The 139,194-nt window shown below is 37.6% G+C and overlaps 5 protein-coding genes and 1 non-coding gene across 9 annotated transcripts in view; 4 read left to right on the top strand and 2 right to left on the bottom strand.

Annotated features, from left to right (window-relative positions):
• The window catches only part of PLA2G12A (phospholipase A2 group XIIA), a 16,916-nt gene extending 9,702 nt beyond the window's left edge, over positions 1–7,214 (bottom strand). Inside the window, exon 1 of the mRNA XM_010953672.3 lies at positions 6,736–7,214. Within this exon, the coding sequence (XP_010951974.2) occupies positions 6,736–6,946 (211 nt within the window). The 5' untranslated portion in view covers positions 6,947–7,214. The remainder of the gene's footprint in view (positions 1–6,735) is intronic.
• Positions 7,215–15,175: 7,961 nt separating this feature from the next.
• Positions 15,176–55,109, bottom strand: CFI (complement factor I). Of its 3 annotated transcripts, none has more exons than XM_045515778.2 (15): positions 54,932–55,109; positions 46,367–46,414; positions 38,988–39,267; positions 37,308–37,461; positions 34,301–34,467; positions 33,345–33,455; positions 32,755–32,865; positions 29,468–29,491; positions 29,278–29,298; positions 26,350–26,382; positions 24,250–24,353; positions 23,968–24,071; positions 20,827–21,104; positions 16,984–17,088; positions 15,176–15,587 (listed from the first exon to the last, which is right to left on the bottom strand). In XM_045515778.2, the coding sequence occupies exons 1-15, from the start codon at positions 54,986–54,988 to the stop codon at positions 15,370–15,372; spliced, it is 1,815 nt and encodes a 604-aa protein (XP_045371734.2). In that variant the 5' UTR covers positions 54,989–55,109; the 3' UTR covers positions 15,176–15,369. The 3 variants fall into 3 exon arrangements, with proteins under 3 accessions (XP_045371734.2, XP_045371733.2, XP_010951975.2); XM_045515777.2 differs by having other exon boundaries at positions 26,350–26,385; positions 54,932–55,107; XM_010953673.3 differs by lacking the exon at positions 46,367–46,414 and having other exon boundaries at positions 26,350–26,385; positions 54,932–55,103.
• TRNAP-AGG (transfer RNA proline (anticodon AGG)) lies at positions 33,093–33,165 on the top strand. Its single transcript has one exon. It is a non-coding gene; the product is annotated as a tRNA-Pro (tRNA).
• Positions 55,110–66,962: 11,853 nt separating the features above from the next.
• GAR1 (GAR1 ribonucleoprotein) lies at positions 66,963–75,683 on the top strand. Of its 2 annotated transcripts, none has more exons than XM_045515779.2 (7): positions 66,963–67,283; positions 67,935–68,169; positions 69,652–69,806; positions 70,277–70,336; positions 73,187–73,325; positions 74,937–75,005; positions 75,371–75,683. In XM_045515779.2, exons 2-7 carry the CDS (start codon positions 67,947–67,949, stop codon positions 75,382–75,384), a joined length of 660 nt encoding a protein of 219 aa, XP_045371735.2. In that variant the 5' UTR covers positions 66,963–67,283; positions 67,935–67,946; the 3' UTR covers positions 75,385–75,683. The 2 variants fall into 2 exon arrangements, with proteins under 2 accessions (XP_045371735.2, XP_010951977.2); XM_010953675.2 differs by lacking the exon at positions 66,963–67,283 and adding an exon at positions 67,308–67,598.
• Positions 75,684–75,822: 139 nt separating this feature from the next.
• On the top strand, positions 75,823–94,286 carry RRH (retinal pigment epithelium-derived rhodopsin homolog). Its single transcript, XM_010953677.3, has 7 exons — positions 75,823–79,167; positions 84,658–84,848; positions 86,565–86,664; positions 87,193–87,346; positions 88,255–88,423; positions 92,092–92,270; positions 93,725–94,286. Exons 1-7 carry the CDS (start codon positions 79,062–79,064, stop codon positions 93,837–93,839), a joined length of 1,014 nt encoding a protein of 337 aa, XP_010951979.1. The 5' UTR covers positions 75,823–79,061; the 3' UTR covers positions 93,840–94,286.
• A 1,851-nt stretch (positions 94,287–96,137) lies between these two features.
• Positions 96,138–115,563, top strand: LRIT3 (leucine rich repeat, Ig-like and transmembrane domains 3). Its single transcript, XM_010953679.3, has 4 exons — positions 96,138–96,335; positions 99,128–99,600; positions 112,150–112,455; positions 114,046–115,563. The coding sequence occupies exons 1-4, from the start codon at positions 96,220–96,222 to the stop codon at positions 115,167–115,169; spliced, it is 2,019 nt and encodes a 672-aa protein (XP_010951981.2). The 5' UTR covers positions 96,138–96,219; the 3' UTR covers positions 115,170–115,563.
• The last annotated feature ends 23,631 nt before the right edge of the window (positions 115,564–139,194 follow it).

Raw genomic sequence — 139,194 nt, 5'->3', positions numbered from 1 at the left:
CTCCCAACTCTCAGGAGTGTACAATCTTTCACTACTTTTTTTACTTCACTAACAAAAATCTTGTTTATATCATGTTTTTTGTCTCTCGTCAAAAATCTTTTTTTCAGGTGACTAAGAACTGCGGCAATTCTTATTTTCCTTTTCCCAGTAGCAAAGAGAAACCGGGCATTTGATCTTCAGTTTTCTTTGCCCTACCACACTAGAAACCTCTTCACTGAAAGGTAGGGAGGCTGGATCAACATTATATCCTCAGGGAAGCCATTCAAGTTCCTTGAAGCTTCATCACAAAACTCTCTCTTGTCAAGAGTTTTAACAATCAACTGCCTAATACGTTCAGAAACTCATCTAGCATGAGATATTAAGAAGGTCAAATTTATAATCTGAAAAAAGTACAATAAATATGTCAAAGAGTGCTCAAAAGGTCTGGACACAGGAAAAGTAGTGTATTTACTGTACATTTTTTTTAGGTTAACAATCAGACTTTTTGCTTTAAACTTAGAAGTATATCACCTTAAAAGGTGTCTGGGGGTTGAAGCAACACATATTTAAAATGTAACTAACAAACTGTTCACCCTGTTTTGAACTTTTTGGATACCCTGTACCTTCCCCCTGCCAGTCTCCACTGCTGCCACCCATCCGTTTTCCAAGAAGATCAAAGATTATCACTCTCAGACAATTCATACAGACATTGAGTTTTAAAGGTATGTGGATTTCTAATCTCCTCTTCTCAAGTGTCTGCATTTTTTCTTTCTAATAAGAAAGCGATTTCTCTCAATGCTGTATTTCATACATAGTAGCACTTCTATTTCCCTTCCCTCTGTACTTTATACAAATCCACGGAGTTTCTTTGATTTCGAGTCTATAAAAACACTTTTGAACATTTTGATGTGTGTAATGATAGTGGTGTGTGTGTGCATGTATTAATATATCTATATATTTTCTCATTTTGTGGAAGATAATTATCTTTGAATGAGAATGATATGAAGCAAATGAAGACAGGAAATACAAAACATGCCCACTGCAGGAGAATAAGGAGGAACAGAGATAGCACAGAGAAAATCAGCTGGCAAAAGCGAAAATGGAGGCACGAGGATGGAAGAAGCACTAGTCTCAAACAGGGCCAGTGCTTATAGCTGTCCTAAGACAGAAGCTGATAAAATGAAGTAACAAAAAACCAAGATCAACTGTACTTGAAATACTGGGTTAATAACACCATGAAATAAATGCTGGTAAAACTGGCTCCCTAGTGTAAGTGGCAAAAGGGCCACGTGTTTGTTTTCTGTTTCTTTTGAAGGAACCTACTAATATCAGTTCCCCAGAGGCCTTCCCTGCTCACTCCATCTAATATAGTGCCCCTTCCCTTCCATATCCAGTCCATACACCCTTGGCTGGTTTTATTCTTCTAACATTTATTAACCAAACTAACATAATTAGTCAGTTTCTATGAAGACAGGAATTTTGTCTTGCTCACTTAGAAGATGCCTGGCACAAAGCAGGCACCTTCCAGGAACTTACAGGATGAGAAACATTCCTTGCTGAGATTAAAATATTCTCTACCCATGGGGGAGTTGAGGGAGGAACACAGAAAATGGAGTAGTTTCCTGAAATATTTTAAACTGTTTTAGTTGAGCCATTATGAAAACAGTATGGAGATTCCTCAAAAAACTAAAAAATAGGCTTACCATATGATCCAACAATCCCACTCCTGGGCATATATCTGGGAAGGAACTCTAATTCAAAAAGATGTTGCACCCCATGTTCACATCAGCACTAGTTACACTAGCCAAGACATGGAAGCAACCTAAATGTCCATCGACAGATGACTGGATAAAGAAGTTGTGGTATATTTATACAATGGAATACTGCTCAGTCATAAAAAAGAATAAAACAATGCCATTTGCAGCAACATGGATAGACTCAGAGATCGTCATTCTAAGTGAAGTAAGCCAGAAATAGAAAGAAAAATACCATATGATATCACTTATATGTGGAATTTAAGAAAAGAAAAAAAGGACACTGAACTCATCTGCAAAACAAACTCACAGACACAGTGAACAATCTTATGGTTACTGGGGAAAGAGGTGGGAAGGGATAAATTTGGGAGTTTGAGATTTGCAAATGTTAGCCACTATATATAAAAATAGATTTTAAAAAAGGTTTCTTTCCTATAGCACAGGGAACTATACCACTATATACAAAAATAGATTTTAAAAAAGGTTTCTTCTCTATAGCACAGGGAACTATATTCAGTATCTTGCAGTAACCTTTAATGAAAAAGAATATATGTATGTACATGCATGACTGGGACATTGTGCTGTACACCAGAAGTTGACACATTGTAACTGACTGTATTCCAGTTAAAAAAAAGATAGGTTCTCTAAAGTAAATAAATAAATAAAAAGAATAAAATAATGTGTTTCAAATTCACCTGTATTTTAATTATTTCTGAACAAGTTAAATAGAAAGTTTTTTGTTAAAGATTAAGTTGATATGGATACAAGATTACAAATGTATTAATATCATTTTAAATGTCATTGTAAATGGTGTTATAAGCTGCAGAACATTGAAAAATTAGCACTTCTATTGGTGCAAGTTTTTACAAAGTGCTATGAATTGAACCATGTCCCCCCAAAATTCATACACTGAAGCCCTAAGTCTCGATGTATTTGGTGATGGGGCCAGTAATTAGGCTTAGGTGAGGTCACAAGGGTAGGGCCCTCATGATGGGATCAGTACCTTTATAAGAAGAGGTACCAGAGAACTTGTTCTCCCCGAATTCCCCTCCCCTCACCATGTAAGAAGACAGCTGTCTGCAGGCCAGGAAGAGAGCCCTCCCTATAGGAAAGTGTTGGTCAAACCTTGATCTTGGGCTTTCCAGCCTTCAGAACTGTAAGAAATAAATTCTTGTTGTTTAAATCACCTAGTCTATGGTATTTTGTTATAGCAGCCTGAGGAGACTAATACACAAGCAAGCAAAAACTCAATAATAGAAGAAACATCACAGTCAAACCCAAAATCCATGTGTCCGGGCCACTGTCTCCTAAAATTTGTAAACAGATATACAGAAAGCTAAGAAAAAAATGAGATTGGGAAAAAGAATTTTAAAAACAAACCAAATCCACTATGCATGACTACATGGAAATATTACTGATTTCACTTTTTGATTTAAGCAACTGCTCTTCTCTTGATGCTTTATGTGTTATTATCTGTATGGGCAGTCAAAATCTAAAGAGTCACCTGGACTGAGACAATGACAGCTCTTTTCTACATATCTGTCTTAATTTGATGTAAATACTTCCAAACAGCAATTTCTTTCACCTGAAAGACACTGAAACAGATGAGAAGCAAAAGGGGAAGGCTGCTGAGTCACAGAAAGGTCTTAGCACTGAGTTCTGTAGGAGACGCAGTATAGAATTCCAACCTGCTTTCCCATGAGGCTTTAAATTCCTGATTATTGATCGCCAAAGGGCCCTTATGCTACTTTGTTTTTTTGTTTTTTTTTGTTTTTTTTTTTAGTACATTCACGTTCCCATTTTCCTCCAGTCTTCAACTCCTGTCTTCCCTCTCAGGTGATAACCTTGATTCCTACTTTACTGAGAAAACCACGGCAATCAGAAGAGAACTTGAACATTACCCACCTAATGGCCTCTGTGCCCATATCCTCTACCTTTGTTCCTCTTAACAGGGATATGTTATCTGTGCTCTTGGCCAACCTCTCTATTTATTACTGGAACTTACCTAAGGACACTCCTCTCACTTACCTAAGGATATAACTAAAATAATTCTCCTTCCTTTCTCCCTCATCAGTGTTTTTACTATCCACTGAATCATTTTCAAAAGCATACAAATATGCTATTACTTTTCCTAACAAGTCAAAAGCCGTTTTTTCCATGATCTCCCCCATTTCAGTTAATGGCAGCTCCATCCTTCCAATTATTTAGGTTAAAAACTTTGGAATCATTTTTTACTCTAATCTCACCCTCCTTCTAAGCCATCAGCAAATCCTTTAGGCTCTTCCTCCTAAATATATCCCAAATCCAAACACTTCTCACCACTTTTATCGCTACCAACTTGGACAAAACCACCACCATTTTTTGTGTGAATTCCTGCACCTGTCACTCTCCCTCCATTCTTGCTCCCCCACCTCCCATGACTCTTTTTATTCTCAGCACAGCAGCCAAAGGGATCCTGTTAAGACTTCCATCATTGAATGAATTGACTTCTTCTTAATTCCAAAAACATTTTACAAGTCAATTTTGTCTTCTATTTTTCAAAAGAAATCAGAAATTTTTCTTCCTCAAACTTTCTCTGTCAGGGAGAAAAAAGCTAAGAAGAAAGTAGTGACCATCAAATTTGTTCCCCTAAATAACTTTATGTCACTCTCAATAAAGCCTTGTTCCTGCCCTAGGGAGGATGGTCAGAGAGAGCAAGTCTCCATAATGCTGATCCCTCGATAGAGCAAAGATAACTGAATGCAACATGTCTGTGTCCTTTAATCCAACACCTCTCTTTACCATTAAGTCTTTTTTTCTTTTTTAAGACTCCTTTGACCTCTTTACTGCAACTATTAAACACCCTTTAATCACTATGCTCCTCTAGTTTGGGGATTTGTCTGTTTCTGTTTGGTTCTGATTTGGTCACTTACATTTCAAAATCTAGGAAAGGCTGAAACAGTGTTCCAGGGACACTTCTCAAGCAATGGTAATTAAAGAACAATTTTCTGTATGTTGGAATGATCAACCATGGTGACTTAAACCACAGTCCTATGAGCAGACAGTACGTACTAAGCCACAGCAACATTTTCACCGAAGCACATCATCTCCTAAATTCTCAAGTTCATTTGTGTTTTATGCTGGAGACCTTGCTCAAAACTCCAAACAGTAAATTTAGTAAGGCTTGTGGAAGAGAAGAGGATTAAGCAAAAGGAAAGATTAAAATGGCCTTTCTAACAAAAATAGTATCCATTCATTTAGAGATAATTCAGAGATATGTTAAATCTAAATAAACTCTAGAACCCTTAGCTCATAATGAATTTATTATCCAAGTCTTTCCTGTCTTGGTAAATGGCAACTACATTCTTCTTTTGGCTCAGGCCAAACCCTTCAGAGTCATCCTCAACTGGCCTTTCTCCTCGTGGCCTTTACACTCACCGTTCCCTCGGCCTGGACTGTTCTTCCCCTAGATCATCACAGTATCACCTTCACCATTTCAGATTTCTTCTAAGGTATTATCTTATCCGTGAGGCCTTCCCTGAACAACCTATTTAAAAGAGTAACCTGCCTCCCAACACTGCCACGGCTGTTTCCCCTGCTTTACTGAGAAGCCACTGGCACACTTCAGACCCACACACACTGCAGACGTGGCTAATTTTACTTGTTCTTCAATTTGCTGTCTCTCCCCACCAGAATGTAAGCTCCATGGACAGGAATTTTGTCTGTTTTGTTCACTGCCAAGTCTCCAGTTGGTAGGAACACCTGACACATAACAGGCACTCAAATATTTGTTTAATGAATGGGGATGACTAAGTAAAACTATGGCATCTGCCCCAGGAAAGGCAACCATTTCATCTTCAAGTTATTCACTTATGCCTCCTAATAAGTTCCACAAGGACAAAAACATCCTTCCTGATTGAATACCGGTGGTAACATTTAGGCACAATTTTAAGAAGGAATGATATTTAGCACTTCATTGCATACAACATATAGCTCATTTTTTCCTTCCAATAACAGAAAACTAGAAATTATTATAAGAATTACAGGCAGCAGGCTGCATCACAGTTTTACATGACATAGGTTCCTTTTAAATTCACCTACATACAGTCTGGTTTTACCATTAAAGTCATTAAGTTCCCTATTATTTTGAGCTGCCAAGTATTAAATTAACTAGGCCCAGGCTTTGTCCACTTTTATTGGAAACATGACCTCCCAAGTACTATTTTGAATTTCAAGAAGTCCAAGTACTTTATCTGAATTATTACATTTAAGCATTCAAAAAAGTCAACTGTTTCAAAAGAAAGATCTCTGCCTGAAATACTGAGTGATTATTACCAACAATGCCACTGAACAAGTTCTCAGATTCAAACAGAATCAAAGTCAAAAACTATAAAAAAACCTAAATCAAAATAATAATATTAATAGCAACTAACCATAAGGAGGCAGCGTCACTGGTATCTGGGAGAAAACAATTCCTATCAAGTATTGATAGAATCATTTTCTTGAAGAGTTATCAGAACTCTTTCTCAACAACAGAGTACACCAAAAGTCTATACAAAGGTCGCAATTTATTTTCTGTAGCTTTGCAGGAAAAAAAGAATGTTTAAACCAATTCTTAAGTTAAAAGAGCATGACTTTAAAATTCTCGGTATGTTTTGCATGTTCAGCTGAGTAATTTAAAGGAGCTAAAACACAGAGTTAAAACCAATCTGTTTCACTTCATCCCCATAATACACGTATGTCACTAAGTTCTTGGGCAACTTTCCTGCAATTGCAAAAAAAAAAAAAAAAACCAAACCGTAATTCAGAAGCAATGAACAACAACGGAGAGTACACTCTCAGGTGATCTGCCACGTTCTAACAATAGTGGTGAGAACCTGTAAGCAAGATTCTGGCAGTGGTTAAGTTTTCCCACGGCCAGAGGACACCGCCAAGGTCTGCCCGGCACCTACGCCTCCATGACCCTCGGTCCCCCCAACAGCGCTGAAAGCACGGGCCTCGCAGGGCCTGGGTTCCCTCTTACCGTCACTGCACTTGTGCTGGCAGAGCCCGTCCTCGCCTCCCAGGAGGTCCAAGGCGGCGTTTAGGTACGTGTCTATCTTGTGGACGCCGTTCCGGATGGTCTTCAGGGTGGCCCTCCAGTCGGTGGTCTGGGCCTGCTCCTGGCACGTGAAAGCGGCGGTCAGGAGGAGGAGGAGGAGGAGGGTGAGCGCAGGCCGCGGGAGCGCGGCCATCCGAGCAGCGCCCGGCCGCGCCGGGCCTCACGGGTCCCCGGAGCCGCGTGACGGCCGCACCCCCACGGAGCCCTCGGGACGCCCTAGGCAGCGGCGCGGGCCCGGGACTCGGAGGCGGCGGCCGGTTCCATGCCCACGCCTCCTGCCCCGCTGGGAGGCGGGCCCTCGCCGCCTGCAGTGAGCTCCCGGAGCCGACTGTGCAGTCGCCGCGATGCTCCGCGCGGCGCACGCGCTCACCTGCGCCGGCCGCTCCCCTGTGCGCCTGCGCCGGAGCGTGGTGCGTCAGAGGCGCGCGGGAGGCGGGAACGCGGAGCGGCCGCGGCGACCACCGCGCCCACGTGGTAGTCTCGGCGTGCCGCAGAGGCTGTCCCACCTGGCCCGCGTTAGTACTACCTGAGGAGATGATTGTACTAACTGAATACCCTTGCCCAGCCCAATACCCCAGGGAGGCTAATTAAGTTCGTCCTGGTGTCAGTGGGCAGGGGTATTTTTTAAATCTCCCTGGGTAGTTACAGCGTGCCGCCAGGTGGCGACACACCGTGACCTCATCTGACCTGTCGGGTGCAGCCCAGCCACTTAGAGGGACAAGCTTTTCTGGATGCAGACAATGTCTGAGAGAAATGAGCTCCCGCAGCCCCTTACAGAGAGCGCTGCGAGGGGTCCCCTGAATTGCTGGTTTGGAATCGTGATTCTGCCTGATATGTGAGCTGAATCCACATCTCACCTCCTCGCCTGGTCCTCTTCAACTGAGGTGGCCGCGGTTGGAGAATCAGGGAGCTGGAACATGTCAACCCAAGGCCATGGCGGTGCCTGGCTGAGAAGGATGAGCTAGATGCTGATTTAGAAATTTTGAAGAAGAAAATGGTTTGACAATAAAAATCATGAGTTCTTCCCTGGTAAGGGAGAAGTAGTACTCTGCACTTGAATGCAGTTTGGGGGGGGGGGGGATCCGTTTTCCTACTCAAGATATTTTGTAACTTGATAGCTACAGTGACATTTCTCTGTATTTTTTCCCAGTGCTGAGCAGAATCCTTAAAAAATAACTGCAGTAATTTTTACCAGCGCTATAAATATCTGGTAATCATAATATCCCGGCAGTCACCAAGAATTTTACTGTATGATCCAGGGCAATATTGCAAGTGTTGAGAATAGATATGTCTTTTCTATAAGAATTACTGGTAAATTTTAGTTTGGCGTTTTGTGTTTGCAGTGAGCTTCATGGGTTTAGAACAAATTTGCAGTAACCCCCCCCCCCCTTTTTCCAGCAACTGTGAAGCTGGAGAGATCCCTGCCAGAATGAGGACACGGGGTCTAATTGTCCTTCCAGCCCCTCTCGACCCTACCTGGAAGCCCCTCAATAAAATGATTTGATCCCTGCCCCCACAAAATGTGCAGTGCAGATCTCATTAGAATTATATCCTTCTTTATTAAGAGGTTACTCTGTGCCAGGCATTTCAAGTACTGGATATCTCACATTCAAACACTGCTTTTCAGTAATACAGCCTTTGGATGAGTTAAAAACAGAAAAAAGGTGTCTCTCTCTCCCCAGACAGATGTAGCCTAACCACAGGCTGGGTTAGTGGAGAATGAAATGGCTTTAGTTTGCCCTCAGGTGCTCAGGCAGGCACCCTTGGGCTGTGATCAAGTCACACCACAGTGGAGGAAGAGGAGAAACATGCTTGGGAGGTATTATCGTTTTTACAGTAAAGGAGTTGAGGTGCCAGCAGAGAAGCCATGTGACAGTATCCAGTCAAATCAAGGCTTCTTTCTGCTCTCACAAGATGCCAGAGATTTTCTTCTTAATTTTTGGGCTGCAAATTTCAACACATTCAGAAAAGAAAATATAATATCTATTTTTTTAAGCTTTCTGAAACTTTGGTTTTCTCATCTTTAAAGCGTGGATGTTGGATTAGAGTACCTCTGAGATTCCACCTACATCCACCACCGGAACCCTTAAACCAGGCTTGGTTCTTTCAAATCTTCAGATTCTTTCAATTCTTCAAGGAAACTCTCTGAAGGAAGCAGTGGAGATGTGGAAAGTGGTCATATTCTAGCTATAACTTGATGCCAGAGCCAACAGGATTTATCAGTGGATTGACTATGGTGTATAAGGGAAAGCAAAGAATCAAGCATGACGTAGAGGTTTTGGCTTAAGCAATTGGAAGGATAAAGAGTCCTTACTAACTAAAATGGGGAGGATTCCAAAAGGAGCAGATTTCAGGGAAAATTTAGAAGATTAATTTCAGACACACCATGTTTGAGAAGTTATTCCGAATGTGTAGTTCAGAAGTGGGATAAGAGCTAGAAATAAATTTGGAAGTCACCAGCACAGAAATCGCTTGTAAAGCCATGGGACTAGAGGAGGGCCTCTGAAAAGTGAGTGTGTAAAGAGAAGTAGAAACAAGGTCTAAGTTGTAGGAGGTCAGGTAACTAAGAATCAGTAAAAGAGACTATGAAGGAGCAGCCATGTGCAGCAGGCAAGTGTTATATTTCCGAGTGTCTAAGAAAGAACCATCAATTCAGCGGGGTGGGAGAAGATGAGGACAGGATATTGATCAGTGTATTTAATAACTTCACAAGAGACATTTCTGTGGAATACTGGGGACAAAACACAACTGTATTCCGAGGAAGAAAAAATAGGAAGAGGAACTGGGGAAAGAAATTATTGTCAAAATTATCAAAATAAATTACAAAAATATAAAATATGTTGTTTCTGTGCTGATTCTTGTCTAAGTGTTATAAACGCTCCTGGAAGGGGAACTTCTGGGTGGCTGAACCCAGGCTGCGTTTTCTATAGAGAGCTTCCCAGTACACTTATAAGCATAATCACTTAGATACACCTTCTAAAACCCCAGTGGTTCCTTCACTGTACATGGACATCATGGTATGTAATGGTACTAATGAAGTAAGGAAGAACAATTTATTGGGTTTAATGAAACACATTAACTCAGAATGCTTGGAAATGAAGATATTATGCAATCCTTTGGGTTGTGTGAAATAACACAGAATCAACAAAATACAGATGATCAAGGGCAGTTTCTAATTTTCAGTCTTTTCCAGTGTCTCACTAAATGGTCTCAGCAGTGTTATTGTGCTGAAAATAAATGCCACGTGGTGAAATAATCCCAACCATAATGATCAATCTCTGCCTAGTGCTAAGGCTGGAAAGTTAGTTTCTAAAAGGGGCTCATATTAAGGGGAAATAAGTGCTAAGTTCCAGCCTCTGCCTTTAAAAAAAAAAAAAATCAATGGCTGAATAGCTTTCCAGCTGGGGATGAAGTGAATGACAAGAAATGGCTGCATAAACTATGAACAAGGGCTGGTTCCATGATTTGTTGAAGGTAATGACTCTTTGCTTGGAGAGGTCTATTATCACACAAATTTGATCAGTGTCTTAGTCTGTTTGGGCTGCTATAACAAAATACCATAGACTGGGTGGCTTATAAACAATAGAAGCTTATTTCTCACAGTGCTGGAGGCTGGAAGTTCAAGCCAGCATGGTGGGATTATGGAGAAAGCCCTCTTCGGGGTTGTAGACTGCTAACTTTTTGCTATATTGTCATATGGTGGAAGAGGTGTGGGATCTCTAGGGTCTCTTTTATAAGAATACAAGTCCCATTCATGAAGGTTCCAACCTTGTGACCTAAACACCTCCCAAAGACCCCAGATTCCTAAAACCATCACACTGGGCATTAGGGTTTCAACATATAAATTTTGAGAAGTTAACCTAAAACAAGAAAACAGCCAGTTATGTGACCAGCAAAACAGGTTTATTCAGAAAAAGCAAAGAATTTCAATTCAGGACATGCTTCTATGGCCAACCATATGCAAGTCCACATGCAAGCAAAGGAAAGGAAACTCTTTTATAGGAGAGAAGGGGAGGTTGGGAGGAGCTGTTATAAACAAAAAGTCCATTGGAGGAAACTAAGGGTTTGAAGTATAGTAGCTTTTCATTGGCTGAGTTGTGACAGTCTCTCATTGGCTCAGCTGTTGCACCGCAAGAAGAAAATCTTTTCCCTCCTGCTGGCAGTAGTAAAGTAGTGTCATTTCCTGCTGGAAATGTAAAGTAGTCTTTTCCTGTTGGGATCTGTACTATTGATTGATATATGGAGTGGTATGTGTGTGAGAGCTTGCCCTTCTGACTTCCCACTTTAGTGAGATTTCCCTTTTTTAATTTTCACAGGGTGGACACAAACATTCAGACTATAACAATCAGGGAGAGAGATTTTCAAGTGATCTTTGTACATAGATGTATGATTACTCGGCACTCAGAATGAGCACTTGGAGAAGATGGAAAGGAAACTGCTTAGGTAAGATTGAATTTTTAGACCATCAGAATCAATTTAGGTGTGTGGTTTTTCTACGTAGAGTTTCTGGCTACTTTCACATCTCTGGTTGATTTTTAACTTCTTATTTTCTACCGCATACTATATATCTTCCCTGGGCTCCCAGAGACAGCACAGCTTCAAGACATCCTTAACTAACTAAACCTACTTCTTTTCCTCTCTTCCCTTTATTTCTGCAATCAATGGCAACATCAATCACCCCATTATCCAAGATAAAACCTGGGAATTATTCTAGACCCCATCCCGCTCTGTCATCTCTTCTGTCCCCAGATGTCATCTATTTCACTCCTTAGCATATCTAGAACCAGTGCTATCACCTTTAAAAGTGCCCTGCTTTGGTTTCTACCTTCATCATTTTTCATTTGTATTACTCCAGTAATCTCTTAATTCTCTTCCCTACCTCATCTCACCCCCTCCAATACGTCTTCCTCGATGCCTCTAGCATGAACTTTCCAAAGTCCTTCAGTGGTGCTAACTCTGGCATGAGGCCCTCCGTAATTTGGCTTTTCCTCCCTCTCCAGCTCCTCAGCTGTGCCCTGGGCTCCAGTCATGTGGAACTGCTCTCTGTCCTCCTGAGGCTGAAGTTAGTTCCTCAAGCCACAGGGCTTTGCATTTGCATCTGCCCAGAAAGTTCTTCCTTAATTCAGATTAGGCTCACCTTTGGGGAAGACTTCTTGTACTCTAAAGGCTGATTTATGAGTCTTCCATGAGGTTTCCTTACCATTGTATCTAGCAAAATACAGATTTATAATTTATTTTTCCATCTCCCTCATAAGATGGTGAGTTCTGAGGCCAAGCTTAAATACGGTGATGGCAGAGCTCTGACGTCTTGTGAGCTCCATTTGTTGACCACCTTCAGGGAAGACCATGCTAATTCTCAGAAGCATAAATGGCAAAGGGTGAAGCAGCGATGGCAAAGGGTGAAGCAGCGATGGCAAGGGGTCAAGCAGCAGTGCCCAGTGCCCCCTCTGCATTACAAGCTGTACATGGAGCCTGGGGCCCAAGCTGGTAGCTGTGGGAGTCTCTGATGAGCAGGTCTATGGTGGTCTCTGCAGCCTCCAACTCTCTAGCTTTTCAGGAGACTCTCTGAACTGCATGATATTCTTGAATAAATCTATTTTTTCATTAACCCAATTCCATTGGCTTCTGTGGTGTGTGAGCAGGAGCCCTCACACAGACCTGTGGGAGAGCCCCGGAGTCACATTATCCTCTCCTGCTGTTCCAGGTCTCTGCCACACGGGTTCGCTGTAGAGAAGCTGGCTCTTCATTCTTCATGCCCCATCCTGGTCCACGCTGTTGTGAGGCCTCCAGATCTTAGGTCACTGTGCGAACTGGTCCTTCCAAAGCCCACGATGCCACACCCTCCTAGATTAGCTGAATGTGCCCATGTGCTGGGTTTCTCAGCTTGCAACCCTTAGTACTCTTTTTTTTTTTGTCTCATACACAGATATCTGCTAAGGTGCCACATGCTTCAAGTTTGCTGGGTCAGGACAAGGTGATGGTTTTAAAACATGCCACAAATTCTTTGACACCCTTCCCAAAAAGAGATGGATTATAGTTCCTCCCCTAGAACCTGGTCAGGTCTTTGTGATGAAAGTGAGGCTAAGTGACTTCCCAGGCTGGGGTAAAATAGTCAGTGCAGGTTCTGCAGGTATCCCTGGGACAGCTGTCAGCTGCTGTGTAAGAAGTCTGGTGCCCCCGAGTCGCCATGTTGACAGCCCATGTGGAAACACCACATAGAGCATAGAGAGAGATGACTGAGAACTCCAGCTGTTGAGTCCTCCCACCTAGGCAAGAGACATGTGAGTGGAGAAGCCTTGGAGATGATGCCTGTCCTAGCCTCGTCTGATGGCAGCTGGATGAGAGGGTGGAGGACTGCCCCACCAGCCCAGTCAGTCCCCGGGCGCAAGAGCAAAATCATAAACAAGTGCTATGTAAATCACCGCACAGCCATAGAGAACCAAATACTCTCCTGAACTCAGTAACAAAAGGAATTAAAAATCTGGGCAGTATGGGAGGGGAGAAGGAGTTGCTGCTTATTGGGCACAGAGTTTCAGTCTGGGAAGATAAAAAATTTCTGGGGATGGTTGCATAAGAATATGAATATGCTTCATGCCACTGAACTGCACACTTCAAAATGGTTAAAATGGTAAAATTTTTGTTATGTATATTTTATCAAAATTTTTAAAAGCAAAAAATCTGGGCAGTAACTGATTTTGGAATATGTGTAGAAATGGGCATCATATTATTAAAATTTATATTATTAAAACATTCATATTATTATTAAGGACTCTATCCAGGACTGGACCCCAGGTTTCGATGGTAATATTTATGTGAAAAATATACCTTTGCCTTCAGGATGATGATAGCTGTGGTTTAAAAAATAAGATAAAAGCAGCTAATGTTTATTCACTGAGCACCTTTTATGAACAAAGTGCTATGGGTGCCAACAGAAGGAAGACAAAATCTCTCAAGTGTCTTACGGTGGAGTGGGGGCAGGGGGCGCTAGCTGGGTGAGCATCGAGGGGGAGAGGTGGGCAAATGAAAACAGAGTATGTTGGGTGATGACAAGCGCTACGCTGAGATTAAAGCAGGCTCATGAGATAGAGGGATGGTGTCCACTGCACTTTGGGGCCATAGGAGATTAAGGAGGGAGGAACAGGTTTAAGAAGTGGCAGAGCTTTGGGTTGGCCTTGTTTCTTTGGAAATGCGATTAGATACCCAGAAGGAGGTGTTACGTACTCAGTGAGATACACAGCCTGGAGTTCCAGGAAAGGCTAGGGTTGGAGACGCGAATTTGTGAGTCATTGTATAACTGAGCAGAACCCTATAGGGCCTTCCCAGGACAGACCCCTCCCCCATATCCTCTGCTTTAGCTCCTCTCGGAAGTACACTTCCTGAGTTGTTTTATAGGTGTTAAAACCCCCACCAAATGGGAGAAGTTAACTACGTGGTGACCACGAGCACGAGCTCGAAGCCCCCAGGCCTCCTGGAGCCTGAGGATTGATGTTAACGCCTTGTGACATCAACTGTTACATCATCAACCAACCAGAGAATCGTAGTACATGAGCTGATCATAGACCCTGGGATGGCCCTCCCTCACCTGACCTTTAAAAATGCCTCCCTGAAACCCATCGGGGAGTTCAGGTGATTTGGGCATTAGCTGCCCTGGACTCCTTCCTTGTCTGGCGCCTTACAATAAATGCTGCACTTTCCTTCACCACAACCCGGTGTCAGTAGATTGGCTTTACTGCACTTGGGGGAGCAGACCCAAGTTTGGTTCGGTAACAGTTTGACCGTGGTGGGATTTAAAGCTGAATCTAGGTGAGTTCACCAGCACAAAGTGAGAGAAATGACCAGAAGGAAGAGGCTGAGAAGAAGGCTAAGACCAGCAGGCCAGGCACAGAATGTGATGCCCTGAGGGGCTGACTACTGCTGCCTGGGGGCAGAGGGGGGTGAGAATGGTTAAGTGACTGTGAGGTTTGACACCAAGGAGGTCAGTGATTGTGCTGTAGTATCTGTGGAGAGGTCTAAAGAAAGGGTCAAGGAGAACTTCTGAAATGAGGAACTGAAGACCAGTTTTTCAAGAACTTTCAAGAGCTGTGAGGTCAGTCATTATGACAGGTATTATGCTAAACATTTTACTTCAGGATGCAGCTTCATTTTCTCAAAATTCCAGTTTCCATTTTAAAGGTAGAAAATGAGACACAAAAAAAGACAGTAAATTGCCCAAGGCCAAGCAATGAGTAGGCAGTAAAGCTGGGATTTGAATCATGCTTTTGTGAATCCACTGTCCTTCAACTACCTAACCCTTTAGTCCAGTCAATATAGCACTCCTAAATAAATAGATAATTTAACGTCATTTTCTAATAAATAAAATATGTATGATTGACTAAAATATTTATTTGAGAATTATACAGCAAAATTCCAATACAGCATAAACTTCATAGAGACTTTTAAAAAATATCCAATAAAATTGTCTTTTTTTTTTCTCGAAGTACTAATTGTGCAGTATCATTTCAATTAAAATGGAATTCTTGAGAGGAAAAGAGCAGAAAGAAGAGAGAGATCATAGCTTCAAACATTGTACTGAGAAACAAGAGATCTTCCTACGTGAATGCTAATCCAGTCAAAATAATTGGCCACTTTGGTGTAAATGCCTGGGAACTCTGATTTTCCACAGTTTTCACCCCAACTCACAACACCCCAAACATAAGACACATTGTTGGCATCCTGACAGACTAAGGGGCCTCCAGAGTCCCCTTTACAAGCATCAGTGGAACCGTCATCTGTACCTGAGAAAGACAACGGAGAAAGAAAGTCACACACTCACTTCCACTTGTCAAGGCTGCCATGCTGACTACCTGCCTCTTCCACCAACGTCTGTACCAACTTCGACTTTTTTACCCTCTCCTGACAAGAAGTAAGACGCGCTGTCCCTCACAGACCCTGGCTGGGCCCACAGAGCCGTAGAGATGCCGGGTGGGAAGTACTGTCTGTTCTACTCATTCTCCAAATTTAGCAAGTGCTCTCTATGCTTTCTCTCCTTTGTGGAAGTATTTACTATGATGAGTTAGCAATCTGAAAGTAGCATCAAAGACTGGGTGGGAAAATAATAGGAGTACCTAGTGCTTAATATGTATTCATTGTTTTAATCCTCACCACAACCCTATGAGGTAAGTATCATTATCATCTCTTATTTTAAGATGAGACAAATAAGGCACAGAGGGGTTAACTAACTTGTCCAAGGTCATCTAGCTAATAAGTGGCAGAGCCTGGACTTGAACCCAGGCAGCCAGACCTCAGAGTTTGTCCTCTTAACTGTGATTCTGCCCCCTGGTAGATTTTGCGCTATTCTCCCTTTTTGTCCTCTGTAATCCTGAACTCCGTTTTAAGATGTGAGGGCACAGGGAATGGTCTGCTAACTTTCTTTTCACTCTAATGACTTCCTAAGATTTTTAAATCACTGTATCCAAGAAGTTATAGGATGCCAGTAACTCTGCCTTGTTCTGTAATCCACAATGTATAAGTGGTTTCAGTAGAGCATCTGAAATGCTCTATGCTGGCGGGGACCCTACCTTTGAGTCAGCACCCGAAGTACCGACTGCTGTAGTTGTGTTAGCCAGGGGCAGTGGCTTCTCTATGATATTAAAGGAGAGAGTGGCAGGTATTGTAAGAAGTGCAATGGGATTTCCAAGGAGGGAGAATTTACTTCCAAATGGATGAATTTGAAATGAGGTTATTTGGATTTTTATTTACAAGAGGTTTGGGTTGGGTCCTGGATATACCACTTCTTGTCTGTGAGGCGTGGGCAGCTGATGTAGCTGCTCTGCGTGTCACTTTCCTCATCTGTGAAGATCACCAATTTTGCAGATGAGGAAACTTGCTCAAAGTCACACCAATTGCAACCGGTAAAAACCAGAATATAAACCCAGGCAGTCTGGTTCCAGAGTCTGTGCTCTTAGTCACCTGGCTATACTGCTATGCAATAGCTTAACGAAGATTCTTCCTCTGGGTAGTAAGTTGTGGGAACTTGAGCTGAGGGGAAGGGACTGAAAGAGTTTGATGATGCAACAGCTAGAAGGCCAAAGGAAAGGGTTTGAGGCCCTGAGCAGGGGGTGACAAGGTGGGGAGGGAGAGGAGTTTGGTAGTGGGTATGGCGACATCTCCGAGAAGCCCCTCAGTACTTACCTGCACACACCATTTCTTTTTCAAAGTAGCGATTTGAATAAAACTTAGAGCAGTTGTCTATTAGATGAACTTCACCCCACTTAAGTGAATAGACTTTTTTGTCATCTAAACAAAGTGAGAAAACAAACAGACATTTAGAAGTTACAAATGAGAAATTGAAATAAATATTTACTCTCATAATTTAGTAGACCATCAGGACCATTAAAAAATATGTATATTCTTTAATGTATTTGTAAACCTTTGAGGATAATTCATTAACGTATTTAATCACACACTGCTCATATCCCCAGTTTGTATAATTGTCTTTCTAAAAATAGTCAAGGGGCATTATTGAACCCAGGGCCCAAAGTCATGCTCATTTAATAACGAGCTGGGTGCTCTGAGGTGAACGAGATAGACTCCTTCTGCTCTGACCACTGAGTTCGGGGGGATATCTATCAAAATCTGGGATCAGGGTCTTCTCACATAAATAGCTCCTGTCTTCTTACAGCCTCTTATTTTCTTGAAAGTGCTTGTTAGAGTGAAAACAACTTTTTAGTAAAAGAATTTAAAATGAAGAAAACACATATGAAGTTATCAGTATCTATGTGTTTTTGTGTGTCTGTGAGGAACTCCATCTCCTAAATGATTTGAAAGTGATTGAAAGAGGACTTAGGATTTCCTTTCCACTTAAGTTACAGATTTGGGATTTGAACATTTTTGGTCCAAGGAAAGAGAAGGGCCAGGTACTGTTATTGACTAACAGTGCAGGGAAAAACCTAAGAACACAGCATGAGTTGTCTCAGGTTTAGGGAATGAATCTTTGCCCCATCTCCCCTCATCTTTCTCCCAGCTTGCAGCAATTTCTACCTGCTCTAGGAGGGCAGGGGCGAAGCCTGATTCATTCACTGCTGCACCAGCACCAGTTTCACGCTAGCACAAAGTACTTGCTTAATAAATAGTTATGTAATTAAGTAATGCATAAACTCAGTAATTCAATGATACACTAAACACTTTATGCCAAATGACTTGCCTCCTTAATTAATCTGTAAACTACCTGGGGACAGAGACCTCTGGCTTATCCTGAGAGGACACCCCCACAGACCCCAGCTCTGTAGTGAGCACATAGTTGTTAACTGTAGGACAAAAATTCTTCTCTTCTGGGAAGCAGAGGGAGAAAAATAAATCCACCAACATATATGGCAAATCAGGAAAGAGTTTTCTTTTTTCTCTTTCAAGTCCTACTTCAAGTTAGTCTTAAGATGACTACCTTCTTCAGGATAAGAGCGTTCCAAAAATTAGTAATTTATTATTTCCCCTAACTCAGGAGAAGACTTCAAAAACTAGCTCTTGGACAGTGTGAGTAATTTTTAATGACTCAGGAGATTACTTCCTCCCCTGAACTCTTGTTTTGTATATTTCTCGAGGCATCTGTCACATTCTGCTGGCTGACAGTGGCATTCATGTCTGATGGCACTTCTGAACTGTAAGTCCCGTGAGAGCTGGCTTTTGTCATTCTACTTTGTAGCCTCAGCACCTAAGTTTGTTGACTGGGTCCATATTTTTCATCAGTGAAATACTAACACTTTGGCATTAATATCTTGCACTCACAGTAAGGGCTCAACAAATGTGTAAAACCACATTTGATTAATAAACAAATCAATGCATAAGAACATATCTACTAGTTTACAGAAAATACATAGAATAGAAGCACATATTAAATGCCACATAAGGATACACTCAGACAAATTCAAGGCGTGGAAATTCTAAATAAGAATGACCTAGTTTCATTTAAAATACTTAATTTAAAAACATTTTTTTTGACAGCAGTTTTTTGGGGGAGAGCAGGTAATTAGGTTTATTTATTTGTTATTATTATTATTATTTTTTAATGGAGGTACCGGGGATTGAACCCAGGACCTTGTGCATGCTAAGCACACACTTTACCACTGAGCTATATCCCGCCACCCTCATTTAAAATAAATACATTTTAAATAAAAGAAAGAGGTAACAGTTCTAAATTTAAAGAGATTTAAGAAAAACAACCACTAAATGCAATGTTTGAACTTTGTTTGGATTCCAGTGGAAATAATCTGGCTGTAAAAATATTTTGTAAATAATGGACGAATATTAAACACAGATGGTTATTAGATGATAACAGAAAATGAATTAGAAAATGAATGGAATCATTTTCATTTTGTTGGGTCTGAATGGTATTGAGTTTTTGTTTTTGTTTTATTAAGTCCTTACCTAGTAAAAATGTATAGTGGAGTATTCATGGGTGAAATTACATGATATCTGGGATTTGATTTAATATGCTCCAGGAAAAATAAGTGTTGGGGGGAATATATTGAAAAGCTCCTGATTGTCCTTTGGATCCATTCTCCACCCTTCTGTGCCCTCCGCTGCCCAGAGAGCCTGAGTGGGAGGGACTGCCTCAATAGGAATGTCTTCACTTCTTTCCAACAGGGGACTCTGGCAGAAGGGAAGGAGGGAAGGCGTGAGGATAGCAGGAGTGGGGCTGGCTCTAACCTTCAACCCAAGATCATTACTTCTCTCAAGGTAGCCTGCTCTGAGGCTCTTTCTCCTTCTGGTAACTTCTCCTTTGCCTTGTGCCTTCAGATCTCGGAAAGGACTCAGCTCTGGTCCTGCTAGTCCTGGGTCCATGCATAGCCCTTGTGGTTCCCCAACCTGCCACCCACAACTTTGTTACTAACCCCTTTATAGGTAAACTTTCCTAATTATCCTACTGTGATTGTGATCAATTCAGGGAGATAAAACAAGAATAGTAGAATGTTGATAATTGTGAAAACTGCATGATGAAAAGTAGGCTTGTCATACTTTATCTCTGCTTTTGTGTTTACATGTTAATGTGCATATGAAAGTTTTTTAAAAACAGAACAAATATAAGGACATAATACTTTCTGGATGAATTAATTACTAATACAATTCAGTATTTCATAAGTCTTGAGTATTCAAACATACCACAAATGCAAGTTAATTTATATGCATATTTTATACTTTTCAATATGGAATTTATAAAGAATGTTTTGGAATAGGAGTTTATAAGTTCAAGTTATTTATACAGAGAGTTTGAGATCAAAAGGAAGCTAAATTTCTAGGCTAACTCTTCAAGATGAAGGAAAAAGCACTGGCTAATTTAATTCTAATCTATCTCTAATTTAGGAGATCTTTTAAGTAAGTCGTCCTTAAGTGTCTACATCTCTTGCTCATATGAATGTTCACTTCCAGTCTTCTTAGAAGCTCAAGGAATGTATTCTTTATGTTCCCTTTCTCTTTGTGGGATGTGGGGGTGTAAAAATGGAGAACAGGGAGCAGAGAGGAGAGAGCAGCAGGGTTGTAGGATCGGTGACTCAGCCTATACTAGGACTATCCCTTTGAAAACCTTTTTAATCCTCCATCAGTACCTTTCCAGTGAACCCAAAAAGTCCATGCTGGATGTCCCCCTGTCACTCTACTTTTTTCTTGATGAATGGCTAACCCTCAATGTATGTTTTAGTAGCACAGAGTACAGGTATCCTTTGAGACTCTGCATCAGGATCTATTACATAATTGGCAGAACCCAGGGAAAATTGAAAATGTGAGATTGGGCCCTTGAAAAAATGATTAAAAAGTTAATGATAGTGACAGCAGAGCAGTAAACAAGGCCCTATGGTGCCCAGAGCTGGGGTGCTGGACACCTACTCAGGTCCTAAGCCCATGAAGCCAGCCCTGGCTGACACTCACTTTCCTGGATTTGACACCATGTTTATCTCTGAGCACTCAGAAATTAGCTCCAATGCATTTCTAGTCCCATTCCTTTTCAACCTCTGAATTCTGATTAACAAGTTATAAAACATATACCTCTCTCTCGACCCCAGCCGGAAATGATGCATTTATCGTTAGGCTGAAATAGATATGGAGACCAGGGGACACAGGCAGGGACTGAATTAAACAGCATACATTCTTTTCGGCTCGGGTGTTTTTTCATTTCAATCAAAGCTATGTCATTTTGGTAAGTGCTCCCATTGTACTTCTCATGGATAATAACTTCATTTACCGACTGAACGGTTATCTCAGAGTTGGGCTTTAACCAGTCTGTAAATGATGCCCATATTTGGTAATGATGAGTTTTGCTGGCTCTGTAACAGAAGGAAAAAGGAAATAAATACACTGGGAAAAAAAAAAAACTAAAAATTGGACTTTTGATGCTTCAGCTTTATAACTTTCCTTTTTAAGGAGCTTTTTTATTTTCCCAGGTTTTTAAAAATTTTTTTTCATCCTTGCTGTCATGATGCAGTGCAACTAAATCTTCTTAGGGCAGAATTAAAGAAAGTCAATAGGTAAATGAAAAGAGGAATAGTTCATCTAATTGCTCAATGTCAGGGACAGAAAGATGTCACTAACAACCCGAGATGCCAGAAGTAGAATGAGTTGGCTGCCTCTGAGTGACAGCAATGGCACTGAAGGTGCTCAAGCAGAGACCAGATGGCATCAAGCCAGAAATGTGCTTGAGGAACTGGGAGGGCAGAGCACAGACTCTCATTACACTACTAACCCCAGAGGTTCCCAGGGCGAAGACCACAGCAATCATCATCTTGACCTTTAAGACTGACTTCATCTTAACTTTGCATTGTGTTTATTTGCACACAAGCTTTTCCTCCTGTTTGTGCTACTTGAAGTCAAAGAGAGGGTCTTATTCATCTATGGGTAGATGCCTGTGCCTAGTAGTGGATCTGGAACACAGTAGCCGCTTGAAAACTTGGTGGAAATGGTGAATGAGCTAAATATTGTCTGTCCTCATGCCTCACTCCATTTTCATACCAATTTTCACCTTGTGGTTTCCGGCAAATCGAGCATCTACCACCATTTTCTCAGGGAATCACCTTACAGTTAAGCAGTGATGTCCTAGGAGCTAATGGGGCGTTCAGGATGCTTTTATTTATACTTAGTATTCCAAGAATGCTGTGCTTCATATTAATTTGGGTTGTTTTTCAGGATCAGAGGCTCTGAATATTGTTTACAGGTTAAGTCTGCTTATCCATTCAATTTACTCAATAGATATTTGGTGCGCACCCACTGTTACATCAGGCACTGGGCTAGCCACTGGGATGCAGGAATGAACAAGATCAGAAAGAGTTCCTGCCTTTGTGGAGCACAGGGTCTAGAGAAAGAAGCAGCATTAAATGGATAATCCCACCAAAGAAGATATGTATTCTACTGGGAAAAGTGAGAGGAGCTCATAGCACATGGGCTTCTGAGAATTTATCAGGAAGGCTTTGACTTCAGGGAATCAGGGAAGGTTCTCTGAGGAAGTGAAGGTTGAGCTGAGATCTGAATCAAGAGTAGCACTAACTAGGGAAACATGGTAGGAAAGGTGATTTCAGGGATGGGAAACCATACATGAAGGTCTCTTTGCAGCAGGGAACAAGGTACACTTGAGCGGCTGAAAGAAGCCCAGAACAGATGGAGCAGGGAGCAAGAGGTGACGCTGTGAGGCAAGATGAGATTGGCAAAGGTAAGTAGATCACTTGGGGCCAGATGAGCCGTGTTAAACATTCTGCTGAGTTTTTTTTTTTTTTTTTTTAATCCCAAGAGGAATGCAAAGCCATTGAATTTTAAGTGGTAAGTGGTCAAAACCAGCTCTAGAACTACTACTCTCACTGCACAGTAGGCAATGGAGAGGTGGGGGCAGGGCTGGGCAGAGTGAACATTGGGGAGCCAACCAGGAGGTGGTGGGTGTTAGTGAAATCCAGAAGAGAGGTGAAAGCAGGATAACAGTGGGGATGGAAAGAAGCTTTGAGAATTAAATAATTAGAAATTAAAAATGCCATCCGGAGTTGGTGATATCCTGGCTGGGCTGTGGTAAGACTGATGGAATGAATGCAGTGATTTTTAGATTTCTACCTTGTGAAACTAGATGAACAGCATTGGTCATTTGCTAAGAAAATGAACACTGGGTCAGGACCATATTTGAGGAGAAAGGACGTATCATGAGCTCCATCTTAGATGTTTTGAATTTGATGTACTTCTGATAGAGCCAAGAGGTGCTGATAGTCAGCTGACTGTAGGATCAGTGATTGTAGAAGAGGTCTAGGCTGGAGATACCATTGTGTCAGCATACAGCGCTGTTTTAAAGTACAGATAATTTTAGAGAGAAGAAGTAAGAAGAGAAGAGGAAGCCAGGATACACACTGAGAAACTCCAGGATTTCACCTGAGCATCAGTGCTCAGTCACAGGAGGAGGAAACTGCAAAGAAAGATGAGGAGGCATGGTCAGAGAGGTAGGTAGCAAACCAAGAAAATGTTGTCTCACAGCAGCCAAGAGAATAGGGTCATTCAGAAGGAAGAGATGAAATTTGGTGCATTGCTCCAATCTATGAGAATCTTTATGGGTGTCATTCAACAGATTTCCTATCCCTCTCAATTTTGGGCCCCCTGCAGATTTTCCAAGCAGGCCTTCATCTAAGTTACTGTCAAGTATGTTGAACTTGATTTTACTCCAGCTCTGATACTGACTGGTAGGGTAGCTTTAGCCAAGTCATGTAACCTCCAGTCTCAGTCTGCTTATTAAGTAAATGAGAGAAATAATATTTACCTTTTAGTACTGTTGAGAATATTAAAATAAAATAACATATGTGAATGTGCTAGGCATAGTATCTGGTCTGTAAGAGGTGCTCAATAAATGATATTCTGTTCATTCTAAAGGTCAGAACTGAGGCCAGATTCCTAAACTGTGTCCTCCCAGCTGATCTTGCGCCATGCAAACGAGCCAAGTGAAATAACTTGGCACCTACAGGCTTGATCTGTCCTTGCCAGCTGGAACCCACTGGGTTCTGGGGAACTGGCCTCTGGGATCCCGATCATGAATATCAGAGAGTATTAAGCAGATAATAGAGTGGGACTTGTCAATGGCTATATACATTTTCATTTATCACCTGCCACAACCTCTATTACCCAATTTCTTCATTTTAGGACCCCAAACCTACTGGAGATGTTTTTTACCTGACACAATGTGCAGCAGTCAGAATCCAACAGCCACCGATATAAATTCCTCCACAGTTGATTTTATTTCCTTCCTTAATTGCCACCTGCCATGGGAACTCCCCCTGAAAAGACATTTATGTGGTCACTGCCATCCTACTAGACAGCAATACAAACAGGTGGCTGAAAGATATTTCCATTTCAAGACTCTCAGTCTCTTATAATTACATATCCATCCCCTCCCCCTTTTCAAACTTGGGCTGCTCCTGGGAAGTGACATGGTAACTTCTCATGCAGGTTTACCAGTTTTGCCGGCTTTCCTCCTATGACTCGTTTCCTTCGAATGGGCATGTTCTTTTTAACTCCACAGGATAATTTAGGGAAAAGTGACTTTATCCATTTTCTTTCTTTAAGGAAGGAAGAGATTGTATCGTTATGATTTTGAAACCATAAGTGGGCAAACTTCCTGATTATCTGCTGCAAAAACAGTAAAGTCACAGTTAGTATGAAGCAGACCAGATTCATTAGTAAGTTATTTTGGATGCTAAACTGTGCTATTCACCTTGTTCAAAAACACGGGCTTAATATGAAAATTGGCTTGATTCTCTGAAGTTCTGCCTAAAGGTGGAGTAGCAGCAGAAAGAGGCTGCCTGGGGAGTTAAATGTGTACCAGCCTCTGGCAGGTGAGAGATGCACATGCTTAGGCATTGCTGCTGTGACAATTCAGGATGGGGGTGACACCTCGGGATGGTGGTCACAGGGAGAACTCCAGCTTCTCACTTTCACGGCTTTTACTTTCTAGAGGCTGTTTATATGGGGCTCTTTTCAATAATGTTAATATTAACATTGATGAGGTTACTACTGAGTAAGCTCTATGTGTCAGGCTCCAGGCTAAGTACCTTGTATATAGTTTATCTCATTTAGTGATCATATTAACTCTGAGAGGTGATGTGCCATGAACCCCTGGACAATCCAGGATCAGTCAGCGGGGAGGGGGGCTGTGTTTTTAGCCACTTGACATGTGATGATGTCTCCTTCCTCTGTGAGCCCTCAGGCGTGGCACATTTGTCACTGGGAAACATGGTAGAGCAAGACTTAAGACATGAATTTGCACGAGAATTCATGACAAAGGAAGAAAGTAAACATATAAGATGCTCTCCTTATTCTATCATGGCTTGAACATTTTTGCAAACTTGCTTCTTAGCCTCAAATGAGAAAGAAAAAAATAATATCATTCTCAATTACTATGAACATATAAGAAGGAGGTAGGTCCTCAAGGGAGAGATGTTGTGAACAAATGTTGATAGAATATTTTTTGGAGGGAGTCCCACCCATCCTAAGAACTGGGTTGGGTGAAGAATGTGATGATAAATTTTAAATTTCTGATTGGACTTTTGAAAGAGGAGAGACCTTATCTACTGAGGACTGTGAAACCAGCTTGGGTAGTATCTGAAAATCAATTATTACCTTGAATAGAAAATAAAAGGCCTTTGTTGGAAATCCCTCTGACTGATATCTGTAACTTTGAGCTCTAAATCTTTCACTCATTGCCTGATTTTTTTTTAAACCATTGATTGATTTTGGGGCCTGACAATTAGAAGGGAGTCTTACATGAATTTCAGTTTTAAATCCCCCTAAAATAGGGAGATATTTCATTCCCAGTTTGCATTTGAGCTTGTTACTCACCTAAGGTCACACTGCTAACAAACAACTGAGACAAGCCAGTCTGACTCAAAGCTCTTACTGATCCCTGTCTACCCAGGAACAGGGTACTTTAATTAAATTTGGCTGTAAGTACCCAACTGGCCTGGATACAGGTCTTCAGAGACCTTCTGTTATCATGGTTTAAAACGTTGCAAAAAAAACAGGTTAATTCAATTATATGTATCTATTTCAAAACGTATGTCCTGGATCACATGTGAAATCTGATTGTTTTTTGACAAAACCGACCTGACAAAGTTCATAACAAGTAGAAGAACCATATGTGGGACTAAAGTATTGTTTTCATTTCAAAATTAGCCATATGTATGAACCCATTTTAAAAGCAGTTCTCAAGAAGCATTCATGTTTATTTTTCTTACAAGTGGTAAGGAAAGAAGTAATTTTTTAAAATTTAAATTAATATGGAAGGTTGAATACATGTACATTCATGTATGACTGAAAAATTGTGCTGTACACCAGAAATTGACACAACATTGTAACCTGACTATAACTCAATAATAAAAAAAAGAAAGCCAAGAAAAATAACAATTTACTTAAGAGAAAAAAAATTGATATGGAAGGTAATTGTTACCTGAATCAATTATATCACCCATATGCATACATGTTCACACATGTGCACATGACATTAAAATGCAAATTTAACCAGTGAAGCACCAGTTAAAAAGAATAGTGTTAACTTACCTGCATCCATATCAGCAGTCAAAATTTCTGTTTCTTCTAGGAAAAAACAGTCAAACGTTTAAAGTTATGTTTATAGTAAAAATTAAATCACTAAAATCATTTAAATTTTGATAATAATTTTCTGTCTCAAAACTTGTCCTACCACCTACAGACATAGAAAACAAACTCATGGTTTCAAAAGAGGAAAGGAGGGGAGGGATAAATTAGGAGTTTGGGATTAACAGATACAAACTACTATATATAAAATAGATAAACAACAAGGATTTACTGTATAATAGGGAACAATATTCAATATCTTGTAAAAACCTATAATGGAAAATAATATATAACTGAATCACTTTGCTGTACACCTGAAACTAACACAGTATTATAAATCAACTATGTTTTGATTAAAAAAAACAAAAAAAAAACTAAAACAAAAAAATAAATAAAGAACTTGCTCTACCTCTGAAAAGGTCAGTACAAAATCCCAAAGCACATCATCTTATTTCTTTTCCATAGCTAGGTAACCATGAAGGCTCAAGATGAACTAGGGAGAAATTTTTCAGGCACAAACTAGAGGTGTCTGTTGGTAGAAGTGAATGGTGAGACTCATGGTGCTGCAGCTTTCTGCATTTAGAGCAGGCAAAACGCCCGGGTCAGAGAAGAAAAGCACTTACAACTTCACATAAGGTTGGAAGCTGTCATCGACACTGACCAAAAGAGTCCTGAGCTGACATTGAAAAGAATCCTTTCATTTTGTGCATAATAAGGCACCTCTTAACAGGGGTCATGCAAACAAAGATATTTCATTGATTTCAGTATTAGGCAAGGTTAGTTTTAGGCATTTGGGATGCAGAAGTCAAAAGTTAAACAAAAACAAAAAGGTTCCTTTTCTTTTCTTCCTTAGACTTCTGTTTGAATTTATATGGGACAATTCCATCTTCACTCTGCTGTCCTGGAACATTTCAGTCACGGACAGGATCATAATTACTTTGACCTGGGGATCCAAACGTGAATTCCCACATGTTTTTCTGTCTGGAGGAGCATACAGCCCAGAGGGGCAATGTTACTTTGCTGCAGCAATCCTGTGTCTTATCCCTCGATTTCCCAAGTTCTTTTTGGGAGAGACATACATATGTCTGTTATGCCACATGTCTAGGTTATTTTCTGGGGTGGAGAGAGGCTCTACTCAGAGCTTTCACAAAAGCACCCACAGGAACCAAAGAGAAGACTTCATATTAACAAAGGAAGACAGGGAAAGTCCAGTGTAGCTGAGAGGTACCGACTATTAGAAGAGCAGCACAAAGCTCCAAAAGCCCAGACCATAAGAAAAACAATCAATGTCTTTGATTAAATAAAGACGAAAGATTTATATTCAACAAAGCTCACTATGGCTAAAGTTAATAGATGGGTGACAGAATGGAAGAAGGTATTTGTATGTTTAAAACTGAAAATGGATTGATATCTAGAATGCATCAAGAAGACTGCAGCCTCCATATGAAATGAGGCAAAAGCTGTGAACTGGCAAAAAACAGAAGAAAGGAAAGGAAGAGGAAACTCAGAAAGCTAGTATGCATATGAAGAGAAATTCAAAATCACTGTTTATACCAACAATTCAAATAAATAAACAGTACCATATCACTTGAAAGTAAGAGACTAGCAAAATTAGAAGGCTGGCGAGTACTAAATGTTGGTAGGATTGAGGAGAGCCCTCAGGTAGTGTTGGTGGAGGTGAGGATGGTACAGCTCAGCAGAAGGACAGACAGGCACTAGCTTGTCAAATTAAGGAGATGCACCCCCCAAGACCCAACAATTCCTTGCCCAGATGGATATCTCAAAGAAATCCTTCCACACAGCCTTAAGAAGAGGATATTCATTACAGCGTGACTGTGGGGTGAGGGTCCATTACTGAGAAGGTAGAGAGTAAACTGTGAAAGATGAACACCACAGTGTGTTTTATTATGCTGCAGTGAGAAGCAGCAGATTAGATGGACACAGAGCAACATGGGCAGATCTTCAAAACATAATGCTTTTTTAAAAGATCAAAAGGAAATATAAGATCTCCAATACAATACTAAGTGAATTAAAAGTGTACTCTCACAAGACAATACACACTGAATAAGAATGCATAGAAACAAAAAGACATACACATCAACTCACATTAAAATGGTTGCCTGTGGGAAATGGGAGTAAGGTATAGGGCTAAAGGAACATGAATAAAGCAAGAGAGGGCCCTTGCCTGGACCAGAGATAATCAGGCATATCATTACCTCAACTCTTTGCACCTGATGTCCCAAGCTAGGAAGGAAGTAAGGGCAAAAGGGAGGGAAGGGGAAAAGGAATAAAGAAGAGGAAACAAACAAGAGAAAACAAAGAAACAAAAATCCCCAGCAGCCTCGGAAGGCAAAATGAAGGGTAGGAATACAAAGAAACAGTTGAAATTAGCCACTTGGAACGTGGGTGAGCTTGAACATATAAAAATCTCCCTCAGAATCCTAAGACATCCTGAGGGAGACCATGAACTTCTGGTGGTCATTTTATATGAATAACGAAGAAAAGGATGACCCCAAAGAGCTGGAAGGTTTGGGGACATTTGGCTTACAAAAGTAAATAAGAAGGCAGCTATCATGAAAAGATGTCATCTTTCCTCTGGTGGCAGTTTCTTCAGGAGTCGCCTAGGTTTTGAGGACAAAGTAAAGGGAGAGAAGGGTGTATGGCAGAGGTGCAGGGAATGTACCTTTCGTGGCTTTTTGGTTAGCCGGCTGTGGGTTGCGAGAGTGAGAATGAAAGTTTACCACACCAGGCAGAGAGGCCTCTGCGCCTAAATGAATGTGAAAACTGGCCACATCATCCTCAGTTATTAGTTACCTCAGACTATAAGGTGACAGCAGTACCTGTGTTTTGTTTCAACTCTGCAATATCCCAAGAACTTAACAAAATGTTTACCTTGATCTGCATGTAGAAGGCCTGAAAAAACAAAACCCAAAACAAAATATTTACCACAGCAAAGGATAATTTTTATTTGAGAAAAATACCTATCATAGCAACATATTATACATTTATCATAAAAGCTGTAATGCCTTATTCTTGTTTTCAATTCTATAATATAAATTTTATGTTATAAAAATAGATTTACCTTTAATTTCAGGATGTTCAATTCCTAAAAAGAAAATGAAAAACTCACTGTAGCAAAGAGATCATTTTCACTCAAATAAAATATAAATCAATCAATAATATTTTGGATAGTATAATGACTTAAATTAGTACTTACAAAAAGATAAAAGGGAGCCATAGCATGCCATCTTACTTTGATTTTTAATACTGATTAACAAATGTTTCATCTTATATTTAAACACACACCAATTTCACCACAGCAAGGAACTCATTTTAACTTGGGTTTTAAAAAGAGATTCACATTTTAGATATATTTGAACATATACCCAACGGCAAATTTACTATTACTATACCATAACACAAAATTTATTTACTCTTTTAACTTATAATAATAAAAAGTGAGCTAATAAGGGATAAATGAAATTAAGATATACTCCAAACTTCCCTTGGTTTAGTGATTCTGATCTGTCCACCGAAAAGGAGAGATCAATGAATATATTAATATATTTATTTTACATCTCTGCTCTCACTTGCTGTTTCTTAGAGAGGGGAATATTAGAATCATTACTAAAATACAAGGCAGAGCTCAATCTAAAGATAGATAAAGTGAAGTAACAATGACAGTTGACTAAACGCATTTTTGATATGCATTCGAGAAATTAATAATAAAAGTAATCTTTATGTTACAGTTACTCCCTTGCAGTAGGATTTTTTTTTCTGATAAACTAACAACTTCTTTGATCTTAAACTTCAGAGTTTTAAATCACGAGGAGGAGAAGGAGGGAGAGAGGAAGGAAGAGGAGGAGAAAGAAGAGAAGAAACCCCAAGTATTATTATACTGAAGAAGTGACATCAAACTGTAGAGCTTCTGAGAAAGACAAATACTGTATGATCTCACTTATATATGGAATCTAAAAAACCCAAACTCATAGGAAAAAAAAGGTCAGATTTGTGGTTACCAGAGACAGGGACCGGGGAGTGGGGAATTGGGTGGGGAATTGGATGATGGCAGTCAAAAGGCACAAACTTGCAGTTGTAAGATAAACAAGTACCGAGGATGGAATGCACAGCATGGGGACTATGGTTAACGCTGCTCTGAGGTATATCTGAAAGTTGCTTAGAGAGCAAATCCTGAAGGTTCTCATCACAGAGAAAAAATATTTTGTAACTATATGAGGTGACAAATATTAACTAAACTTATTGTGGTAATAACCTTGAGGTATATGTGTCAAGTCCATGCTTACATCTTAAACCTGTACAGTGTTGTATGTCAATTACATCTCAATGAAAGTGGGAGTGAAGGAAGCTGTCAAGTTTCATAGGCAAAAGTCATGGTTTACTGTCCTCCTCCCTGAAATATTTATCGAAATTTCTTTCTCTCCTCTGTTCACTACATTTAACGAACATAAAAGGATTTTGCTCAACTTCTTTATACTCTTCAAAAGAAATGATGTAATTTGAAATCCTAAAAAGTGTGTTTTTTAAGAAGTGGTATCAATGGAAAATTAAACAAAATTTCTTTAAAGTCAAATACTTGGTATACTAAGCAATTATACGTGTATAATTAATATCAGTGAACTTACCTATACATATCTTCAACATTTATTTAACACCTGTGTGGAAGGCACTTTACCAAGGACATTTGGAATATAAAAATAGAAAAATAGAAAAATATAGAAAAAATATAGAAAAATCTGTTTTCAAGATGTTTACTTTTGAGAATGGATGGTGAGACAAGCACAAAAATTCACCGTAAACTGTTATCAGTCATTCAGTAGTGTCCTGACACGGGACTTTAGCACTACACAAGAGGCTGTGGTGTCACTACCAACCTGTGCTCTGTGTCAATGCTTAAAATCACCCATGGTGGGAGTAATTCACACCACAGAAATTATCCAAAGCTACATACAAATCAGGGATTCCTTGTCCCTCTTCAAAGCCAATTGTTAAACACTTATCAGCCCAGCACTGGATAGGGTGCACCAGTGAGGTGGGTATGAATACACCCACTCCTCTGGCAGCCTTCCCCATCTCTGAAGAAAGCAGCAACATCCTTTCAATTCTCAGGCCAAAACCCCCAGAGTCATCTTTGACTGCTCGTTTGTTCTCATACGTGCATCCAGTCTATCAGCAAATTTTTTTGGCTCTAGTTTCCAAATACAGCCAGGATCTGACTGCTTCTTGTCATTTCCATTCCTCCCAGCTTATCCTAGTCACTATCATCTCTTCCCTGGATATCTTATTGCAGTAGCTTCCTGGCTGGTCGCCTGCTTCTCCCCTCGCCCACATACAGCTTGTTCCCTCCCCAGCAGCCAGAGTTATCTTGATTTAAAATGAAAGTCAGATCAGTCAATCCTCTGCTCAAAGTCCTCATTTCACTCACTAACAGGCCTCGTTTGATCTGCCCTCATCTCCCCAACCCAACCTCCTCTCCAGCCTCTCCTACTGCTTGTCGTTTATCTTTCACTACCCCCACCTCTAACCCCAGCCACACTAGCCTCCTGGCTGCTTATTCTGCAAACACACTGGGATGCTCCTGCCTGAGGAACAGTACCCTGGTTGTTGCCTCTGCCTAGAACACTCTTGCGCAGACATTCATGTGGCAGGTTCCACCATTCCCTTCAGCTCTTTACCCAAAAGTAACCTCAGCCAGTGAGCCTTCCCAGGCCACCTCATCTCAAATTTCAGAACTTACCCTCCTCCAGAGGGGTAATTTATACCTTCCTTTCTTGTGTTTTTTTTTTTCTTAGTACTTATTATTTTACTGGATATTTTACTTATTTCTCTTATTTATTCTCTCTCTTCCCCTACTAGAATGTAAGATCTATGAAGGGGCAGGGTTTGAAATGTTATTCACTATTGTAACCCCAGCACCTAGAGCAGGACCTGGCACAAATAGTAAGAACTTAATAAATACTTATTGAGTAGATGAATGAATGTAATAAATTAGGGAGATTTTTTTCCTTCAGAAAGCACTGATAGGAAGTCAGTCTGTGTGGAACACAGTAGGTACTTAGTAAATATTTTTCACCTTTGGAGGTTTTCCAATGAGCACCAAAAAGCATAAAGCACCAACTCACTTAGGAAATAATTAAATATCATTCTGCCTTTCTATGATGAGCTGCGTTTCATGGAAACAAAATACTTCTTCTCTATAGAATTCAGTTAATAAATGCAGAAGAAATGTTGAATTAAAAATTGCCATTTTACAGTCTTTATTGACAAACTGGATCCAGGCAACAATTATAAAGCCTCCTAAAACCCCTGGATCAAATAATGGAAAAAAGTAACCACAAAACTTTAAATTACCTTCACAACCAATTTCGTCTTCTCCTGTAATGCAGTCCACCTCACCATTGCACTTATACTGCTTTGGAATACAAACACCTGATTTACAGAAAAAACCTTCACCTCGGCACCCTATGAAAACATAAACAGAAGAGAGGTTTTTTTTTTTGTTTTTTTTTTTTCCAGTACTTAAAAAAATTCATTAATTTACTTTGGGGTGGAAGTAATTAAGTTTTTATTACTATTTTTTTTAATGGAGGTCCTGGGGATTGAACTCAGGGCCTTGTGCATGCTAGGAACACACGCTACCATTAAACTTTATCCTCCCTCTTTTTTCATCCTTAAAATTGAATGAGGGGGGAGGGTATAGTTCAGTGGTAGAGTGTGTGCCTAGGATGCATGAGGTCATGGGTTCAATCCCCAGTACCTCCACCAAAAGTAATAAATAAATAGATAAACCTAATTATCCCTGCCCCCCAAATTTTTAAATAAAATTTTAAAAAGTTAAAAAAAATTGAATGAGATGGAATCTTATTTCAATGGTAAAGTTGTTTCTACTTTCTTAGTCAGAAGAATGCATTTGTGGGTTTAAAGGCTGGATTCATCTCTACCTTTACAGCACAGCTCATCACTCTGGTCTCCACAGTCATTGACACCATTACAGGCCTTCTTCTGAGGAATGTATTTCCCATTCACACATTGAAAGGAGTCTGTTGGAGAAACTGTAAAGGAGGAATTATCTTGGTGAAATTTATTTGTGGAATTGTGGGTGACATCTTTATCATGTTTGGAATAAAGGGGACATTAAAAAAAAGTCAGGCAGAAATGAAAGATGACATAAAATGCATTGGTGGTAACATTAACATAGTATATATGGTTAAAAAGGAAAAGAAATGCCAAAGCTGACTTATGCAGGCCTTTTTATAATCTCTGAAGACCAGCACTTATTGTGGAGGACTGGCTGAGATTGGGGGAGGGGATTCAGGAATCAGGAGCCCTTGGTGTTCACCCATTCCTTTCATGCTACTGCACTAGTCCCACCCCCCACCCATGACTTACTTGGGCAGTGCCATTTACATATTGACAGTACTTATTTTTAGCACCAAAATAGGCTTTGGCCTTTAACACTATGTGTATGGCTAAAATACTCCAATGTCAGGATGGAGGAGAAAAGTGACAGTGACCACCTGGCAACTGAGGCACAGGTGTGGTCACTTCAACTTGTTAAAGGAAGGTGTGTTGACTGGACCTCTCAAAGGAGATGCAGAGTTTCTTCTAATGTTTAATTTGTGTTTGCTGTATCAACTTTGATTCAGATGTTCAAGGAAGCAATGGGGAGTCAAGCAACTTTACTACCCAAATAGGAACCTGCATAGAAGTAATATTTGAATGGCAAAAGGGTACAGTAGGGGGAAAGCACCAATTATGGCTCTAAAACCCAAAATAGGATTTTGCCTTCATGTGCAACTGGCAACAGGATATCTGTCATTTGTTTGTTTACTATAGATTTGGGGTGAAATAAACAACCTTGAAGGAAGGGAAAATATCAGGCAAGTACTCCACTAACCAGCATCCTCTGTGTAACACACCACACCAGCCAAACCCTCGGAACTGCTGGTTTCTCTCTTAGTAAAAGTACATTCAGCCAAACTGGTCTCTAATCCCCGACAGCGCACGTGTAGACATTCAGTGGAATTTATAGGAAGATCTCTTCTTTGAGTATAAAGAGCACCTCTGCAATCAAATATATGAAACATTAGGGTAGAAAAATTAGTACTTTGCATTCATAACCTTACTGTGGGAAGTAAGGGACTAGAGTAATTTCCTCTCATTTTCTATATTTGAGTGATAGATTGGGCAAGATGATTAAATTATCTGAGCTTCAATATCTTCAATATCTACAAAGGGAATGTAACAATCTCACCGCGTTTTGTAACGACTAACTAAAACAATCCATTTAAATGGACTGGCCAAAGTTCAAGGCATGGCAAGCACCCACAAATATTGGTTTCCTCTCCTCTGTTTCCCGTTAAGGAGGAATGCTTCTTCCAGACTCCTGATTCCTTTCCAACCAGAGATGTGTCATTCTTGGCCTCAACTTCTCTTCTCTAGGAAAGGGGGTGGATTAATTTGATCAGGGAATTTTGGAAATATAAATCAGTCAAGGTCAGCCCAGCACTTCCATTTTTTCCTTTTGGGGTCTTTTCCACCTGCCCCACGCTATAAGTCTTACATGGTTGGCCCCATCATTACCTGGGATCTGGGAGATTAAGTTGGTTTAATTTTAGCACGTCCATTCTGCTTTTACACTAAGCTACATCCTCAATTCAGTCTTGACAGTACAAAGGTGCTATTTTGACATCTATATGTCATTGCTTGGACTTCTTAGTTTGTTCAGAATTTGTGTAGGTAAGAGGCTAGCTACCGCAATGACCCAATATCCTAGAGACAGTGAGTTACACTGAGCTATTCTTCCAGAACATTCAATTCTTTCTTGTTTTTCTCTAGAAGTTAATGAGGAAAATGGCTTAAAAATAAAAAGTTGAGCAAAGATGCATCAGGCAAAAGTAAGCAAAAATAAAGCAGTAATGGCAATATAAATATCAGATAAATTACAATGAAAGGAAACAAGAGAGCAATTAAAGGGAACAAAGAGTTTCAGATCCATAATGCGGATACAGTAGTCATGAAACTGCCAGACCGCATCAAAATATGAGAACAAATGAGAGCTATTTGGGGAAATCTGACAGGTGAATAATCTGAAAGACTTCTTAACCTACAACTATCTAAAAGTACTAGATAAATGCCCTCAGTGAACTCTTATGGAATTAAGGGAAATACCCACTGGCTAAAATCAGAGAATTCTGTCCATGAGTTTATAGAAAATATGATCAGAGCAAAATCAAAGAGTGAGAGAGTTTGCCATTAGGTTGAATCATAGGTTGTTGGTCAGAAATGGTGGAAAATCAGAAATATCCTATGGCTCAACTTAATGATAAAAGACTCACTGATGAACTACTAGCAGATGTGGTTTAGGAAGAAGAAAATTGAATCCAGAATGAAGGAGTGAGATGTAAGAAGAAACAACAAACCAAGAAGTTGGTAAACATGAGGTACATCTGGGTAAGCACTGACCGAACAGCAGTAATGGTAATGGCTTATTACATAATGATATCACTTAACTTCAGGGATAATATAAGGTGGAACAAAATACTGAAAACTTGATAGTGTAATGACTTTCTTTGAATTATTCCTGAAGAGGGCAAGGACTGCCTAAGTCAAGAATTCATGGTATAAATGTAAAGATAGCCATTAAAAGAATAGAAATAGAATGTATATGATTTTCAAACAAGTGGAAGAAGAAAAGGGAGATAATTTAAAAAAAACAACAGCAGCTTTATTAACCTAATAGAAATTGGACAAGGAAGAAACAGGAGCACAGAAAAAGCAAGGTAAATCATAAGCCCAAAATAAGATAGGAAAAATAAATTCAACAGTGTAAATAATCACAACAATATAAATGGACTAAACTCTTCAGAGAGTTATTGTCATATTGGATTTAAAAAAAATAGATATATGCTGTTAATAAAGGACACACTTAAAAGATAGACACAGAAAGCTTGTAAGTAAATAAATGGGAAAATATTTGAACAAAGAAGTTAACAAGCTTGCTTATTCTAATGGATAACATATTTATTATACAGAACCCTGCACATGAAACATTTAAAATATATTCAGCACAAAGCAAATCTTAACAAACATTTAAACAGTTATCATCATTTGGACACATTCTCTCACCACAATGCAATTAAATAGGAAATTATAACAAGGAGCTAACCAAATGCAAACTAACAAGTTCATTAGGAAAGTAAAAAAAAAAAAACAAAACTTCTACATTATCCATCGGTCAAAGAAGAAATTACACTGAAAATTACAAAATATTTTGAACTGAGAAACAAGTAAAATACCCACTTATGGAGGGTTATGGCATGCAGATGAAGCATTACCTAAAGGAAAATCTGTACCTTAAATGCTTATATTTGAAAATAAGGAAAATGGAAAATTGATAAGTTAGGCATTTAACTCAAGGAATTAGAAAAAAACAATAGAGAAAAGAGAAAGGGCCAAAGATAAGAGCAAAAGTTGAAAATAAAGAAACAAGAGACAATTTATAAATATAAAAATCAAAAACACTAATCAAATAGACAAATCTCTGCAAGATCAATCAAGAAAAAAGGGAGAAGGCATATATAAACAATATTAGGTATGAAGAAGTGGACCTAATCATAGATGAGTAGAAATAGAGAGTAATGAACATATTTGCAACTGTCCAGATCAGCAAAGCACTGGCATCCAGATATCTGAGCAAACCTCCAGGTGCTCTGTGCTCAGCAGAGCTCTAAGTGCTAGTCATGAACACATTTCACCCTCATGACAACGACACAAGGCAGGTTGTTAACATTCTCACCTTACAGTTGAGGAAGTTGAAGCACTGAAAGATGGGGTCATCAAAAAAACAAATAGTTGTAACAATAAAATCAACCCTGGGAAAAGTCAGTGACACAAGCACTCACTGTTGAAATCCAAGGTAGAAGCAGGCCACGTTGGCCTCCGTAATGCTCCAGCTTGTTCCACATACAAACATTTTCTCATCTTGGTCTGCAAGTTTTACTTCAATGGCTCCCTCTGAATCTCTTTTTCCATACTTCAACGAAACACTAAATTGTCCTAAAATAAAAAAACAAAGAATGAGCAATGTTCAGGCATTTTCTCCTCTTGATTAAAAGCGTTTAAAAGTAATAGAATACATAATTTCAAATTAACTTTGAACACCATGAAGATTTTGAAAAATAATGGTAAGCAATCATTTTATGAGGGCTTATGTGTCAATAGCTGTGCTACTCAGCTGTGTAAGATAACATAAACCCTCAAGTCAACCCTCTGAAGATTAGGCTAGTATTTATCCCCATTTTTACACATGAGGAATCTAAATTTGTCCATTTGTTACACAAGAGAAGTTACTCACTCACTCAAGTGGTGAAGCCAGGAATCTGAACCTATTATATTTGGAACTTACCCAAAGTCTGGATAAGTCAGCAAAACAAATAATGAAAATGTAAGAAAGGCTTATGTATTCTCATAGATTTAAGGCGTTTAATGCCTCAAGAGAACAAAAGCCTGACGCTGACAAAATAATCTCCACTATTGCTTTCCTCTTCTCCAACAGGTAAGAGAGATGGGCTCAGAGGTCTTTCTTCCTGCTGTTCATAGTACCTGAACATCTTAACTCAGCAACACAAAAATATTTAGGCTACTGTGTGCTGGTGTATGTCATGGTACACTTACAAAGAATGTTTTAAGCATTCTTCTGTAAATTCACAAAGTATCTGTGACCACTGGTAGTGGAAGATGATGAGCTTGAGGTGTGCTGTCATAGCTAAAATTTCATGAGCACTTTCTGTATCCTGTTTACAGCACTTTATATACATCATTTTAGTTAATTTTCACAAGAGTCTTATGAGCTAGGAACTATTATTACTCACGTTTTACAGATGTGGAAACTGTGTTCCAGAGAGGTCACATAGCTAGTCAATAATCCAGGTGGGGCTTGGAGGGGCTTGTAAGCGAATCTGACTGACAGTGAGACCCTTAATCTTAACCACTCCACTAACCCACATATGAGGGTCCCAGCCTCCTCCCTATGTTAGGTACCTGGATGGAGTGTTGAGAAGCTCTGATCTGATGTGCTGAGTTTGCTAGGTTAGGATATGTCCTAGGTCAGCAGTGGCCTGAGCTAAACCTTGGATCAGGGCCAGTGGGGCTGGGGCTCGGGAGAGGGGTAGCAGCTGGTGGGATGGATGCTGGAAGAAATCATGGAGACCGGGGGTCCAAAGGGATTCCACATCAGTACCAATCTCATATAAAGCCTTTTTCGCTGGATTCTGAACCAGCTCAATAGCTTGTGAATAATCCCTTTAGCCAAGCAGAAGTGAGAATGGGTATAACTCTGCAGGACTGGGCAGCAGAGAGTGACACTGGCATTGAGGGAAAGACCAGCCTCAGGGCCTCATGCTCTGGACTCAAGGGCTGGCTAAATTCTGGTGATCCCAAATTCCTCTAGTTATCACCCAATTACTCCTGAGGGTCTAGGGAAGAATTTTGAGTTATCATAACATTTCACAGGAAAAGTATCTTCTAATAGGAAATATCACCACAATTACTTTCTGTCATAGAGTAAACTAGGCTTTTCCTACCTTCACCTGTGCATGGTCCACTTTTTAAAAACTTTGCCTCTGGACGAAGACATTCTAAACTCTTTTGGTGACAGTAAGTTGGGTAGCTTTTCCCGTTGGTTGAACACACCCTAGTACCATTCTTTGGGCACTGATAAGGAATTTTACAGGTACAGGTCCCCTCGATGCATTTCTGCCATGGTTGGCAGAAGACTTTATCACAGGAGAGATGCGTGTATTTTTCAGTTAAGCACTTTTTGTCCACAAGATCCTCTTGAGATGTGCCTGATGTCGAAGAGGGCTATAAAGCACAAGATAAACATTAACTTAGCAAAAAAATAAAATCTTTTTGAAGACGAATACGTGAAGGAAAGGAACAAAACAGACTCACCTAATCTGCATAGATGAGGGTGATGTGGTCTGGTGATTTCAGAATCAAACAAACCTGGCTTCTAGTCCCAACTTGGGCACTTACAGTTATATGGCCTTGAGCAAGTTACTTACCTTCACGAAACCTGAGTTTCCTCATCTGTAAATGGGGATATTATCTTCTGTTTTGCAAGGTTATTGCAAGATCAGAAATAAAACGTGTATAATGGTTGGCAGGTACTAGGGATAGAATCAGTGGCAGCTGTTATCCTAAAGCCAACATAAAATTCTGCCTTTGAGGAAATCAAAGAATCTCATCAATCATGTTAGGGGGTTGCAAATTTGGTGGTAATTACAGTCTCATGGAATGAACTGATGCATGAAATTGATTAATTCTATTAAAATGCAAAACTATTTTCTAAATTCCTACTCTGTGAAAAATCCTGCTAAGATGAACATGACATGGGCTCTACCTTCCAAGGGCCTGAAATCTAGACAATAAGACAGAAACACACATAATAACTGGAGCACAAGGCAGACGGTGGCAAGTGATAAAACAATCGTACAAATAAGACACAGTGCCCTTGGGGAACCAGAGTGTGAGACAGTAAGTCTTTCCAGGGGCATTTTAAAAGGCTTCATGGAGGATGGAGCATTTGAGCAAGTCAAGGAAGGTGCTAGCAGAGGAACGTGAGCAGTCCCAACCGATGGTCATACAGGCTTGTGTGTGCTTCCAATGGGGTGGTCACTGATCAGGAAACGGGAGAAAGGCAGCAGGAGTGGAGCAAGAGAACGATTTGGAATGACCAAGAAAAAGTAGTTAGGAGAAAAAGCAATTAGGATTGGACAATTTAACACACATAGGAGTTGACAGTGGTTTTAGGTTTTGAGGCTGCATTACTGTAAGGGTGCACAATGCCATTAATCAATACAGATATTAAGGTAAGGTAGAGCATTAGGAGTTTGGTTTTGGACCCATTGATTCTGAGGCACCTGAAGGATGTGCCTCTGGAGATATTCTGTAGAAGGAAACGTGTGACTGAAGCTTGGAAGACAGATCATTAGCCCAGTTATCAGTTAATTCAGTGAATGAGTTAGTAAGCACCATTGTGTGCCAGGGAATAGCCTAAGGCTAGGATCAGAGGAAGAAAAGTCCCTCCCTAAGGAGAACAACGACCAGAAGAGAGACAGCCAAGCCTGATGACTTCACTGGTACAAATGGGCCAGGGATGCCTTTAGGACAGTGTTCTGGGTCCCTGGCCTGCCTAGGATGCTTGGGAACATCTCCATGAAGAGGAGTCTGGGTAGAGCTGATGGCTTTTCTGAGACCACTGAGGAGTCGTCAGCTGGCAGGGGTTGGGGGGTGGGCACTCCAGGTAGGACCGCGGGAAGGAGAACAGCAAGAAGAGTACGTTTGAGGCTGGAGAACAGAGTAAGAAGGTGGTGGTGGGGGAAAGGGAGAAGGTCTGAAGGGAGCCACTGAGAGACTGTAAGCAGGGAAGCAAATTTGCATTTAAGGAAGATCTTTCTAGAGATCAGATCAGACCGTTAGGCAGGCAGGAGGCCAATTAGACCTGCAGGAATCCAGAGGAAATACAATGAGGGCTGGGAACAGGCCAGTTGGGTGAAAAGCCAGTTGTGGAAAGCCAATGCTCTCTCTCTATCCCCTAGACACTCCCTTTGGAGGATGGGCGTCCTTTCTTCCAGTTTCCCTAGACCCCCCCAGCAATAAGAACCCCTGTCTCTTCTCAGGGACCTCTAGCTGTAGTAACAGTAAGCTAGGGCAGAAATGAATTGAACAATCTCTAAGTGCTGTGATGAAGACAAATAAAAATCAGTCAATAAAAAACCATATACAAATCTGTGAAAGCTGTGAAATTCATTCTATCCAACATGCTTTTCAGTAAACTTTATTAAATAGCCATAGAAACAAGGAAATTTGACACATTCGTCATTAACTACACTAGCTACACACTAATCTAGAATGAAATACACCAGTTACATACTTTTCATAGTTTCATGTGCCTCTTTTGTAGCACTTATTAGAGCTGAAAATTTTGTAACTTCTTAGCTCCTGTATCTTCCACTGACAAAGTTAAAGTGCCCTGACATCTTGGATTGTCACCCTTTTACATACCACCTTTCTCTTGAAAGAGTGATATTCTAATTGGGTGCAAGCAGAAAACAACTTGATTCTTTCCCACCTTGATCCCTTTCTGAGGTGTCATTTTTCCTTGATCTTTAGATAAAAACTGGGAAATGTCATTAACTTTTCAGGCACACTTAGATTAAAGCAAAAACAAAAAATTAAGACTTTTGGTCCCAGGAACAGTCATGTAACAGCAATTACAGTGTCCAGTCCTGTTCAATCACTTAGATTCTGACCTTCACTCCAGGTGACAGCTTCCTCCCAGCTCGGACTCACTTCAGGGGTCTGGTGGGCCTGGTGTTATTCATTGAATGTATGGTGAACTCCCCCCCTCAAAAAAAACCCAACAAGGCAGAACAGAGGAGAATTTTACATTTTAGGAGCTGAAGATGTGGAACAAGCAAGAGAGACTTAGCTTTTCAGCCAGAGTGGTGTTGCTCATGTGTCTAATGCTGCAAAGAGCTTCAGAGGATGAAGGCTAAAAAAAAGGTCACTGAATTTGATGAACAAAGGTCACTGGGATCCTTTGAAGAAGTAGTTTTAGATGAATGTCAGAGGCAGAAACCAGACTTTGGTGAGTTGAGGCCAGAATGGAAGTGAAAAAATGGAAACAGAAGTATAGTTAACTCTTTTGACTGGTCTTGTGCTTAGACATGGAGACTAAACACAGGCTTTAAAAAAATTTCTGCTTCCTCTCCAAGCCCCATTAAGATAAGAATAAAAGAATTTTTTAAAAAGGCATGGCCAATAAGGCCAAAGAGAATGTGGAAAGGATTACAGACTAGAGATGTTATCAAAATGTTGGAAGCTGGAAAGCAGACATTCTGATGGTAATAGATTTAGCAGACTAGAGAGAATGGTAACCCAAGCCAAATGAGGGAAGTCCAGAAGAATAAAGCAAATTCACCCCCAGAGAACCCCATAAAAGCTTAGGAATTGGGGCATCTACTACTTCTGAAGAAGATGGAGTGGCTAAAAAAATAGATAGAAGCAAGAGTGAGATGGTGTATTTTACATTACAGGCAAGGATAATTGGCTAGTGATCTTATCTAACTGTGACCAATATCTATGCCCAACCAATTGTTAAATATTTTTAATACCACCATGGTTTTAAGCCTTATGGTATTATTTGCCTTTGTAAAATATATACAAGAATTAATTTTAAAATATTTTATTTTTATTTTTTTTTTGAGGAAGGGAGGTAATTAGGTTTATTTACTTATTTATTTTAATGGATATACAGGGGATTGAACCCAGGGTCTTGTGCATGCAAAGCACATGCTCTACCACTGAGCTACACGTGAATTAATTTAATAAAAAAAATTAAATGGAAAAGAATGTCATCATATTTTCAGTACAGAAAAGATTGTGTTAGGCTTTGAAGGAGAAAAAGTGGATAGGATAGTATCATAAAGGGACATAGTAAAGAGAGATTTTTGCTGTTAGGATAGGAGAGATTTCATCATGATTGGAGGCTAAGGCCAGGAATCTAACAGAATGGGAAAGACTGAAACTTTAAGAAAGAAGGAGCAAATTGTTGAAACAAGGTTGAGGAGGGGCTAGGAGAAGGTGTAATCAGAGCATGGTGGAAACAAGTCTCTTAGAAATTCAGCAGTTTTCTATTTCTATAATTTCTTACTGTAAGTTGGAATCAACTTTATGATACTACTACCATTTAAAGTTTCAGGTTGATGGTACTGGCTAATACCAACACAGTGGCTGCTGCTGATGACAATAGCCAAAGGGAAGTTAGAAAATTACCAAGGGGCAAAAGCTAGAAACAGTCAAAGTAAGGTTTATCCACTGTGTGAAACATGATGGCAATAGGCTTTAACTGTAAAGGACTGGGTAAGTCACATTTGTCCATGGATTCTCAACATCTAGAGCCCTCGGCTGATGATCCTTCAGGAAGTTATTAAATGGGTTGGTAAATGCATCTGTACACCAGTCTTTACCATGGAGAGAATATGAACTCTGCCTCATACATTTACGTAAACCTATAGGGAGGCTGTTAAGATTAATCAGAAGCAAAATTATTTAAATCATCACTGAAATTATATTGACTTTGTTCCGTCCTTCCTTCCTACAATTACAGAGTCTACTAACAGTAGACATAACTACTATTATGTGTGTTGTTGATGGTATAAGGTGGGGTGGTGGATCTAAGCATTTTTTTTTTAATGTTTATCTTTGTGGTAAATGTTAATACCATTTACTAAAGTCTTATTTAACTCTACTTCCAAGCAAATGGGAAGACTGCTTTCCTTCTTGTGGTTGGACATGGTGATGAGTTAATTTGACCAATGAAATGTGAGCTGAAGTAACATATATTGGTTTCAGGTAGAAACATTTAATTGCCAGTGCTCAACAATGCAACTTGCTCTTGCCCTGCCATGATGATCATGGGAGCAAGCGTTGCAGAGAGATCATAGAATCAAAGCAGCCTAGCATGCTGGGCCAACACAGGGAGGATGTGTTCACTGGAGAGTCACCCAGATCCACAGTGGACTTTGCATAAGCAAAAATTAACTTTTCTTGTGTCAAGCCACTGAGATTTTGGGATTGGTTCTTACTGCTGCATAGCCAATACTGACTGATACAAGTAGTTGTCTAGATACAGTCTTTAAAACCCAAAGCCTTGAGAACCACTTGTCTAGGAGGAATGGGACCTGAATCATTCCGTGTGTAAGCTATGCATCAGCTGATGGAGGCATGCTTAAGTTTTTCTTTTTTTTTTTTTCATTTTTATTGAGCTTGTAATTACAAGCTGGAAAAGAAGACTATCAAATACCCGGATAAGTATTTCTAACTGTGCCCTAGACCATCTGCATGACCCATCTGAGGTGCAGCATGTTACAAATGCAGACTCTTGGACCCACGCAACAGAACCTCTGAATCAGAATCTCTGAGGGAAAACCCTGGCATCTGTACTTTAAATAAGCACCACAAAGATTCTTATGCTCCCCAAAGACTGAGAACCACTCCTATTGACCAGTAATTTTCAAAGTGGATTACATAAACCCCAGGGGTGTGAAGATAATCCAATGGGTAAAATAATAGAAATTATGTTCATTTGTATGTTTTATTGAAAAAGTAAGAAGAAATTAATCTTACTAATATTTAAATATGGATTGGCAGTTGTGCCTACACTCACAGAATATTCATTCAATATTTATTGAGAGCCTACAATGTGCCAGGCACTGTTCTAGGTCCTGGGATACACTAGTGAACAGCATGAAGTCATAGAGCTTACATTTTTAGTAGAGGAAAGACAGACAAAAATGAATAAATACATAGTATGACATAAAATGACTAGTGCTCTACAGGGTAAGAGAGGTGGAGGTTGTGGAGAGTGAGGGGGATGATTGCTATTTTGCATAGGGTTGTCAGGAAGGACTCTGGGGAAAGGTTCCCTTGGAGCAGGGACCTGAAGTGGAGTGAGAAAGCCATGTAGGTCTCTAGAGGAGAAGTGTCATGGTCAGAGGTAACAGCCAGGGCAAAAGCTGTGGGGTAGAAGCACATGTGGTATGCTCTTGGTCCAGGGGGTTGGTGTGGTTGGAGGGGAGTTAATTGCTGAAGGGAGAACAGGAGGAGATGAGGCCAGAGAATTGGAGGGATGTGTGATCAGCAGGTAGGACCTTGTAGGCTACTGGAAAGACTTCAGCTTATTCTCTGAATGCAGTATAAAGCCACTAGAGGGTGTGAGCCCTCCAACATTTAGAGGTGGGGCAGATGATGAAGAACTAGTCAAGGAGATGAGATGGGGTCAGTAAAAGACAAATAGAAACTGGTGGCACAGAGGCAGAGAAGGAAGGAGTGATTAGCAGCTGTGTGATACTTCTCCAGTAAAATGGTGATCTTGACAAATGTTATTTTGGTAGAATGGTGGGAATTCAAGCCTGACTGGGCTCAAGAAAGAATGGAAAAAGAGAAATAGAGCAAAGCAGTTAAAAAAAAAAAAGAATTTAGATGTAAAGGGATACAAAAATGGGAGGGAAATATGTGGTCAAGAGAAGGTTTTTGTTTTAAGATAGACAATCATGTACGTGTGCTTGACTAAGGGATATTATGGATTATATGATCCAGTTTTAGTGGAAATTATCTTTGCAAATGGACAAATGGTTTAGATATACATATACTGAAATGATGCTGGATTGAAAATAATGCCAAAATGTAACACCAATGACCAAAAAAATGGCAGAGTCCACACTTCTAGCCACAGTAGAAGCGGTTCATAGGCCACATCATGGGGTTAAAAACAATGGAAAGCTAATCAGTATGACAAGAAGTCAGCCCTGTCTCCAATCAGTAATATTAAAAAGACTAATTGAAATATAGATTTCCATCTCATTTCGTTATTGAATTGAACCTCCCCCCATATGTTTATTGTGTATGTTGCTCTTTGTGAAGTGTCTTTTCCAGCTAATATGACATTCAAATCAAATGAAAAATTTGAAAAGTAGTAACATTATTTCATTAAAGATTAATGGTGAAAATTATTAAAATATTATTTGCTTAAAATTTTGTTTTTTAAGGTATATTTATTTGTACAGCAGTGTATATGTTATTTATAAATAAATATATTCACATATACTGGGGCACATGGGCAAAAATTTTTAACAATTACTACTATAGCCTAGTCATCTACAAAACATAATTCAACTCCTTTAGTTGCTGTTTCTTTGTGTAGACAGGCTTTTTAAAAAAAAAGAAATCCTTTCCTTGGTATTTGTGATGTTGTAGCAATTATTCTGATGTAAACTTTGTTTTTTTATTCTAGACAGGACTACAATGAAGACATTTTAGATGGACTGACTATACAAAATCAATAAGAAATATAACAATTTCCTATTCCATCCCAGTATACAGCATATAGTTTTACCTCTGGATTCTTTGCTATCTTCATTTTTTTTACTCTTCTATAATTAACCTATAAACAACAACAACAAAAGAATGATCAACTATCACTAAAGAGAGCAAAAGTCAACCACTTTCTCCTTCTACTACTTTTTGTAAAAAAGTACAAAGTTTCCCTTCTACTGCTAACTAGCTGTGTGATCTTGGGTAAATGACTCTACCTTTTTGATTCTGTTTCTTCTACGAATTGTGGAGAATCAAAATAATATCTTCACAGAGCATCAAATGCAAAATACACAGGAAAGCACAAATAAACACTTAAGATCCTATACAAATGCTAATATGATGCTGCCTGTGGTAGTTTGCATCTGGCCCCATTCTTCTACCCTTCAACACATTCTTTTCTGTGCCTCTTACTTGGGGTAGGGTGTATCTTCCCTGGACTGGCCAGTGACTTTCTTTGGTCAATAGGAAGTCAGCAGATGTGACATAGAGATGCTTGGAAAGTACTCGTGCAACTGGATTTGTCCTTTTGCTTCTCTGCCATAGCTGTGAGAAGAATGTGGCCAGGCTAGCAAAGAAAGACCACTCCAGCTGAACCCAGTTTAGATCAGATTATTCCCAGCTCACCTGTAGACTAGTATACTAAATTAAGTTGTATGCCACTGAAATTTTGTGGTGATTGTATTATTATGGCATTATCCAACTGGTACAATCATGATTTCCCCAGAAAACATTGAGGAAAAAAGTGGAAGTTTCAATAAGAGTAAACAATATAAAAATTTGCCTTTCTTTCAGAAGTGAATAAACAACTCATATCCTGATGGTTAACAATTGTATCAGAAACTTTTCCATTGAAAGAGTTTTAGGTCCTTTATGCCCTCAGTTCCTTCTCATCATGGTCTTCACTAGCAATTTTTTTCTCCATTTTTTTCTTCTCCTTGGATCCAACCATCCTGTATTATTCCTGTTTCTGACATAAAGCCATGCCTCAGCATCCCAACAATCAACTCCTTAACCAGCAGCCATTCTATTCAGAAAAAAAGAGAATGTTTCCCTATTAATACTGAATGATGAATTGTTCCAATTCACATACAAAACTTGGTAAGGCCTTTTGCTGTGTTTGTTATTTGTTTTTATTTTTAAAATAAATATTGTATTTTTTCTAGGACTAGTATGTTTTTGTTGGAAATGGTGGGAAAGTGGTTGCATGATATGTGTAGGTAGAATGGACTCTTGTATCTTGTTCCCTTTTAAAAATTGGAAATATTGTTTTAGGGTCAATTCCATTATTTTTGTCTCAGAGATTTTAAGAAAATCATCGGCCTAGTTTCTTGGTCTTGTTTTTTTATAATGAATGTAAGATGGATGAAATGTTGTTTTTTTTTTCATTTTTAATTGATTAAAAAAATAGAAAACACATAGAAATATTACAAACAGGTTCAGATGGGTGGCTATAAAAATTACATTTCCTTCTTTCTGTTATACATTTAACCCAGCCAAGCCCTACCTCAGAGTCAACCACTTGATAGTTCTTAGTGAGTCTTGCCAGAGACCATCATTGTATATGTGAGCCCATATTTTACTTTCTAACTCTGCCCCACAACACCAAGACAATTTGCAACCAATGGCCCTGTAACTAGCCCCCTCAAAGGGCATTTAGATTGTTTCCAAAATTTTGTTATTATAAACAGTGTTGTAATGAATCTCCTTATAGAAAACATCATTTCCCCCATAAGCTAAGTATTTTTGTCAGTACTTTCCTGGGAGTGAAACTGCTGAATCAAAGGAATGAACAGCTTTCATTTTGAAAGATATTGGCTAATTTCTCTCAATAGAGGCTGTTTTAATTTGAATTCCATTATCAATATATGACAGGGCCTATTTTCCAAACTCTTGACCACAGAACATATTTCTTATTAAACTTTTTTATCTTCATCAATTTGATATATACAAGTGTTATCAGAGAAGTTTTATTTGCATTTTTTCCCTGATCAGTGAGGTTGAATATCATTCAATTTGCTTAAACTTTGAGAGATTTGTATTTCTTTCTCCTCATACTAACCATATCTTTTGCTGTAGACTGGATTTTTTTTCTTGTTTTGGGTAGGAACTCTACATATTAAGGAAACCAGCACTTTGTCTGGAATATGAACTGCAAAAATTGCCTATTGACAAATGGCAAGCCTTGTATATTTTTCACACAGAGCAGATACTTTTTAAACAATTCCCAACACAATAAAATTATTTTCAGTAAAAATTATGAAATAAATTACTAAATTATGGAGAAAACTATAAACAGCAAATATTTTCTTATATTGACATTTCATATAGAAATATATACAAAATCATGCTTATAAGAATAAAAAACTAAAATTCATACTACAATATAAATAAGGGAAAAAGTACTAGATAAATATTTTAAATTATATTACTGTATTTAATGAAAAAGGAAAAAATTAAATCTGTATAGAGGTCTGTTGTAGTAATGAATAATAATATTACAGCTTAAGAAAAAGATAAATTTCACTTTAAAGATACTATTCAAATTTGGTAAAATGTTTCCTGTATGAACTACTATTTGTAATTAGCAAACAAAGATATTACACCTTTCAGTCTGCACTGTTTTACTATTTTATATTTTAAAAACAAAAATTCCAAATGGCCATTAGAATGACAAAACTGAAAACCCAGCTGTTTTTGTTTCCTCATCCTTATAATCACTGTGACAAGATTGTTTATTTTGAATCTATTTACATTTGGGAAAATGTAAGAACACAGAATCTGAAGACAGGAACTGTACTTGAAGTGAACTTGAACAATTTTAATGCATAATGCATGAGACTACTAGGCAGACTGTCAGGGTAAAACTGAGACCTGGCTGAATTAACTTCCATTTTTAAGACAAAGTCTATAATGGATAAGTAAAAAATAAAAGTACCCATTTGAAGTTTACATTTGTATTTTAAAAACTCAACCTCAGCAACCTTAGCAATGGTTAACTGTGTTATAAATAGCCAAGAACCAAATGTGGCTATTTAAATTAAATTAATTAAAATCAAATGGGAATTCTTGTTTCCAGTCAAGATAGAGTAATAGGGACCAGATCTACTGTTCAGCCTAAAACAATCAAGAAATGGACAAAATATAGAAAACAATGATTTTCAAGACACTGGTTATCAGGCAATGAAGGGTACTGATCCCTGATACTAGAGAAACAAATGAGGTAGTGAGCCCTCCAATTGTTCCATTTGATTTCCTTTGGAGAGTTTCCAGACTGTGGTGCAGAGACGGGGAACTTGAGCTGAGCTCAAGGGACTCCCTGAATTGAGGAGACAGAGCTGAGAGTCTAGGAAGACCAAGGCAGCTATAGTTCACAGAATAAAGTGATGGAAACAAGTGAGTGGCATAGAGAGAGAACTTCGGAGCTCTGCAGAAGATCCCTTACTAAGTGTTCGTCTGAGGATTTATCAGCACCTTAGTGTGATGAAACTACCAGAGGATGGGGAAAGAACAATTCAAAAGAATTTAAGGTAACAAAGCCCAGGATCAAATGGGGCCATGAATAGTGCTTGTTGTCACTGTTCATTGTTTTCTATATTTTGCCCATTTTTTGATGGACATTCAGACTGGAAAATTGTATGATTTATGGGGCACTGGGTGGAGTACAAAGAAGAATCTTGCCTCAGAAGTGTGGAATAATTAGTCTTAGACCTAGCACTGTTCTGGTCCTACCTAAGAATGCTTAAAAGTAAGACCTGAAAGGATAAAACTGTTTCAAGTAACTTAACTACATCTCAGAACAAAGCTCAAGAGTATTCATAGGAATACAAAAAAATATACAGCTTTGTTTTTTGAATATTTAAAAAATATTTTCTTCGTGGGTACAATGCGGATTATACTTAACATCTTAAATTTATAGCAATCTAGTTTGAATTGATACCAACCTAGCTTCAAGAGCATATAAAAACTCTGCTCCTGTACAGTTCCATTGCCTTTTATGTTGTTATTGTCACACATTACATCTCTATACATTGTGTGCCTGTTAATTTATAATTATTTTTATATATTTATCTTTTAAATCATGTAGGAAATGAAAAGAGGAGTTACAAACTAAATAATAAAATAACATTGGCTTTTGTATTTATCTATGTAGTTACCTTTACTGGAGTTCTTTATTTCTTCATATGGCTTCAAGTTACTGTCCAGCATCCTTTTGTTCAGTCTGGAAAGAACTCCCTTTCTTGTAGTATATTTCTTATATACCAGATATACCAGCAACTAACTCTATATGCTTTTATTTATCTGAGAAAGTCTTAATTTCTCTCATTTTTAAAAGGTGGCTTTGCTGGATATAAAATTCTTGGCTGACAGTTCTTTTCTTTCAGCACGTAAAAAATGTCATTCCATTCTCTTCTGACCTCCACAGTTACAGATGAGAAAGATGCTAATAATTTTATTGAGGATCTCTTATCCATGATAAGTTGGTTTTCTGTTGCTGCTTTCAAGATATTCTGTTTTGTTCCTCGGCTTTTAACAATTTCATTGTGATGTGCCTTGGTGTGGATTTCTTTGCATTATCTTCTTGGGGACCAGTAAGCTTCCTTAGTCTGTAGATTTATTATCTTTTATCAAATTAAAGAAGTTTTTGGCTATTATTCCTTTAAACATTCTCTCTGATCCTCTCTCTCTTCTCCTTCTGAGATTTCCATTTTCTGTATATTGGTATGCTTGATGGTGTCATATAGGTCTCTTAGGCTCTGTAAATGTTTATTCTCTTCCTGCTCCTCGGATTGGATAATTTAATTGACCAATCTTCAAGTTCACTTACTCTTCTGCCCACTCAAATCTGCTGTTAAAACCCTCTAGTGAGGTCGTTATACTTTTCAGTCTAATTCCTTTTATAATTTCTATATCTTTAATGATACTATGTTTTCGTACATCATCCTCCTGGTTTCATTTAGTTCTTTGAACATATTTAAGATGGTTGACTTAAAGTCTTCGGTTAAGTTCGAAGTCTGTTCTTCCTCAGGGATCAATTCTGTTAATTTCTCCTGTGAATGGGCCACATTTTCTTGTTTCATTGCATGCTTCATACCTTTTTGTTGAAGACTGGACATTTTGAATATTATAATGTAGTAACTCTTGAAATCAAATTCTTCCTTCTCAGTTTGCTTTTCATACTTTCTATAGAGTGTAGCTGTTTGTTTATAACTTTTCTAAACTGCTTTTTGTAAAATTTGTTTTTTTTTTGTCATGTGTGGATTCTGAAGTCTTGTTTCTTTACCTTGTATTCAGCTAGTGTTTAGACAAAGATTTCCTTAAACATAAGGAACCAGAGAGAGAGAGAGAGTGAGAGAAAGAGAAAGGGGAAGGGAAAGAGAGGTGAAAAAGAAAGAATGAACCAAAAAAAGAAAGAAAGAAAGGAGGGAGGGCGGGAAGAAGGAGGGAAGAAAAAGAAAGAAAGAAAGAAGAGAAAAAAAAAGAAAAAAGAAAAGAAGAAACCCCTCAAATTGAAAACAACAGAAAAACCTTTCACAGCTTTGCAAATTGGCTCTGTTCTGGGGTACTCCTTCAATGTTTAACTAGGCCATTTACAATTCTGCCTTCTTAGCCTTTACTTCATGCTTGTACTAAGCCTGGAGGTGTAGGCCTAGTGTCTCCTTAAGTCTTTTCTGAGTATCCTCCCAGGGCAAGTTTGTTACTTTTTAAATTCCCCAGTATATATAGGGGTTTTGAATGTCCTAATTTCCCACTGAAACTCTCTCCCTAACTTTTCCTCCCAAGGTTTGGCACTCTGTTTCATGTCTCAACTGTAATCTTTTGTCCCAGGTGGCTGTGGGTTGTTTGTTTGCTTGCCTTACAGTGTTTTTGAGGAACACCTGCTGGCTTTCCACTCTGAGTGAGTTCCCAGTTAGATGAAACAAAGATAAGTACATTGCGCCAGTCTTTGAAGTAGTCCCCAGGCAGGTTAGAACAAACACAATTGTTGTTTTATGAAGTCTGCTCCACTCTTTCTTGAGCTAGGGACTCCACACTAGGACGTGGACTGCCATCTTCAAGACTGCCACTAATTTGGGAACAGGGCGGGACAAGGGCAAGTAGAAATGCCAGTTTCCTACCAGGTTTAAGTTGCCTTTTCCTTCATTTAGCATCCACTTGGGTGCTGTAGGCCTTTGACAGATAACTGGAGTTGCGACAAAGTCGTTCTGATAGTTTGCTTGATTTTTCTTTTTTTGTGTGGGAGGGACGAGTATTTGGATTTGCCTGCTCTGCCGTATTTGCTGTGTTTGCCGTGTTTGCTGTGTCTGCATTGTGTATTGCCTCCTGTGCATCTTCTCTTTCCAGCATCTGATCACTGCGCTGACCATCACCCCCGTTCTTTCTCTCCAAAATACTACCCATATAAACCAAGGTTTGTAATATGCTTTTAGGGTAAAATAAAAATTTAAGGTTTCAGTGATTATGTCACAGCACAGTACTATCACAGTAGGTAACCATATTGACTGAAATACTTGGCTTTCCTGTTCTTTAATGTCCCTTGGTTATTGATACAGCAGCCAGCCCCTCTGTGGTCTGAGTTTCTCTCCCATCCTTTCCTGAGTCTCCTTACCTCTTTCTCCAGGCAGGTTCAGTAAAACCAAAATTCTCATTTCAATATTGAGAACAACTTTAAGGTCTATCCCCTGCAGCCCACCCCATCATTGACATAATCCATCTCCAGATTAGTCCATCAGAATGTTTTGATATAAAAAAGGAGCTGGGCTTTTTATTCTCTACAAGAAAATCTGCTCCCTTATTTCAAAAGAACAAAAATTTCTCCCAGCTGTACATGTTTTATTTCATATTGAAAATGTAGATACATTATAAAACTTATTTGAACACATTTATGTTTTCTCTATGGTACCTCCATTTAAAAATGATTACTTCTCAGCAGGTGGGATAAAAAACCACTCCATTATCTTTTATAAACTAATATTTTAGGAAGTTCTGAAATTTTCACAAATATGATATTAACTCTTCTCAAAATGCTCTTTCTTAAAGGAATGAAGACAACTTATTGTTAGATGATTGGTCAGTAAAAGAAAGCTCTTTTCTTTAGTGTAAGTAGAAACTACTATTTTCAATTTTGTTTTTTATTTTTTCCAGGAATCCAAAATGTGACCGAAATACCTTTTTTCCCGAAAAACCAAATGTTTCTTATTATAATGTAACACACATTTATTTGGTATTTAAAGAAGAAAAATGAAGAATGAATAAAGCAAAATTTCTGAAATCTGAAAATTCATTAATACATAAAACAAAATAAAAATAACCAGTAATCCCATTACTCAGAGATACCAACTATTATCTATTTGATATATACTCTTTAAGAACTTTTAAACTGCCATTTACGTAAGGAGTCATATGTGTGAGTGTGTGTGTGTGTGTGTATTTTTCTCTTTAACAAAAATAAGATTTTAGTGAGGGCTTCTTTATTTCAATAAATATAAAAGTACCATTTTAATAGCTACATGATATTTCATTTATGGACATACAATAATTCAATCAGTTTTCTATCAATGAGCACTTACTTTATTTCTATTTGTTCTACACTATCAACATTGCATATATATTTTATAAGTTATAAGAAACAAAGTATGTAATTCTGATTTCTTAGATAGTTTTCTTTAAATATTTGTTGCCATAAACAGGCACTAAAACAAAACAATTTTTGGAATTGTTTCAAAATGTTATGACCACAAAAGTAGGCAATCAATAAGTATCTAAAATGTCTTAAACATTGCTAAACTTCACAGACCACCTTCCAGACTGGCTACAATCTGTCAGTCTGTCAAGGTTTTAACTCCTTGAGTTGCCTACAGTCTCCACTCTGATCAAATGGATTCATTCATCTGGAGGAGCCTAGTGCTTTGGGATCTTTCTGCCATAGCACTTGTTGCTTTTCCAGGCTGAAAATCACTTCCTCTCTCTCTCCACTGATCAAATTTAATCCAGAACCGTAGGTCTAGCTCAGATCTCATCCGGTCCATAAACTCTCCTGACCTCCTAGCAGGAAGGGATTTTTCCTCTCATTAAAGTCTCTTGGCAGATGATATTTGTACCATTTCTGGGGTAATTAAATATATACTGTCTGGTAACAGTTCTTTCTCTTGTGTTTTCAAATGTTATTTAAATCTTGCTTAGTAGTTCCTCATTGGCATATTTCTATCATCCTTCTACAACTGTACCAAAAGGCTACTGAGGGAAGGGATCAGTCTTGCTATTTGCCCAGCACTGTACCTTGCACATTGACAGAGCTTGATAAATGTTTATTGATTTAACATTTACTGTAAATTATGGATCTATATTAATAAAATTCTCATTCAGCTCGATTGCTATGCACAGATAAGAGCATATGAAAAAAGCAGTTCCTTAAAGCTCTTTCATCAAGATATTAACATAAAATCTTTGTTACACTAGATACTGCCATTGTCGGCAACTGAACTATGTAATCTTTAAGTCAAAATGATATCCTTAAGATTTTTTTCTGTATTTTTATTTATTTAAAATACCTTAAAATAGTTTGCACAAGTATTGAATTACTTACCTTGCCAAAACTTAAGGAGAAGCACACAAGTAACAGAGTAATATGAGCCAGCTTCATGTTGGAGACAGTCAGGGTCTGTGTCTCTACTGTGAACTCTTCTGCAATCCAGATATTCTTTTGAAATTTAATTTTTAACCTCTGAAAAAATATTTAAAAACAGCAAGCTTCCTCAAGAGCTTTGTACTTTTGAACTCATGGAGAATTTGGCTGAAATCCAGAGTTTTACCGTAACTGAAACCAAAAACGGCCTCAGTAAATAGCTGAGGGAGGCAAGCAACAGAGACTGCGTTTCCTGAAGAGGAAGCCGATGCCCTACGTTGTACTGAACAATGCCTCATTTGTTTTCTGGAGAAGACAGAGCCCACTGGAAGTTTCTTATGTTTTAGTAAAAAAGAATTTCATTTTTCTTTAATGATGAAGACTAGGAGATGGTAAGAAAAGTCTATCAAATTGAAGGTTGAGCTAAATCCATTAACAATCTTCAACAAATTGGTTGCTTTATCATTCATAGATTTTGCTGTGATCAAATTATTTTCTTTAAACAGAAACACTAAGAATATGAAAATGAATATATGTATATATATGCATGACTGGGACATTGTGCTTTACAGCAGAAATTGACCACATTGTAACTGACTGTACTTCAATTTAAAAAAAAAAGAAAAAAAACCCCAAACCCCCAAAAAACCCAGAAACAGTGTCAGTTTGGATTCTCCTGAAGCACATGTAAGACAGAGCTTGGGGTGGGAGATAGTTTTATCAGGAATCAACTCCTGGGAAAGGAGGGGAGAAGCAGCAGGAATGAGCAGAAAGAGAAATCAGACTGCAGTGCAGGTCCGAAGCCTTGGCCAGCTCGTGGGGTGCTCTGCAGTGAGTGTGGCCTGTCACAGTATCCCTGGGCAGGCAGAAATGGCTGGATTCTGCCCACCTTGCTTAGTCACTTGGTGAGGGTGGCCCAGGAAAGGCATGCCCTTAGGTGAGGTGGGTCTCTGTAGCTGAGGCAGACCCCGAAGGATCTGACAGAAGGAAGTGTCTGCTGACCATATTCGTCACAGCCAGGCTGCCAGACCTTCCTTGGAGGGGGCTCTGGGAAATTCATCTCCATGTCTTTCAGTACCTTTTAGATCGACTTTCCGTATAGGCTTCAAGGTGGCTCCTTCACAACCGCAGTAGGCCTCTCTTCCTGAGAGGTAATTTAGGAGAGAGTGGTTGCAGGCGGTGGGTGGGTGGGGGACTGTGGCCTCGCCCTTGCTATGGAGCTTGGGGCTGCAGTTGATACTCATCCTCTGCCTCCTTCCTGTCCGTTCTAGATTCCCTTCATCCTGAGCTTCCACCACTGCTGGCCTTGGTGGCTGACCTGGTGGCATGACTCTTCCAGGAGTGGTCTGAGCCCCAGGTTACCACAGTTGCTATTTCTATCCCTTTACCATCACAAGAGGCACCAGACTAGCTCACATGGCTCCACACACATTCCTCCCTGCCCTCATTGTATAATAGCAGCCCTACTTCCTCTGAATGATCCGAGTCAGTTATTCCTATCAAGGTAGGGGGCACTCCTCTTCTTCCCTACTGGTCCCTAGACACAAGCAGCTCAGCACGACAATGCAGGAGGCAGAAGGCTGAGCTTACAATTCAGTGGGATTCCTGCTGTGCCCCAGGACAAAAGGGTGCTTCCTTTGGAGAACAGACCTCTAGCCTTGCAGAGTATGCAGTTGTGGGGACAGGGAGCACAAGGCCTCCAGTTGGTCATTGGAAGTGATGGTAAGTGTGGTCATTCCTGCTTCTGTTCCTTTGCTCCCAGAGCTGTGTCTTCTCTCCACTGGGGATACAGTGCTTTATGAAGGTCCTTTGAGTCAGTGCATATACTGCTTCCTGGAGGACAGCACTGTCTTCACAGAGTATTGCCTTAAGTAGCACCCCAGCTCAGTAATCAGCAAGTTGCTCCAATGCTTTATGAGGCTGCCAGCTTCTGAGTGGTGCAGTATGTGATACGACCAGTGGACTGCATGGTCATAGGCCCACTCTCCCATCTCCTCTGCTATAAAGTGGGTCCCCTTGTCTGGCAAGATGTTATATGGAATCCTTTGTTGGAGGATTAAATACTCTGTAATCCTTTGGCTTATGATCCTGAGGCCCTGCAGGCTGGAAAGGGACACCCTCACCTGTAATATATGTCTATTCCTGTGAGAATGTACCACTGGGTCTTTTAAGATTGAAAAAACCGACTGTGATAATTTACCAAGTGGCTAGTTGGTATCCTTGACGAGTTGTACCATCTTGGGGGCTCTGCATTGGTCTCTGTTGCTGTTAGACTGGATATTTGTTGATGTTAGTAGCTAAATAAACCTTTGGGGTCTGTGTTGTTGGCTTCATGGGTAGCTTCCATCCCTGCTACCACGGCCACTTTATGCTGGTGGCCATCATGCTAGTACTGGGGTGGCTGATGACTGAGGTTGGCTGATATTAACTGGCTGAGTCATTTTGTTGGTTACTTAGTGACTTTTCTCTGGTGGCTATTTGCTGGTGGGTGTTAACAGGGGATACAAAGATTTTTACACTTCACCCCCTTCTATATGTACATCCACATATCCCTACACCAGACCTTCCTGATCATAATGTTTGAATATTTTTCATTCTAGGAAAAAAGATGATCAGGCAATCACGATTGCTGTGATTCCATAGATAGCCTAACCTCGGGCCACTTATTTTTTCACACAAAAAAGCGGATGGCCAGGTGTACTACCTGAAGCTATGCCCATTGGGAGGACTTTCCTTCACCACTGTCTTTCAAAAACCATTACTAAGTGTGGTTGTAATGCAGCTGCTATTTTGGGGTTGCAACTACACACTGAGCCAACCCAACTGTAAACCAAACACAAACTTTTCCCTTCTCCTTCATCTGGTCATACCAGATTTCCCATAGAGCCATAGGTGTGAGCTAATGGAGGGACAGAGGTGCAACAGTTTGGATTCGGGGGAAAGGGGGAATTTGGGCCACCTGATCATGTACTTTGCTTGTGTCCTTTGGTCCTGTTTGTATTTGGTTTCAGATGTAACACTTTGATCTTATGTTTTTGCTAGACCTACTCAAACTTGTGCTAATAGGACCCAGCTCATAATGGCCATTTCTGCCACATGGTAACACAGTATCATGTTCAGTTAGTCTACGTTTACCAGGGTCCAGGAGTGCATAGGTTGTTTCTCAAAAAGAAAATAATTCTCTGCTGCAGATGGCATGGCCTTGTTCCAGAACCCCAGTGTCCTGAATTGTAGTTCTCCCACTGGGTCTTCCTCAAATACTCTGCAATGTTATTTCCCACCACCAATACCCCTAATACCGTAGGGTTTGCTGGATTACTGCAGAACTCTTTCCTGCTCTGGTAGCCAGAGCAGTATTCTTCTGTATGAAATATTTGCTCCCAAATCAACTATTCCCCCAAGGGAGTATCCCCAAAAGGCTCACTAAGTTTCATGCTTCCTTGTGAAATGAAATACAATACAAAATAATTTGGTTTTTACTTCACAGAAGGTGTTCTGGAAGGTTTGAGAACTGGTTTCCTACAATTTTACTATGTGCTAGGATTTCTTTCCTGCTCTCTGTGTCTTATTCAGCATACTAGCTGCCACTTGCTTATCTGCTCTGATTGAGGTAATGCTATCAGTGTAATAAAACAGTGTAGTTTTACAGGAAGTCCAGATGATAGCCAGATCTCTTCAGACTTTATTACGACAGAAGTTGGGAGAAAAGACCTGTGAAAAGACTATAAATGTATACTGTTCTTCATCCCATGTGAATGGAAACTGTTTCTGATATTCTTTTCTGCTTAAAATACTTACAGTGGTTTTGGTTTTTGTGATCAAATTATTATTGATATACTTTATAGTACTGCTAAAACTAGAATCAAGGTTCTTATCTCTAAAAGGAATTTAATTGAAACAAATATTAAACTTTAGGTAGGTGGTGGAATTTCTAAGCTTAGAAAAAATAGAAAAAAACAAAAAGAAAAGAATTTATATATCCAAATTATATTAAAATTTTTATAACAAAAAAAGCACTGAAAAAAATGAACATACATGTAACTCAGGATACTATTAAAAACAATTAAAAAATCAAAATGATATAAAGAAAATAGTAAAGACATAAGCAATAGTAAATAAATCAGAAAGTCAAATAGTAGATTTGATTAAAAAAATGAGTCATTTTGAGAAATAATTTTAAAAAGAGAGAGTAAAACAATTTTAGAGGAAAGCTATTGAAACGGACATTCTTAGGGGCTGCCAACATCCATGATCTTTATAATAGGTTCCCAATTTTCTGTGTGGAATTATCTTTCTTCTGTGAGTTGTTTTGGTGGGAGAACCATGTGCTTTCCAAGTGGCAGTTGAGAAATCTATATCTAGCCTCTTTCCATTCCCTTTTATAGCCCAGGGACTGATCAAAGAGTCTCCCTCTCTGGTGTTTCAGTCAAAAGAAACAGTTGTGAATTATTTATTGCAGCAGTAGCAATTTATCAGTCAGACATTTTCAGCTATAAGATAAGCTTCCTTTGATTCCTTTTGGCTTTGTTAAGTGCCGTTAATTCTTAAGCCTAGATGCTTAGCCTCCTTCTGTACTGTGAACATCTAATAATTTCCAAATTAATTTTCTTTTACTAAAGTTAGCTAGAGTAGGTTTCATGGCTTGTCACTTAGAACCTTAAATGATAGTATCATGTGCAATTTATCAAATAATCTGAAGAGCTAGAAGAAAATTTCAAGGAAAACAGAATTATCAGGACTCAGAGAGAAAGAGAAAGTTCAAATAAATTAATAGCTAAGAAGAAATAGAAAAGTTAGATTTTAAACTTCCAAAGATACTAAGTTTTACTGTTTTAAGAAAGATCATTCCTCAGTTATTTAAACTTTTCCAGAATACAGAAAAAGATAAAAAGCTCTCCAACTTATTAGCAATAATCTGATACACTTATCTAAAACTGAGTGAGCCTCTGAAAGAAATATATAAGCTAATCTTAATAATAATTATTAATTAATCTGATTATTAATATACATGCAATGACCCTAAATAAAATATTAGCAAACCATATGTCATAAACTACAATATAGTAAAAGAATAACATATCATGATTAAGTGGGGACCATTTCAGAAATACGGGGGTGTTCAACATTAGGATATCTATTAATGTAATTCAGTATATTAAAATCTTTAATTATTTAAAATAATAGATTAAATAAGAGAATCTGTATAACTATACCATAAGATATGGAAAAGGCATTTGATATGAGCTGAATGCCAATTCCTAATTCTTAAAAAATGAACAATCTAAGGAAAGAACAAATATCATTAACCTGATAAAGGGTAGAAACCAATAGTAAACACCACATACAACGCTGAAACACTAGAGCCAAACCTACTGGAGTCTGGAATAAAACCAAGGATGCCATATTTCAATACTGTTGTTATTATTGGAAGCAATAAACATGAAACATTTATAAATATTGAAGTAGAAGAGACAAAACTGCCATTATTTGCAGGTGAAATGACTGTCTACTTGGATAACTGAAAAACCACTAGCCCTAATGTCAAAGTTTATTAAAGTGATTGGATACAAAATCAATATAAGGAAATGACTTTCCTATTTGTCAGTACTTAACAAAAAGAAAGTGTAATGGATGGGTCACAATGCCTGACATTCTATATAGTTTCTATCTCTTCCCTCAGAATTTCAGTGAAAATAAATATAAAAATAATTCCATTGCATCATCAAAAAATAAAGAGGGATTCTACCAACAGGATACAAACAGTGAAAGATTTACTGGAATATAGACAATAGAGAGGAAGAGATTAACTGCGAAACTTAAAGGAGTTTTAAGAAATGTTAAACTGATATAGGTGACAATAAACATATCCAGAATAAGGGAGACAACAAAATAAAGACAGTGCAATATGATAGAAGCGATAGACTAGGTGATCAATTAAATAAAGGGCAAAACAATTGAGCCAGCATTCCATTCTCGGGGAAACTTACTTCAGCGTGTGCTCCAGGTTAAAGCCTACAGAAGGCTCCCTGCAGTGCATGTACTAACCCAGTGACCCTGGAGTGGACACTAGGGCAGGAGAGGCAAAGAACCATTCTAGGCACATGCAACTTCACGAGGTTCAGGCAATCTCTGCACTTAATAAACAAGCCATAAGCAAGCTCCCTAGGCTTCACATCCCACCCCAACTTCTCCTACACAGTCATCCACACAGGGCTCTGCAGTCAGAATCAACACAACCAGTATGTACTGCACAATAAAAAGAAAAATAAAGACCAATCTCATTTATGATTATAGGTGCAAAAATCCTAAACGGAACATGAGCAAACTGATATGAACAAAATCTTAAATGGGATTCAACAGTCTATTTAATAATAACATTAACATGTATTTGACAAATTTTTATACACACACACACACATATGTACACTGAGGTGGGAAGCCCCATGAAAAAGATGGCAGGACCCCCAGGCAGGGCCACTACCCTCCTGCAAGCACCATTCGGTTCCCTGGCCCTGAGGCATTATCTCACTTTTTAAACTCTGAAATGGCTTACTTCTAGGAAAGCGGAACTTATCCCTAAGATTCTATTGGTTCCCTGAGCTAACTCCTGATTGGTCCATTTCCCTCACTCCTGACTGGTCCATTTCCCTCACTCCTGATTGGTCCATTTCTACAAAGCTTGTTCCTAATTAGTCACCTTTGTTATACCTTATTTGCATATGATGTTACAAAATGTTGCAAAGTCTAGATTGGTAGCCAATAAAAGCCTGTGTAAACCTACAGATGGGGTCCAGAGCTTGGAGTGTTAACTCCTCTGGGCCTGCCGGTGTAATAAACCTGAGTTCTCCAACTCTCCAAGTGCTGCTTGGTCTCTCGCCCGGATCCAGGTCTCTGTCACAACTGAGCTGAAACACTGAGCTGTAACACACTTTGCTGCAACACATAGGTGCAAGTAAATAAGTAATTATGTTAATGTCATAATTTCAGGGTAGGAGAGGCACACGTTTAAATTCAAAGAAGCAAAAACCTTTTAGTCTCAACTTTGAATTGGATGTTGACAGTGAACCATAATTTTTTTTTCTTTCTAAAAATAAGTACTGCCTGTCTCCACTGATAAGGCACAGAAGTCATGACCACCCCTAGTGCCAGATTGTGTTCTTTACATACCATCTCCTATTAAAAGAAAAAAAGGCTCCTTAAAGAAAGGGCTGGAGTATGAAAGGTATAAGATATGTCAGGTAGAGGCACTTTGTATCAGAAAGTAAGGAAGCTATCAGAGGCTAGTAAGTGATATTAAAAGACATAGGACCGAACTTGAAGGAGTTCTCACAAGCCAAAGATGAAATAATTTAAGCCTTAAAAAGGACAATAATAACAAAGGATTTAAATAAAAATAAATATTTAAAAATAATGAAGAAAAATTCTTTATTTCAGCTAATAACTGCTGAAGTAATGATAAAATTAGCATACCACCATTTTGCAACCCCTCAAGAGTGGATGAATCCAGGTGAGGATGAATCAATAGCTGCTAAAACCATCAGGTTTAAAGCTGGCAGGGAAATTTCTAACAGATGGATCAGGGTGACATACCGATTCCACTGATCATCTTAACGTTGCCAAGAAGAAACAACAGATGTCATATGCCTCCCCATGTGATGGTGTAAGAAGTGTTCTTGAAAAAAAAAAATTGAATCTCAACATCATCAATTCCCCAGTTCTCACTACCAGTCAACTATCAGTTTATAGAAAACACAGAGGATAGAGAAACATGGTTAATACCACCAAGAAGATGGGAAATTCTATAAGATAAAACAAATAGATGCCATGACAAAAAATAGGGAAAGGAAATTGATACAGAATAAAAGAAACTTAAGAGACATATCAACTAAACGTAATGCATGGATGGAGCTTGTACGTAAAAAATGAATTGTATTATAGAGATCTCATTTTTCTTTTGTGATTTCCTTGCATAATTTGCTTGTTTTACACTTTGTTAGCACCCGTTTTACAAACATGACTTAAGAGTTCAATGCTGTGATTTTTGAAGACAGAGTGAACGATGAAAAAGAATTCTAGGCAATTCTGATAGTAAAAAAGAATCACAACTTAAAAATGCAGCAATGGCTCCAGCAAAATTGAAAAGACAAAAACAAACAAACAAACAAACAAACAAAAAAAACACAGTAAAGGAGCAAATAATTTCAAGTGGCCTTTGGAACCCCAGAGTAAAAAATCTGTTTTAAAAAAGTCACCTTTTAGAAAAGTAAGTTATTAAGTGGCAGAACCTTTTGACTAACAAAGGGAAAAAAGTTCCAAAGTTGGTAAGAACATCACAATTCTAGTATGTAGATTTATAGAGAGTAAAATGTAAGAACAAGACATAATATGAGAAACTAAAAAGGTTTCACTCTTAAATTTCAATAAATTGATATAACTGATGACATATTACATGATGCTAAAGATATTTTTGTATAATAAGCCAAAAAACAACTTTTATTCAGGTTGATAAATCAACAGATTTCAACAACAAATGTCTTAGGATAGCACCTGTGCGATATGTAAATTGTGGTGAAATTCGAGAAAATTTTTCTGCTATAAAATGCTGCCCCAAACAAGCAAAGGCTAAGATACATTTACTGTTTTGTCTTCATATTGGAAACAAAAGGTACATCTTGGAGGAAATGAGTTGGCATCTGCACTGATGGTGCCCTGTCAATGATCTGAGCATTGTTCCCTGAGAGGGTTCACTCTCATAAAAGAGAAAATCCTGATGTATTCACAACACACTGCTCTCCTCCTAGAGAGGTGCTGGTGTTAGAAACTTTTGGAGCTGAAATGAAAAGAATTCTGGATGATGCTACAAAAATGATTAAACTTGTCAAAGGCCAGTTTACTTGAGAATATTTAAAAAACTATGTGAATACCTGGACAAAAGACCAAATAAATCTGCCATATACATAAAATCTTATGACTTAAGAGATCACTGGATCTGGAGGAAGCTAGCTGCCATGTTGTGAGAATGCTTAAGTACTCTGTAAAGAGGCCCACGTGGCAAGGAACTGAGTGTCCTTGGCAACAGAGAGCATTAGCTTGCTAGGCACATGAGTGAGCCACCTCAGAAATTGATCCTCCACCCTCAGTTGTGCTTTCAGATGTCTCTAGCCCCTGTCAACATCATGACTGCAACCTCATGAGACCTGGAGCCAGAACCATCCAGCTAAGCTGCTCCTGAGTTTCTGATTTACAGAGATTATGCAAGATAATGTTTATTGTATCAAGCCACTAAATGTTGGGGTAATTTGTTACACAGTGAAACTAGTATTGATTTTGGTTAACAGGATGTTTGAGCTGAAAAGTGAACTGTGGGAATACGAGGGCCTGGAGAAAATATTTATATCAAGTGACAAGATTCTTAGTTTTAAATGGAAACTGAATCTTTGGAAAAAGCATGTGGCAATAGGAATCGCCGAAATGTTTCTGCTGCTGCTTGTACTTGAGAGAGAGCAAATTTCAAGTTGAGATCAAACCACCTGGAGGAATTGCAGAACAGGAAGAGTTTGTGAGATTATGGTTATAAATGTAAGATGAAATTTACTGACTTGCCCTTCTACAAGTGCTGGATTTCTGTGAAAGCAACCTACCATTCATACAAAAGTAATAAACATTTTATCATTCCAACTTCCTGTGTGAGCAAGCTTTTTCTTACTGAATGAGCATGAAGAACAGTGACAGAAATCATCTCATTTCAGTTGAAAATGAAATCTGTGTATGCCAGTCTCAAGATCAACTCAGAATTGACTATATACACAGCAAAAGACAAGCAAAGATTTCATACTAAGCAGGTAAATACCATTTTTTTTAGTTTCAAAAATAATACTTTCATACACATATAGGAAGAGATTAATATTCATTAAAATCAAATTGCAATCTACTAAATTAAATGAAAATTTGAAGTTTCTTCTCCCACTTATTTTGCATCAGAATTGATATCCTATTATAATAACTATAAATGGAATATAACATTTAAAGCTATGAATCACTATATTGTACACCTGTAACTTATATAATATTGTATAACAACTATACTTCAATTTAAAAAAAAGAATTGATATCCTTTGTGAGAAGGGGGAAACTACATACAGTAGGCTATTAAGTTGGACAAAAATAAACAGATTCATGGAAAAACACCATTCTGTACTCAAAAGAGCACCGAGTTGTACAACAATGTGAACCACTGAACTATACACTTCAAAATTAATAATGTGGTACAGTTTATGTTATGTGTATTTTACCACAGCTGAAAAAAAGAGCATAGACAATTATCATTGGATTATTATGTCTACATGTCTATAAACTGCTGATCATGTTAACATAACAAGATGGTGATACACATATATATAAAATTTGTATGCAGGATTTTCTGACATAAAAATTACTTCAATGGTTCCTCCAGGGTAAAAAAGATAGAAAAAGGCTGATCTAGTGGGTGGGAAATAGAGATTTTTCAAGAAGGAAGTGTTCTACAATGGCAGAGAAAGAGAAGCAAGATCATGATGCTGGCCTGATGGGGTGGAGAAATGGTGTATAGCTGGAGTGAAATAAAATTAATTATATAGAAAGTTTAATCAATGGAGAAAGTTTATCTTAGAGTTGTTGCTAAAGGAAATGGGGAATTACTTGGGGTCCTGAGAATGGCTTTGGTATGAGGAAACTTAATAAGTTCAGTATGTCATCATATGCAGTACAGATGGAAGAAAAGTTAAGACCAGAATCATTTATTTTGAGGCAACAAAGATGCTCAGAATGTGAGGATGTTGTAGTTCTCTGTAATTATTTCTGGAGTTTTGAGTTGTAGATTATATTGGGTGATTCAGGGTAGGAATAACAGAGGAAAGTGTGACAGAGACAACAGGAGGCTTATAACAACAGTACAAAGCTACTTTAGAATGAATGAATAGAAATTGATATCTTTAAATAAGAGAGACTGCAACCAAGGCTGGGTGGGATGGTGACAATGATGGTAGAGAAGGAGGGTGCTCAAAGGTTTCAGTCCACAGATTCGGAAACCAAGAGTATGATGCTACCATGAGGACAAACAGGGAATTGGAATGATGAGTAATTTGGAAAGAGGAAGGAATGAGATTGTGGGTGGTGGTGCAGAAAAGGACTGAGGACTGTGAGAATCTATGGTTCTAGTTTGTCCTTCTAACTAGCTGAGGAAGTCAATTCGCTTCTCTGAATGTCAATTCCTTACATGTAAAATAAAGGGGCACCATGTAATCTCGAAAGCCCCATAAAAATTCAGTGGTTTCATCACATTGAGTTGGAGACAACAGTGAAGTATCAAAGGGAGAGAAAACACTGAACATCAACAAAGCAAAACAGAGCAGGGCAGTTATGAATAACTCTTCCTCTGTATGATGTATAGAATTTAAAGTACATTTGACAAATCTGAATAAAAATTCATTGATCAAATTTCCTTTCTATATTACTGTTAGGTGCTTTCTCAAGAAACTTATACTTTAGTGAGAGGACATATTGTGATTCCTAGCATTTCCGCAGTTAGGTTTACGAAGTTCTTCCAATATGAAAATAACCCTCTGAAAAAGGTACCAATCCCCACCCTCTTTCAAAGAAGCGGTTGACTGTGTTAAATACTAAAGTAAGGTCTCAGAAGATTCGAGTGAAAAGAGACCAACCAAATTTAATAAATGGGAGATGGCTAGCTTTTTTTGGGAGAAAAGTTTTAGCGGAAGTCAGATACTAAAGGCTTAAAGACAGAAGGGGAGAGGGGCTTGTAGTATCGACAGTGTACAGCCTATCGGTGCTCAAAACGTACTTGACAGAAGAATAAACTATCTGGTACGAAAGATAAAAATATATAATCAGCTTTCTGTCAGATAACATAGTATTTTAAAAGTATATGCACGCACGCATTTTTTTTTTCCCTTTAGTGAAACCGTAGGACAAATCGACAGCATAGGACAGCCCACAATTGCGCGTACTTCAAATGATCCGGAAGAAACAAGCGACTCGAAAGAACGCAGACATTCTCTTCCACTGAGTTCCGACGCGACCAGACCCACCTCCCGCCAGCGCGCGGCTCGAAACTCCTCAGAGCTTCGGGCGGAACAGCTGCAGGAGCTGGCAACCAACTGACGAGCGCCGGGACCGCAGTGCAACCTGAGAAGCCAGAACGCACGGCCAATCCGCTCCTGCCAGGACCCCGCCGGGCTGCTGGGAGAGAGGCTGTCCCTGACGCCAGCCATCTCCAAGGGCAACCCCGCGGCGGCACTTCCTGCAGCGCCCTAAGGTAAAGGACGCCGCTATTGTACGTCACTTCCTTTACTCGCGGTAGGCAAGTAGACGTAACTGTCTTACGTTAGCGGTTGAAATTAGATCTTATTGATACTCCTACAGCGCTGAACGTTGTTTCGGAAAAGTGACAGCGTTGCTGGTTCTGCCGGTGGCCGGCTGGTTTTGTAACCCAGTTATTCGACTGTTTAGTCGGTCCCCCACCTCCTCACCCCCCGCTTTGTGCCGGTACGGTGGCCGAGGAGGCTCTCGTGCGGCGGAAGTACCGGGCGGGTGGGTGTGCGTACCCGGGACTGAGGTGCACGTGGCGCCGGTGAGTGGCGGGAGAGGGCTGGGAGATTTGAGAATGCTGGACACGGAACCCAGCGTAGGGCGGGAGGGAATGCGACCGAGGACCTTGCTGCCTGGTGGGGGAGGAGATACTAACCGGGGGCGACGCGGCTAGTGAGTGCTTGGTCCGAGCTCACAGGGCTATGGGGAGGTGACACTCTTCGGGCTCGTCACTGGCGGCCTGGCCGTGGGTGAGGTGGCAGGGTTGCTATTATTATTATGTCCCCTTTTATGGTGTTCCGACCGAAGCTCAGAGGGGTTCGGCGCTGTACCCAGGAGGCCACAATGATCGAAAGGCACGCACTGTTTTTTTCACCAGGTAGGAGCGAGCATGTCTTTCCGAGGCGGAGGTCGTGGAGGCTTTAATCGAGGTGGCGGCTTCGGTCGCGGCGGCAGCAACAACCACTTCCGAGGTGGAGGCGGCGGTAATTTCAGAGGCGGTGGCGGCGGTAATTTCAGAGGCGGCGGCGGCGGCAGAGGAGGATTTGGACGAGGGGGTGGCCGCGGAGGCTTTAACAAAGGCCAAGACCAAGGACCTCCAGAACAAGTAGTTTGTATGTCGGTTTCAAAGCTTGGTCTACTTGGGGGGCGGAGGCGGGGGAGGTGGAGCGGGGTCGAGGAACCGAGGTTGTGAGTTTTTGTTTGACTGGAAGCCAGTTGCTGAAAGATAGGTCTAGCAGCTCTCTGTCATACGGAGGTTGCTGCTTGGTTGGGGAGTCAAGTCTACGGAGGGTCTGTAAACTGACTTATAATAGCTGTGCTGTAGTATGTAAGGGGCAGTTCAAGAAAGCTGAAAGACACTTAGAATGCATGGTGGAGATTGAACTTTGATTGAAAGGAACACATTAAATAGATAATATGCGCTTACTCCTATTGTACCTATTTCGCAGATAAGAAAACTGTAATTGAGAATTAAGTTTCTTTGCTAGGATCAAGTGATAAGTGATCTTAAATGATATATTTGAGATACAAGTCATGTTTTCTGACTCCAAAGCCCATGCTTTCAATTGCAGTAAGAGAAATGAGGAAAAAATTTTGCTTGGAAGGGAAACTACAGCGGAAAAGTCAAGAAAAGGGCCTAATTAGAGCAGTTTTGGAATAATTATCAGTGAGGAAGGATGAAAGTCATGGAAAGGTAGACAGATTTGACAGTAGAAGCCTACATCAAAGAGGAAAAAGGATGAACAGAGTCTAATGTAAAGAGTAGGTGGGATTGGTATGCAAGATGCTTTAAAGAGGTTAGCGGCTAGAGTCAAAGATTCTAGCCTACAAGCCTAGCCTATAATAGTCCATGCGTGACACTTTGAGAGCATGGTGGAAATGAGGAAAGAAAAGAAGTGTTAGATAGGAGAGATATTTAATGGAGACAAAGTCACTAGAACTTGGTTAATACTAAGAATAAAAGGGTCTAGATTTTGAGCTGGGGTGATAGGCATGGAGAGTTGGTTTTGTAGGAATAAGACGAGTATTTTTGTTTAGGTTAACCATAAGTTAGATATAAAGGTAGTATTTTGAGGTTCTAGACTTCCTTGGAAAAGACTGAAGTCATTGGTGAAGAGGTGGTGCTGGGAAGTTATGAAGCGGGGAAAAAAAGACAGGAGATCAACAGAGACTGACTTAGAGTTAGGGATGAAGAGATCGAAGAAGAGACAGTAGAATGAAGCATAGTTTAATCACATACTAATAGTTATTATAATAAAATAACTTATTATAGGTTGAGTTCTCAATGTGCCAGGTACTTTCTAAGCACTTGACATTTATCATTGCATGTAATCCTCACAATACTAGATGTTAGGTGTCGGTACTGTTACTACCCCTACATTAAAGATGAGGACACTGAAGCAGAGGGAAGGCAAGAACCTTACCCTGGGTCACATAGCTAGTATGTTGTGGACCAATCCAGGAAGGCTTTTTTTGCCTCAGAGGAGAACAGATACGATGAAATCGCAGGTAGCCAAGGAGAAAGCTTCCAGAAGAGGTTGGTCAGTATCACTTGAAATTGTTTTATATTGTAACATTTTCTTGTCCTCTTTCAGTATTGGGAGAGTTCCTGCACCCCTGTGAAGATGACATAGTTTGTAAATGTACCACAGATGAAAATAAGGTGCCTTATTTCAATGCTCCAGTTTATTTAGAAAATAAAGAACAGATTGGAAAAGTGGATGAAATATTTGGACAACTTAGAGATTTTGTATCCTTTTTAATTGGAAGATGTAGCCATCTCATTGAAAGGTTATTATTTGCCTTTTCTGGAGCCATGTATTGATTAAATTAAAATTGTTTCTTCATTAAATTGGACAGAGTATTACTAACATTGGACCATAAGGGAAAATCAAGAGAGGAGAATGTGTTTCCGCATATATTGAGAAGGTAGGCCTTATACGTGCGACTTCCTTTTTGGAAGGTTTTAGAAATGATTGCCATTTGGATAAGTGTCACAGGGTTGAGGTACTTTGCTTTGGATATGATGATGCCACTGTAATATGGTGGAATTGGAAGTTTTAAAACAAAAGTGAAAACTTCATTCCTACTTGGAAACTCATTTCTTACTTTTTCTAAATACTTCCATATATTATAAACTTGCTGTTTTTAAAATTGCACATGAATTCAGAAGGTTATCGTCTTCAATCTTAATTGCTTATTCCTTAATAGAGTTAATAGTATTTTTCAGTTAAATTGTCAGAAAACATGAAGGCATCTTCCTTTAAAAAACTACAGAAGGTGAGTCAAGCCTTTGATACGTAGGATCCTTGGTTTTATAAGCAAAAGACCTAAGGTAGTTATTAGGACAGTTTTACATAGGGCACTTGTTACTCCCTCAGTATGTCACTAGTGAAGCTCTTAAACTGAGATGTTCTGTACTTTAGACATTGAACTTACCAATCTTTAAACAAATTTATCAAATTCAGTTTTTCAGAAAGTAATCCTTGGTCATATTAGCAAATTCTGTAACTGCTAGAGTATATTTTTTTAGCTTATATAAAACTCATTGGAAAGCTTGTGTTCTAAGTATAACTTACATTATGAAGCTTATATTATCTGGGAGAAGTCAGATATTAAATGATTTTACAGATACTTCAGTAACATAATATATGCTGTAAAGGAGAAATATAGGCTGCTATGACAATTTTAGTAATGAGACAAAGTTTAGTGTATTGGCTTTCTGAGGATGTGAGCTTGAAGCTGAGACCTGCAAGTTGACTACGAGTGACTCCCAAACCTGGTTGCACAATACCTGGGGGAGCTTTTTAGAGGATGTATTTCTAGGATGTACTCCTAAACCCAGTGGGTCCTAGGGACAAGGATTCAGTTTTAAAAAGGAAAACTGGATGATTTTGATAAGTTTAGGCTAGCACTTGGGAACCACTGCACTAGCCAAAGAGGAGGAGGAAGTGCATTATAAGTAGGCAAGTCTCAGATAGTAAGCCACTTCAAGGATCTAAAATAGGCAGAGGTAGAGCTTGGACATAGAACATTTAGGAGGAGTGAGGAATGTTGTGAATTAATGGTTACAGAGGTAGGCAGGGGATAGATTATTAAGGCTTTCAGGTTATGAAAAGAATTTAGACTTTAATTTTGTTTTTAAATATAAGGATGTATATGGTTAAATTTATATTTAAAAGAGGGCACTGAAAAAATAAAAGAGCACCTGGAAAGAAATCAGAACTCTATGTGAAGGGACCACATCGGAGACTGCTGCTTTAGTCCTGGAAGAAATATTTTAGACTAGGGTAGTAACAGTGGAAATGGAGAAAAAGTTGTTGGATTTATGAGAGATACAGAAAGTAGAATTGATAGGTCTTGGTAATTGATTAGCTATTGAAGTTGAAGTAAAAAGTATCACCATCTTTTCAGATGTCTGATTTCAACATCTTGTGGATGGTATCACACACAGTTCACTAAAATGGGCAACAGTAGAGAAGAAAGAAATTAGGGGAAGATAATGAATTTAGTTTCGGGCATAATGAGTTTGAAGCATTTGTGAGATATTCAGTGGTTAGGAACTCAAAGGAAGAGTCTGGATTAGAGATGGATTTGGGAAGTTGTCATTGGATAGACAGTGTATGATATAGTCTAGGAAGAGAGAGAGAGAGGAACAGAGCTTTGGGGCACCTTTAAATTTATTTATATCTGTTAATGGAGACTGAGCAGTAATTGCCAGTAAAGGAGGAGGCCAACAGGGAGAGTTTCATAAAAGTGATGTCACCAAAGTAAAGCGAACAAAATGTCTCCAAGAAGTGCTCAAGTGGCAAAATGCAAAGTATTTATTGGATTTAACAACTTGGAGGTCAACAGATCATGGAGCCAATGGAGTGGTAGGCTCATAAGCCAGGTTGGAATAGTAGATGAGATGGGGACAGTGCCTGGTTGCTAGTGTATGGCTACTGGCTGTAGAAACCCTGAGAAGTACCCACTGGGAAACTGCACTGCTGCAGGTGGTCCCGAGAGCCAGGCTTCTCATTTGGTGACCTGAGAAAAGGATTTGTCTGTAATAGCCACTTGAATTTGATCTGGATGCCTGCCTTTTCTCACATCACTATTTGAGCATTTGTTATTTAGTGTTTTTTATCGTAGATGCGAAATTGTACATTCTTCCTTTCTTATTTTAAGATCTACTGTTCATTCCCTCCTTATCAGCCTAGGTTATTATTTTAGTCTCTAGACTGATGCTGTCCAGTTGAATTTTCTTAATGGTGGAAATCCCTGCCCAATGCAGTAGCCACTAGCCATTTGTAGCTGTTGGGTACCCGAAATGTGGCTAGTGTGACTCAGAAACTGAACTTTAAGTGTTGGTTAATTTAAGTTTAAATAGGCACTTGTGGCTAGTGGCTGCCATATTGGACAGTGCAGAACTAGACAGTGTTTTTGAGGGATGTATTTGTGAAGGGCAAAAGAGTGTAGGGTGATACTAAAGAGGGATTTAAACATCTTATTACAAGTAATACATTACAGATTTGAAGCATGTGTGTTTTGTGTAAAATTGTGTAATACACCTATTATATTTCATTATCTTGAAGAATATCCTCTTTAACCCCAAATACGGAGGAGGGAGGTTAATTTTTACATATCTTCCATTACTTTGTTCAGTAAATAGTTACTGATTTGATCTTTTATTAAAGTCTTGAAATACCCAGCATGTCAGTGCTTCATTTTGAATTTTAATGCTACATTTTTAGTAATTTCATTTTTCTTGTGGCAGTTCTGTTAGTGATAATGTGGTTAATTTTTGGAGGGCATTATCTATTTTTAAAGAGAAATGAGATTGAATTGGTCTTGGTTTTTATTTTTATTCATGTAATGTTTACTGTATGCTGAGTTTAAGTGCTTTATTTTTATACATTACTCTTGATCCTCACAAGGATTATGTGAAGTAGGCTCCTTATTATCTTCATCTAACAGATCAGAAAACTGAGGCACAAAGAAATTAAATCCTTGCCTAGGGTTTCACAGTAGTAAGTAGTAGGGTTGGGATTTGAACCCAGGCTGTTGAGTCTAGCATGTAGGTTCTTGATAATTGTACTGTACCACCCCCCCAACTCATCATGCTTATTGTTTCTATTATACTTCCAGTTTTATATAGACCCATATAAGCTGCTACCATTGCAGAGGTTTTTACCTCGACCTCCAGGTGAGAAAGGACCTCCAAGAGGCGGTGGCAGGGGTGGTCGAGGAGGAGGAAGAGGCGGAGGTGGCCGAGGTGGTAGAGGTGGTAAGTTACCTATGGGGGAAAATTTCTAATGACATTTAATAAGTCTCAGCCAGCTTATGTAGTACAATTTAATCCTGTATATAGGCAAACTTCCTTTATGTTTAATTTTTTAGTGAAGCTGTTTTCAAATCTTGGTTGATTGCCGCAGTAATGATACCTAGTTTCAGTAACTTACTGAAAAAGAAAAAAGGTATTATTTTGAGGGATTTCATCTCTCTGGGTTATTAATGTTCTGATGAGCATTTTATAAAGTCCAGGATTATCTTAACTGAATTTTAGTTTTTTAGAACATCATTGAGTGGTGATTATATATCAGGAGCTGGTCATTTATTCTTTTAACATCCAAGTATATTCTTTTAATATTTAGCAAAACCTTGTGAGGTTAGGTGATATCTTTATTATTTGTCCTAATCAGATAATTGGCAGCTCAGAAAAAAACCTCATATCTTATGATGTCATGTCAGAGACTACTACCAATAAATTCACTGCTTTGATTTCAGTATTTATATATATATATATATATACACATATACATATATATTTCACCAGAGTTTGGGTATTTTCATCATTATGGGCAGCTGGATGATGAGCAGGGTGGGGGATGAGGGTGGGTGCAGCATTGGGTGTGCTTAGATCTGTGACTTGTGTGGTGGGTGAGTGACAGGATGATGGGCAGAGCCAAAGTGGTGAAGAAGAGGGGCTGCAAATTAGGGTTGGACAACTTCTGATACTGGATCAGGCGGGAGAGAATTCTGCTTTCACTTTTGCCTCTCAGCTGTCATTTCATTCCACAAATGTACCTTTTTGGGTCTGGATAGCTTGGAGGAAATCTCTTAAGAGACATGAACATATTTCTTTCTTAAATATTTTTGAGGAGTATCCCTTTGAGAATTTGATGAATGGAGATCCCCTCATTCCCATTCTGAATTCAGACTCATGTATACCATTTAAAAAATTTTCACAAGTCTATCAGTCTGTTTTCTTAAAACCTTTTTTTTATATCAGTAATTTGGGAGTATGTTTGTTTCCTCATTTTATAATTTCTTTTTGTATTTTATCATTCTTTACAAAGTTAGCTTCCAAAATAAAAATAGAGACTGCAATAGGAAGCCAACTGTGTTGGATGATAGAAAAATGCTTTAAAAACTTAATTTCAAGGCTCATCAGCATGTGAGCATCAGTGATGGTCTGTATGCAGCTCAATTAACCTTAAACATTATATTTATGGTAGTATCCCCAGAGCCAAACCACTCATATCTGCTACTTTTTGTTCTTTTGTTCTTAAGATAAAAAGTCTTTTCAATAAAAAAAAAGTATGTACCAGAAGCAAAAGTTGAGGTACTCATATATTTAACGATAGGACTAAATTGAACTTCAAAGTAACAAGCATTTCTAACTTATTAAAACAGAAAACTTGTTTAAAAAATTGTGACCTAGGGTTTTAACCTGCTGCTGTATTGGGAAATTACTATAAAAAATAAAACTATCTTTTAAAAAACTCTGCAAGATAAAATATGTGAGTCTCTATTTATAATTGTAAGAATTGTATTGATGGGCTTATTAGATTATGGTAGATTACTGTTATTTAATTAATGTTTCCTTTGTTTTTAGGTGGTTTTAGAGGAGGAAGAGGTGGAGGTGGAGGTTTCAGAGGAGGAAGAGGGGGTGGTGGTTTCAGAGGTGAGTGAGAAAAATAATCATAAAATGACCGACTTTCTAGAAATGGTATTGCCTACCATTTTTAATTTTTATTTCCGTTTGCCAGCAAGTATATAGAACACCATGGTGTTCTTTGCATAGCATAATGTATACCTTCATTTTATATCACTTTTCCCTTTGAATTTTTTTACCCACTTCTAATTTATTTTGCTGTATATTTAATTTGAAAAGCAAAAAAGTGTAATATAAGTGACAGTTAAATTTGGTAAAGTAAGTTGGGTAATAAACCTTACAAGAACTAATGCTGATTTTAAACTTTTTTGGGTAATAGTGTTATTAAAAATTTATTTTTCTGTACCCTTAATATTTCATTTTCTCTTAATCAGGAAGAGGACATTAAGTGTAACAGTTGACAGAGACTTCACCAGTTGACTTCTGCCTCCATGATATACTTCTGTGGGTCAGAAACTTGTTTCTTGGGCCAGTCCTGAAGAACCGATCGCTTTATGATAGTGGAACTCAGATGTCAACATCATGCAAAAATGAGCGCGGCAGAACAGGCAATTTTGCTCTAAAAGAGTATGAATAAGTGTTTTAATGTTTTGTACAATGTTTGGAACTGTGTGGGTGTTTAATAAAGGGACCGCTTTCATTTGAAGCATATTTGAATTTTTAAAATAAAGTATCTTATTCCTTTAAGTTATTTAAAGCTGTGTTTATTACACCAGAGCTATTTTTGAGGTTAAAAGGAACAACCCAGTAGACTTAAGATAGAAAAGATGATTTGTTTACATATATAACTGATCTTTTTAAAAAAATAGGCTGGTGGAGCAGTACTTCCAACATTATTTATAAATTAACACTCCCTTTCAAAATGTTTGCCTTTTTCATATGAGAACATCAGTACCCTTTATTGTATTTTCCCTTTTGTGTGTTAGTACATAAATCAAAGTTAGTAAAGCAGCTTCTCTAATAACAATTAATAATTGATTAGAAAATTTCAGTATTGAGTATGAATCTATTAAAGTTGGAACAGCTCTATTCAAGTTGAGAACTAAAAGTCCAAGACATTTCTGAAGAAATGTTTAATTTCTCTCATTTAACATAGTTGGAATGTTGAAAGCTTTAATGAATGTTTTTATTTTACCTTTTCTAAGGGACTCGGGTTTAAGATGTTATTCACCGTAAATAAATATTTGATTCCCTGCTGCATGTTCAGATTCCTGGGTAGGGACGTAGCAAATGAAATTGGTTTGGTCCTCATTGCTAATGTAGTTTCAAGATGTAGCCATGAAAGCAAGTTAGAATACTGTGATATAGGGTAATTTTCCCTGCCATTGAATTTCCCCCCTTCATGTGTTCATTCTCAGAAAGAATGACGTTGCCATATCTTTTCTTAAATTTTCTAGCATGCTATACCTAATACTTGGTTAACCCTTGATGCTTGTTTGAGTAGCATATAGTATTGCCTAAGTCAGTATTTGGAGTTTTACTTACCCTTTTCGATTAATGGAATTGCAGCAGGATTAATAAATATGTAAGCCATAAAGTATATATAATGAACAAATGTTGAAAATTATTTTTTCACAGGAAAAAGTGTGCTTTTACAGCTTGGGAAAGGAGGCTGATTTAGAATCCTTGGGTTGAAATTTTCAGTGAGAGTTAGGGTCAGAGTTTTTACTCTTGGATTGCAAAAGACATAGCACTAGAGTGGCAATGGTATTGTCCCAAGGACAAATAATAGTATCATGTTCCAATGCTTTTTTTTTTTAAACATTTAAAAAAAGTGTAAAATGGCTATGATGGAAATAATATACAGGTTGGTAGACAAACCACTTGAGATTTTACTTTTTACTTTAGGTATATGTTTTAGTCATTAGCCATCTTTAAACTTTTATTTCCACATCTTACTTTTCCCTTTTCTTCCTTATAGTGGTTCTTTCTGGGTTTCCTTTGGGGCATTTGATTTTGAATCAAGTTCATATGCTTAGGGAGCCTAAATAACATTAATGCATTTGTACTGTGGTATCACTAAGTTCCATTGTAAAAGACATTTTGATGATTATTCACATATTAAATCTTTTGAGTGGTTAACTTTCTGAATGCTTGCATCATGCCAAAATAAAATGCACTTGTTGCCATAGCGTTAAAAAAGTTTAGTGGAATACAACAAGCAATATTTCCTAATATTCCTGAAAATTTGGGAAGAGCTATGAAAGGAGGATTGACTTTAGGCCAGTTGAAGTTTATGAAATTAAAAGAATCATGAGCTGTGTAAACATGATAAGCTTATAGTTGTGTTTCTTAGTGCTCTAAGCCTCATCCCAGTATCGCTTTTCTGTATCACTCATGAAGGAAGCATAAAAAAGTACTTTGCACCTACCACATTCATAATCTGTGAAATTTTTTATCTACAGCAAAAAGCTGTCCATCTTTGGAATTATTTTTCTTCATTTCTTATGAATAGAAATAATTATTTCTGGAAAACTTAAGTGGGTGCTACAACTAGGCATAATCTGTCACAGAAAAGGAAGCGGCTATGATCCAGAGCAAACTCAAAACATTTTTGTTTTATTCTGCATAGTGAATGCAAAAAAAAAAAAGAGAGAGACTTAAAACCCAGTTTTTAAAAGGGAGAGTTCCTCTTAGATTATGTTTATTGCTTTAGGGTCATATGCAAGTATTTTGATATTGGAATTCTAGTGAGATTCACTTTCTTAGTATAGATGCTCTTCAGAATTACTTTACATTTATAAAAATGTGAATACTAGTAGCTATAAGATCTGGGACAGATCAACCAACCTGGTTCAGCTTCTTCAGTGTATACAAGTATATAGCTGAGAGAACTGAGGCAAAAAGATTATCTTGCGTCTCTTCCTGCTATGCCATTCTAAAATGTATAATATTAAATTAAGTGGGTAAATATAGCCCTCTAGTGGTTCTGTGATGTGCTTACACTGTTAACTGTGGCACATCTAGCATTTCTCTAAATTACTGATTTTTAAGAAATTCCCTATTGAAAAGGATCAGATTTCTTTAATATTACATGACATAACGAACATGAAGGGAAAAGGTGGTAGAGATTCTAACAATAAATGTCCATGCCAGATTGTCACTCACCTAACCCACTTTTTGAATTATAACAAGATAATCCAGAATATTAGAATTGCCCTGTACCTAGCAAGGTGGATGACTGAATCTAGATACTTCAATAGGTATATGCTGTGATTATTACCAGAAAATTATGCATATCAAAGTGTAAGATAAATTAACTGAGGTGGATTGTGAAATAGATCATGCTGTATCCATGCTTTGAAATATATAGCTATTACTTAGATTTAGGTTTATTGACCTGGAATTTATGGTTTGGCTTTAGGGTAGAACAAATTACAGAATGATTTTATGTATACATATCTCCTCATTTTTTAAAAGAATAGAAGTGAAAAGAAAGTAGAGGAAACCTCTGTTATATGAATATATGTTGTATAAGCAAAGAAAAGCAGAAAGAATGTACACCAGACAATATTATAGCCTTTAGGGAAGTGAGATTTGGAAGGATGGGGGCGATTAACTTCTTTACTTATCTCTAAATTGTTATGGGAAAAAACAGAAGGAACCGAAATAGAAAACTTGAAAGGGTCAACAGAAAACAGGGACCTTAATCTGAATAGTTTTGGAGGGCTAAGGCTGGCTTTTAATATCAGAACTGATTTCCAGTAGAAATCAGTTAAATGAGGTCCTGCACTGATTTTCTGAGTTTGTTTATTGTTTAAATGGGATGTGTGCACTTGAAAAGCTCCTTAGATATAAGGCTGATTCCCAAACTAGTTAAAATATGTGGTGCTTGGTATTTCTCTTCATTTTGCTAATAAGCTTTTCCCTTGTCCTGGGAATTAAAATCCTTTCCTCTTTAGCCCAATTAAATTTGTTACAGGAGGGCCTCTATTAAAAGGCCCTTCTTTGAGGTCTTTAAGTGGAAATGATTGGTTCTGAAAATTCTTCCCTCAGTGGCTTTTAAAACATTTCATAGATACTGAAGGCTCATTATGAAGGCTCTCTCAATATCTCCCCTCCGAAATGCTAATGAATAATTTAGGCAACAGTTCAGACTCTAAAAATGAACATGGCTCGGTCTTTTCACAGGCTGAACACAATATTGTTGCAGCTTACTTGATCACAGCAGGTATGGATGTTTACTCCATTAATAGTCATTTTGCTTTCGAATGAGTGAAGAAAAGCAGAGGTTTTCAGCGTAAGGTAGTAGAAAAAGCATGGGTTCAGAGATAATGTTTCAAGTTCTATATTGTTGGCCAAACTCGACAAGTCACTTATCTTTTTTTGAGCTGGGGTTCGTGTGATGAATAAGGATAATACTTGCTCTATTTCCTGGCTATAAAGATCGAATAAGAGAATGTAGGTGAGAGGATAGATGAAAGAATTGTTAATGGTAGTTAATGTCACAAGTTATTTTGAATTTTGATAAACAGCAGTGAAGTGGGGCTGAGAAATATTTTATATAAAATGAATAATTTTTATGATCATTTATTTGGTTATTACATTGTCAAATTTTTATTGGGGAAGAGTGTGCTCCATGGCAAAAATGTATTTTTATGGCATTTCATGTTCTCACACATACTTTCTGTAGTTTTGTCCTTGGTGGTAGAATCTAGTTAAGATTGAAAGATCCTGGAAAGGAAATTAAAGTTGTAAAAAGAGAGAGCCGAGTGTATTGTCAGGACAAGGTTTGAAAATTCAGCTCATTTTCAAGTGCTGTATTGGAAAACTCCTGAGCTTTGTATTTAATCTTTTAGTGTCTTTGCAACAGTGAGCCAGTTCCTTCATCTTTCTATTTTTCCATTTTCATATCTGTAAAATGAGGATAAGAATAAGCTACCTGTCACAATTGTTGTGAAAAGTAAAATAATGCACAAATATACCTGAATGATATATATAGTGGATGTTGGATAAATATTTGTTTCTTCCCACCTACACACACTCAATGATACATATACTGGAATAAGAAAAAGGCTGTTTGCTGAAGAAAAGGGATGGGGAAAATGAGAGTGGAAGTTCTCTGATTATCTTTTTTATGTATAGGTTGAATTGTAGTCTTAATTTTATGCTGAGCAGACACTTCATTTTCAACTTTATGCTCAATAATGAGTTTTAGAAGCAACTCTTATATTGGGTTTATTATTATTTTTTTTATTGAGTTATGAAAATTTTCAAATATGTTCAAAAGTAGAGTAAAAGCATAACAAATTCTACTGTACCCAGTTTTTTTTTTTAATAATTGCTTAGTTTTCCCGTAATTCACAATTAGAGTATTGTCTGTGCTAGAAATTATGGTTCCTCAGTTAATTTTTGTAAATTTTAATGACATGCAAACTTTTTAAAAAAATTGAAGTATAGTTGATTTACAATGTGTTAGTTTTTGGTGTACAGCAAAGAGATTCAGTATTGTGTGTGTGTGTGTGTGTATAATATATGTGTATATATTTTCATATTATTTTCCATTATGGTTTGTTACAGGATATTGAATACAGTTCCCTGTTCTATACAGTAGGACCTTGTTTATTATCTATTTTATATGTAGCAGTGTGTATCTGCTAATCCCCAACTTCTAATTTATCCCTCCTCTACCACTTTTCCCCTTTGGTAACCGTAAGTTTGTTTTCTATGTCTGTGAGTCCATTTCTGTTTTGTAAATAAGTTCTTCTGCATCATATTTTAGATTCCACATATGAATGATACCATATAATATTTGTCTTTCTTTTTCTGACTTACTTAGTATGATAATCTCTAGTTCTATCCCTGTTGCTGCAAATGGTATTATTTCATTCTATTTTATGGCTGAGTAGTATTCCATTGTATGTATATACCACATCTTTATCTAGTCCTCTGTTGATGGACGTTTAGGTTTCTTCCAGTTACATGCTAACTTTTTCAGTTGAATACCTGTGTATGATAATACCAGCACTAGACAAATTCTGTTTTATTTTGGTTGTTTTTTGTTGCTGTTGCAACAAAAAGGAAAAAATAAGTACTTAAAGAGGTAATCTCCATGTCACAATTACATAGGAATATTTTGTATACAAACTTGATTTAGTTAATTTTTGTTAGTTTTTGGTAGAGGACCAAGAAAAGCGATCTCTTTTGATCTGGTTACAAAAAGATTTCCTGTTAAGAAAACATTCTCTCTGGTTCTTAGTCCTGTAATAGTCATTGTAGTCTTACTGTAAGAACAACTACTACTACGACTACGACCAAGACCACCACTGCTGCTGCTGCTACTACTAATGTTATTATTTGAATACTTGGTATATACCAAGCACTGTTCTAAATATTTACATGCATGGAATAATTCACCTTTATACTAATTCAGTTAGTGAATTAGTTTTGTTTTCCCTGTTGATACAGATGAAGAGCTTAAATAAGTTGCCCAACATGTACATCTACTAAGTAGCTACACCAGAATTTGAACTTAGATATTTTGGTTCTGGAGCCCTCACATATATCCACAAGTGTCAATTTTATCAATACCATGAGTATGTATTTGTGTTTTTAGTAGATGAACTGAAGGGAGCACATCTAACCTCTTCATGTTTTTGTTTAAATATTTATTGTACTTTTGGTCCCTTAACCCCCTGCCCCCATATAACAAAGCTCACTTAAATGTCCAAATCAAAACCAAAACTATGAGATAAAGAATTTAGTCAAAGCATTCATTTCATTTATTACTTTTATGGAGAGCCGTTTTAGATTTTTCATTTTAAATTTAATTTTTAATTTAATATTTCTCTTAAATTTTAGCTCTTACAAACTTCTACTATCCAAACTCTCTGTTTCTTCAGTTAAGGCCAGGAGCCAAGAGGGCATGGTGAGTTAAGGATCTGAAATAGATTTATTGTGGATGAACTGTAGAATGAAGGGTAAGAGAGATTAGGCTGGGAGGATGACTCCATACCAGATAATAAACAACCTAAGCTGTAAAGGCAATAGGGGTCACTGAATGACATGATCCAATTTGCATTTTAGAAATGTGCTGTAGTCATAGCTAGGAGACCATGTAGGAGGCTACTGTGTGATTAAGAAGGCTCCTGAGGAGGAAACAGTGACAATGGAGACAGAAAGAAGTAGACACATTGAAGAGCTAGAAGTTAGAATTGATGGCTGGATGTGGAGACTAGGGAAGAAGTGAAGGAGCATCAAAGGTGACAACTAGGTTTCTTTCCTGGGTTGCTGGTTAGATGGTAAAGCTATTCACCGAGATGGGAAAACGCTTGGGGAAGAACAGATTTGGGGCAGAAGAGAAAACCTCTGAGTTCATTTGGAGAGAAGTTACATAGAAAGCTGGACACGTGGGTTTAAATTTCATGGGATTGATCTGGAAAGTATCAGTATATAACTTTGGATATGTATGAAGTCACTCAGTGTATGTTGAATGTGAAAAGAAAGGAGGTCTAGGGCAGAAGCTTGTCTAGGGCAATGCACGTATTTAATAAGGTAGAGATGAAGAAAAAAGGCCAGGAAGTAGATTAATGAAGGATCTGCCAAAGAGATTGGAGGAAATCCACAGAAGCCAAGGGGGAATTAACTGAATTTAGACCTAACTATAAATGATCTCTGGTTTACTCATTAGGAAACACCTACAGCTAGAAAATAAAGCAGAGTGCTTGAGACAGTTGCGAGCAAATAGAGAAAAGGGCTAAATTGTTTATCTCGTTCCCCCTATTATATCTAAGACCTCCCCAAAGTACAGTTACTTTATTCTGGTTGCATCGTTGGTAGGCAACAATTTACTGCACTGTGTTTTTTACTTGAATTTTTAAAATCATCAAATTTATAGCTAGCCCAGAAAGATTCTTTAATTCATTAAGCTTTTTGGAGCTACAATATTAGATGCAAAAAACTGAGCCAAAGAATCATCAAATTTGCTGTCATTGTGCCAGATTATGCTTGTAAGAATAATAGATACTAAGCAACATGAATTTTAGTTGTTGTCTGTTTATTAAATAAATTTATTATATGTCACATACTCAACATGGAAGTTATTAGAAGCCTGAAAGCTACATGGGAAGACTAGGAATATGTAAGAGTTAAGTAATATAGCATCATGTAAGATAAAGTGTATGAAAACAAGTACTTTGAGGATTTATAGAAGAGAGATCACTGTGGTAGGACAAGCCTTTGGGGTAGAATTGGGCTCGAACAGAATTTTGAAGATGAGTAGCATTTGGATAAGTAGAAGAAAGGAGTAGGGTGTTCTAAGCAGGAGAAAATAGGAGTTGAAATTTACCACAAACCTGGTGTATTTGATAAATCACTAGAGTGGAGGGCTTGTTTGACAAGTGTGGAAATTTGCTTAGGGTGAAAACAGATTGGAATATCAAGCTGGGACATGTGGAATTTTATTCCTCAGACATTGGGGAGTATTGGAGGTTTTGAGGAAAAGAGCTTCGGTTAATTTTATGTTGCAGCGAGCATATTCTGCCAGCAGCACAGGAGGAAAGAATAGAAATCTGGAAGATTAGGTTAATAAGATACTAAACCGAAGTTTTGACCAAGGTGCCAAGATACAGAATAGAAGTTCTTCCTTAGCTGACACCTTTGTGTGTCAGTGCTCGGAAACCTTCCCTCTCTCCGGCAATAGTTGGGGGCTGCTCCACTAGAGTTCTCTTCATGCTGGTGAACACAACTCTGTTCCTTTTGTTGCTTACCCCTCCTTTAGCCCATAGGAATCTGGTAATGACTCTAGCCTCTCTCAGCTCAAATCTATTCATCCCCCATCCCCAGCATTAGGACCTAGTATGGCCCACATCTGGTTTATGGGAAGCATATGCATCCTTTTTCGTATATAGGGGTTAATTAGTCAGGCACATCCAGTCCACTCAGCAATTTCTTTTTGTAAATTAATACACTGGCATTCAGATTAAGAAGTTCAGTCATCAGTCTACTTGAATCCAGCCACTTCTGGGGCACAGACAACATTGAGTTTCTGGACCCGCAGGGCTAAGAATCAGATCCCAGGTTGTGAAGACTTGACTAGGGTGATATCACCTGTGAGGCTTCTCAGTGGACTTGAAAGCCAGCTTTGACTTCCTCTCTGGACCAAACCTTGCAGTGTGCGTTCTTCTATAGAGGAGTGTGTGTATGTGTGTGTGTGAGATGAAGAATTCGATTTGAACATGTTGAGTTTCAAGTTTAGAACATCGTATGATCTTACATATCATAGATGCTCAATAAACGTTTAATGGCAATAAGTTGTATGAAAAGGGATGTGGGATAGGAGCATGGATCAGGGCTAGAAAGTGACAAAGAGCTGTTAGGACAGCTGAGGCTTGAAAAACTATAGAGAAAGAAGAGCCTCAGGCATCAGGAAGGAGGAGGAGGGAATTAAGCTGCCAAAGGAGATTGTATGATCATACATACATCCTAAAAACGTATCCTAAAAATCAGCAGATTCTTTGTGTTTTAATTTTTATATTTCTATTTCACAAAAGAGCTGTGAAGATACTACAACTAGTTTTACAAACAGCTGGAGCTCTTCAAATAAGTAAACCAAAATGGATTTGCTGTGTTTTTGAAGGAGCTTAAATATTTGTGAAAAAATACTTTTACAAATTCAAATTAACAAAGTGTGTGATTTTTGTTTGTTTGTTTGTATTCTCAGGTGTGATAAGTATTCTCAGCAACATAATAGTTTTGGGCATCTTCGTTAAGTACAAGGAGCTTCGGACACCCACAAATGCAATTATCATTAACCTGGCTGTTACTGATATAGGGGTCAGTAGCATTGGCTATCCCATGTCTGCTGCTTCAGATCTGTATGGAAGTTGGAAATTTGGATATGCAGGATGTCAGGTATTGGGGATCTTAAGAATCAAAGCAAAATAAAGTAGATTAAAAAGATGTAATTTGTGTCTTCAAAAAATTCCAAGAGTTTCAATCAAATAAGATCACGTAGGATAACAGATACGGTGTCCTCTGCAAATTTCCGGGGTAACTCGGAAATACATTCTTTAACAAGAGAAATGAAATCACTAGCCATAATAGTTTCAAAATTTCCCCAATCCAAAGGAAAAAAACTAAACTAACAAAAAATAAGCATTCACCTAGAGAAGAAAAGTGAACATACGCATATTCAAATAAAAACTTGTGTGTTGCAAATTCAAAAAGAAATACCCTGCTTTCATTTGAAATAATATTTAATGACTATATCATAATGTATAAGTAATGTAGTTAAACTACGATTTGCTGACTTTTTCCCATGGAAGTTTCTCCACGAGAATGCCTATTATATATATCCATGAGTTTTACTGATAAGAAAATAAATTAATGTTAAGTTGCATTAATGACTTGGCCTTTTTTTTTTTTTAACAGTTTGCCATTTTAAGCTATATATAGAGGGTAAGATGAGAGAACGAGAAAATAATGAATACCCATGTGTGCACCAACCAGTTTTGTCAAATCTTAATGTTTTGCAATATGTGCTTCAGGTTGCTTTTTTTTAATAGTATAAAGTTTTACAGATACTGTTGAAGTCTGTTGCGGTACCATCCACAATCTTACTCCTTTCTCTCTCATGAATGTTTTTCTATCTTACTACATATTATATGTTCATAAACTTGACACTGTCTGAATGTTTTGAATTTTGTATAAATAATATCATATTGTTTGCATTATGCTATTATATTATGTTATATTATATTATATTATATATTATATTATTATGCTATTCTTCTATTATCCAATCTTATGTTTTTGAAGTATATGCATGTTGATGGACATAGCTGTAACTCACTCATTTTAACTGCTACACATATTCCATTTTATGAACATACACATGTATTTATTCATTTTCCTAATATTGATCATTGTTCCCATTTTTTTAAATCACAAACAAGTTTTCAATAAATGTTCTTATGTATGTCTCTTTCTGCAATATGTGAGAGTTTCTTTAGGTACATTACTAGGAAGGGATGGTTTGGTTTGTAGATAATGTTCATCTTGACCTTTATCAAATATGACCAAATTGCTCTCCAAAATAATTATGCCAATTATGAGAACTTGTGTTACTCTACATTATCCCCAGTGCTTGGGATTGTCAGACTTTTAAATCTGTAGTAAAATAGTATCATATAATTTGCATGTTTTGAATATTTAATGTGGTTGTACATCTTATATCATAAACATTCAGATTTCCTCTTGTATGAATAGCCTGTTTTTCTGTTTGTCTTTTCCCCCTGTTGAATTGTCTATCTTGTGAACACTAGTCTTTTGTTGGATATGTACTGCACCTAATTTATGGCTTGTTTTTGCACTCTTATAGAGTATGTATAGAAGTTTTACTTTAAGTCTTGATATTTTCTAAAAAGTTTGATTAGTGAAGTCCCAAAGTATTTTTTATAAATCCCTTTATTGAACAACTTAACATTTAACAATAGATGTTATATTTTTAAATCAGTAAAAAAAAAAAATTCAGTGTATTTTAAATATATTCTAGCAATGGGATAAAAGTGTAAATTTTTTGGGGGAGGGTGTGCAGAATGGTGGATTCTTTCCAATTTTGATTTTCAGATTTATGCTGGCTTGAATATCTTTTTTGGAATGGCAAGTATTGGATTGCTCACTGTTGTGGCCATGGATCGATACCTGACCATTTGCCGTCCTGATGCAGGTACAGCACTTCTCTTAGCTTTCCCTTAGTTTTCTTAGTGAACCCATTTCTTGTCCAGGTACCACTCAACACACATTCACTTTAAATGTAAATGTGATGGCTTACAGCCATGGTCAGTCTCTGATAATCCTTGATTGGAAGTTTCAATGATACCTATTAAACCTAGAATAAAATTTAAATTTTATGACACAGCCTCCAAGGCACCACATGACCGGGCCCCTGGCTGCCTTTCCAGCATGGTCTAGGATCCTCTCACTTTGGGGTGTTTGTAGATGCTATTTCCCTAGGCCTGGAAAGTTCTTCTCCTGGCCAGTCCTCTGGCTGATCTTTTTTATAATTCAGGTTTCAGCTTAAAGGTCTTTTTTTTTTTTTTTCCAGAATGTGAATTCATGTAGATAGGCTTTGTGTGAATTAGAGTGCTCTGCAAAGAATCTACTTGATAACAACTTTGAATCATCAGTTAAAACAAAATGAAGATATGAATCTCATCATTGGGAAATGACTCTAAAATTCCATGTTTGTTCATAGGAAGAAGAATGACCACAAACACTTACATCAGCATGATTCTGGGGGCCTGGATCAATGGCCTCTTTTGGGCTTCAATGCCTATCATTGGGTGGGCTGGTTACGCCCCAGATCCTACTGGGGCCACCTGCACCATAAACTGGCGGCAAAATGATGTGTAAGAGACATGTTTACACTTTTTAATCAAATGTTTGTAATGTAGACATTTCTCACCATTTCAAATTAAAACTCAGATCAATTGTTTCTTATGCAGAACGTGGCAAACGGCTTCCTTGGTACAGACGATGTGATTCTAGCCAAAGATGAGTTGAGAAAAGTAAATTATGCTTGTTTGCAAGGAAAGGTCATCCAGCTCCCCTTGTCCCCCTGCTCTGTTCCTTCCTCTCTCCCCTCTTGCAGAGAAGGGGGTGCAGAGCATCCTTCTGATGTCTGCACCTTAGAGGTAGAACCTGAGGGGTAAAAAGAGTGTTAGTGGAGCTAGGCAGTGTACAGAAAGCCCAGATCACTAGATGATCTGGTGATAAAGCATCTTCCGAGAATTATGCAACAAAAGCACTGTCACTGCAAAGATTTGCTTGCTTATTAGTGATGCTCTTCCGTGTTTACCAGGGAAAGGGGAATAATTTAGTTCATTAAAGGAAATGAAAGATGACTCAGAGAAACAAATAAAAAATTTCTAACTCTCGCACTAAATCTAAATCTTAAACTTTTTCTGTGCAGAGTCGAAAAATAAGCATTTTAGGCTTTACAGGCAAGACTATCTACACTGCAGCTCTTCACCTCTGCCTGTGAAACCAGCCATAGGCAGTATATAAATGAATATGGTTCCAATAAACTGTTCTTCACAAAGAGAGGCCACAAGCTGGATTTGGCCCACAGGCTAGAGTTTGCCAACCCCTAGTCCAAATGAACTAAAAGTCAAATGTACTTTCTAAGCTATTTAATAATATAATGACTGCTGGGCAGTGCCAGTATAATTTCTGATAATTATTCTGTTTCCCTTCCTCTATTTATTTAGTACATTGAACGAGTAGTGATTTAATTACTCCCTTTTTAAATTTTCAGATCTTTTGTTTCTTATACCATGATGGTGGTTGCAATCAATTTTATTGTGCCCTTGATAGTGATGTTTTACTGCTATTACCATGTCACTCGATCCATTAAATGTCGTGCAACTAGTAACTGCACTGAGTACCTCAACCGAGATTGGTCAGATCAGGTAGATGTAACAAAGGTAAGACATTCAAATCCTTAAAAAATATTTGTGCTCAAGCTTTTCCACGAACGTGGTTCCTTGGCCCCAGCAGTCACCTTCCCAACCCTCGATTCTTACTCTCTGGCCCTTTTGTCTGGTATTTGCCATCATCTTTCATAATGATGTGCTTATCTGATGTTTTGGGGTTTTTTTTTTTTTCTGTTATTTCTTGATTTCTGTAGATAGACAAAGGGAATTTCTCTTATACCACCAACCTTTCTTTCTCATCTTGTCAGTGAAATGTTAGTATTTGATTAGATCAAGAGTCTTTACATTATTGTGATTATCTAGATTTTATTTATTACAGATCTCTGTAGGGCTCTATGATTTATATTTCTTTTTATATATAACTTTTCTCCCCTTGGAGTTAATAATTCATTCCTTTTCTCTTTCTTTCTCTTCTTCCCTCCGTCTCTCTCCCCTCCTCTGAGCTTTGTTTGCTGGCTGTTCTGTGTACCTGTCAGTAATTCACATCTAAACTCTCCACCAGTCTCCTCTTAGTATTTTCAAATGCATCAGGGACTAGACTGACTTTATCCTTTCCTTGAAGCTAGCCTCCTGAGACCCCCAGATCTCTTGCTCTCATTGGCTGTTCTTTAAGACAACTACCCAGGAATCCTCACATCTCCTTTACCAGCAGCTGGGACTGTCTCCTTGGTCAGATCGCCTGTTTTCTGGATTGCATGGCTTCCTTTTTCTTGGCTTACTCCCTCACATTTGGTAGAATACATTCTGGAGTAGAGTCCTGAGAAAATTGTAGGAAAATAAAGTTTTTAAGATTTCACACCTCTGAAAATGTCTTAATTCTATCGTATTTGACTGATTGTTTGCTTGGTGTGGAATTCTAAGTATAAAAATGATGTTCAAAGAATTTTGAAGGCATTACTCTATCGTCTCCTGGCTTCTGGTGTCACTGTTGAAAAGGCTGATAGCATGCTGGTCATCTGCGTTCCCTCTGGAAGCTTGTGATTTTTCTCTGTGTCTCTAATTTTCTGAAATTTCATGCTGATGTGTTTTGGTGTTGCTTTTTATTCACCCATGTGCTGGGTACTGGGTGAGTGCTTTCCATGTAGAGACTAGATCTTCCCTTCTGGGAGCTTCCTTGTATTATTTCTCTGGTGAGTTTCACCTCCTATTTTGTCTTTTTCTGTTCTCTTTTCCTAGAACTCCTTTTATTTGGGTATTTAATCTCCTGGATTTATCTTCTAATTTTCTTAAATATTCTGTACTACATTATCCCTGTTTCTGGTTTTGTTTGTTTTTGTTTCTGCTTTCTGAGAGATTTCCTCAACCATGTCCATGTCTGGGATTGAGAAGACTGAGGCTCAAGCCTGGGGTGCAAAATTTAAGCAGGCACCAAAAAACTAAAGAAAAACAGTAGTTAATGCAGTATTTTTTAAAAATCAAAATTTATGTAAAAGATCTATATTGAACAAAATATAAAATATTACATAACGACAGGCTATGACTCTGCACTCACACAATTGGCCTCATTTACCTCACCCTAAAGCCTGGCTGACCATGCATTTCAACCTTCCCGTTGCATTTTAAAAATTCTGCTTTCACTTTTATAGGTAAGATAAAAAGCATTATTTTAATTAAAAAATTTTTTTCTTTTTTAAATTGAAATATAGTTGATTTACAGTTTCAGGTATACAGCAAAGTGATTCAGTTATACATATGTATATAAATTATTCTTTTTCAGATACTTTTCCATCATAGGTTATTACAAGATACTGAATATAGTTTCCTGTGCTATACAGTAGGACCTTGTTGGTTATCTATTTTATATATGTTAATCCCAAACTCCTAATTTATCCTACTCCACCCTTTCCCCTTTGGTAACCATAAGTTTATTTTCTATGTCTATGAGACTATTTCAGTTTTGTAAATAAGTTAATTTGTATACTTTTTAAAATGATTCCACATATAAGTGATATTATATGATATTTGCATTTCTCTGTCTGACTTACTTCACTTAGTATGATAATCTCTAGGTCCATCCATGTTGCTGCAAATGGCATTATTTCATTCCTTTTTATGGCTGAGTAATATTCCATTGTGTATATATACCACATCTTCTTTATCCATTCATCCATTGATGGACATTTAGGTTGTTTGCATGTCTTGGCTATTGTAAATTGTGCTACTGTGAACACTGGGGTGCATGTATCTTCAAATTAGAGCATTATTTTATATACTATACTTCTTTTTGATAGCCTTTTCTTGTTTAATGCATGTGTGTCATCTCTCATTTCTGTGATGATATTGTGTATATATTTATTTTCCTTCTGTTCATCACAAATTTTTTGTTTCCCCTGAGTTCCTGAACCTTTTGGTCTCTACATGTCAGTTTGCATGTTTCCTCAATATCTGGTCATTAATGACTGTCCCTGCATATTTAAGACTGATGCACTAAAAAGCTGATTGTAAGTTCTGGATGTGCTCTTTTGCTGGGATATGTCTTGTGAGTGGGGGGATTTCTGATGATCTGTGTCTGGGTATTTTCTTCTGGGCTGGTCAGTTTACAAGAAGATTCACCTTCCCGGGTGGGAGGTACAAGTATATCCACCCACATTCTCACGGTTCAGTGCCAGGAAGGGGCAGCATGCAGCACCCCTCTTTTCAGAACAGTACTCCAGCTCTCAGCCCAGTCCAGTGTCCCCCAGCCTGAGTTTCCTTGCTTTGCCCTCTCTTACTGACCCTCTGGGGTTCTTCAGGGGAGAAGGGGCAGTTCCTTGGCTGAATAGGGAGGGGATTCAGAAGTCTAATTGCTGCTTTTTGCAGATTTCAATGAATTTTTATGTTTTAGATTCCATATGTAGCCCCGCATTCAGAGCTGTCGACTCCAATTCCTGAGACTTCTGTAGTTCTGAGGAATAGATTAGCTTGTCTCTGATTTTCCCTCATTCCTGGGAAATTTTTTTTAAATTTGTTTTTAAATCATTCATGTCTGATAAGGAATGTGCCACTTGTCGAATGGTTATTTGGTTTTAATTCTTAGAAAGCTTTTGTCTAATCTGTGATTCTCAGATGTTATGGATTTGTGTCTTTTTATACCTTTTCTATCATTTTAGTGGGCAATCAGAAGGGAACAATGTAAAATTACAATTTTTCATTTAAACAAAATGCAAAGGGAGCTCATTTACAAAACTATCTGCACTGTATGTATTATATATCATTTATTATATATTGAGCTCAAATGGCCTGTATTAGAATTCACTGAACTCAGTATAGGACTTTTTTTTTTCCCAGATTGAGTTTAGAAAGTTATTTTTTAGATTAACAGATGACAGTGAGAAAAAAAGCACAATACCAGTAGTCCGCAATTACTGGAAGTGGGCTAGGAGTGGGTTCATCTGCCTCTCACCAAAGCTAGCTTTTGCATTCTGCCCTAGCTCACCAAAAGAAAGAGGGCATTCTTTACATTTGTGTAACATTCTACCCATTTCACAAGTCCTTGTTATCATAGATGACTTTGGGCACATAAGCAAAGTGCAATGAGGGGAAAAATTCAGTATTTCCTTTATGTCTTCAATGACATACACGTAAGGTCCAATCTAGATACTTTTTCACGCAGCTTTAGATATAGTAGCTATTTTGATATTTTAGGTATTGGGCTTGGCAAATATTGATTTCTTTTACAGATGTCTGTGATAATGATACTCATGTTTCTGCTGGCGTGGTCCCCTTATTCCATCGTGTGCTTATGGGCTTCCTTTGGTGACCCAAAGAAGATTCCTCCCTCCATGGCCATCATAGCTCCACTGTTTGCAAAATCTTCTACCTTCTACAATCCCTGTATTTATGTGATTGCTAATAAAAAGTAAGTCAGGTCTAAAATGCTTCTCAATTTAAAAATATATATATATATATATTATATATACAGAAAGAATGTTAAGAAGGCAACAGATAATGTTCTAAAAGTTTTAGGGAGGTAAATAACAGAAGCTCACTTCAAACTAATGTAGAAGTTATTTGGTTCATGAAACTAAAGCAGCATTTAGGATCTTACATGTCTAGGGCTCCAGTTCTGTGACAGGCTTTTCCCACGTGGAGGCAAGATGATCACGGGTAACTTACGACCCAAGTTCTGCCAGCTAAGCATCCCCAGATGCTTTCATCTCAGGGGGCTCTCTGGCAGAAAAGACCCTGGAAGGTTGTTGGTGAGCTCGGCTTGGTTCATATGTTTACCCCATTCGAAACAGAGGGAGTCGGTTTTACAAAGAAGAGTGGTTCCATTACCGGAAAATGGACAAGGCGAGGCAATGTGGGACTCCCTAAGTTGATAGCATAGCTGTATATTTACTAGAAGGAAGACATATCATTCAAATCCAAGAGAGAAATTCAGTGCTAACATAAAGGGCTTCAGGAGTATGTAGTCATTCAGAATATTCGAGATTCTTCCCCTTCCACCTTTGTGGAGACTCTCAGCAAGAATTTCTTTCCTGCCTTCTCAGTGAAGCTTAGACTACTTCATTTCCTGTTGCTTTTTAAAGATGGAATGAACCAATCTACTGCGCTTAAATATTTGACCTGAAGTCTCAGTAGAGGTGAAGTAATTTGATCTGGGAATGCCATGCTGCTTCTATTAAACTTGTGTATTTATGTACATGTTTGGGAAAGCAGCTTTAGCTACAGGTACATGCAGAAACATAAAAACTTTTAATACCAAACAGACCACATAAGAAGAATAAAGAACACATTTAAAATTCAGAGTCTATTGGTAATTCTTTTGGAAAGGTCAGTTATTCTTAAGCCTTAATTTAAACTAGGCTTTTGCTCAGAACAAATGCTTGAAATACATATCCTTAATTCAAATAAATAACTCCTTGCAATTGACATTAGAAGCACCATCCTAAACAGATATAATTATTGATGTTTATTGAATGTCTTCAACGTTTAGGAGGAGGATATAGTTCAGTGGTAGAGCACATGCTTAGCATGCACGAGGTCCTAGGTTCAATCCTCAGTCCCTCCATTAAGATAAATAGGTAACTAAACCTAATTACTTCCTCCCACCAAAAGATTTCAAAAAATAAATAAAATATTTTTAAAAATGTCTTCAGTGTTTATAATCAGTGGTGCAAAATTGGTCTTTAACTGTACCATATACTTTACACGTTTATAAAAGGTCTCAATAGGAGATGTTCAAGTTGGAGGCAGAAATTTATTTGGAGATGCCAATTGGCAGTAGTGGCACCTTAGCCATATTTGTAACTACTTCAAAAGTTCCAAGTCAATATGAGATAATGCCAGATATTCCCTTTTTTATTGTAGGTTTCGGAGGGCGATGCTTGCCATGTTCAAATGTCAGACTCACCAAGCAATGCCCATGACAAGTATTTTACCAATGGATGTACCTCAAAACCCGTTGACTCCTGGAAGACTCTGAAATAAGAGGAAAGCACACATTATCAAAACATTTTCTTTCCTTTTTTTTTTTTTTTGCAATGGTTTAATTTCATTTTAAATATGAGCCAATTTTGATCAAATGCAGACATAGAGTATTGTCCTAATAGACTAAAACTTCCTCAGATGTAGTTTATAGTTATTCTGTTTGTGCATTGGCAATTATTAACATACTATTTAACAAAAATAATTGAATGAATATTAAACACTATTGCTTTTAAATCACATGTCAGTCAATGCACATACATATTTTATATAGCAATATAATCTGCATACGATTATGTACTCTGCATTTTAATTACCATTTTTATGTATATGTATTTCCATATATTTGGCACTAGAATTAAATTTAATCAGAGTGGGAGTTTTTATATGTTTGTTCTTTTTTTCCCTTTTTTTTGTTTTATTAATGAGCAATTAATCAATAGTCAATGTAAGAAATAGACGGAAAATTTTGTTCAAGCCAACCTGAAGATTACAACCCAGGAGACAGTCTTTCAGAAAGCTCTGGGGACTGTTCCAGAGAGGAAAGCAGGGAGGCCACTATTTATGTGCAATCCAGCACACATCTTGGTTGAAGGCTACATGAGGAACAGATAGTTAATGCTTTTAGTGCTTTTCTAAGTATGGAAACATGCAAGAAACTGGGTTCATAAAATTTTCTCCTGAAAATACCTGTCTGAGGGCCAGTTCTGCCTGTTTTCCCAGAACACGAAGTGTCTCATTCTGATCTTCACCCTGGATTCTTTTCGGGGTTTGTTGTACATCAGTGACAGCAGTGGGTAATGACTTGATTCTTGTTAGAATACGATAATGGGCAACTTTCTTTATTTTATAATCCCCTCTCTTTTGATTACAATTTTGACCAAAGTTTGAGAGGCATTTCGTGACCAATTTGTCCCAGGGTGCTAAGAATGCTTACTCCCAGGTTGGGTGACAATTTGGTTGATAGGCTCCTTGGTGAGCTATTACTGGACTAGGCTCTGTTAACGGTAGCCAAAAGCCTCTGGTCCGCTTGTCTTACTAGTCTGCTATGGTCCGGGGACTGGTTCCTGCTTGTTGCTTCTTCCCATGTCTAAAGTTACACTACTGCAATCTTGCTCTTACAGAACTATGTATTTGGTCAATTGTTTCAAGTTTTCTAGTTATCATTATTTTTAATCAGAGGCCCAGTCACACATGTGGTACCTTTGTATCCCTAGGACTTAGTTCAGTGCTTTGCACAGAGTATTTGCTCAGTAAGTATTTGATGATCAAATGAATTATTCAGAACCTGAAAATCCACAGGATTTTATTTTGAGAAAATTCTTTTGATTCTGTTCTTTCTATATGCATCGTATTTGTTTTAAGTAGTATTTCCCATAATATTCTTCTCTTTATAGAATTAATTTTCTTTAGAAAAAAGTTTTTGGTTTAAAGATGATGAATAGAACTACCCCCAAAGAAGATTAAATACCTTATATATTTATAAACTTAATCCTTGAATGTTCTTGTGGATTCTCTATGCTATGTGTATGGAGGTAGTTTTTAAAATATTTAATTTAATTTTTATTTTCTGATAGAGCCTGACATGAGAGTTGAGCTTTGGGTTTGATTGCCTATAACTTAGGCAACTAGCTTGGAATAAAATACATTCTTGAACAGAGATAATGGCCTTCATTAAAAAACAGATGTATTGGGATGAACCTGCACTGCACAGAGATGACCTGGGAGAAATGCAGGATGAACTCTCACTAGAGTCTTAGTGCTGCCAATTCAGTGGTGGATTGAGGCATCTTGCCTAAAAACATCTAGGTATTAGACTTTGCTTAGTTTGCTGTTGGGGCTAGCCAGTATGTGGCAATATAAATTACTCTAAATCAATTTTGTCATGTTTCTATCTTTAAAGCTAAATTTCATAAAACTGAATATTATGCATGACAGTAAAAAGCAAAAAGTAAAGTTTATCATGTTATAACATGCAAATAATCTACAGCATTTTCTAACATCTGCTAAGACATTGAATTATTTTGAACATTATGTGTATCTTCGAGGTATCGTAGCAATTATATCCATAGGAAAGAGATATAATAGGCATTTCTTTGAAAATCTAGTTATGGGCAACTATGGTAATTTTCCTGACACATGTTTGATGTTCATTTCCCTTAAAATATGTTACTTCTGAACTCACCGCGAAACCAGATTCAAAGGCTAGGTGGATTGATCCGCTGCAAGATACACTTGAAGGTTAAGTAACTACAGATCTCAGCTAATCCTGTGTAATCTGCTGTTGCTAAATGGCCGTTTGTGTTGCTAGCACACCAGTTTCTGAATGCTTAGGATTTGGTTTTTAACTTTTGTCCAAATAACCTCTGAAAGGAGCCATGCGTCTCTTTGCAAGTCTGTGCATTGCGCTTAGCTTTTTGGAAAGAGTGAGCTGTTCATGTCCCTCACAGTGCACCTGTGACAATCACGGCAGAAATGACGGCATGGGATCAAGGTACGCTTCTCTCCTTGCTATTAAGTGTTCTAATGATTGCGAGGAAAAGGACTCAAACCAGATGGCCTTAATTTGAAAGCAAACTGTTGATCAGAAATCAGAGGAGAGAAGGTTTAATGTAGATAAGCTTTAATTTAATTGTGTTAATCCTGGTTGCCTACTCCGCCACTGTTTTCATTTAGAGCAGTTTAGTTCCTTCAAAGCCCCTCAAATTCTTTGAGACTCTCAGACGCTTTCTGTGTTACAAGAATATTCATGGCACTCATATTCACAAAACGAACCTTGCAGGAGGTCAAACCACTGAAATGCGTGTGGCCAGCTCAGCCTGATTATAGAAAGCACATGAGGGCAGGGCCGATCAGAAGGTGTGTGACATGCCCAGATCATTTGCTTCCAGGGTTTTCCATTTCATTTTGAGGATTATTCATGCCAACTGGATAGAGCTTAGGAAGTAGGAAGGAGAACACATAAGAGAAATTAGAGAGGTTTCTAATCAGAATTTCTCATTTTAAGATATTGGAGTTTACAAAGAAGAGAAGTTTGAAAGAAACGTGTCAACTCTGTGTTGCAGACACTGTGGGACCTTACAGAAATTACTTAACCTCTGCGTTACTTTAATATCTACTTTTTTTTTTTGAAAAAAAAAGTGAAGTGAGAATAAATACTTATTCATAATGTGCATGAGTCCTTTTAAATAGAAGTTAAATGCAAAGCAAAAAAACTCTTGTTAGCTAAACATAGTAGACCTCGATTTTTTTTTTTTTGAGAAGATATTTAATAACAAAATCAGATTTTTTGTCACTCGGTTAAAGTGAACAGTGAGCCTCTTAATTTGTTAAAAGAATTGCTCAATTTATGTCTTACAAATTTATACAAATAAATAACAATTAACACATGTTTTTGAGTAGTTTGTTTTGATACGGTATAAAATTTACCTTACTAACTCTTGGTATCTCCGAGATATTCACTAGGTGGCTAAACACAGTGAGAATAATATAACAAATTAAAGACCTACTTAGCAGAAGATAGGCAACAGTTAATGACGCAGGCCAGGCTACTTTTGGGAAAACAATCACAGAAATGTTTCCTTCTCCATGGTGGCCCCACTATTGGTGGATTTTATAAAATTCATAGCATATTATGCCTGAGAAGAACTCCAGAAATAATCTAGTTCGACCACTGTCATTTTCTAAATGAATAAACTAAACCACATAGAGACTAAATGACTTGTCTGAGGTCACAGTGTTGAGTTGCTGCAGTGACTGGCTGATAAAGATGCTGGGTCTTTTAGCTTCCAGTCCAGGCTTCCTCCCATCCCAGTGTACTGGAATGCTGACTGAGTGAGGAGAAACTGGATCATTCTGGTATAAAGCAGCACTGAAATGTGTGATTCAGAATAGAGGTGAAGAGTAACAGGTGTATCTGGAGAATCCCAGGATTCCGTAGGCTCTTCTCCTAAAGTTAAAGAGAGGAGACAACATGACCAGCATATCAGTACCTCATGGCTTCTGCTGTTTCCCTCTTTACATTATAGGCTGGCTTTCAGAATTCACTAATTTAATGTGATGTGTTTTACTGAATGGCCATTTTATTGTTATGTACTATAACTAACTATGTGATGCATTATAATTTAGATGGTTTGCAACACTTCTTATTGTTCAATTTCAGCAATCCAGTGAGGATTAATATATAATGAGAGATAAATCTTTTCTTTTTCAGGTTAAAATGAATCTAGATTCTCTGATCCTTCATACCTTACACCCATACATGGGGCAGGCTTGTTTTTCTATGCCTGTTTTACATGTGCCAATAAACAAGAGCACAATGTGACTTGCTCAAGGTTACTTAAGTTAGTGAGTGGTAAAAAATAAATAAACTTGTAGTTTCTGGTTTATTCTCTAGGCTGAAAGCAACACACAGGTCACATTGTTAAAATAGAGCTTCACTTTAAACATCTAGTATGAACATTTGCCCTTTCTTTCTTTCTTTCTTTCTTTCTTTCTTTCTTTCTTTCTTTCTTTCTTTCTTTCTCTTGCTCTCTCTCTTTCCTTCTTGTATGATCTTTAAAAGGATCAATTTATAACTTCAAGAGGGATTCCTTTAAAATGGTCTGTTTCCTAAAAAGATTAAGAGTGTGCAGTTTGGAGTTGGACAGATATGGGTTTGAAAGGTAGTTGTGTAACCACTAGCTCTGTGACCTTGGGAAGTTACCTAATATTGGTGGGCCTCAGTTATTTTATTTGTAAAAGTGAGATTGATGATAAAAGTAGCAAACACCCATTGAGTGCTTATTATGTGCCAGGAAGGTGTAAAAATTTCCATCCGTTTCAATAATAGTACCATATGGGAAAATGAGTTAAGTGATTGGTAAAGTGGCTTTCCATGGCCACAAAGGAGGCAGCTGATTTGAACCAAGGTCAGCCTGACTCTAGAGATGGTGCCTTTACCTACTACCCAATATCTAGCTCATTGGGCTATTGTGATGATTAAATTTGGGAATGGATGTGATCCTCGATGCACAGGCCCGACACATAAAGAGCTCCATCAATCAGGCTGAATCCCATGAAGTTGCTGATACTTGATCGATTTTTTAACCACCTCAAATGACCATTTCATATGGTTCAACCTAGAAGATGATGATAATGACGAATCATTAATGAACAGGTTAGCCAGGCTGAAGAGATTTTTTCAAAAAACGAGTAGGGGATGAAAAATTGATGCATGTTTCAAATAAGTATTATTTCTTCAAATGAGTTTCAGAAAGCAGGTTTCCTTCCACTCTGTGACACTAGGTCGGTGCTATGTAATGACCTGGATATGAATGAGGTACCTACGAACTTCCCTGTGGACACTGTGAAGCTTCGCATAGAGAAGACCGTTGTCCGTAGAATCCCCGCCGAGGCCTTCTACTACCTGGTGGAGCTCCAGTACCTCTGGTTGACTTATAATTCTGTGGTCAGCCTTGACACCAGCAGCTTTTACAACCTGAAGCAGCTGCATGAGTTGCGCTTGGATGGAAACTCTCTGGCTGCTTTTCCTTGGACATCTCTGAGGGACATGCCCCGTCTAAGGACCCTGGATTTGCACAATAACAGAATAACCAGTGTGCCAAATGAGTCGGTCAGGTACCTGAAGAACCTCGCCTACTTGGATTTATCAAGCAACAGATTAACCACACTTCCACCAGATTTCCTGGAAAGCTGGTCCCACTTAGTTACAATATCGTCCAGAAGCCTGGACCTTTCACCAAGAAGAATTATTCTCGGTAAGTTCAGAGTCTCTGGGCTTCTCAGGTCCAGATAATTTGCTCTGTGTACCTTCATTTATTCAATATTTTCATGTCCATTGAATTTGGAGTTTTACTCTGTACTTGCATTTTCAATGGAATAGTACTCTACCATTTGACCTAGGTCAGTTTACCAGTCTGCCCTGTGTAAGGTGTAATGGCTCTGTGTGGGGGTGTGTGTATGTGTGCGTGTGCATGAGCATGCACATGTGTGGAGTGAGGGCAGCAGTGTATGTGTGTGTGTTGGGGCAGGGAAGGGAGTTGGCCTCATAAACTGAGTGACTAACGTTGTTCTTAGAGAGCCTGAAGAAGAGTGACAAAATCTACCAACCGGTACTGATTCTTGTGAGCACATACGTGCTTCCTACTCTGCCATGGCCAGCCTTCTGCCCTGGTTTCTTTTCAGCTCTTGATGAGGCTCATCAGGTGTGGGAGTAAGGCATCAGCATCTTTATGAGGTAGCAGTGGTTTAATTAGGAAGAATAGCTTCCAAATTTTCTTAATCTAAAAAGAAATAGTGGAGACACCAGTTATTTTACTGGCCCCAGATGAGTGTCCTAATGGACTTGGTCTCTCAGTGCAGCTTTGTATATTTAGATCCTGGCTTTGTTTAGGGTCTATGGATATTTTCTTGGGTCTTTAACATGTCAGCTCCTTCCAGGGAGCCCCTCTCTTTTCTTGTATCTTCTCACAGTGCTTTCAGGGTACTCTGCACATGATGAATGCCCAGTAAATGTGGTTGCCTGATTGAAATCAGTGACCTGAGACCCTTCTCAGTGGTATCTGTGGGCAGTGAGGCCTCTTCCACTTTTGTATGAGACACAAGCCTGAGGCTTTGACCAAACAGTTTGATTTGCTAAAATTTTGTTCACTCAATAAGGCTGTGTTCTCATTTCACAAATTATGTCCATATGACTACAGAAGTTGTAGTTCTCAAAAGGATGAAAGAAATTCTGAGTGTCTGGCCAGTGAAAGACTTATAAGACTTTTGGAATGAGAAGCAACTAGATGTTAAGAAATTGTGCCAGAAATTCCTCCTGACCAATACTGCCTGCCAAGCATCTGCTGAAGTAAAGTGTAAATAAAATAAAAGATAAATTTGAGTTTTTTTTTTATAAAGAAGAAAGTATTGTATATTTTATAATAGCCATAAATGGAGTATACCTTTAAAACTTATGAATCACTGTATTGTATACCTGTAACATACAATATCACACATCAGCTATACTTCAACAAAAAACTTTTAAACTGGGAAAAAAGTACTGTGACAACACTAAATGGCTTTAGTATTACTTTCTTTGAAATGTATATGCATTATGATGCTTATGAGACTTAAAATATGAGTATTAGCCAGATAGAGAAAAAGTGACATAAATTTCTCTCATATAGTTATTTCATGTTTTGCCCACTACTTATCTAGTCCTTCGAATGTTTTTAATTAAAAAAATAAAAGAAGTATTGTGGGATGGGTTATGGAAAAAATTAGTTGAATTTAACAGTAGTTGTAGGGTCCTTCAAGTAAACACTCTGATAGGAACCATGCAAACCCATACTGTAGTATTTATTTACTTCATTCTAGTCACTAATTTGATCCTTATGAGCAAAGCTAACGGGTGGAAATTGTCTTAACTAACACTGAGATTTTATTTCTCTGTGTATTTTTTTAAAGTTTCTTTGGAAGCAATTCTTGGTTCTAATAAAATTACCCTATGGCGATATATAGTAGAAAATAAAATCATATTACTAAATTGGTATTAATAGCTCTCTAATGATTAGTTCCTAATGTTACTATGAGGAAATAATTTCTAGAATAGTGATATTTTTCAGTTGTGAGTTAAATCTGAATGAGAACTTAGGGATTAAATGGATAAGTGTTATGAAATTTCATTGTTCATGGAGATAAATAGCTTTATGTTTTAGAGTTTAGATTCTTTTAAAAAAATTGTATGTTTCAGATGTACAGCATTATAATTTGACATCTGTATACACCACAAAGTAATCACCACCACAAGTCTAGTTACCGTCCATCACCATACAGGTGATCCCCTTCATCCATTTCACCAACCCCTCAACAGTTTCCTTAGCAACTGGTAACCACTAATCAGATCTCTGTATCTATGAGTTTGTTTTTGTTTTATTTTGTTTGTTTGTTTTTTCATATTTTACTTTTTATTTATTTTTAACACCTTTATTGTGGTATGGTTCCTATACATTAACTACACATATTTCAGATGCATAATTTGATGAATTTTGATAGATGTATACCCCAGTGAAACCACCACCACAATCAAGATAGCTAACATTTCCATCACTCCCCAAGAGGTGCAAGTTTTGAATTCCCAATTTATCTCTTCCCACCCGCTTTACCTCCTGGTAACCATAAGTTTGTTCTCTATGTCTGTGAGTCTGTTTCTGTTTTGTAGGTAAGTTCATTTGTGTCCTTTTTTTTTTTTTTAGATTCTACATATAAGCAATATTATATGGTATTTTTCTTTCTCTTTCTGGCTTACTTCACTTAGAATAACAATCTCCAGGTCCATTCATGTTGCTGCAAATGGCATTATTTTATTCTTTTTTATGGCTGAGTAGTGTTCCATTATATGTATATGTGTATATATATATATATGTATACACACACACACACACACATACACACACACACACATATACATACACACATACATACACACACACACATACATGCATACCGCATCTTCTTTATCCAGTCATCTGTCAATGGACATTTGAGTTGTTTCCATGTCTTGGCTATTGTAAATAGTGCTGCTATGAACATTGGGGTGCATGTGTCTTTTCAAATTATATTTTCATCTGGATATATGCCCAGGAGTGGGATTGCTGGATCATATGATAAGTTTATTCTTAGTTTTTTAAGGAGCATCCATACTGTCCTCAATAGTGGCTGCACCAATTTACATTCCCATCAACAGTGTAGGAGGGTTCCTTTTTCTCCACATCCTCTCCAGCATTTATCGTTTGTGGACTTTTTAATGATGGCCATTCTGACTGGTGTGAGTGTTTGTTTTTTGAATTCCACATATGAGTGATATAATACAGTATTTGTTTCTGTCTGACATATTTCACTTAGTATAATACTGTCAAGGTCCATTCACATGTTGTTGAAAATGGAAGGATTTCATTCTTTGTTATGGCTGAATAGTGTTCCATTGTATGTATATACCATATCTTTATCCATTGTTGGACATTGGGTTTTTCCCATATCTTGACTATTGTAAATAATGCTTCAGTGAACACAGGGTGTATATATCTTTTTGAATTAGTGTTTTTATGTTCTTTGGATAAATACCCAGAAGTGGAATAGCTGGGTCATATGGCAGTTCTGTTCTTAATTTTTTGAGGAATCTCCATACTGTTTTTCATAGTGGCTACACCAATATACAGCCCCATCAATGGTGTATGAGGGTTCCCTTTTCTCCATATCCTCTCTGACATCTGTTATTTCTTGTCTTTTTGATAATAACCATTCTCATAGTAATGAGATGGTATGTCATTGTGGTTTTGGTTTGCATTTCACTAATAATTAGTAATGTTGAACATTTTTCCATGTGCCTGTTAGCCATCTCTATGTCTTCTTTGGAAAAATACCTGTTCAGATCCTCAGCTCATTTTGTCATCAGGTTGTTTATTTGTTTTTGTTGTTGAGTTGTATGAGTTCCTTATGTGTTTTGTATATCAATCCCTTTTCAGATATATGATTTGCAAATATCTTCTTCCATTTAGTAGATTTCCTTTTTGTTCTGATGCTGATTTCTTTTTTTGCTGTGCAGAAGCTTTATAGTTTAGTCCCATTTGTTTATTTTTCCTTTTGTTTTCCTTACCTTTGGAGTCAGATCCACAACAACATCACTTAGACCAATGTCAGTAAGGTCTGACCCATGTTTTCTTCTAGAAATTTTATGGTTTCAATTCTTACATTCAAGTCTTTAATCCATTTTGAGTTAATTTTTATGTATGGTATGAGATAGTGATCTAGTTTCATTCTTTTGCATGTGGCTTTTTCCCCAACACTGTTGATTGAACAGACTGTCCTTTCTCCTTTGTGTGTTCTTTACTCCTTTGTTATAAATTAATTGTCAACATATATGTATGTTTATTTCTGGGCTCTCAGTTCTGTTCCATTGATTTGTGTGCCTGTTTTTGTGCTAGTACTATACTCTTTTGATTACTACAGCTTTGTAGTGTAGTTTGAAATCAGGAATCATCATAAAGCTTTGTTCTTTCTCAAGATTATTTTGGCTACTTGGGATCTTTTGTGGTTTCATACAAATTTTAGAATTATTTGTTGTAGTTCTGTGAAATATGCCATTGGAATTTTGGTTAGATTGCATTGAATCTGTAGATAGCTTTGCATAGTACAGACATTTTAACAATATTAATTCTTCCAATCCATGAGCACAAGATATCTTTCCATCTGTTTGTATTGTCTTCAATTTCTTTCATCAGTGTCTTAGAGTTTTCAGTGTATAGGTCTTTCACCTTCCTGGTTAAATTTATTTCTGGATATTTTATTCTTTTTGATGCAGTTTTAAATGGGATTGTTTTCTTAATTTCTCTTTCTGATAATTTTGTTATTAGTGTGCAGAAATGCCATGGATTTCTGTATATAGATTTAGTATCATGTGGATTTATTGAATTTATGTATTAGTTTTAACTTTTTTGATGGTTCTTTAGAGTTTTCTATATATAGTATCATGTCCCCTGCAAACAGTGACAGATTTACTTCTTCCTTTTTAGATTTTTTTCCCCTAATTTCTGTGGCTAGGACTTCTAATACTATGTTGAGTAAAGGTGGTGAGAGTGGGCATTCTTGTCTTGTTCCTTATCTTAGAGGATCAGCTTTTCATCCCTGAATATGATGTTAGCTGTGGGTTTGTCATATATGGCTTTTATGATGTTGAGGTACATCCCCTCTCATTTTGTTGAGAATTTTTATCATAAATGGACATTGAATTTTGTCAAATGCCTTTTCTGCATCTATTGAAGTGATCATGTGACTTTTATCCTTCATTTTGTTAATGTGATATATTATATTGATTTGTGGATCTTAAACCATCCTTGCATCCCTGGAATAAATCCCACTTGATTATGGTGTATGATCCTTTTAATGTATTATTAGATTTGGTTTGCTAATATTTTGTTGAGGAATGGTTCAGATTCTTTTAAAACTAACATGAAAATATTTTCAGTATAACATTAAATTTAGAAAGTAGAATATATAATTGTGCATAAAGCATGATCATAAATATTGTAACATTTTCAAAGAAAAACACTAAAAAGTTACATTTACTGGTTAACTATTCTCTGACATCTTACTGCTTTTCTATATTTTCAGGATGTTCTGCAATGAGCATGCATTACTTTTATAATCATGATAACAAATCACAAAAGATATTTTGAAATATGTCCAGCCATGTGTGGCAGCTGACCTTAGCAAAGCCATGACTGCTATGTAACAAAGTGGGGAAAGAAGTGCTACCCTCTCAAAAGAAGACTAGTTCATGTTTATGAATCACACACAAAAAATTCAGTTTTCTCATCTGGAAAATGGAGATGATGGGACTTACTCCATCTTGCTAACAGGAGTGCAATGAGAATGTTAAGTTTATGTGATGGCTCTTTAGATTATGAGGTAGACAATGTCTGGGGCTATGATTTTAGTGCAACAATAATCCATAGCAGCTATGACTGAGATGCAAGTGTCTTATAAAGAAAGACTTCTCTAGTTTGATTGTTTTGATATTTTAACTACATTTGAATCTTCCAATTTCATCATTAAAATATGGTGATGAGAACTGGCTCTAGATTTGGTAGAAGTCAGTGTCTAACTGTAGCAATCATATCTTTCCAGGTGCCCTGTAGAATTTACCTCTGTACTACAATAGTGGGACACATTTCATTTTCATTTCATTTTTATTGCCTTATGTTTATTGTTGCTAACAGGTTCTATTTGAAATAGTAACAGTAATAGCTAATATTGATGGGATGCTTACTCAGGGCTAAGCCTAGTTCTTTTATTTTATGGATATAAGTTATTCTAGACTCACATTAACTCCATGGTAAGTACCATTTAATCCCCATTTTATAGATGAAGAAGTGAGGCCCAAGTTAAAACACTTGCCCAAATTCACTTACCACACACATAGTGATGAAGCTGGGGTTTGGTTGCCTTTTGAGTCTAGACCCCATGTTCTTCCCCACTCCTTCCCCGCTCTAATACAAATGTAAAACTACCAGATTTATTTTCCTCATATATGTATTATTTTACTGATCTCTTTAAATCACATTATTTATTTAATAAAAAAGAATTTAGGGAGATGCTTTTCAGTTACTCCTCCTTTCTTCTGCATGAATAGAAATATCAACTTAATAAAATTGTCCTTTAATGTATCCATAAAACATAAACTAGTGTCCTGCAAGTAAACATTTAAATTAACATGAAACTACATTATTGATTTGTAATACAGGTAAATTTCCATGGCCTCTTTCTCAAGAATAAGAAAATATTTACATAGGCAGACTCCATTAAGGCCCAACACTGTTTATCTTGGAGGAAAAAACCTGCAGTGGGAGAGAGTATAAAATACTTTTTTGAGTGCTTTTTACTGGTACCCACATTTGTTCAATTGTAATGGGCTCTTCTATTCAGAACGGAATTTGCCAGAAGGGCAGTGGTGGCCATGAATATTACTGTAGAATTTTATAAAATGGCATTAATGTAGTTCGGCAAACACTCCTCAGTCACTGTGATGTGCCCACTCTTTTCTAGACGTAGAGGAGACAAATCCACACAGTTAAGGCTTACTCCTTGCCAGCCACTCTTCTGAGGACTGCCTAGCAGTATCTCAGCCTTTAGGACAAACCATGAGGTGGGTCTGTAATTGTCATCACTTTCTCTCTTTTTTTGATCTTCTTAACCCCTTTCATAAATTATCAGCTTGTTGTTTAGATATATCAGAACCACTGTAAGCACATGCTTCAGGAGGAACTATATGAAGCCACTGTGCTAGATCTATAAATATGCCCAATCCAAGCATGCATTGTTTTCAGATTTCAAATTTTGTGACCATCATTTCTCTTCCCACCTTCTAACTCCCACAGATTTTGGTTGTCAGTCCCAATCCCATCATCTTTTATTGCTCTAGAACCTTTGGATCCATTTTGCCCTACGCAAGCCTCTCGTAGCTTCATGTATTACTCCACTTGACACTGGTGTCATCACCTTCTTTATCCAGCTGGTTAAGAGGCAGAGTCAAGCTTCAAATTCACAGCTCATCTCCAAAGACATCACTTTCATTTTTTAAACTTTTTTAAAATTTGGGTATTGAGGTATGATGCAGTAGATCTTTAGTGTACAATTTGGCAAATGATGATAAACATGTATCTGCACAAAACCACACCCTCATCAAGATACGAATATTTTCATAATGCCAGAAATTTCCCCTGTGCCCTTTCTCAGTCCATCTCCCCCCAGCCCAGGGAACTACTCTTTTTGCTTTTATTACCATAGGTTAATTTTCCTACCCTAGATTTTTCATGTAAATGCAATCATTTAAGAAGCACTCTTGTGCCTGGCTTCTTTCACTCGGCTATATGTTCATCCATGTTGTTGGATGTACTGGTAGTCTCTTACTGCTGAGTCATACTCATTTGCATGAATGTACCAATTGTTCATCTTTTCTCCTGTTGTTGGACACCTGGGCTGTTTCCAGTTTTTAGCATTATTAATTAAGCTGCTTATTAACATTCTTGTGCAAAGCTTTATGTAGCATGTTTTCATTTCTCTTGGATAAATTCCTAGGATTGAAATTGCTAGGTCATAGGATGGCTATATTTATGTAACTTTTTAAGAAACTGCCAGTTTTCCAAAGAGTTTGTACTGTTTTACACTCTTACTGGCATAATCTACCTGCTCTGTATCCTCACCAACACTTGAGGTGGTCAGTCTTTCTCATTTCAGTCATTCTTTGTTGTGGATATGTCAGGGAGTGGTATCACATTGTTGTTTTAGTTTGAATTTCCCTGACAAGTAATGGAACTGACCATTTACATTTGCTTATTGACCATTGGTATATTTCTGTATAATTTTTAAGGTTGTTTGTCTTTCTATTATTGAATACAAGTCTTTTACCAGTTACATGCATTATGAATATTTTCTCAAGTCTGTGACTTTTCTATTCATTTTCTTTGTGGTGCCTTTAGTAAGAAAGTTTAAAATTTTGATGACATCTGATTTATCATTTTTTTTTTTTTTTTGGTTAGTGAGTTCTGTGTCCCATCTAAGAAATACTTGCCTACGTGCAGATCACAAAGATATTCTTTCTTTATCATTTTAACTTTTGTATTAATTTTTAGCTTTTATGCTTATGATTATGACCCATCTTAAAATAGTTTTCGAGTGTAATGTGAGGTAGGAATTGAAGTTTATTTGTTCCCAAACAGATGTCCAATTGCTCTGGCACCCCCTTGAATTGTTAAATGCAGCTGCCTCCACAGAGCTGACTGAGGCATGGTCGTTGCCTTTTAAGAGCTGAGCCTGCAGATTAGCTTTTGGACTAGAACTTATTGCTGATGTTTCATAAAGCATAGCACGTTTAATCCAACTACTGTGATGCATGAAAAACTATCCTTTTAGAAAAGGAGTAAGGCAAAGTTCATTTGCCCCTATCCAGGAATACTTATATAAAATAAATTAATTAATGCAAATTGCCAACTGTGGTTGATGCATTGACTTGAAGGAATGCAGTACAAGTAATAGTTTAACTTTAGAGAGTTCTTGTACCTTTGTCCCCAGAAGAAAAAACATTTGAAGGTGACCTGCCCTCAGACCAGTATTATTATTCAGGTTTTAAATGTTATACTCTTGACCTTAGATGTTTCATAGCTCAAACAAATACTTTATTTTTGAAGGATTTAAAAATATTTACTCCAGGTTTACATGATTTTTAGATATAACCAGTTAGATTAACTTTTTAAAAGAATTTTGTGTCACCATTAATACATTTTTATAACAGTTTCAAAGCATAAATGAAACTGTTGATGTTATAGCTCTTGGATGTCTCCCTATGCGGACATTTATGCTCCAAATATCGCTGCTTTAACATTTGTTGTTTGGAGACAACAGCACTTATAGCTGCCACCCATGGCTCTAGATGTTTTTAGGTGACAAAGAGATGGGTTCTTGTGGAAGAAGTGTGAGACCAGGAGCCTTGAACACCTGGGACTTAGTCAGGACTTTAAGCTATCTACTAACTCAAGGCAGTAATTTCTTTGTGCATTAATATCTTCTACTGTGAAATTAGAAGAATCATACTATCTTCCTGAGGTCCATATAAGACATATACACGGTTGTTGAGAATGGGAGCTTTAAGATCAAGATATCAAGGTTTAAATCCTAACTGTATCCGATTGTGTGACCTTGGGCAGATCCCTTAACCTACCTGAGCATTTTCTCATTCTTAAAATAATGATTTGTGAGCAGAGGCAGATACTGACTGCCTTTTGTTCTGAACTATCAAGCATGTTTGAGTAGAGAGCCACTTTGGAAGGTAGGGATATGTCTCCCTCCAGAACAAAGGATAAAAATGCTTACTACCCAGTATAATAAAAATTATGTCTCCTTCCAGAACTGCAAATCATAAACTGTTCCTCATCTTTGACTAGGAGTCTTGTGTCTTCTGCCAACACCCATAAAACTATGGCAAACTGGAATGAGCCTGTCACCTTAAAGCAGGGTAAAACATAGATCTTTTACAATTCTTGATGAGTGCAGTATTTGCCACATAGGAAGCAATCAATAACTGTCAACTTGTGTTGTTACTATTTTATAAAGAAAAAATCTGGAATCCCAGGTCAAAGTGTTTTAAAAGTATGAAGTATCCTACATATATTAATTATTATATGACAGAATGAATTTGATGTTTGTTGTTAGGCTGAGTAGAATTTAAATCAGTATTGGAGAAGTGATCGTAGATTCACAGGGCTAAATGTAAGAGGAGGAAGGTCAAGGTAATTTACCCATGAAAGAAAAGAAATTTCCAGTGTAGAAGATAATGAAAAACAGCAAACTGTACCAACATTGGCAGAGAACCATGAATCAGTCACAAAGTGCTATTACAATAAAAGTAGGCATAAATAGAAATCTAGAATTTATGAACGAACAGCTAAATCTTTCACCATGGTTGGATTTTTTTTGACTTTCAGTTTTGTCTTTTCTCTTTAAGAATCAATATATAATTCACTCCACAACCACAAATCTTTTTGAAATAAACCCTTTCCAACCTTGGACTTTATGTAAGGCTGCTGGGACATCATCCTTAATATCCTTTGAGAGACTTTTGTCTGACTGAAGGCTCTGAAGCACCATCATTGATCCTTCTGAGATCTGAGCACCTAACTTCACAGAACCACCTACCCTGGATTTGATTTTTGCTCTGAAGCCCTTTCTTAAATTGAGAATTTTGGAGAGGTTGGGTATAAGAAACAGTTTAATTATAGAATCCAGTGAGTTTTAGCTCCTTTACATTTAACAGTCCTTCCTTTACCTGTTGTTTCTTCTTTACATTTTACTATGAGCAGCAAAAGGCACCAGGCAGCAGTTTCAACACTGTGCAGATATCCTTAGCTAGAACATTCATTTTGTTGAGTACATATTCTACTGTCTGTGTTAGCCACAGGTGACAGTGTTGCTGAACTGTCTACCACTCTATAACAAGGCTCCTCTTACCTCTAGTTTCTCATAACATTTTCCCCACTTTTCTTTAAGCTTTTGCTGCCAGCCTCTTTGAAGGCCACAACACTTTGGCTGGCAGTTCTGAAAGCTGAGGCAGACCCTGAAGGGACTTGTAATTGGAGGCCGTCAGCTAGCTGTATTCCCTGCTGCTGATTCTCTCTGAAGGGGAATTTGAGCCATGCACCTCCATGGCCACCTCCTATGACATTCATGCCAAGCCATGTTCTAGCCTCTACCAGTCTTTCCAGTCTTATCTCCTGACATTGTCTGCATCTCACTCTATCCTTTTGCAACATAGAACTTGTACTACCTCAGTATACTTTAAAATCACACAAAATCATAATATATTGCAGGCTGAGTTAGGTGCCTCTCAGTACCCTGTAATCCTTGTAATAATATAAATGCTTTCATGATACCCTAGAAACCTCTCTATCATTGTATTTATGACATTCTAAGGTACTTGGATTCTCAGAGTCAAATTTTGACTCTGACACTGATTAGCTACATGATCTTGGTCAGATTATTTGGTTTCTCTTGTGTCTTAGCTTCATCTCTTTTTTTTTTTTAAATTGAAGTATAGTCAGTTTCAATGTGTCAATTTCTGGTGTACAGCATAATGTCCCAGTCATACATATACATACATATATTTCTTTTCATATTCCTTTTCATTCAAGGTTATTACAAGATATTGAATAGAGTTCCCTGTGCCATACAGAAGAAATTTGTTTTTATTATTTTTATACATAGAATTTAATATTTGCAAATCTTACACTCCCAAATATATCCCTTCCCACCCCTTTTCCCCTGGTAACCATAAGATTGTTTACTATGTCTGCGAGTCTGTTTCTGTTTTATAGGTGAGTTCATTAGTATCTTCTTTTTTCTTTTTTAAGATTCCACATATGAGTGATGTCATATGGTATTTTTTTTTATCTCTTTCTGGCTTATTTCACTTAGAATGATGATCTCCAGGTCCATCCATGTTGCTATAAATGGCATTATTTTATTATTTTTTATGGCTGAATAGTATTCCATTGTATAAATATACCACATCTTCTTTATCCATTCATCTCTTGATGGACATTTAGGTTGTTTCCTTGTCTTGGCTATTGTATATAGTGCTGCTATGAACATTGGGGTGCATATATTTTTTGGAATTAGAGTTCCCTCCAGATATATGCCCAGGAGTGGGATTGCTGGATCATATGGTAAGTCTATTTTTAGTTTTTTGAGGAATCTCCATACTGTTTTCCATAATGGCTGCACCAAACTACATTCCCACCAAAGGTAGGAGGGTTCCCTTTTCTCCGCATCCACTCCAGCATTTATCGTTTGTAGACATTTTAATGATGGCCATTCTGATTGGTGTGCGGTGATACCTCATTGTAGTTTGATTAGCATTTCTCTGATAATTAGTGATATTGTTAGCTTCTTCATCTTTAAAATGGGGAAATAATATTCACCTCCTCATAGGATTGTTGAGATTAAATGAGGTAATACAGGTAAGTGCTTAGAACAGAGCCTAGGACAGAGTAAATGCTCATTGTTAGCTACGATCATTAATGATCTGAACTGACAGGTTACATTCATTTATGTGGCTGGAGTGCAGGGCAAAACTGACAGAGAGATGACTCTCTTTGATCCCTCAAAACATTTATGTTTTTAGGGACACAGTGCAGAAATGCTATCCCACAAGGCTGTGATGTAAATGTAAGTTATCAGGAGAACATTTATCAACCTTTTCCTCCCTTTTGGTTTAGGTCTGCAGGACAACCCATGGCTCTGTGACTGTCACATTTCCAAAATAATGGCATTGTCAAAAGTTGCTGACCCTGCAGTAGTACTTCTTGATCCACTGATGATTTGCAGTGAACCCGAACGCCTCGCAGGGATTTTGTTCCAGCGGGCTGAGTTGGAGCAGTGTCTAAAGCCATCGGTGATGACCTCGGCCACCCAGATCACATCTGCTCTGGGCAGTAATGTTCTGCTGCGGTGTGATGCCACTGGCTACCCCACCCCACAGCTCACGTGGAGCAGACCAGAAAGCTCGCCAGTTAATTATACAGGTATCCTCTTAATTCACGCTTTTGAAACAAGGAGTTTACAAATGACTGAACTTAATCTCAAGTTTTTGTAAGATTTGAAATTGGCTGGTTGTTTCTACTAAAATATGCCGAGAATGGGATGAGGGTATAGGTCAATGGTAGAGTACGTGCTTAGTATGAACAAGGTCATGGGTTCAATCCCCAGTATCTCCATTTAAAAAAAATTAAAGTAAATAAATACATAAATAAACTTAACTATCTCCCCCCCAAAACAAACAAAATTAATGAAAATTGAATTCCTAAGATATGCCAAGATTGTTGGATGAAGGAAATTTGAAAGGAACACTCTATTGGTTAATATTTTCCTCAGTTTACTTAATTACCTCCATAGATGAGTTTAGACAATCTGATTTTTTCTTAAATGGAGAACAACATGATGCTATGGATGGATGGTTGCAGATAAGACCTTTGTCTTTATCTTTGCTCCATCATCTTGGATACTGCTCATTTTAAAATGTATAACCATGATGATTTCTTTAAGGGAATTTCATACAAATTTCTTATTTTTGAATGATTATTTAAATAATAAATTACATAGAAACCTTATTATGAGGCAAAAGTATAATTTTTAGAAATGTTGATTACCTAGACTTTTTAGATCCTACTGTGACCAAATCAGTGCTTTGGCCTTAGTTTCAACAGTGGTAGTCTGATGATTAAAGGAATATAGTTTAAAACTCTTCCAAATTAAATTTAAATTGAGGTTGAAATAATGAAATCTGATTGAGTTAAAAAAAAAAAGTCAAGGCCTAATATTGTTACAAATAGATAGAGTGAATAGCCCACAGTTTACGGTACTGAGTTAAATTCTGGCTACTGAGATATCACTCGGTATGTTATTATTTTTCAGAAAGCTTCAGAAATCAAGACAGAATGGAAATATGTTCAGATTTTAGTGTTTAGGAAAGTAAAATCCCAATTTTGCAAAAACTGTATATTATTATACAAATTTAAAAACCCCATGGTTTACTAGTTTATCTAAATTAAATATGCAGTGGAAAATTACTAAGAATACAAATTATGACTCCTCCATGCCAGAAAATGATCTGCTGTACTTTCTGACTGTGTGGATAAATGGCATTCTACTACGATGAAAAAATATTTTGAGACATATTTAAGTAAAGTCTTTGTGATAAACATCTGCAGAATCACAGTGAGCTAGAATTGGAAGAGATCTCTGATCTTTGTCTTATCCTCTTATTTAAAAAATGTAGAAACAGAGGCCTAAGGACACTAATCGACTTATCTAGAATCACATACTACTTAGTGAACAAAAGTTTACCAAGGCAGAAGTTCCTTAATTCTCAGCCTGTGTCTTTTTAAAATACCACTTCCCATACAGACTTCATGGCACCCAGCATGTCCTAGACTTTCACATAAACAATTTACAGAACCATCGCCTGCTATCAGAGACTTACAGTGGGTCATTTCCCTCTTGGCTTTTGTGAGAAGTACGCATATAGAACCAAATATTGCTTCCTTTTCAGTCAGCATGTTGCTTGAGTCTTTTCTTTCTTTCTTCTCATAGAGTGTGCTTTTTTTTTTTCCCAGTAATTCAGGAATCTCCAGGGGAGGGAGTCAGATGGTCCATAATAAGCTTGACAGGCATTTCTTACATGGATGCTGGGGATTACAAATGTAAGGCCAAAAATTTGGCTGGGATGTCAGAAGCTGTGGTTACTGTGACAGTGGTTGGTGTTGTCACAACGGCTATATCATCAGACAGTTCTGAAAGAAGAACTGAGGATCACCTGGAGCAAGAGGTCCAGCCAGGATCTAGAAGATCTACATCTCTGCCTGATTCATCATCCTCTCCGTGGCCTTACTCCTCCTCTCCTTCCTCCCCGGCTTCTTCTACTTTTCTTCCTACTTCTAGTTCGTCTCTTCCCTCCACCGCTTCTTTCTCCTTATCTCCTTTCTTCTCCTCCCCTGTTTCTTCAACCACAACTCTAAGAACTAGAATTTCCACAAGCACCACCACGGCCAGGTGGCAGTCATTCCGCCCAGATGGAAAAAGAAATTTAAAGGTGGAGATAGGTGGCGGTAAGCTTCCCCTAGCTAGTGCAAGTAAAAGAGAAGAGTCGGCATTGCTGGATCGAGCCCTGCCTATGGAGACGAATGCCACAATAGAAAACCTCCAGGTGGTCAGTGAGACCAAAGAGAGTGTGATTTTGACGTGGAACACCATTAACACCACACAGAACTCAGAAGTGACCGTGTTGTATTCCAAGTATGGTGAGAAGGACCTGCTGCTGCTTAATGCAGACTCCAGCAAGAACCAGGTCACCATAAATGGCTTGTTGCCTGGTCGGCAATATATAGCATGTGTCTGTCCAAAAGGAATGCCTCCCCAGAAAGACCAGTGTATCACCTTTTCTACTGACAGAGTTGAAGAAGAAGGTGATTCTCAAGGGTTTTTCCTTATGGTGGTGAGTGGTGCTGCCTGTGTCATTATCTTGCCATTGATTTTTTTCTTGCTGTACAAAGTTTGCAAATTGCAGTGTGCATCAGAATCCTTCTGGGAAGATGATTTGGCAAAAGAGACTTACATCCAATTTGAGACTCTGTCCCCCAGGTCTCAAAGTGTAGGGGAATTTTGGACGCGAAGGCACAGAGACAATTCAGAAAAATTGCTGCTTTGTTCTAGGTCAAGTGTGGAATCTCGGGACTTTTAAAAGTGAGGGTTCTGGACCAGAGTCTTACTGCTAAAGTCTTACAGCTCAGGCCCATGTGAGCTCCACAACATTTCTTCCACAAAATTAAGGATCTAAAGGTATAGTTGACCCTCTGTTTGGATGACCTTTGGACACTTTCATATCCTTCATGAAAATCACAAATGGAGTGTTTTTAAGCGTGTTTTTTTAAAAAAAATCATGAAAGTTCTGAACTGGAAAAACAAATAATCTTGATTTTTGTTGTGTAGAATATGTTCAGAGAAATAATTCTTAGGGTAGTGCTAAATTAATAATACAATTTAAGATAATGTTTTAGTTCTGAAAAATTAATTCATGTGAAAAAGTGGACTCTGAATTTTAAAGATAGTTTTGGAGACAGTGAAGAAAGATGAGGATAACCAGCCAAGCCTTGACGTTCATTCCTGTTCAAAGTGCTTTTTGGCATTTGCTGTGCACACTTGCTGCACTTCCTAGCAGGTGGAAGTGGGATCATACAGACTTTTGCTCTCACTAAGGTTAAATGCAGCCCCTGGACAGGGAGGGCTCCGCTCTTGGTACCTGATGCATTACAATACTGTGTAGTGGTATTCATACTGCAAGTAAGAAAAAAATTTCCCTTGTTCTTGGAAATACAGGTATTAGCAAAAATAAGTTTAAAAAGAGAATCATGATGGTGAGACCACTTTGAAAGAACAATAACTGTTACATTCCTATCTATCTGCTGACAGACTGAATGAGTCTTTTAAAAAATGTGCTCATTTAAAAGTAATCTTTAATATTTTGATATTTACTCTTCTTTCCTCCTTCCCTCTTTTCTTCTGTCCCTCTCCCTTACTTCCATCACTTCTTTCTTTACAGAAGATATTCAAGTAGCCAAAGGGTCACAGCTAAACTGTTTGTCTTTTGCCATGTTATGTTTTGTTATACCTGGATCAAGGGAAGAACTTTGAAAGTCTTTTTTATTTTTATTTTATTTTTTGTGACCTGCTCTTTTTTTTTTTTTTAACTTCTTTCTTTTTTCTTTTTTTTTTTGGAAGGTGGGGGTGACTAGACTTTTTTTAATGGAGGTACTGGGGATTGAACCCAGGACCTTGTGCATGTTAGGCATGCACTCTACCACTGAGCTATATACCCTTCCCTTCAAAAGTCTTTTTTAGATCTAAAAAGGATGTTTTAGGATTTTGAAAGAGCAGATTCAGTGGATTTCTTTAGTCAAGCTCTAGGTTGAAAACATGAGGGAAATTGAATTGGATTGGGTCATATGATTATCTAGGAAAGTGGCTTCATAAATAACATTTAGAGTTTTTTTGAAGAAGTTTTTCACCATATTTGCTAAAGATTATATTCCCTTTCCATTGAAGATTTCGGAATATAGAACAAATTTATAAAGGTATGTCAGGAGTCCTGAAATATGCTGAGAAATAAGTTCTAAGAAAATACTGTATTTTGTGTAAGAAACAAATTGGTTTTAATGTAACACATTGTGGAAATTATAATACAAGCAGCCTGAGAATGAAAAACTGCTCATTCCAAATGGCTTTTAATTAAAAAGAAAAAGAGAATTCTAGCTTAGCCACAATCTGTGTATTTAGAGAAGACCAGCGTGGCTGGATGGCCTGCGCAGAACTCCAAAATCTCCCTTGCTTGTGTTCTTTGCTTTCCTTTCCAGCCTCTCTGTCCTTGGTGCTTTCTTCACTATGTGCATTGTCCAGTGATCTGACGGTTTTAAGTACAGTATTCATTGTTAGAATTTTTGAGAAAAATACCTTTTGCAGGCAGTTTTGTGTTAAGCTTCAATTTATGTTAGATCATTAAATTGAAAGATTGCAAAAATGTACATTTCTCTATTCTAAAGACATCATGGAATTTCACTGCCATGTTTAAAAGGCTCATATAAACAGACTGCCAAAATATGACCACATTAGAAATAATTGTGGGAGAATGTTACAGACTACTGAGCCAAAAGATGCCCAGATTGTACAAAGGCAAGTTATTGGTCAAGAAAGGAGACTCACACCATCCTGATGAGATAAATTACTGACTGCTCTCAGAATCAAAATCAAGTGAAGCCTGGACTTAATTTTGCCCAAGGAGGAAAAGCTAATTGTTGGTGTGGAGAAATGCTAACAGCAGAAGAAAGTAACTCGGTCACCCTCAGCTTAGACTTGGCAGATGAGGTGAGTTGCAAGTAATTTGTTACACAGAGTAGAAGAAATTAAATTGTAAATCATGTACTTCTAAAAAATTGGAGCGTGGTCAAGGTTATCTTGATGATATCATTGCTTTTATGTTCTTACCAGTATGCTTCCTTGAGTGGGAGAGAAAGACTTGACATTATAGCAAACAGCATGGAATTCCACAGAAGCCACAGCCCATTTATTGACATCACTGTATGCACTGTGATGAGCAGTCATAAATGATATGTAGCAATAGATGTGGTAAGTAAATATGATTACGTTATTTTACTTTCAGACAAAATATATTTAAGGTTTGTAAAACTTGGGATATGTGGCGAGGGTGTGTCACATGTGAGGCTGTTATCAGTGATGTGCTATGACATAAAAAATGTTGAGAACTCCAGGCTAATAGTTTATAATGGTCAGAAAGGCAAACCCTGAATAGAGCTAGACAGGTGCCTGGGGAAACTTTTACAAAAAGTTCAAAGAACAAAATTTTGACCCAGGGACTTGAGTCTCAAAAAGGGATTATGGCTAACAAAGGGAGATTAAAACACACACACACACACACACACACACACATACACACACACATATGCAAACTTCTGCTGAATAATTATGAAATGATTCTAATAAAATGGGAGAAAGCTCAGGAAAGTTGAATGGCTGTTTAGTAATCTCAAATTTCAAATGAGATGTACAAAAGATATAAAGAAAGGAGAGTAGCCAAGGATGAATGTAGAAATTAGTAAATCTATTATAAAAGTGTCATAAATTAAGGCCCCAAATAAATTAAGGATCAAAAAAAAAAAATGGTAAAGTTGACCAGAAGGAAACGTAAGGCTTTTTTTTTGGTCAAAAATAACAAGGAAATAATAAGTCTGATGCTTAGAGATGATAAAGGAAAGTATATGAGAGAAGTAGCAGCATCATTTAACTCCTATTTTTCCTTCTCTCTTTCCCTTCCCTTTCTTTCCTTCTTTCCTTCCCTTTGGTTTTTAAACTGAATATGGAGAGCAAATTACAAAAAGTGAGAATCTTAGCCCAACGTAGATTAAGGAATAGTGAACTAACTCCAAGATGTTTAAAATGAGGCCAGATAAATTATGTACCAGGGTGGTAACAGAATTTTCAGCTATAATCTCAGAGCTGCTGTTTGGTAGTCTTCAAAAAGTCATGACAAATAGGAGAGATAATGCAAGACCACAGATGGGTAACTTTCTTCTTTATTTTTAAAGGACCAGAGTGGATTCTGGAAATTATAGACAACTTGATTCATGTTTGCAGATTTTACAACAGATCATTAAAGGCTTGTTTTTGAGCATGCAGAAATGAATGCTATGGTCACTAGGAGCCAACAAATGTCAACCTAGGACAAAATTTGATAAGTTAATATGGTTTATTTTTTATAAGGGTACTAGGCAGATAGATCAAAGGGCTGCTTGAAAATTAAATAGCAGCTAGTTACCAGTGTTTGTCTTGACTTGTTGGAGTCATACGGGTTGCCTCCTCTCAAAAATGTCTAGAAATGGCTTTATATATTACGAAAAATTCTGTAGTGGAGTGCCCTTACTGTACTCAATTCAGCATTTTTGTAAATAGACTTCTCAACTCTGCAGAGAACAAAATAAACAGAGCACCTTATGTTGGTGCATGTCAAACTTTTTTTTGGAATATTCCTAATGGAAAGGGAAAGTAAACATGTACATCTGGAGAAACCAGGGCAACTGTCCTAAGTGGCTGCTGGAAAAGAGATATTTCTCTGAATTACTCTGTCTTGATTAAAAACCATGTGAATTTGCGTTCTACGCCATCATTTAAAAAAATATAAAATAATTCCCTCTCATTTCTTTAGGAAAGCCTGGCATTTCTGTGCCTTTGAACATCTTGGTGCAGAGTACCCAGAGGTGCTCTCCTTATTTTCACCCAGGTAGATTATAAAAGCTCCACATAGAATAGGGTAAAGGACAGAGACCTGTGGATTTCTACTAGAGACAATTTCATGCGGTGTGAAGCCATCAGGGAACACATTTATATGATAGACGAAGAAACCAAATCTTCAAAATTATCTTAAGAAGATGGCATATTAAAGTTAACAGGGATAAATGTAAAATTTTGAGTTTGGATTAGCATAAATACGGGTGTTCAAGTAAAAAAAAATCTGTGACTTTAGTTGAATAGTCATTCTATGAAACAACAGAGTTATGTATGGTAGTTGCTAAAAATGCTAGCATTAAGTTACGCTAAGTAATATTTAGATCAAGGAAGGTAAGAGGCCCTCTGTACTCTGCCTTAATAGGCCATTTCTACAGGATCAGGTTTAATTTGGGGTGCGAGATCAAGAAGGACCCTGGTAACAACTGTGGACTATCTATAGAAAGGCAACTAAGATCACCAGGCATCTGGAAACTTTATCATGCAGGAAAGGGTTAAGGACCTGGAGCACAGACTGTGGGGAGACCTAGGAGCTTAGTGCTGGAGGCCTATGCTATGGAGCATCTGGGTAGGTTGTTAAAATGGAGGCTCCTGGGTTCTACAGGTAGAAATTCCATCAGCAGCCTGGGGCCTTGGAAACTGCATTTTGACACTCAACCCATGGGAATGATGCAGGTGATGTAATGACTTTGAGAAACACTGTTCTTTGCAATGGATATAGAAGCAATTTTGGGATTACAAAGGAGGATGGCTCCACATTAAAAACAAACAAACAACAATTTTTTCTGGCTAACAACCAGAGTCAGAAAACAGTGGAGTAAGCCATATTGTCATAAATTTACTCAGGACATTCCTGGGCATTCCAGAAGTCAGGAATGATGCAGAAGGCACACTGAAGGACATTGCAGACTAAAAGGTCAATGATCTGGGCTATAGCAGAAAGAAAGGAAAATCAATAAAAGTGTATTCGTTAGTTTCAGTGGAATGAGAACACTAATATTTGTATTGAAAAAGGGGTCTCTTTTTGTTTAATTTATAAAAAATTGATATTGTATGCAAATACCTGACTGTTGATTTGCTTAAACAGTGGAAAAATTAGGCTATGCACAATGGATAGGTTTGTGTTGTCCTCTTTTCATGCAGTTAATTTCAACTAAGTGGTTGGATGAGAGAGTCATTGTAATTTTTCTTCTCCTTCGTGTAGGATATAACACTGATGACTCATTCCTTAACTATTCAGGAAAAATGTTTTAATGTATTATTTTGATATAATTTATCAACGTAGTTAAGTACTTACAGAAAAGCAGCAATTTTCCTATCATTGCCATTATTTTAATATATCATTTATTAAGTTGCTAGTTGTTTTTATCTTATGGAATTTCCCAAGTGTTTAACATTGTGACAGTAGCAAGGAGTTAAATTCTTGAAGTAATTACATAAATTTCCATTGATGTTGTGCTCCTTATCACATTCTCTGTGATTCCTATGAGCAAAGAAAGAAGGGTTAGGAGTACAGAAGAATTTTGAGAGAAAACATCTCAAAAAGCAAGATAGCAAGTCTGAAGGAAAATGGTGACCACCTGAATCCTATTACCTCCATGCATCCTTCCCTCCCAGAAGAGCCTATTAGTTTAACAAAAAATGCAAATAAAAACATACATGACCATATTTTTAGCATCAGTAGGAGATAGAGAATACCATGAACTTCAGATTGCCTGTAAGAGAAATAAACATCAAATTCCAACAGATGTCCTCCCATTGCTGCAAACTTAGGGGTTACAGAGAGCAAGAGAGGGAAGGCTTAAGAGACTGCAAGAAAGAGGAGAGCTGAGAGTACAGCTGAAGCCAAGACAAAAATCACACCCAGAAAATGAAAGACAGACACATGCAAATATACTGACCTCAGGTCTGGGACTTGGTAGTTCACAGCACGAGCTACAGGAAAGGGGCTTGAAAGTGAGTGGAATCAGAGTTGGAAGCCTGGGAAAAGCGTTGTTTCTAGGGGAGAAGGAGTTAAAGAAGTGTGGTACCCTTCAGAGACACGGCAAAAAGAGAAAGGAAAGAAGTCTGGGCGAGAGTTGCAGATTAAGGCAAATGCACTGACATCAATCATTTCATACATTTAACTGTAAAACAAAGACTGAAACAAAAATAGGTATATGGGTGGAAGGATAGTATGTGAGCATTGTACGTCCTGACAGAGTAGAAAGAATGCAACTAAGAAATGGGAGGAGAAGGAAGAGAGAAATAGGGGAGTAGGAAAGATAACTGCCTGCTATATAAATAATATGTGGGAGTCAAAGGATACAATTTAAGAATTACAGACCAGATAGTAAAATGTTAAGTAGGAAAAGAGATTCAAAGGCATTTTAAAAGACCCTTTAAAACAACAATAACAAAATGCATGCCTTCCTAAAACCCAAGGGGAATTAAGGGGGTAGGGGAAGCAAGACACAAGGCACCAAATAGAGAAAGATGAAAACTATTCATCTTTAAAGACAAAGAAAAGCAGCTTCATGGCCTCCAGGCAAAAAGATCAAATTAGTTATAAAGTTAAGGAAATTAGGCTGCTATCAGACTTCTAAAAAGCCACATACAGAAGAGCTGCATTTTCAGAAAAATCAGAGCAAGAAAATGCAAGCCAAGAATCTTCTACACAGTTATGCAGGCCTTTAAGGCTATGAAAGATAAAAAGCTATTTTCCCTTTATCCTAAGAGGTTTAAACTTAGGGCTTGAAATGTAGTGTTGTAGTGTATAAAACACTATATTTTGCACATGATTTTGTGGGTGAGGAATTTGCAAGAAGCTCTACTGGGTAGTTCATTTCTGATCCTCTGGTGTCAGCTGGGGTGGCTTGAGTTGAACGATATGCTTCTAATACAGTGGGAACCTGGGTTTAGCTGGGTCCCTCTCCTTCTCTGTAGTTTCGGGGCTCTGCCCATGGTCTCTCTAGCTGAGTTGTCAGACTGCTATGTGGTGATACAGGGATTCAACAGACCAACGCAGCAACTGATAGTCCTATTATAAGATACATCCATAACAGTGTATTCTGTTCTATAAATTCTATTGATCTAAAAAGTCACAATACAGTCCAGAATCAAGTGGGGAAGTAAATAGACCCCACCTCTCAGTGGAGATGTGTAAAAAATGTATGACCATCTGCAATCCACCAAGTAGAACCTCCCACTAAGAAATTTTTAAAAGATCGTCCACTATTAACGCTTGAGTCAAAGCTAAAATCTAAGCAGAAATTTCAGAATTTCTGAAAAACATTGAGAATTTTAAAATCTACAAATAAAAATTGAGATACTTTTAAAGCAGTGATCAGCAAAAAATTCATGTGACACGTACATAAAGCCATAAAATACTACTTTGCATAACTATATGTAAAAAATTTAGAAAACCTAGATAACATGTATCATTTCATAGGAAATACAATTTACCAAATGGACCCAAGTGTTGATAGAAAGCTTAAGAAGAGCAGTTATAATAAAATTTTAAAAAGTTATTAAGAAGTGATCCCATAGAGGTCACTAGGCCCAGATAAGACAGGGGAATCCTGCAGAAAGAGACCTGATAGTCTTAGTGCTACTTAAATTGCTTCAGAGAAAATGAAGGAAAACTTCCAAATTCTTTTTACAAAGTGAGTATAACACTAATATCTAAATATGATAGAGGTAGTTTAAAAAGAAGAAAATTTCAGGTAAATATATCATGTAAGAATTTTTATTCCTTAGGTACCCAAAGGTGGGCCTTTTTTTTCAGTGGAGGTACTGGGGATTGAACCCAAGACCTCAAGCATGCTAGGCATGCACTCTACCACTGAGCTATACCCACTCCCATATGTGAAAATATTGATGCAAAAAATCCAAGATAAAATTTGAATTAACGAATTTCAACGCTACATTAAGAAAACATCATGACCAAGAAGGGTTTATAAAGAAATATGAGGATAATTCAATGTTAGAAAATCTATTAATATAAACTACTATCATTAATACATTAATAGTTCTGAAAAAGCCTTTGAAAAAATTGAACACTCATTCCTAATAAAAGCTCTGAAGAAAGTAAAAATGGGTGGATACTTGCTTTATACATGATACTCACATCTCATAGATCATTGATTGGGAAATGTGAAACACCATTGATATGATTAGGGTAGACATACATACATTTGATGTATATATACACATGTATATGTGTGTGTGTATATATACATGTATATATTCACACACATTCATATATAAAGCCAACATTTTACATAATATGAGAATACAGAGGTGCACCCATCAATGTCAGGAACAACAAAAGAATGCCTACTATCTCCACTATTACTTAAGATAGTACTGGAGATATTAACCAACTCAATTAGACATGAGAAAACAAAGATATAAAAATTGAAACAGAAAAAGAAGTACAGTTATCTCTATTTGTAGATGACAGGATAGTAATGCTAGAAAACCTAAAGAATTAGTAATAAAAACAACTCAAACAATAAAAGAAATCAGCATGATGGAGAGAATGTGGAGAAAAAGGAACCCTCCTACACTGTTGGTGGGAATGTAAGTTGGTGCAGCCACTATGGAGGACAATATGGAGGTTCCTTAAAAAACTGAAAACAGATTTACCTTATGATCCAACAATCCCATTCCTGGGCATGTATCTGGAGAAAATTGTAATTCAAAAAACACATGCACCACAGTGTTTATAGCAGCACTGTTTACAATAGCCAAGACATGGAAGCAACCTAAATGTTGTCCACAGATAATGTATAAAGAAGATGTGGTACATATATGGAATGGAATATTACTCAGCCATAAAAAAAGAATGAAATAATGCCATTTGCAGTAACATGGATGGACTTGGAGATCATCATATTGAGTGAAGTAAGTCAGACAGAGAAAGACAAATGTCATATGATATCACTTATATGTGGAATTTAAAAATAATGATACAGATTCTATTTACAAACCCAAAACAAACTCACAGACATAGAAAACAAACTATGGTTACTAGAGGAGAAAGGGTGGGGAGGGGTAAATTAGGGGTTGGGAATTAACAGGCATGCATTACTATATATAAAATAGATAAACAACAAGGAAGGACCTAATGTATACCACAGGGAACTATATTTAATTTCTTGTAATGACATATAATGGAAAAGAATCTGAAAAGAAAAAAAAAATACATAGGTATATTTATAACTGAATCACTTTGCTGTATAACTGAATCACTTTGCTGTATACCTGAAAATAACATTGTAAATCAACACTTCAATAAAAAATAAAAAAAAAAAGAAATCGGCAAGATGGCAAGGTTAATAAAATTAACACACCAAAAGTAATAACTTTTGTATATGCAAATAATAACCAACATAGATATTTTGGAAAAGAAAACTGCTTACAAAAGCAAGAAATCTAAAATATTTAGAAATAAGTGAAATGTGAAATATTCAAAATCTGTATGAGGGAAATTTACTCCTGAAAGATATCAAACTAAATTTGAACAAAGAGAAAGACAATCCTTAGTCTTCTTTTAAACTGAAGTATAGCTGATTCACAGCATTGTTCCTGGTGTTCAGCAAAGTGATTCAGTTATATGTGTATATATTCTTTTTCATTATAGGTTATTACAAGATATTGAATATAGTTCCCTGTGCCCTTAATCATTGTTAGGATGTTCTAACATCATCAAAAGTATAAAAATACACCTTTTCATATTCTTTTTCATTATAGGCTATTATAAGATACTGAATATAGTTCCCTGTGCTCTACAGTACCACCTTGTTGTTAATCTATTTTATATATAGTAGTTAGTATCTGCAAACTCCAAATATCTTTGAATACAGTCCTTTTACTATATACTCTCAGACTAAGGGGAAAGAACAACGCCCAAATGAATCTTGAACTCTTTTTTTTTTTTTTTTGGTTTGCTTTTTAGAATATTATAGATGTAGCAATTCTAAAATTATTTCTTATGCACTGTGGGAATAAGTACATGAGTGAATGAGTTGATATTCTTGGAAAGCAGGATGATTGCTATGCAGGAAGATACAAACATGGAATAGGGAAAGGCAAAGAAAAGCCTTGTGGGGTGGATTGGAATGTGGAATTGAAGGTATGAACTGATTATTTCATATCCATATCTCTATAGCTCTCTATCTCTGTCTATCTGTCTATCTCATCTATGTACATATGTGACCCCTGCCCCCACTTAGTTCTCCCTTCTGAACAGCTAGAAGCAACTGCACTCCAATAGTAATGAGCACACCTATCCCAAATCTTGCCTTCTAAATACTATACCACACTAAGAGGAACCAGAGTTCCTTGGAGAAAGAGAAATAGCCAACTTCAAGACTGGTAGGGAAGGCAAGATTTGAACCTGTAACGTCTTGTGCCAGAATATAAGGAAGTGCTCAGAAAAGTGATAGGGCAATGTCAAAAGCTCCCTTGAGTCTAGCTTGAAGGTTCTCCTCCTGACTAAATCTGGGAAAATTTAAGCATAAAACTAAAGACAGTAATAGTTTGTAATTCACTGAATAAAGTAGAAATCCATGAGTCATTACTGATAATATAAGTAGACAGCAGTAGGTAGGTTGGTAGGTAGGTAGGTAGATGGATAGATAGATAGACAGACAGACAGACAGATGAGAAGTGGGAGCTCTTCCTTACAGCAGAAAGCTGAATGATAAATCAGGAGTCCCATTTTGTAATCATCGTAGGATAGATTGGTTTGGGTGAGAATCATCAATAGATGATAAACCCAGGGGAACCATTTGAGGAGGATCAGGATATTTGCATGGTTCTCTATATCTTCCCACAGATTGTTCATTATTGCAATGGGACAAAAAAAAGCTACTATACAGTGGATGACCAGAACAATCCTTTGACAGGAGAGCAAAATGAACATCACTGATGGGGGACAACAGACATAACCTGCCTCTATATTCAATTTCCTGAGAAGGACACAGTATCACTTACGTGGTAATTCTGGCTGAGGATGCAGTAGACTGAATCAAATCATGAGAAAAGAGCAGATAAACCCAAACTGAGGAACATTCTTGAAAATAATTGGCCTGTATTCTTTAAAAGTATGTCATTAAAGACAGCAGGAATTGTTCCAGATAAAGGAAGAACAAAGACTAAAAAACAGCTAAATGCAATATGTTAGCCTGGACTCTGAAGAGAAAAAAAGTATAAAGGACATTATTGAGGTAATTTATAAAGTTGGGATAAGGATGATTGATTAGGTAAAGTATTACACTAATATTAAATTTCTTAACCTTAGTAGCTGTACTGAGGTGATATAAGAGAAAAAAATCAGTATTTGTGCTCTTAGGAGATGCATATGTACTGCTGCAGAGTAAAGGGGTGTGATGTATTATGACGTGTGCAACCCAAACTTCAATATATATTTGGAGAGAGCAAGAGATTGATGATGCAAATGTGGCAAAATGTCAACAGCTGGTGAATCTGGATAAAGGACATTTTAGATTTCACTTGCAACATTTTTGTGAGTTTGAAATTGTTTCAAATTAAAAAAGGCAAAAAAAGGAAAAGAAACATAAGCTAGTAGATCAAAGATTAGAATGAAGGTAGGAAATAGAAACTCAGCTAAAGCCTCACTTCTGAATTATAGATAGAAATCTGTTATGAAACTATTTTCTTCAGGTTGTCAGAGCTTATGATTATCATCATTTTTCATATGTTTAACTTACACTGAAAAAGACGCCAGAACGTTAATAAATGTTAAGTGATTATATCAGGTTCCTCAGCTTGTTAAGGACAGACCAACATTTAAGGAGAAGTAGTGAAAATTGAAAATTGATTTTGGTATGAATGCAATTAAGGTGCATCTCTAGATAGAATTCAGTGGTGTGTGTATATTATTAGACTATTACTGCTTTAGGCAGGCATTTTTGGTATTTGTTTAAAGATGATCTATGCCATATGTCCAAACACACCACTTCTATAGCCAGGGTCCAAACAAAGCAGCTGATTCTCTTTCTTCTGAACAAATGGAGTAGTTTCCTTATCCCAGGAAAATACTTACAAACTCAACATTCATTGAATTCTCTTTCCTTGGGACTCTTTCACCTCCCTGCCCACATTCTGCTGCCAATCCTGATATCCTTTTACCCTTAGCAGAATCTTATTTCACTTTAGCAATTTGCACATTTGTAAAATTGGACACCTAGGGTTCTAATTTTCAAAGCATTGCTCAAGGGGTGTATCCCAGCTTCTTGGCTTCTTTAAATATGCGTGTGCATCTGTGTGTTCGTGCTTATGTGTGTGCATTACAGCCTGCTCATGGATAAAGTGGCCCTCTCGTACCCTCTTGGAATTCAAATAAAGTTCTTGATTTATGGCTACAAGTTTCTTCACTGTGGTCAAGCTTTAGAAGCCAAACTCTCAGAAGGAAGCAACCACGTCTGCCAATTTGCCAGATGTTTAATAAATGTTATGATGACCAAGGAAATTCTTTTGGAGAATAGTTTCATGGTTTTGATATCCACTAATGTATCTAACAAGTCTGAGCTAGGTTATTATCTTTTTACTCAATGGCAGTAAACAAAATCTGTACAAAGGATAATAAAAGATGCACATGTGGTACTGAGGTGTAAAGGGACATGATGTATTATGATGTGTGCGACCTCTTCTTCAGTGTATATTTGGAGAGAGCAAGAGATTAATGATGCACGTGTGGCAAAATGTTAACAACTGGTGAATCTGGATAAAGGATATTTTGGAGTTATTTCCCCACCAAGGTCTTCTTATAGTGGAGACCACTATAAGTGGCCAAATATATCTTTATTATTTCAATTTTGATTGATTTTTCTTGCTGAGATTGAATATCTGCTCATATATTTTGTTTGTTTATGGTTCTTCAGTGAATGGCTTATTTTTGGAACTTTCTGTTGGATTGGTGGTCTTTGCCTGCTTAATTTGTAAAAATATTTAAATACTAAGGATAGTGACTGTAATCTGCTATATATATATCACAAAATTTCCTCCGTTGTTTTTTATATGTCTTTTTTAGCTTTTACATTGTTGTGTAGTTAAATCAGTCCATATTCACACTATTTCTAGCCTTATTACTGTGCTTAAAAAGGCCTCCCCATCCCCAAATTGCATATATATTCTCCAGATATTCTGTACTTATTATAGCAGTATTTTACTTTAAATTTTTTAATTTATATGCAATTTTAATGTATGGTACGTATGATGTGAAGTGGAGCACAGAATACAAAATTTCAGTGAATTAGAATTATTTATTATTAATTATTAGAATAATAATTATTTTTTGAGAATTTAAAAATATTTCTTGGAACTTTACAATAAAAGGATAAGACTATATATGTTTGAAATATAATACATTTATACTAAGAATTGGAAAAAATTATACAATTGGAAGACAAAAAATGTACTTTGTCTCTGGTTATTGCAAATCTACACCATGGGACAAGTGTATGACAGATGTGTTGGCCATTTAGGTGAAAGACATTCTATACATTCTGAGTATTATTGGGGGTGGGAGTGCGATGATTTTTCCCTAGAGCAGAATTCTCAACCTTGAGTGTACATTGGAATCACCTGCTTTTAAATATGCTGATGCCAGCCCCCAGAGATTTTGATTTCACTGGTCTGGGCCTACCTGTCTGGGATTTTAAAAGCTCCCCAGGTGATTACATAATGCACAGCTGAGGATGAGACCACTGTCTTACAGCCTTTTAATGATGCCTCACTGATATGATTTGCTAAAAGCTTAGCCATGATTCAAATAAAGTTGTCTCTAAATTTTGGTTTTAAAGCCTTCCCATCTCTGGGCTATAATCAGTTTAGATTATATAATCAATTCAGATTACAGCCCAGAGAAGCCACTAGGACTTGGCATTGGGTTGAATATAATCTTCACTTCCTTCTAGGTCTATTGTGTAAACAATGGGTTTAAGAAATTTGAGAAAGTGATGTGCTAAAAAGTTTTCAGAATAATTTCCCACAAGGGAGGGAATTTACCTTAGAAGTTGTAAATTTATCTTAGAGGTATAACTATAGAAGCTTATGTTAGAAGTTTAACTTTCTACTATGATTTCTTTGCAGACTCAAAATCAGAGACTTTTTTAAGAGCTTTGTAAAGCAAAACTTTAGCACAGGTGTGGCCATTTTTCATTTTCCTTTCTATAAAGTAATAGTGTACTAATTGTGGATTTTAGAGTGATTTTTATTTTCCGTATTTGTCAAGAATTTTTTTTACAATGAATACACATTACTTTTATCATCAGAAAACACACGTGTTATTTTTTAAGTTAAAATTTACCATTTATATGACCACAGCCCTATAAAAAAAGTAGGAAGAATGCATTCATTATAAGTTGTTGCCTTCAGATGGTAGGGACTTTGGGCAATAATTTTTTCCCTCTTGCTGTTTTGTTTTGTTTTTTCAATTTCCCAAATTTTCTGGCATAATTATGTATTACTTCTATAAAGGAAAATTAATGTATCCTAAAGTAAAAATTAATAATGGGCTCATATAAATTAGCTAAATATTCTTAACAACTTTCAAGTTGTAAAGCCAATACAACAGTAGCAATCTGTTAAAAGGATTTTATTTTAAACATTTTATTTGATTTAAATTCTTCACAATTTAAATCATTGTATCCTTCTCAAGAGGGGGAGTCTATTTTCCCATCTTGATATTTTAATGCAAGGAGGTATTATGGTGAACCCTTTTGGTGTTTGTTTGTGTTTGTTTTTTTCTATTTTTTCCTCTCCCCTTCTTCAAGCCTTTTCTTCAAAGAAAGAGGAGCTACTAATGTGACTGGTGAAAGTCAGGCATCAATTGGCCCTGGTCCCAGGTAGCGTCCTCACAAACCGGAGACCCGCCCTCCCCCACTGCCCACCTCGTGAATTGGTTGGGACCAGATGTTTTCTGTGGCATCTGGTCTCGTGTGATGTGCACACCCCGGCTGGGACAGAGGACAGGTTTACTTGTCTGTTCTGTGGCTGTGTGGATGACTACCGAGGCAGCTTGTGGTCTCCCGCAAACTCAATCTCTTTGTGGATCTAGTTCTTTGTTTGGGTGTCTCCCAAGGATAGAAGGAAGCATGAAGCCTCTTTTTGTCTTGAATCCAGTCATTGTTTGTTAATCAACCTTCACGTGGGCATCTTGTATGCTGAGATTTACTGCACCTCCAATAATAAGACTGTCACCATGATCTCCATGTAGGTGTCAGTGGTTTGTGTTTATGGGCTTTTGGAGCAAAATCTGGAAGGGGAATAGAACAAGGAGCAGAGGAGAGGTAAATATTGGTACCCCCAGCCTCGCATACATTCTCATAGAAGCGTTTCACTCAGTGATATCCAGCAAACGTTTATGGGGTGCCTACCACGTGTAAAACTCTTTGCAGTGGACAAAGTCTGCAAAGAATTCGCAATCTAAAGTGTGCATAAGTGCCTGTCGGGGGAGTATGTGTGTGTCTGTTGTTCAAAGAAGCACCCAGGTAATTACAATGCAATGTGGTCAATGCTAGGAGACATATTAGCAAAGAGCAATGAGAGCAGAGAGAACGGAGGACATTTGACTCCTCCACTCCTTAGCTAATGTCACACTTCCATTTTCAGCAGGAGATCTGACAACTGTGCTTGGCAGCACAGTGTAGAAGTACCTGACAATACCTCAGAGTTTTGGGTCTCAGCCTGTTCTGCCACTATCTAGCTGGGGCACCTTTGTTCTGTGAGCATCATTTTCCTTATTTTGGTAACAGAGAATGTTGAGGTTGGCTCTCCATGATTCCTTATGAAATGCTGTCCTCTCTTCCTTTCAGTGGATGAACGATGAACTGTAACTGGAAGTCCCTTACACTGACAATCATAGCACATACTATCTTTGAGCTAAAGACACCATAGAAGTCATCTGGTACAACCCTCTTAATTTACAGAAAAGGAAACTAACACCCAGAAAGAAAGGTAAATGTTTTATTCAAGGTCAGAGCCACTTTTGGTCTCCAGGTTTCCTTCCTCTCGTGCCGGTGAATTATCTGAAGCCAGCTATTAAACTAGGAGAACAGAATTTGGTTAAGAGTTGCTGACTAAATGTCCAATAGAATTTGGCTCAACATAATCAGTGTAAAACAAATTTATGCAATGCAAGGGGATTCAGGTGAGATACATTCTTTCAAGCAGTCAACTGGATGTTCTTGGCTGCAGGCAGTAAATCTCACTGGGGAAACAGCCATGAATGCTATTCTTTCTGTGTCCCAGAAATGTCACCCTTCTTCGGAATGTGATTAACTTGGTGTTAGTAACATTAAAAAAGCATGAAATAGATTGCTAGGTGTTGAATATTTTCCTTTATTCACTTCAGAATAAATAGCATGTTTACAGCAAACTAAGTAAAAGGCCTATTATTGGGTTTTGGTGACCGCAGTGTTCTCTAACTCTTGATTTGTTTATTGTTTTTATCAGTAACTTCCAGGTGAATGTCAAGTACAGGGTCAATCAGTGTGAATGGCTCCAAGCAGTGTGGCCTGCTGGAAAAAATAGGAACAGAGCCATCAAATGAAGTTCCAGTTTAAAGTGGACTAATTCTAGCAAAAATCAATTTGTTCAAATTTGAAGTGAGCCCAGGCACCAAATTCACTCCTGTGCCCTCCAACTTTGCTCTCTGTCAGCCTCCTCCTTGTCCCCATCCAAGAACAGCACGGACAGCTGTGATAGAAAACAGGGTGTGTCTCTGGCTATGGGACTCAGATGCCACACGCCAGATTCTCTCTCTCATCTTGGCATTCGAGGTTGACATCCACACGTTGGCTTTTCTCCCTGGGCAGCTGGGAGGTTGTGTGGGGTCACAGGGCTTCTCACATGGGTACATTGGCCTCATTTCCTTCTAGGGTAGAAGTGATACATCTCCATTCCTCTTAGGGATTCCTCAGAATTTTCCAAATGAATCAGGCAGGTTTTTACCTTGGATTGATGCTGTATGTTAGGAAAGACTTCCATGAGGGTAAGACAAAACTATCAGGCACGTGGAGGATTTTGCCATTATTGAGTTTTTGGAAACTATTTGCCTGTGGGTAGATTTTTGATAGTCTTTATATTTATGTGTACACACACACACACACACACACACACACAGGCACTACAAGATGTTTCCTATTCCTTTTACTTTTAACCTACTAGTCATTCATTTCTTTACTTGACAAAGATATACTGAGTGTCTGCTCTATGCCAGGCACTATCTCTGTATTGACAAGATGTATGGCTGGTCATAGGACTTAGGAATCTGGTAAGAGACTTGGAGTAGCTCCCTCTGAGATAACTTTGAATAAAAACAAGCCAGTCACCAAGCAGTAATAACTTTAGAGTCATAAAAGGAAATGGGAAATTTATAATATCCAGGTACTATTCCCAGCTCAAGCTTTCTTGGTTATGTGATCATGAGTTAATTAACGTAGTTGACATTTTCCTCAGAGTAAAGGAGTTCTTTGAGTTAGGAAGTAGAAACTGATTCCTGTAGTGCTGCAAGAAAGGGTCAAACACCACCAATTCCTTCAGATAAGTTCCAAGCCTATTATAAATACTTTTTAAATCCAGACAATCCTGTAAACTTTCATATATGAATTATCATTGATACATTAAAAATGATTTCCAATTTTTTATTTGATTCTATGTTTTTTGTACTTTTCTCAGTAAATATGGAAATAAAAAAATATGCTTTCCCCCATAAATGAAAAAATCTTCAATTTGCAGCCCAAAGCCCTGCATTTGTCTTTTAATCCCTAGGCCAATATAATCCATATTTGACTACCCTCCTGGGGGCTATGCTTCCTTTTCTAAGCATTTGCTTTTTTCTCAAAGAATGGTGAGTCATGAGACCAAGTGTTCTTGAAGACTCAGATGTGGATCAAGACTATTACATATCTAATACTTGCTACACATGAAACACTCCCCATGGAAACTTGTTTTAAAAATTCATAATCACATTACATTATTACTTTAACCCTCATTTGAAGAAAAGAGAAACATTTAATACTATTAAACAGACAAGCTTGATAAGAAGTAATGGAAAATCTCATCTTGAAGAGACACAATGGTGGGCCAACCCTTAAAAGGAATTTTGAAGGAAATGCTTTAGTAAATCCCTACATATACATCAAAAAAAAAAAAATAGACTGAAGGGAAACTTCCTAGTTTAGTAAGGTAGAAATATGAAATTATCATATAAAACAGTACTAATTAAGCTCATGTTTCTACCCACACATGCCTAGCTTCAATAATTATGTCAAGTAAACATCTACTTTATTAGTAATTGTCAGGGAAAATCCGTAGTGTTGAGGCTTTGTGTTTCTCTTCCGAAGCTGGAAATATGTAATATGATGGATTAAAATTAATTTGATAACAATGGGCAATACAGAGATTTGAAATTTTAAACCAAGCTTTTTTTGAGAATTATTTTATCTTAATTTACATCTCAATTTTTAAGCAGAATGTATGTTTTGGACTCCCAAACGTTCATGACACGATCTAGTGAGACTCAATAGAGGATCCTTACCTAGGAGGTCTTGAATTCCAGATAGAATTTTGAATAGTTTAAGTGTGGCTTTGCTGGAGGCAAGGAAACATCCTAAGGGAATTACACTCCCAGTGTGATCTTCCTTTTAATAAATAAGGTAGTCAGAAGGTAAGCATGATCAGAGGCAGCAGACCTGAGGGGTTTTTAGGTTATAAGAGAAGTGAACTTAATGCTCTTTATCTGAAGGTCAGTGAATTTACTAAGTCACCTTTAAAATTACAACTTTAAACAACACAATCTTAAATTAAAAAGGGGGGAAACCCATACTCTCACTGCTGGTCAAATAAGCTATTTTCAATTTTTCTGTGTTTCTTATCTGTTATATGAAATAATAAATACTGTAATTGTAGGATAGATAAGAGATAGTGTGTTTTTCTGTTAATATTGTGGTAAACATTTCCTTTTTAATGACTATATCATATTCTCATAATAATTTAACTATTTTTGTTGTAAATGAAAGCTATTTCTAATTTTTGCTACCATGAATAACATTATAATACCTATTTGTATGATTATAACTTCTTTTTTTAGTGGAGAGATTATTCCTTTAGGGAGAAATTGCCAGGAGTGAGATTACATGGTCAACGCCTATGAATATTTTTATGGCTCTGAAATGTGTTGCCAAATTGCTTGCTAAAAGGGTTGCACCAAATGCATGCTGGCTTCAAAGGTCAGACTTATTTTGATATGAGATGAACGTATGTGTAATATTAAACTAACCGTTTACCAACTAGGGGGAAACAAAACGTATCATTTCTCAACATATAGAATAAGAATATAATCCAGGAATCTGCCAAAGTCTGTCATATTGTGAATAGGCCAGGCAGTCAAAAACCTCAGTCCTGTTCATTTTGGTCATAATTATAAATAGATTCTTTCTTCTGGAAGTTACATTTTGGACAAGCTGTGGCCTCAGACCCAGGTATGATAATTTCAGCTATTCTTGCCCCAGCACACATGGGAAGTCTGAGGCTGTGATTCTACTTGTATATACACCTGGTAATCTCCTCTGAGGGAATTATGAAGATTACAGCTCTCTCCTTTACTCTGTGGAAACAATGTAATGTTCCATTTAATTAAAAAAAAAAAAAGGCAGTCAGATTCTGATGTATAGTTTAAAAACGTTGCACTTCAGAGGTTTCATCTGCACAATGCCAGAGTTACATAATTCTGTTATTCTTGGTTTAGCAGGCACATTTCATGAAAGGGCTAAAGTGAACACGTGAATGCACCCAGGGAAATTGGAGCCACAGGTGACCTATGAGAACGGATCCTTCCCTTGACACAAACTTAATTCAAGTGAGCTATCACAGGATCTGAGATTCAGTGTTTTAATTGCCCCAGGAATGTCTTGGTCTCAGCAAAAACAGCTAAATTCCTTCCTCTTTTTTTTCTCCAATATACTTAAAGTCTTTGTGTAAAATTTGGAATAACACCATTTATTGCTTATTGCACAAACAAGATACTCACTTGCATTCATTCTTGAGGTTGTTTTCCTACACTCACATTTGACTTCTCTGTCTTGAGCACTGATTTTAACTTCCTTGAAGATCAGAACATCTAGTTACTTAATTTAATGACTGCCTCTCTTTCATATTATCTCCAGGCATACCTTTATGGATCACTGAAAAAGGCTACTTCATTTTCCAACACAAATTATGGCATTCACCAGCAGCCAAAGAGATCTCACCAAGTGGAATTTTAAACATAGACACCAAAGAAGTTGGCAAAAGAGAAGAGAAGAATGGCTGTGATAACCCTTATGCTCCTGTCGGTGTCCCGGTCTCAGGACCAGCTTGAGGGATGGGCACTCATCTTAGCATTATTAGTAACATAAAAGAAGCCCTAGAGAGTAGTGGTTTAGGCTCACGCTCTAGAGTCAGACAGACATGGAGTTTTTGTCTGAAGGAGATCTTCACTTAATAGCTCTGAGATTTTGGGCAAGGTCCTTAACTTCTCTAACCCCAAATTTACCTTCCATAAAATGGAGTCATGTCTACTTTTCATAAGGACGTGATGGAAGCTTTTCTTTCTCATCTTTTTCCTGATAGTGGCTCCTGACTGATGGCAAGTAAAGATAGCTGATGTTTGAGGAAAAAAATGATTTTGTATCTTATTTTTAATTTTACCTCTGGTATTGTGGGCAAAATATTAGGCTTTGGACTCAGTGAAAAAACTCATATAATAAGGTTGCAGGATACAAAGTCCACGTGTAAAACTCAGTTTTATTTCTGTAAAAGAGCAACAAACAACTAGAAAATAAAATTGAAGAATTATTCATTTGTAAGAGCATTCAAAAAACATAAAATACAAATAAACTTAACAAAAGATATGTAAAGCTCTACACTGGGAAGTCAAAAACATTGATGAGAGAATTAAAGAAGACCTAAATAAATGGAGAAGTATATAATCATAGATTAGGAGGCTTAATATTTTAAGAATATCAGTTCTTCCCAAACTGAACTGTATATTCAGTGAATATATGTGTGGAGAAAAATAAACTTCAATCTCGCATAATATATATAAACATTAATAAAGATGAATCACAAACACCAACATAAAAGCTAAAACTCTAAATGTGCCTAGAAAAAAAATAGGAGAATATATTGAGAGATTAAAGCAGGTAACAATTTATTAGAGTTAACACAGACAAAAAGCATATCCATAAAGAAAAACATTGATAAATTGGACTTAATCAAACCTAAAATGTTTTGCTCATGAAAAGACAGTATGAAGAAAATGAATAGATAAGCATGGACTGGGAGAAAATATTTCTTATACGTAGATCTGACATATGTATTTACATATTTATAATACATAGATCAGATTTATATCCAAAATATATGTAAAGATCTATAAATCAATTAAAAAAATTAAAAACACAATGAAGAAACAGGCAAAAGATTTGAATAGACATCTCACAAAAGAAGATACATGAATGATCAATCAACATATGAAAAGATGGTCATCACCATTATTCATCAGGGAAAGGCAAATTAAAATTGCAACGTAATATTCTGTTACACCTACTAAAATATTTAAAATTAAAAAAGACTGACAATACCAAATGCCAGTGAGGATGTGGAACACCTGGAACTCCCATGCATTGCCTGTGAGAGTATAAAATGGAGCACTCACTTTGGAAAAATGTTTGGCAGCTTATTATGGAGTTAAACATGTACCTACCCTGTGAACCAGCAATTAGGTATTAACTGAAGAGAAATGAAAACAGTCATTGAGCCAAACCTGGAAACAATCCAAATGTCCATCAACAGGAGAATGGACAAACAAATTTTGATCTATTCATACAGAAGAATACTTCCCAGCAATTAAAAAAAAATGTAGTACTGATACACACAACATGGGTGAACAGCAAAAACATTATGGTGAACAAAAGAAGTCAGACACAAAAGCAAACCTACTGCAGGACTACGTTTCTATAAAGCTCAAGAACAGATAAAACTAACCTATGATGATGGAAATCAGAACAATGGTTGCCTGTGGACGTGGGTGGGACTGACTGCAGAGGAGCACAAGGGAAATTTTGGCAGTAATGGAAACATTTCATATCTGCTTGAGGTATTAGTTTAATGTGTATATATTTTTACCAAAACTCATCAGATTTTACACTGAAGATCTGTTCACTTTATATAAATTGAACTTGAATAAAAATACAAAGTGACTGCATCTCAATTGGAAGTCAGGCTGAGAAAAACCAAGTGAAAGCAACTTTGTGTCTCTATTATTTGAAAATTTAAAAATATACCATTTACTCAAATGTTTTCTCTCCATCATCTATTTTGTACAGCTTTCCAGTCAAATAATTTCTATCTGAAAGTAGAAGAGGGAAAGAAGATACTACTTCACAGTTTAATAAATATAATAAGAGCAAAGGAAGAGCTGCAAACTAGAGCCTGCATTTTCATTAGTTTCCAGCAATAGTTTTAATTCTATGAAGTTATAGCATCTCCAGTACTCTTGTCAAGCTTTCAGATGCTCTATACCTAATGGAACTATGCTTCCTACAGATGCAGCAGAATTGAAGGTGAGGGGAAAGATTGTACAGTCAGACCTCCACATCTGTGGGTTCCACGTCTGCATATTCAACCAACTGTGCATGGAAAATATTTGGAAAAAAATTTCAGAAAGTTTCAAAAAGCCAAACTTGAACTTGCCACATGATGGCTACCATTTACATAGCATTTACGTTGTATTACATATTATAAGTAATCTAGATATGCTTTAAAGTTTAAGGGAGCATGTGTGTAGGCTACACGCAAATAAAACGTCCATTTTATATAAGGGAATTGGGTGTCTGAGGGGGTTCCTGGAAGCAATCCCCAGCAAATATCAAGGGACGACAGAATCTTGGACAATAGAAAAATCAGAGTTCTTTCCATTAACTTTGACATTTTTAGAAGTTAAAATACCTGAGAGAACAATGAAGGAGGGATGGTTGGAGGAGGTCATCAAGAGGACGTGACCACCGGTTGACCCGAGGGTCCTCACCGGCTTCCCTGCCCTTGGAATGTATGTTCTGCCCACTGTTCTCATAACTGGAGCCATTTCAAGGACACAGCCTTGAGAGAACGATGTATTGCTGAGACCACCTGGACGGTATATGTGACTGAACCCAATCAGGGCCTCTACATAAAAGTTTAAGATTCTGCGGGGTGGGTGTGGAGATGTACTCATTTTGCAGATGTCCAAGACAAGCCTCATAAGTAAGTTCGCTTGCTTATTAAACCTGCCGCCTTCCAACTGGACGTGGTCTGCCTCTTTCTTTGGTCTCTTCCTGCCTTCCAGGGTACAGGGGCCAGTTTAGAATTTCACCCAGGGAACTCCTGAGATTGTAAACCAGTAAGTATGCTGAGACTATGTAAATAAATGCAATGCAGTCTAGAATGAGCCTTTTTTTAAAAAAAAAAAAAGTTAAACTTTGTTGCTGCTTCACAGAATTGGGGATTATATATGATGGATTGTTATGCTCTTTTTAAAATACACACCCAGTTTCTGGAGGCTTGTTTCTTCCTCTTGGTCAGGGGAACCTTTCCAGGTGACTGGGGTGGATTTAGCAGAAAGATGGAGCGTGGTTAGGATTCCTCTTTTACTTGTTGTTTACCAAGGGCTTTTAAAAATCTGATTTCATTTGGTAGAGGCGTGGCATTACTTAATCTGTGCATTAGGCATAGTATTACTTAATTGGCTAGTGACTCCTCTCCCCTTTTCTTTTTAAATTATAAGTTTTTCTTAAAAGCAATTTTGGGTTTACAGAAAAATTGTGCAAGTATGGAGAGTTCCCTCCAGTTTTTATGATTATACCTGGCACTAATGTGGTCCA

Source organism: Camelus bactrianus, chromosome 2 (genome assembly GCF_048773025.1).
Source record: "Camelus bactrianus isolate YW-2024 breed Bactrian camel chromosome 2, ASM4877302v1, whole genome shotgun sequence".
NCBI classification, from domain to species: Eukaryota; Metazoa; Chordata; class Mammalia; order Artiodactyla; family Camelidae; genus Camelus; species Camelus bactrianus.
The sequence above is the reverse complement of the archived record's forward strand: the minus strand, read 5'-3'. Positions and strand labels throughout refer to the sequence as shown.

Coding starts and splice junctions, on each gene's coding strand:
- LRIT3 (XM_010953679.3), top strand. CDS start 96,220: ATGCGTCTCTTTGCAAGTCTGTGCATTGCGCTTAGCTTTTTGGAAAGA. Junction 96,336..99,127: donor AATGACGGCATGGGATCAAG/GTACGCTTCTCT, acceptor CTGTGACACTAG/GTCGGTGCTATGTAATGACC. Junction 112,456..114,045: donor CTCGCCAGTTAATTATACAG/GTATCCTCTTAA, acceptor TTTTTTTCCCAG/TAATTCAGGAATCTCCAGGG.
- GAR1 (XM_045515779.2), top strand. CDS start 67,947: ATGTCTTTCCGAGGCGGAGGTCGTGGAGGCTTTAATCGAGGTGGCGGC. Junction 68,170..69,651: donor ACCTCCAGAACAAGTAGTTT/GTATGTCGGTTT, acceptor GTCCTCTTTCAG/TATTGGGAGAGTTCCTGCAC. Junction 70,337..73,186: donor CCTTTAAAAAACTACAGAAG/GTGAGTCAAGCC, acceptor TTATACTTCCAG/TTTTATATAGACCCATATAA.
- RRH (XM_010953677.3), top strand. CDS start 79,062: ATGCTAATGAATAATTTAGGCAACAGTTCAGACTCTAAAAATGAACAT. Junction 86,665..87,192: donor CATTTGCCGTCCTGATGCAG/GTACAGCACTTC, acceptor GTTTGTTCATAG/GAAGAAGAATGACCACAAAC. Junction 88,424..92,091: donor ATCAGGTAGATGTAACAAAG/GTAAGACATTCA, acceptor TTTCTTTTACAG/ATGTCTGTGATAATGATACT.
- CFI (XM_045515777.2), bottom strand. CDS start 54,988: ATGAAGCTGGCTCATATTACTCTGTTACTTGTGTGCTTCTCCTTAAGT. Junction 29,492..32,754: donor AGACGAAATTGGTTGTGAAG/GTAATTTAAAGT, acceptor TTTTCTTTTTAG/GAATTGAACATCCTGAAATT. Junction 21,105..23,967: donor ACTGCTGCACATTGTGTCAG/GTAAAAAACATC, acceptor CTTCTGTTACAG/AGCCAGCAAAACTCATCATT.